The 137,122-nt window shown below is 39.0% G+C and overlaps 2 protein-coding genes, 1 long non-coding RNA gene and 1 other non-coding gene across 4 annotated transcripts; all 4 read left to right on the top strand.

Annotated features, from left to right (window-relative positions):
• Window positions 1–55,362: 55,362 nt before the first annotated feature.
• Window positions 55,363–74,663, top strand: LOC131226733 (annexin D5-like). Its single transcript, XM_058222417.1, has 6 exons — window positions 55,363–55,537; window positions 68,724–68,869; window positions 69,602–69,820; window positions 72,306–72,521; window positions 72,648–72,737; window positions 74,245–74,663. Exons 1-6 carry the CDS (start codon window positions 55,462–55,464, stop codon window positions 74,446–74,448), a joined length of 951 nt encoding a protein of 316 aa, XP_058078400.1. The 5' UTR covers window positions 55,363–55,461; the 3' UTR covers window positions 74,449–74,663.
• Window positions 74,664–80,935: 6,272 nt separating this feature from the next.
• Window positions 80,936–111,269, top strand: LOC131227954 (annexin D5-like). Its single transcript, XM_058223771.1, has 6 exons — window positions 80,936–81,011; window positions 83,978–84,123; window positions 90,295–90,513; window positions 97,007–97,222; window positions 97,349–97,438; window positions 111,066–111,269. The coding sequence occupies exons 1-6, from the start codon at window positions 80,936–80,938 to the stop codon at window positions 111,267–111,269; spliced, it is 951 nt and encodes a 316-aa protein (XP_058079754.1).
• Window positions 101,922–101,993, top strand: TRNAN-GUU (transfer RNA asparagine (anticodon GUU)). The gene has a single exon. It is a non-coding gene; the product is annotated as a tRNA-Asn (tRNA).
• A 17,485-nt stretch (window positions 111,270–128,754) lies between the features above and the next one.
• LOC131227816 (uncharacterized) lies at window positions 128,755–129,891 on the top strand. The gene is made up of 2 exons (XR_009162509.1): window positions 128,755–128,816; window positions 129,479–129,891. It is a non-coding gene; the product is annotated as an uncharacterized LOC131227816 (long non-coding RNA).
• The last annotated feature ends 7,231 nt before the right edge of the window (window positions 129,892–137,122 follow it).

Here is a 137,122-nt window from a genome sequence, read left to right as displayed (position 1 = left end):
CGTGTTGGATGGAAAATAAACAACACAGTGGGCCATAAGAAGGTTTCAATGATGGTTGTCCTCGGCACCTCTATTTCCTGGGGTGTGGTCCACTTGAGGCTTTGATCAGCCTTATTTTTGGAATAATAATCTGAAATAATGTGGAAAAATAGATGAACGGTGAGGATAAAATCAATAAATAACGGTGGCCCCTGGGAGCCTCCGCTTGTACCAGCTGGGAACAGTCGGGGGTAGTACCTAATCCGCGCCCGTTGTTACTTGGGGACGCGGATGGGTGGAATGGATTTCTCAAAAAGCATCATGGTGGGCCCACCTAGGTTTCCAGCCGGAAAGGCTTTGGTAGGAAATACGCGTCCGTTACTTGGGCTCTTGGTTGCTGCTTGGGGACGCGAGTTCTGAGGCGTGCAACTAAAAGCTACGTGGGCCCCACAATGATGAGCGTATCACGTCCACTCAATAAATCAATTACGTCAGCTGATGTTTAGCTCTGATCACAAATAAAAAATAAAGGGCCTGTCTATTTGAAAGATTTATATGAAACGCAACTGAAACGTGCTAACCGTGCTTAGTTAGACATCGGATTGCGTACGGAGTTACTCAGCATGCTCTGATCGTACTGAGTAAAGTGAGTTGGGCCCACCTTGAATGTATGTAGTCTATCCACGCTGTCCATCACTTATTCCATCTAATTTGAAGGGTTAAGTACAAAATTAAAACATATCCAAAGATCAAGTGGAGCATACCACAACAAACAGTGGGATAATGATTTCCACCATTGAAACCCTGCTAGGCCTAGCAATGATGTTTATTTTTCATTCAACCTTATCATGAGATCATGCAGACATGGATGTACTGAAAACACAAATATAAGCTTGATCCAAAACATCAATGGTCTTTGAGAATCTTTCAACATTAGAAGTTTAATTCAATTATTTCTTGTGATGTGGTCCATTTCAACGTTGTATATGTTTCATTTTTGGGCTCCAAGCCCTAAAATTATCTAGGAAAATGGATGAACATGTATAAAATGCATAAATCATGGTAGACCTTCAAGGGTTTAATCAAAACGCTAAGCATAGTAAATTACTCACTAGATAATTTGCTTCCACTTAGTTATAATTATTTTACCATTACCAAATCAAATATAAAATTATAAAATAATTATTATAGTTCTTTGTATAACTATCGTAGAGTTATAATTTAACATTAATGTAAAAATATCATTATTAAGATTTTATTTAGTCAAATACAATTTAGTTAGCAGACATAAAGAGTGTTTGTCTTCTTATTTATGCCACCTAAAGGCCTATTTGGCTGGCCGGATTGAACGAGATTAGGATGGATGGGATCAATTTTAAGGTAATGATGGTGATGTCAGTGGATTGGTTTAAGATCCATGGGTTTGCTATAACCCAGAACAAGTTCACCGGGTTTTTTTGGCACGTTTGGCATATCTTGGGATTTTACCTTTCAATCCGTCCATCCTAACACGCCCCAGGCCCAATTGAATGGGATTAGGAGGAATGGGATCAATTTTAAGGTAATGATGGTGACGTTAGTGGATTCGTTTAAGATCCATGGGTTTGCTATATCACAAGACAAGTTCACCGGATCTGTTTGGCACATGTGGCATATCCCGGGATTTTACTTTCCAATCCCTTCCCATCCATCAGTCCAAACACCTCCTAAATGGTTATAAATAAGGGCAAAACAGTAAACATAATTTTTAAAAGGAATTCATGCACATGATGTTGATATATGCTCGGTTTAACCTTAATAGTGAGGAGAAAAAAATTTATGGAGCCCACTGTGATGTATGTGTTGGATCCATGCCGTCAATCTATTGTAACAGCTCATTTTAGGGAAGAAGCCTAAAAATAATAAGGATCCAAAACATAAGTAGACCACACCACTTGAAGCAATGGGAATTGAATGCCTATTGTTAAAATCTTTGTTGGGGCCATGGTAGTTTTAGATGAAATTGATAATTTTGTTTTTTCTATTCATTCATGCCCTTCTCACCTTATGAGCAAGTTGGATGATGGATGTATGCAATCGTAGGCCTAAAAAGGTTAAGTTTCAATAGTGGATGTTATTATCTACGTAATTTGCTATGGTTTGATCCACTTGACTTTATAATTTATCTCACTTTTTTGTTTAATCATTTAAATAAATTATTAAAATAAATGAATAGCATGGACCAAACATATACATCATGGTGGGACCCACATATTCACTCATGTAATCTCTACGTCTGTTTTTTAAGAAGGCAAATCTGAAAATTAAGGGTTCCTATTTTTCCAAACAGCATTTAAAAGGTATTATTACTCATTTACCATCATTTAGAATGGTAAATGAGAAAATAAACACTCCTATTAGGTAATTCTTAATTATCGCATATTTCTTTTATATTATTGTAATAACCGGTGGAACAAAAACAAAATGATACGTTATTGTTATGTGAATATGTTTGAAACCTTGTATTTAGAATGCCTTAATGGAAAAAAGAAAAACTAGAGTACCATGGAATTCATGTTAAATGAAATCATATAATCTTCGTTGTGGTTTTTAAATACTTTTGACTTTTTTTTCGCAACCTATTAGAGCTACTTAGCTACAGCTCAGGCTGGGACCCTGACCGTAATGCCCACCTCAATATATGCATTGTATATCCACACTGTAAATTATTTTTACAACTTATTTTTAAGGAATGATACTAAATATGAAGCAGATATAAATTTCAGGTGGACCACACCACATCAAACAAAGGTCATTGATCAGTCACCATTAAAAACTTCCTAAGGTCCACCTGCTGATAAGGTCACACGGACCTATATCAAAAGAAAAAAACAAAAAAACAAATATCAGCTTGATCCAAAACTTTTATGGTCCATATATGAAAGATTTTTAATAGCCAATAACCATTGCTTCTTATGATGTGGTCCACTTAAGATTTGTATCTACTTCATTTTTTAGACCATGTCATAAAATAAATCGGCAAAAAACGAAGTCAGCCCAGCCACGCTTCAATCACTAATCACCACCAATTCACATCAATTACACTCTCCCATGAGAACCTGATGGTCCAAAATTCAACCAGCCGCAAAACCATACTGGGCCAACATGATATTTATGTATCATCTAATCTAAACTGTTCATAAGGTGGACCCCACCACAATGATAGGAGTCACCATCTCCACTTTTCCACATGGTATGGCCCACTTGAATTTTGAATGGACTGTAAAGTTTTTATCACTTCCTAGCATGATCTGCCGCAAGTGATGGACAGTGTGGATGTCCCACTCACATCACGATCACACCCGTGGAGTTTCTTGTTGTACGGACAAAAGGCAACCATCACGCATGCAAGAGAATAGACCACTGAAAAATGACACCTATGGTCTGTATTCAACATAGACAGGTGTGATCTATATCATAAGAGAAAATAAGGAGAAATGCTCCAGTGCTGACCAAATCGGATTGTATCCAGCCCTCCGTCCAGGCAGGAGCTCTGTGGGGTCCATTGTGATGTACGGGTTTTATCCATGCCGTCCATCCATTTTGCTATGTTATTTTGGGGTTTGAGCCCAAAAATGAAGCAGATGCAAGGCTCAAGTGGACCACGTAGTGGGAATATTGAACACTACCGTTAAAAATTTATTGGGAGCCGCAGAATTTGTGTTTCATGTTCCCAGGTCCTGTGCCCGGGACTGTGTGGGGCCCACAGAGATGCCCGTGACAAATCCACTCTGTCCATCTGTTTTGTAAGACAATGATAGGACAGGAATCTAAAAATGAAGCAGATCAAACTCATGCGGGCCATTCAACACGAAACAGTGGGGATTGAAAAGCCTAAGGGCGACAGAAGTTTTTATTATCAGGATGATATATTCTTCTACAGTTTATCCGAGTGGTAATAACCCTATGAACGGATTGGATGGCATACAAACATCATGGTCAGCTCCAAAAAAGTTTTAACGGTGGACGTTTCTGTTCCCACTGTTTCGTTTGGTGTGGCCTACCTGAGTTTTGGATCCACCTGAATTCTTTGTTTCGTAACTATCGTGGTCTTTCAAAACAGATGGATGGAGTGGATTTGTCAAGACCCAACACATCCCAGAGCACAGGTATATCTATCTGCCTTGTCACAGGCAATCCACTTCCATATCCTTGTGGGACGAGGTGGCCCAAGCTCTGAGGGGCTCATCACCGTGATGTATGTCCATTATCCATTCCGTTCATCCATTTTTCTAACTTAATTTAGGACATAAGCCCAAAAATAATGCAGATCCAATGCTCAAGTGGACCATATCATAGAAAACAACGGGGATTGAATACCCACCATTGAAAATGTTCAAGTGGACCATACCATAGAAACCAACTGGGATTGAAAACTTATCGAGGGCTCGTGCCTTAAAATGAGCTGGCCAAATGGATTACCGGCATCAAATACATCAGGGCAATCAGCTGTCACTCCTCGATTTACCCGTGAAGATAGATTATAGATGTAATCTAATCAATACACGGTTGTAGATTAGAGTACATTAAATCCTAGATTAGATTAATTAAATCCTAAATTACCTCCAAATATTTGGTAAGATTCCTCCTTTGGTGAGTATTCTCGTCATTCTCAATGTTTTGGATGTTTAAACCATGGGCACACTTCGATTATTTGCCTGAAAATATTCAAGTAGATTTTAGTGCATCATGTATCATAATTTGACCATGGGGCCCACCTAGATGTATGGTTGTATATCTATGCTGTCCATCTGTTTTTTTTTACTCATTTTAGGATATGGGCCAAAAAATGAAGAAGATCCAAATCTCAAGTGGACCACAGCATAGGAAACAGTGATCATTGACAAATGAAAATATTTTGTGGGCCACAGAAGGTTTTGATCAAGCTGATATTTGTGTTTTCCATTCATCTAGGTCTATGTGACCTTATCAACAGGTTAGATGGGAAATAAACATTACGGTGAAGCTTAGGAAGCTTTTAGTGGTGAGCGTTCAATGATTATAGTTCCAGTGGTGTGGTCCATTTGAGATTTGTATCGGCTTCATTTTTTAGACCAATGCCTAAAATAAGCTGAAAAAACAGATAGAGGCCGTGGATTACAACGTATACATCGAGGGGGGCCCCACAGTCATGGTCCCACACACTTGGCTGTATCCGGGGTGGGAGATGCTGAAGGATTTTTTTATTTTTCATTTTCCCGATCAGAAGATCTTAACCATTTGGTCAATGTCTCGGAGAAGGGACGGTCCATTACCATCAACTGAAATTAAAATCAGGTTAACCCAATCATTGATAAAGACAACTTCAAAATCAATGGTCAACCATTAACCAATGGTATGACTCAGTGTGTTGGTGTGGCCCACCCAATGAGTGGATAAGCCTTTTCGTTTCAAGTGAAAATCATGTGCGGCCTACTTTTGGCATGGATTGGATGTTTTACATGTGAATGTGTTGACATGATAAAACGGTTGTATCATAATTGTGTTTGATCATTTTTATACCTAAAATGCATGGACTATTTTAATGGGGTGGCCCACCCAATGAGTGGATAATCCTGAATTTTCATTTCAAATGAAAATCATGTGCGGCCTACTTTTGGCATGGATTGGATGTTCTACGCGTGAATGTGTTGACATGATAAAACGGTTATTGTGTTTGATCATTTTTATACCTAAAATGCATGGACTATTTTAAAGTGCCAAGATTGGGAGGATTGCCTATTGCCCTGGGCACATAGGGCTGTGTGGGCTAATAAAGATGTTTGTGATAAATCTACTCCATCCATCTATTTTGAAAGACCATAGTATAACATGATTTAAAAACTTAGGCAGATCCAAAACTGAGCTATACCACACAAAATAGTGGGGATGAATGCTAGGAGGTGAAATAAGTTTTGTATCAGTATGATATTTGTTTCTACCTATTATTTAAATTGTAATAATTCTATGAATAGTTTGGATGGCATAGAAATATCATGGTCAAATCTATGAAGGTTTTAGTTAGAGTTCATACTTTTATATCACACCACTATGATATAATTCCGAGCCACAACAAACCCGGAGTAACCCTAATGTAACGCCCTGGAAATTGGGGGTCGTGTATACACTCGATTCCTAAGTTCTCGGGTATCACTTAAAATCAATTTTCTGTTTTGTATTTAATCCGGTTCACTGAGCATCATGGAATTACTGGATACATGAATCATAATTCACGACTAGTCTACTAGAAGGGAAATGGCTAAATATATACAATGTCTAAAAATATCAATGGAACACATAAGCCGTCGCCCAACAAAAATATAAAGGAATAATATGTCAAAAAGAATAGTGTGATGAGTCCACTACTCAGCGACTCAAGTCCGCCTGCGAAATCTACGACAAACCGCCTATCAACTGGAAATAGGACAACTCGTCCTCCTCATCCAGGCTCGCGCTGAAAGGCTCCTCGTACTCAGCGTCACTTATAACTACTGAAGAGTGTGGTTGGTGTTTTAAAACACTGTCTCAGAGTGGGATGAGTGATCAACTCAGTTGGTGCTATCAATCTTAAGTTACAACAGGCATTAATTATATTATGAATTTAATGAAAGGCGAACATCCGTAAATTCTTAACTAATCTTGTTAATGCATATGCATGATAAATGATATGATGCATGACCTTGCCACAACACTCCCTCGAGCGACTCCATCTAACGATCGCACATGACCAGTACTCCCTCATTGCAACCTCAACTGCCGAGTCGCCAAAACCTAGCTAATGCAATGCATGAATAATATTAACCGAGTATTTAGTTAACTCCGTTCATCCAATAGATTGGAAAAACTGGTACACCCCACGATATCAATGCCCTTAACTAGTTGAGAGGTCAAGATCCCTTAACGCGCGACGCCAAGACCCTGTGATCCTTGATCCCATCGGGTTCCCTATCCCTGATTTCAAGCACATGGGGAGTACTGGGAAAGGGATCCCTCGCGGTCACTATGGGGTGGCTCGTCACCCTAGCGTAGGCTGACAGTTCGGACACAGTGTCCCATTCCACCATGCCCGACTCTCGAGACGGTGGATCAGTTTTAAATGGTTATCAATAGGTTTCAGTGGGCGAAAGGTGTTCCAGGTTCCATTCAGGCATGAGCAGACATGGTTAATAATAATAGTTGGTCAGTAATTGAGCTAGACCGTGCGAGTTCAGGCGAGTACGTGACGGACGACATCGGGTACAAGCGACCCACGTAGTCTAACTACTGTCGCCTATTCGCATCCACCCAAACCTACTGGTTTAGTCGCAGTATGGTCCTACCAGTGGGACCACCTTCTCTCACCTCAGTTTCTTAACCAACCCAGGGGTTTTATGATATTCAATAATGCTTTAACAATTCAGAATTTATCAACTAACACAGGTGACATCATGCACTCATACATCAAACAAAGATTTCAGATTTCTCTACAATTGCGACTACTAACAATAACATGAATTAAACGTGTATGTGTAGTGTGTGGGGTTAACGAAGAGACCAAGCATTATATATATATATATATATATATATATATATCTCATAACATAAAAATACAATAAGGGTTAATGGAATATACATGCTATAAAGAATCATGGTGCAAGAATCAAGCAAGAAATGAACAAGCAAGTCACTAAATTCATGCCCAATCATGTTGAGGAACATCAAACATGCCATAATCATTCCATGTTGATCGGGAGGATCTAAAAGATAAGGTTTTGCCTAAGTTTTCACTAGATTATCCAAATACTTCACCCAAGCAATCATAATCATTAGATTCATAGTAAAATTGGTGCTAGGCCACCTAGGAATAATAGTTCACACATATGAATCGTTGAGATCTTGGGAAGTGACCTAGGAGTGTCGAATTTAGGGTCGATTGGCCGGAATCCCTAAGGCAAAGCATTTGCATGTTAGAATCCCATGTAAATTCCCTCTCAACACAAGGGTTTTTTCTAAAAAGATAAGAGATTTACTTACCCAATTGGCAGAGAGATGTTCTTTCGGTTGTGGGTGAGGGATTTCCTTGAGGGAGAGGTAAGGAGTTGTAAGATTAAGCGCCCTTGGGCCCCACTTTAACTATGACCCACTTTCTCTCCCTTCTTCACTATCCCTTCCTCTCTTCTTCCTTCTTCTTTCCCCCTTTTCTCTCTTCTCTCTTTTCTTTCTCTAGGGCAAATTCGTATGAGGAGAGGGGTGCCCAAAAGAAGCCCTTGTTATAATGCCCGATTTGGTGCAAGTGGCCCCAAGTGTTGGGTTTTTACTATATTAGCCCTATGAGAGGGTTTTTCTAGCATTTAGGGCCCACTATGGGATGTACATATTGATATATATCATAAGATAGTTAGCCTTAATGATAATCTACGTATGGACATGTTCGGCCCGTCATTTGAATGTGTCGATCGACAGATATGATGAGAAGTCTGTTCAACGGTCGTCGATGGTCGATCGGGGCCGTGGCTATACGGATATGAGTAGAAAAATATCCTTACTCCACATGTGAAGTTTGGTCGTAAACCGATGGTCTGAAATTCTCAACTTTGTATAAGAGTGGACAATCCAATTCACTTAAGTTTCAGCTTCTTCCTTTAGGGTATTTTCATTTCTCATGCACTCGTCCTTTAGCTCAAGTTGAACAGTTCTGGACAGTACCCAGGTCTGACTCCTGCGATGGACGTCAAGCCCAGTAAGATGAACATTATTATATAGTTTTGGAACTAGTGGTCCACCAACGAGCGGTCTAGAGCTTATTCGGGAAATCGGGGCATTTTTGGAATGAATTAAGTATTGAGATTTCTCGTGGGTGATGATTTGGGTTTGGATTAAGTTTATTCATAGTGTGACCTATTTATAACTAGTGAAAGTAGAGATTTGGTCATGATTACTTTAAACCGTCGGTTTTAAGCTAAGAAAGTAACGGGGTTGATTTGGTCTATTAGTTAAGATTAGGGTCTTATTGGACTCGGCTTCGGTTAGATCTTTAATTTAGTTATAATTGTCTTGATTAGTTAGCGATGAGTTGGTTAGATTTTTAGGTCTAATGTGAGTAAATCATGGGGCTAAACTTGATATTCAAGTGATCGGATGGATTCGTTGGCTTCCTACGGTTGATTAGTTGAACTTGTGCAGTTCTTTACTAGTTTCACCCGTGTATAAACTAGCATTGAGTGCCAATGGTCAGTAAGTGATAATATAAGTTAATTACAACAAAAAATTAAGGATTTTTGAAAATCCAAAACAGTGAAAATTCAGGATGCTACACCTAAGTATTAGAAGTTTAGATTTAACATCAATGTCAAACTGTGCACTTTGTAGAAGTATGTTTAACGAAGAAAAAACAATTACAATAAATATAATAACCAAACAATCAAGCAAGCAATCACAGAACACAAGATATTTTATGTAGAAAACTCTTGCGAAAAAAAACTACGAAACAAAGTGACGAGATCTCAATTATAATAAAAATCATAGAGTTTACACCACTCAACTTCTTCAATTACAGGATCACCCAATCTTTCATTGCGACGTATATCTAAAAAAAACTCTAGTCGCTTGAGAAAATTCATTTCTAAATCCTTACAAGTATTTAAAACATTCTCACATCATACACTCTTGCCTTTAAAGAGAAAACAATCATATTAACTAAGCCCTAACTGAAATCAGATTTGTACCCTGATTTGCGTTAATTTGCATAAACCGTTGGTCGAACCATACCGAACGAAACCAACCCACACTTTTTTGTAGAACTAAAAACATGTAAATCTTCACAGTGTGCATATCGAGAATCTATCCCTAATTCAGTTAGACCTATGATACACCGATCAAATCAAAACATAGCTTTTCTGCACTGATAGATTGGCAGAATCCAAGGCATCCTGTACAATAGTTTCAATGGTGGACGTTTCCGATCTTACTATTTTGTTGGTGTGGCCCACTTGAGTTTTGGATCTCCTTGATTTTTAGAATCCTATCCTATTGCGGTCTTTCAAAATGGATGGACAGAGTGGATTTGCCATGGATATCTCTGTGGACCTCACACATCTCCATGCACATAGATATCTTTGTGCCGAGGTTCACCAGCAATCCTCTCTCACCAAGATCTACTATTTAGATTGAATGACTAACATCTTTTTCCAATAACTTCCTGCGTCTGAAAGCTATGTGGGACCCACCGTGATATTTGTGAGAAATCCACCCCATTCATCTGTTTAGCTGGATTATGTTAGGAAATGGGATAAAAAAATTAGGCATATCCAAAACTCCAGTAGCCACATGACAGGAAAAAGTGGGTAGGGAAATGCCTACCATTAAAACTTCTTCAGGTCCACCATGATATTTATATGTCATTCATACCGTTCATAAGATAATTCCTACCTTGATGAACTGAAAATAAAGGCCAATGTGTGCGGCCTAGTTTAGTTTTGTATCTACCTTATTTTCCTTGTTATAATATGATCTGATAAAATAGAAGGAATGGTGGATTTCTCACAAACACCACGGTGGCTCAACCTAACTTCCTGTCATAGGAAGTTCGTGCCAAAGGCATTTAAAGGGGCATCTCATGACTTAACTTATTTGGATGTCCAACCAGGTACGGTCAACTCAAAAACTTAGATGGGTCTTTACTTAATTCGTCCTATAATTAATAATTCAAATAATATTTAAAGGGTTAAAAATGTTGTATTTTAAATTATTTTAAAATAATTTAGTGTTTCAAATATCCATTGGGACGGGCTATGGCTATGGCCATAGGTGCCCTATGGATGTGTCTTTTCACTTAAGTCTGAAAGGTTGCATCCTTTCATATTTTGGTTTGAAAAGTTATATCTTTTGAAGCCTAGGGGTCACACCAATTAGGTTTAAACTCAATAGTCACAACCCTTTTTGAAAGAGTGTCTCTACACCCTTAAGGGTGTCTTCACAGAGTTTATAAATAGACTTCTACTTTTTGGTCTTAAGTAGAATTAGAAAATCTGGTTTTCTCTTAAAAATGTATTTAGGTATTTTCTAGTTCGGTTTAAGATTACAACTGGTTCGAGCCCGTGTACAGTGTGTGCACCGCTGGGACCAGGTCATAGTCGTTATATCCTGGAGGTCGATTGCTCTGGAAGCCTATTGCACTTGGGATGTTGTCCAATGGAAGCAAATTCGATTTCAATCTGAGTGACTCATGTCACGCCTCGACTTTTATAAACCGATATGTTTTTTTTCTTTTTCTCAATTTAAATTTATTTTATTTAAATAGTTTTTCAAACTTCATATCCCAACAATCTTGAAATCGAATATGTTTGAAAATTTATTTAAAGAATTACAGTTGCATTTATGTGGTTGGAATAGCCCAAAATGAAACCACACCAACCGATTTGTGAGTCATGGCTCATATAATCTAGAGTTATCATATCCCACCTAATGGTCAAGATCTTGTAAATACTTGTTATGTAAGTTCTTTGGACCACATGTACAAAAGTGAACGTATGCACTGACTGAGAGCAGTTAGAGTACTTTAGATCTTGATATTTATAAACGAAAATGGTTAGATTATGATCAAACATATAAGAGACCTGGATTCCTGAACAATTGGTCGGGTTCGTTGTAATCCTCGTTAGCACAGAGTATGATCCTCAAGTTGTCAGATGGGTCGGACTAAGGCTATCTTGGGTACTAGATCAATGACCTACATGCGGTTTTTATGTCCCAAACACATGTCATTCTATCACACACATGTAAAATCCAAAAAATCTATAGTGCTTACCTCTTAGATAATGTTAGGCCTTGTTCACTCGTAAGAAAGCCTGCATTTAGTAGATTTTCTCAAAATCATGATATGACATTGAAGAGCCTTTCTTTTTAGATCTCAAAATTTGTAATTTATTTTCTCATATCGTGAGCCAAACGTAACCTTTACATGAAAATAAATCAAACTGTTGAACCATACTGAGTGGGATATACACTAATATCAACATCTATGTACAATAAAGATTAACTCAAAATGCACTTCAAAATAGGATTTTGTGTTGGGATTCCCACTATATTAGGAATTCTTTTTTATAGACCATCATGCATGATTAAAAAGAAAACTTTGAAAAGAAAAATGTGAAAAAAAAAACTCGAGAATGCAATAGTCTAAAGTATCTTCCAAAATTAGCCTGATAGGTTAATGTCGTGGTTACTATCCCATAAGTCTGCTAGTTGCTCACATGCGGATGGGTAATATTTATTGTACAGTCAACCGGATGAAGGATCTAAATCTGTCATGTACATGCCAGAAATAGAATTCTTAGTATTGAGAATTGTAGTTGTTAATTAGGTGTCTTCCCATCATTTTCAAGTTGGTGCAATCCTTAATAAGAGTTCTAACAAGGAGTATCTGGTGATTATAACCATTCTATCTGAACTTGACATGTTGCATGAGAGCAAACGGTATTCCGATGATCCTTGATCTAGTCCACTAATCTGATGGGCCTCACATGGGAACAAAATCGCCAAATATGGAAGGAGTTAATGTCCCAATAACGAGATTTCTTGGACAATCTCATTAAATAAATAAATAAATAAATAAATAAATAAAGTGGAGATGACTCAAATTCAAGGGGTGTAAATGAAAAAAAAGTAATAATGAACCGATATTTTAACCACTTGTTCAGTGGGAATGAAGTGGACAGTTAGAATCATCTATCCTAATTGCTTGTGGGTTTATTTTCTTGTAAGTTTGCTCTCCTAGGCAACCTTTTAATATTTTAATAGAGCATCACGATTCATACACATGCAATCTATAATTCTATATGCTATATGTCTTTGGATAATTTAATTCGGGCCCAATTTTGATGATCAAGACTATTCAACTAATATGTTGGACCATGTATAATGTGTATCACCAAATTATTCTCCCATTGGATAATCTTATATGTTCAACTTATAGACTGTAAGTGGATGGTTTATTGTTTACTTTATGATGAAAAATTTGTTGCAAAAATATTGATTTTAATAATAAAAAATAATATATGATATATTATTTTTTATTTTGAAAAATACCATTTTGTGGGTTTTTAGGAATAGTCCCACATGGGAAAGGGAAGAGAAGAAAAAAATGGTTTAAATAAAAACAGTGGAGTATTATAATATTTACTCACCTAGTCCAAGGACTATGGACCTTGCGTGTTACGCACTGGAACACCCGCACTCGTGCTCGGGCACGGGCACGGGCACGGGCTCAGGCTCGGTCTCGGTCTCGGTCACGGGCTCGGTGCGAGGGCGTGGGCATGTGAGGCAGTGTGGCTGTAGAGGCACTAGTGGCGCACTTTGTACACGTCCACATCGTGTCTACCGGAGCGACACGTATGCGAGTAAGTGACTAAGGCGGATGACTGGATGTAAATAGAGTTGTTGCATCAGATCTGTAACAGCTGTGCAGTCAGTGCAGGGTCCAGCTATAACTGCTGCATGGCTAGCCCAACAGCTAGAAAACGGCTGCTGTCTCACAACAGTTAGCATGCAGCAGCTTAATGGCCCATGCACAATAGTCAGAAAATAGCCATAAAACGACTAGTTTTCTCCAACAGCTAGAACACGGTCATGGGATTTAATTCTCTGGACCATAACCCCCAGCCATCATAGCCTATAAAAGGAGGGTCTGGATGGGTTTCCAAACCATCTCTCAATCCACTCTAGCAGACCCATACGAATTGAGACACAGCTCACTACTTCTCTCTAATACTCCAGTGGTTCCAGCAAGACAACAAGGGTTAAACCTTTACTAGAAGAACAGACCAACGGTGTGGTCTAGAATGGTTCATCTGAACCAGTGGCTGAAGAACTGACCAGTGCAGTGGTCTAAATCAAAAGAAATTTCTTCTCTTTCTTTCTCTTTTGAGACTTTTTCTATATTGTAATTTTGCCAGATAGAGTGTATAAGAGTTCCATTTGGTGGGCCTTCGTGTTTGTTGAAAGTAAACCCACACCAAGCTTGTCGTATCCTAGAAGCGGTTTACCTGTAACCTATCAGCATACTCAACTCACTTGAGAATGGGCAAATAACGCTTTAAGGACAGCGTTTCAGACATGCTTCAGCCTGTCCTGATTTCAGATTATTTTACAATTTTTTGGTTTCCACATTATACAGAAATATATTAATCTGTATAATATCCAACAAAATTTTGGGAAGATATTTGATGGCGACTAATGGTGGACGGCACAAGAGTGCATGGTCTGAATCGTGAAAAAATAAGGCTTACTATATTATTAGTGCTAGAACAAATATAACATATCATTTTAATCAAGTGCATGTTAAGGAGTTGATTTTTATATGATTAATGTGCATAGAATGAACATCTATAATGATGTTGATCTTTACAAATGCAATAGAATGCACGGTTTCACACGAAGGCATTACTGCACATATATTTGTAACATGAATAATTCATTAGTGGGTTATTTTTTATATTTATAGTGACCTAAAAATTAAGTTATAAGGTGAACAACCATTGGTATAAATGACCTTTATGATAATGAGTGCACATAAGGAATAAATCAGTATGCTATATTGAACTTGATCAAATCAATGGCCAAGTCCATCAAACCATAGGCCCACTTATCACTGTGTATCTATAAACAAAGCATATTATTCATTTTGTATCATTGCATGTATCTTGTGACCTTCGATCTATCCTATGTGGGTTGATGATTGATATGTTCGAGTCTTGTATTTATGTATTACATGTACAAAATATATTCTTCCCATTATAATATGAAACATTAAACAATATATAACTCTTGATACATAGACGCTCAGATATTGTACATATGTGAAAAAGACCTCATTTATAAAGATTTTAAATTGTGGGGGTTATGTACTTGGAGGCATTACAAGGGTCTAAAATTATAAATCTATACAAATATTATATTGACCCATGTGGGATGATTGAGCTTGTGTATTTTAAAATATTATCATTCACGAGCCCAATAGATGAAAGGTCTATATCTTGCATGTGTATTACCTTTATGAATATTAAGTACTTGATAACTCACATTATATAAATGCTTAGAGTTTCACTTACCATGGAGCAAATGGTGACTTGAGTTTCTCAAGTAGACTAGTAGTAAATGTGCCTTAATTCAATGTTAATTTTGACTTATATTTTATTGTGTAGAAAGTGATATTATAGAATATTGGGTCCAATAACAGACGGACCATCAGCACATATCACTTAACTGTTTAACATACTTATCGTTGTTTTTCTATAAATGGTTCATATTATTGCTCTTCTACATAAAGTTGTCGATAGGGTGACGAGTACGCATGCCTAATTTATGAGACAAATTACATTCACTTTTGGCATCGTTCACAATACTTTCTAAACAATATTACCTACTTAGAAAGGCGGGAGAAATGTTATTTCCATCCGATCATGTACCAACGTAAAACACCTTTTAGATCCAGTCAATTAATATGATAGTTTATACGAAAGATTTTTCTTAACTCTTGGTTAATTAATAGATTTATCAAGTGAGCTATGGATATATCTATCAAGGTTAAATCTGAAATTGTGGGGGTGCTCTCGGATACATAAACCACTTAACATATGAAATCCAAATTTAGTCAATATGTATTTGATAAATGAGTTGACACATATAAAATTAAAAATTTGTACTAAGGAAACTATATGTTGAATGTTATAGATCAATATGCACATGTTTTATGTTGACATGTAGATATTTAAGACAAGATGTCTGAATTAAACATATTGCATGTTTTAATGATCAAATTGGTAGCCATCAAATGAATGGTTGGAAAGAATATTGTTAGCAATCTTAATTCATAAGATGATTATTGGATTAGTGAAATTTTTAGGCTATATTTTATTCTCATTGGAAGCTAGATTTGGACATTTGTGATTGGTATTCATATGAGACTATAAGTTTATATGATGAACTATGATATTTTACCATAAACAAATGTATCTAATGACCAAAATTATACACCTATGGAGCTCATTATTCAATCCGTCGATCAAGATACTTGATAGTGAACTTGGACATTTCTCCTCCATATTCAGTTGTCAAATATCCATTGATTATATTGAATTCTAATCACTAATTAATAAATTGGCCAACATTTCATATGTTAGGGAACATGTGATAACATGATAATGTTGTAATATGATCACATGAAGGTTATATTCTATTTTAATTGTCATATGTCTATGCATGACAGATTACTCCAGCCTCTTTGTACTGCAAATATAATAAGTTCGATTGACTTTATCATTAGTTGGTTGAATGGTGGGCTAGTGAAGTTGGTTGAATAGTAAGAGCACATTTAAGGCTAAGAAAGTTGGTTGTATTCAGAGCCGATGATATGACAACTATCATAACAAAAGTGATGATCAGTATATGTTGCTTGTTGGAGTCGTAATTATTGACTTTATGAGGTTAGAAATGAGTTTGATATGCTTTGGCTTGAGATATGAATAGTTAAAGAGGCTGCAACTGACTGCCAAAGACTTAATTGAGGAGCAAAATGAGGAATCTGCCTAAGCAGAGACTCGTTTCTAAGTAGCTAGTTGGTGAGGCAATAGCTTGTCAATACGATGATCCCAAGGTGATCTAAAAGGATGATTAGCCACAATGAAACTAAGACATGGCCAAACTCCTATGGGAGGTAACAATGGTGAATTTTTTGTAATAGGCGAAAGCCTGACGGATAAATGATAGGTCGAGATAAAAGATCTACAAGTCATAAATCCTCTAACCAAATGACTATCTAAAAGATTAGTCAATGATACATCGAAGGGAATGGGGCTGAGCCTAATATATGAGCTACCAGTGTTAGTAACCTAACCTCGAATAGATATCCTATTAGATAGGTTCAATGGTTAAACAATAAGACACGAGGTAGACGATTGCACTGATATAAATGAGCCCCTTCTATGGTGTATAGTGCGAGCAACAATGAAGAAGGATGAGTTTTTGAACTCTTAATGAATCTATAGTCATATATTTGGTGTACCCAATTGCTGTGTACACTTGATGAAATTCACTTATATGGGTGTGGAGGTAGAGGTCGTTTCCTATGAGAATCTAGGCGAATTCTCTAAAGCACTCATGAAATTCAGGTAATGGTGTATGACCAAAACGCACCAAACCGCAGAATCACTTGTAGTGAAAAAGTTGTGTGAGTGGCATGTACTTGCGATATATATGAAAAAGAATTAGGTTCAAGGCTATAGTATCACTTGATTCCTGTAGACCTGTCATGCTTACTCTAATCTCAGTTTAAGTCTATGGTGACACTGGCACTATTACACAACTCTTCCATCTCAACCCGAAATGTCAAAAATTTGAAATACGTGGGGGATTGTTGTATTTTAAATTATTTTAAAATAATTTAGTGTTTCAAAAGATCTATTGGGATGGCTGTGGCCATAGGTGCCCTACGGATGTGTCTTTTCATTTAAGTCTGAAAGGTTGCATCATTTCATATTTTGTTTTGAAAAGTTGTGTCTTTTGAAGTCTAAGGGTCGCACCAATTGGGTTTAAACCCAATAGTCACAACCCTTTTTGAAATGGTATCTCTACACCCTTAAAGGTGTCTTCACAAAGTCTATAAATAGATTTCTACTTTTTGGTATTAAGTAGAATTAGAAAATCTGATTTTCTCTTAAAAATGTGTTTAAGTATTTTCTAGTTCGGGTTAAGACTACAAGTAGTTCGAGCCCGTGTACAATGAGTGCACTGCTAGGACCGGGTCATAGTCATTGTATCCTAGAGGTCGATTACTCTAGAAGCCTGTTGCACTTGGGACGCTGTCCAAGGGGAGCAAATTCGATTTCAAGCCGCGTGACTCACGTCACGCCTCGACTTCTATAAACCGATAAGTTTTTTTTTTCTTTTTCTCAATTTAAATTTATTTTATTTAAATAGTTTTTCAAACTCTATATCCCAACAAAAAATACTAAAATAGTTAGAGAATTTTATAAGAAACTACTTGATTAATATGAATTTTACATTCTAATACCTTTTCTTAAAAAATTTCAAAAAGTCGTCTACTTAACCCCTATAATTATCATTCTATTACCTTCCCTTACATTCCTTCAATGGCTAGATGGATGGGTGCTGCCGGTTGGGCGGGCATGCCAACAAATGGATCAATTGCCTGGGTGGGCCCTACCATAATCTTTATGCAAAATCCACCCAGACCCGGGTGGTCTCACCTCAAAATTAATTGACCTCCATTCCTAAACAATGTACCAGGCAATGAGAACTCTCCAAAATGTTTCCCTTGGTGTGAGCCACTTGAATCACGATAGGCTTAATTTTTAGGCCTCAAGCCTAATTTTTGGTATTGCATCTAATGGTTGGAATGAATTTCATATAATCATCATAGTAAATACTATAAAAATCAAAGGTGAATGTATCTCTCCGACTATTTTCCTTGGTGTGGCCCACATGAATCACAAGTTAGCTTGAGTTTTATAATTTAGGCCTAAATTGGGATCACACATCTAGTGGTCAAAGTGAATTTCACGCATAAATCATGGTGCTCACACCAAAAATAAAGTCCCTTGCTCCCTTACCAAGCTGGGGGGGTTCTACTATGGCCCATCATGATATTTATATGATATGACAAAATAAAAGAATTGGTAAATTCCTCACAAACATTGTGGTGGGCCCTGCTTAACTCCCCGGCACAAGATCGTGAAAGGCTTTTGCATAAATTTCTCATAAACATTATGGTGGGCCCTACTTAACTCCCCGGCACAAGTTCGTGAGAGGCTTTTGCAGGCAATCTAAAAACTCAACTCATCTCGAAGTCCAAAAAGGTGGGGGTCAGATCAAAGACTTGGGTGAGTCTTTACTTGATTTGTCAAAGTATTAAATTTTTTTAAATAGTTTGCTATTTGTAAAATATTATAAATAATGAAAATAAACGCACGCCAACTAAAAATACATTGATTACATAAGCAAGTTGTAAGTAGAAGCATGCCCTATAGCTTTTTAATCAAAGGAATACTAGTTGTGTGACTTGATTCGAAGTTACATCAGTCAACTGAGTCAACATGTCGAGCCGATGAGTAGTGTTGAGTTAAGGTCGAGTCACACTTATAATCAAGTTCTTAAGGACTCAAGTTCAAGATCTCATCAATTTGAGTTGACTCGGCCAAGTTTTTGAGTGGTCAGGTTTTAGGAGTACGGAGCATTGTTGGCCCATGTGATGTGATCTTAGCTCATCCCAAGTGAAAGCCACCTTGATGACTAGACAAATAAAAAATCAGGCCGATCCAATCGTCAGGTGGCTTTGGGCAGGGTGTGGTTTTGGTGGATCCCCGTGGGGCCCATTTTAATATATGTGCCTTACATCAACACTGTCCATCCATTTTGACAGCTCATTTTAGCGCATGAGCTCAAAATTGAAGCAGATCTAAATCTTATGTGGACCACACCACGAGAAACAATCATTATTGAATCCCCACTATTAAAAACTTCATGTAGGCCACCGGAATGTTTATTTGACATCCAACTTGTTAATAAGGTCACAAAGTCTTCATCCAGAACAAATATAACCTTGATCCAAAACTTTTGTGGCCCACGAGAAATTTTTTAACAGTCAATTACCACTGTTTATAGTACTATGGTCCACCTGAGGTTTGGATCTGCTTTATTTTTTGGATCATGCCTCAAAATAAGTTTTCAAAAAGGATGGCCGGTGTGGATGTAAGGCACATATATCAAGGTGGGCCCCACAGTCAGGGATCCCAGCTACCTGGATCCTTTGCCGCGCCACACCATAAAAAGCAATCTTTGCCCTCCAAAACCTCCAAATTCACACGTTAGTTTCAATACTAAGGTCATGGGTTCAAGTGCCAATGTGTGGGTGCGTGCATGTGTAAAAAAAAAAATAGTATATGCATTGCATATGGCTAGAAATTAGCAGGTAATTACATTGGATAAGATACAGTTCCCAACATTAATCACATGCATTAATGTGGCCCCCATTTCTTCTCACACTAGAGGATGATATAGAGTAATTTCCCCTACTTATGTCATTTATGAAATTAGGCATGAAGAGAATCAAATACATTGTGAGAAAAATCGCAGGGTGTCGATGCATCGGGGACATGAATAATGTCTTAATGCATGAGCCTGTTCAAGTGGGGCCCATTGGTCAATCATCCAGACCATTTATCCAACAATTCCTACTTTAGATGGAAATATGTTTGGTGATCAATAATTTTTATTTAGTGGTCCACCATGTGAATGATTTGTGAGTCAAAAATTGGACAATTCTAGCCATTTATTTTGATCTGGATGTGCTACCACAGTACATTTCCACTGTTGTTTGGGCTAAGGTTTGGACCCACCAAATTAACAGTCCTGATCACTAGACACAAGTGGCACATGTAAAACTAGTGATATTTTCTTGCAAAAGTCATATTAGTGTTATCACATGGCCAAGGTCGGACAGTCTTAAGTCTTGTCTAAACCTAGCCATGAGCTAGATAATCCAAGCCATGGCCAGCCGAATCCACTAGATAAGGTTATGTCTACAGGTGAAACACAAGACTATGCCTCTTTGGTTTTCTAATTTTCCATAAAATACAAACTAAATGAGCCATCACTATTATTTTTAGGTGTTTGTTTAAACCAGAATTGTGACTTGTAAATCAAGAGGTTGAAGCTTTTTGGACCCCACCATATTGTATGTGTTTTATCCACACCATCCATCCATTTTGAAATATCATTTTAGTGCATCATCCAAAAAATGAGGCAGATCCTAAGCTCAAAAGGACCACACTACATGAAATAGTGGAGATTGAATGCTACCCTCTAAAACTTCTCATGGGCCATGGAAGTTTTGGATCAAGCTTTTCCATCCAGGTTTATGTGACTTTATGAACAAGTTAGATGACAAATAAACTATATTGAGTGTTGATATCCTTATTGCTTCCTGTGGTGTGGCAAAGTTGGGCTTAAGATCTACTTCATTTTTAGGTTCATATGCTAAAATGAGCTAGAAACATGACTAGATGGTGTGGATAAAACACATACAATATGGTGGAACGCATAGAGCTTTTCTAATACCGATTAATACCAAGCTACTAGAAAGGTCACTACCAAATTGAGTCCTAAGTAAATTGTAATCATTACATTCTGTGTTATAAAACTACCCAATTGAGTCCTAAGTAAATTGTAATCATTACATTTGGCATTATAAAATTACTAGTTTTAGACACATTTGTAGGTGAAACAAACAATGTAACAAAATCATTATTACGAACAAAGTTAGATGCTATCATCATATAGTTACAAGAATAAATAATCATTACCCATTTATAATAATTTACCATTGTAATTGAAAAATCAAACGAGCCCAAAGAAATTGGAAATAATGCAAGTAGAGTTTATGCTGGATAATGTTCATTGTTTAAAAACTCATTGCTCTCAAGACAATGAGATTTTCAGGTCACCATCGATGGAGAATACTTTTTTTTTTTTAACGCACACACAACCCCCACACTCACTCCGTAGTGGAATTTCACCACCTATGGGTACTCGAACCCTTGACCCGCTGTTGAAAATCCTGAGAGTCTACCACCGGAGCAAGAGTAAGGACCCAAACCATAACAATTTTCAGTTATCAAATACATTGTAATTATCATATACATGACTAAATCTTCATTCAAACCATAACAACCTTAAGTTATCCCAAAAAGTTCTATTCAAATAGTACCATTGCCTATGGTTTGTCTAGCACCTTTGGACACAAAATTTAATAATTCTAGAAATACACCTATTTAAATTACATACTCTTATTTGAATAATATTATCTCTACAAAAGAGTAGAGACATTCTTATCCAGTCATTCCAAATAAAGTACAACATAAGACTACTATCAACTATCAACTCTACTATTTTGCCCATTTTGAAGGGCTCTTAAATTGCCACCATATGTAGACTAAGGGTACATAGTTACGTCTACCCCTTTTGGTATGGGTAATTAGAAGTACCTCCCTTTGTTTTTTAATGTTGTAAATCCTCCCTTTGAGGAATTTGTACCAAATGACCATAACCATCTATCAAGTACAAAGGAATTATATATGAAAATATACAAGGACTAATCGTGTGTGGACCCCATAATTATGTACGTGTGGCATTCAATCTATCTAGTAGGGTCACTTTACAAAAAAAAAAAAACAATCAGGCTAATCCAATATTCATCAAGTGATCCACATCATAAAAAAAACATTGAACAACCACCCAAAAAATAAAATTCTATCTGGTAAGAATTTGCTTATTCAGCTTTGATTTGGCATGCTTGGAGGGAAAGAAATCAATGAATTTCAAGAAGGAAAATTCTATCTGGTAGGACATTCTCTTTCATGTTAGGCTATGAATTCTTTTCATAATATCTACCACAAAAAAAAAAAAGCCTTTATGCTTGGGTACTTCTAATTTTGGAAAGCCGTCCAAACCAATGAGAGAGTGATTGTCGATCCTTCACTCTCTAGATTGATCATGGTTGTTGAAACTGCTTCTTCCTCGAGCCTCTGCATCCAATGGGCAATTTCTACTAATGGAATTTTACCAATTGTTTTTGTTCGGGACACTCGCAGATCTTCCTCAAGTCGTCGCACCATGGCTAAATGTTGTTATTCCCTCTATGTGAATTTTCAAGTGTTATCTATTCAATTCTGCAAGTTGCTTACTTCTTAGATGAGAAAACCAATAATATTTAGATTGTTAGTTGTATGTAGGGTTGTTAATTGGTCAGGCCTGCCCTTGGGATTTTGTGCTAGACAGGTATTTGGGTTGGGTTTAGACACAACTCTCAGGCTCATGAGATATGCTTAGGCTTAAGATATAAAAGCCTTCTTATAGTTTTGAGTCTAACTTGGGCTAACCTCAACTCGGCCTAACCTTACCTAGGCCTGACCTGACTCATGCCCATATATAAATAACTATCAAAGCAATTGCTACATTATTTCACAACTACCCTAATTTAAATTAATTAATTTCAAAAAAAAAAAGATTTTGGGTTAGACTTGGCAACATGGAGCCCGGTTGCGGCCCTCGTTGTATGTTTTTTTCTTTTCGTTACTTCAGTAATATTTTAATGTTGTTTGGCTCGAGCTATGGGTTTATTTTCTATCACATCGGGCTACTGTCTTATTTTCAATCGCCCTAAAAAAAAAAAAAAAACCTCCTAAATTCCTAAATTTATGTGGCTTGAATAATGTTTCTAGTGGAAGCATGGTTTGCGCATGCTTGTAAACAGAGCTTGTGCACTAAGTAGGAGTTACGTACATGGGCTGCATTTTCACGCGATATGCGAAGGTTTTCAGTTCTGATAATTGTGGACCATTGTTCGGTAATCCAAACAATTTGATCGTTGTGCGGTGGATTATGGCTTGAAAATACACTTGATAGAATGATATTAGCATTTATATTTATTTCCTAGAAATAGACAGTTGGGAAGACTAATTTGAAAATGGTGGTCCATGTTCAACTAGAAAATTTGACCACTATGATCTTCCTATCTAAGATATTTTAAGGGGAAATCTGCATTTATATATGGTTGATTCAATAGACTAATGTTTTGATTATTGGACCATAGGCCCCACTTATGAGAATTGAAACCTACATATACTTTGCAAAAGATGTTGAGTCTCCTGTAGCTTCCTTTTGAACCTACCCCTTCTACAGAGAAAAGATTTAAGTGGGCTAAAGTGTATCTAAGCCTTCCCATGCATCTCGTTGTATCTGGATTCATTGAAATTCATATCAGCTATTCGGATAATCCAACGGATCCAATACATTCTTGTGAAACATCCATGACTGGTAAGGTTGGCAATGGTCTGGGTTACCTGCATGGCCCCAAAACTACTAGCTTGGCCCATGGCCAGGGCTTGGGCCTCACATGCATGGCTCAATGAATTTTCTTGTCAGGCTTGGGCTCAAGTCATTTTATCCCAAACGGGCGCGACCCAACTCGGCCCGACTGGAGTTTGTGTACATATGTTATTAATATGCCATTCAAATCATAACGTAGGCAACCCATCCATCTTGGACATAGACCGTTGATTTCATTCCTCTAAAATGTATATTTCTTCATGCATGCGTAACCCGCTTGATGAAAAGATAGATTAGGAATCAAGTTCGAAATAAGGCTTTTATCAATTTTCGGGCGGCCCAGGTTGAATTGATGAGGTCCAATTTGCCAGCTTGGCTTGAGAGGGCCCCACTTGGTTAATTTCATTGGGGCTTCTTAAGCCAAGGTACCACATTGGTTTCACTTGTTTATTGCTATTTAGGTGATATCAAAACATTTCCTGGGCCCACATGTTCGAATACTCTTGGATGGTGGTCGGTCTTAGAGATGACCTTTGTGCTACAAGAATTTAGAGTTCCTAAAAATACATTTATTTGTGGACCTTCCAAAAATGCCACTACACATACAAGAGGGCTGAATTTCCATAACAAGACCATTCGATTGGTCTATATCCATTCAAAGGAAAACTTTCATTGCTGATGTGGAGTAGACATATTGGAGTTATGTGTGGCTTTTTAAGCCAATTTGATTCTTTTGATTGTTTTGATGATTGGAAATTGATCAGTTACTTCTTTTGGTGAATGGAATAGCTCCTTAGTAACCCATTTTATTACATGCCTTCGAACATGATGACCATGAGCTTCATCGTCGATTATATGTTGCTCATCATTACGAATACGGGTCTATCCTAAGGCTTTCATCAAATGGTAGATCACTGCTTGCAGTCCTTACATGGCTTGTAGATTCTCCTGTTAGAAAGCTTCAAATGCCGCTATTGTCATAGGATTATCCCTTAGAGCACCATCCATCGGGTTATCACTCAAACCATTGTTTGAAGCCATCGAACTGAGGAAAATCCTCATTCTGATACCTATTAATGCAAGGAATAGTGTGAAACAATAAAAGAAAGATTATTATCTTCCTCAAATGATTAACACCTTAAATCCACAAGGAGAGTTCTTGAGTCCATAAGAAAATAAGAGAGAAAATTTAGGTATTTATTGAAAAATGTGTGTATGATTTCTTAATTACACCACTAATAAAGAAAACCTAAACCCTGATTTGAAATTACCCAAAATATCAAAACTCTTCTAAAGCCTAATTTTCTAATTCTAGGAAAACTCTCCTAAAGCCTAATAGAAATTCTAAATAAACCCTACTAGAAGATTCCTAGCATGATTATAAGTAATTTCTAAAACGACAAACATCCGAAAACTCTAAAAATAAAGAGAAATGATAAAAATTAAAATTACTAAAAATAGTAAATTTTCATAAAATTACAATTTTGAACCGAAAGCGTGTATTTTCTTGTGAAATGGAGGTACACGACCTGAACCATCATTACATAAAGATTGATAATTTTCGTTGCCCTCAATCTAACCAATCAATGCCACTCGTACAATCGAGGGCCTGGATCATATGTGTGCGTGTATGATTGCACGGGCATGCTAGAGTCTCATTGACTTAAAGGTATTGACTGAATTGGTCGGTACCCCTGCATCGAAACGGAAAGATTAGAGAATGAATCCGAACTCAGATTCCTCTCGATCACCAATTGATTTAGAAATGCACGTCCTACTTAGGTGATTTGAGTGGGAAGGGGTTAACCCTTGCAAATGAGTTCTTTTTTCCTAATACTAGCAATTACAGAATCAGGCAGTTTAAGGACCTTTTATATCACTAATGCTTTCACTTGGTATTTCTCAATCAAAGTAAAAGATTCACGCATCACAAAATAAATATTAGCATAACCACAATTGATCTTTTATTAATATACTGGCCTTGTTACAATTGTCGTGCCTCACACTAAATATTAAAAACAAAAAAGAAAATAAGATAAATACTTGACGTGCCTATCGGAACAGGCGATCGAGGTAGGTGGTCAGTGGGATATGACCAAGGTATGAACAATTGAATTGCAACTTAGATGGACATCGGGATATGCAACTTAAGGTTGCAGATATTTAATCTACTCATAAGTTAAACGTACTGGCAGTGGGAGCCATTGGGTAGTAGCGAACTAAACTAGGAAAAGTAAAATAGACATGAAAGTAAAGTAGATATGTAAATAGATGTGTCTAGCATGAGACATCGAGCTCTTCTTCGAATGCTCCTTTTATAGCTTTCTCGAGGTGATGGAAGCTCCCCTTTGGGCTTCAGAATCTTTCGAAATTCTTCGTGCGGTCTTTCCAAATGCACAAGCTCCCTTAGTAGATCTGGATATGCTTAGGACAAGAAGAGCTCTAAACTCATTGGCCTCTTAAATCTTCTATTTATAGTTGATCCTTTGCGGAGATGTATGTGGCCCACTAAAGATCTGGCCTGGCGCTTCTGGGTCCTTATGATGGAAACAATCGGGCTAAAGCTCGAGAACCTCAAGGGCTGATCTTTATCAAAAGTAGTCATCCAACACCTCTTAATGGCCCACCTTGTCCACTTCCAGATGTTGGATGACTCAGATCAAACACTCTCCTTCTGTCTGATCACCTAAATGGTAATGGTTTAGAGTGTTAGAGAGATTTGACCCTCGATACTGATCTCTCAGTTGAATAGATCAAACTCTCATGCTCTTAGTTCCATTAATCATGTAGAATGAGACTCAATATAAGTTCAACCATCCCTCTATGACCCTGGTCTAAGACTGGGTCAAGGTTGACTTACATACCGACTCGACTTTTTGGCATTTACAATCTTCTGGATTGTTGCTAGCTTTTCGAATGTCTCTGAAAAAATCTCTCATTTGGAAGGATTGTAAGAGATGGCCTTGCGGATGTGATCATATACAGTTACGAGATAGGATACGCTCATCCAACAAGTTTTTTTAATAGTAGTGCCAAGCTTGTCACTTATTTAATGGGCACGTTAATCGCTACCACATGGTGTACAACTCTTCGTCCTCCTAAAAGGGCTCGATAAGAGTCCGTGCCATCACAATAATGATAGAATGCATAACGCCGAAGGAAAATCAAATGTAGATTTCCTTCGAGTTCGAGTACGATTCTAAATATGTCAAACACGTAGTGTCTCCACATGGCATGTTCCTATTAGTCCACGTCAAGGCATCGAAAATAAGTGTAAATAGGTTGTGTGTTTCTTGACGATGCCTGGATAAAAAGTTATGGTCGATTTACAGTCCACACTTTGAATGGAAATTTCTCCCTATCTAGAATGAATTTCTTCAAACCGAATACGCATGGGACCCACTTACATCATGCTCTACAAAAGACTAGGCCTAGATTTGACAAACTACTTCTGCTTTCATTTGGGCTTCTTTTGGTCCAACCATGTAAATAATGCATCTATGGAATGTCCTACATCGCATGGGCACTTGAACCCAAAACTTTAGTGTTGAAACACAAAGCGTCTACCACTGAGTCATGCATTGACGCCCCCAATGGTTTTTAATCATTTGATCATATCTTTTCACCATATATTTATTTTTATCAAGCTTAATGGAAACCTAACAGTCAAATATTTGACATATATTTTAAAGTCTTGCATTAGGTTTTTAAAGGCATAGATTTGATGCCACAGAAAGGTGGAAGGGCATAGGTATATTTGGGTGTGTGAGTAGGAAAATTGACAAAATTTTGATGTTATAAGGCATACCATCCGTTAGGTGGATGAGTACCATAACATGTACTTCGTAATCCCTAGAGCTCCTCTTTATAAATAATTCCTATTGCCTTAGTCGTCACCCCCTCTCTCCTCCCTAGTGACATCCAAACACAGGTGTGTGAGAGAGAGAGAGAGAGAGAGGAGAAGAAGAAGAAGAAGAAAGAGAGATAGAGAGTTCCCATGTCTCATCTTCTTTCTTCTTTATCAATGGCACACTAGATTGATGGATCATCTTCTCTAACCATTCTCTATAGCTATATATTATAGAAAATTGATAATTTTGTGTCTTTGCTTAATTAAGGATAGATTTGAGAGAGACTTTCTTGATTTGTGAATGAATGATGTTGATTTCTTAATTTCAGATTTTGTGGCATTAACGTATGATATGAACCATTAGGGTTTAGAAAATTTGTTTAAATTTATATAGGAATTTATCATTAAAGTTTAAAAACATGATTTGTAAAACTTAATATTTTTGTCTTTCAAAAAATCCCAACATGATGTAATTATCATCCACATCCTTAAGGATGTCTGTCCGAATGCGCTTTACTTCCTAGCACCCAATGAGCAGATAATCTAGGTCGTCTCCATGTCACATTACCCACATGGCCAACTCCTCAGGTTTAGACTCCTTCCATTTTCATAGGGTTGGTAATTTCCCATACAAAACCTTCCATGTGCTCAAGAAAAAAAAAAGTTTCACCTGGATAGTTGTACAGGTCAACTTATAAGAAGTGGATGCTAGAGATCACATCAACCCAATTACTCTTCCAAATGCTATGATGAAGAGCGTGTTCTATGCAGGACTCGAGGGAATAAGGTTTGATATTGAGTCTAGAGTGGAATGTTTCAAACCTGGGTCCTCGATCCCTTTCGTAGCCATTAGGTTAGAAGGCAACCATACATCTTTCTAGAGGTCGATTCTAATGGCCAACCAAATCGTTGATCCGATCCCTTTTCCTATTATACATATCTGTATTCCCTAAATCACTCTCACTCATCAATATTCCTTTAATCACTCTCAAATTCCTTTCTTATTGGTTGTACATTTGACATTTTCTTTCTTATTATTTTACATTTTGAATATTTAAATAAATAATATTCTTCTCTTTTCTCAAGCATAAATATGAATATCAATATTGTATTGGCTGATACGACCATACCACATCTATATCAGCATGAAATAATATGCAATAAAGTCAAAACAAGCTGTTTTTTTAAAGGCAAATACACAAACACTCTTACACCCACACACACATCACATAAGCTCTCGAACTCATAACTTTAGAGATAAAACACATAATGTCTACTACTGAGCCATGAGTAGAGACCCAAGTCGATGCGAGCCGATACACCCATAAAAGTCTAATTATTATTTTTTTCAAAATTTCACTTTTGTCTCCTCTTCTTTTTTTCTATTAAACTCTAGAAGAAGCTTAAAAACTCATTTTAAGCTAGATGTGGATATACTTTAGGATCAAAATAAATGTATTAGTACTAATGTTTTAAGCACACAAGTAGATTGTCAAATTTCATAGATAAAATATATATTGTATGGAACTTCAGGTCAATTCAACATTTCAATACTTGAGCTCGGCTCAACATCTCAAGATCAGAAGGCTCGGAAGAATTTTAAGAGAAGAATAAATTGTATGCCAACTTATAGGTAAAGAAGACCTTAGGAGTGACCCTAGGTTAAAGTACATTTTAGTGGCTTTTCTAAGTTGTAACTTTTTATGTTATTGCTTTAGCTTTCAGCATAGTTCGGCTACCATAACCCTATATTCGGTTAGCCAAACCATCTCGGGTCAATCAAATAGCAGCCATAGGGTCTTCAGCCTAGTTTCTAGCAATAGCTTACCTTGATTTCCATGGGTGTTTGGCCAGTCGAACCCTGTGTCCAGGCAGATGAATGAATCTCAAGCCAGCTGAGTCTTATCTCCCGCCAACCTATGGTTGATTCAAACCTTTATTCCATAAAATTTAATGGTCGTTAAAACAGAATCATGAAACTTCGGCCAGCCCAAGGGATTCTTAAGTTGACTGAAGCCCTAATCCTTTTACTATAATAAGGGCTCATTTTTCATTGCTTTTGTATAGGAAAAAATGAAAAACTTCTTCTTTTCAAGCTATTTTGTATTGTCTTTCATATATTATATTTTGGCTTATTCAAATCTTTTCTCAAGCCTTGTTAAAATTAAATAGAGAGTGGCATGTACTCAACTTGAGAATAGAGAATGGAGGATTGAATATGCAGCTTATGAGGATTTTCTTTTTAAAAATTTATCCATCCCTATATTCTTTTTAGTTGTGCATACATTGAATTATCTTCATCTGAGAAAAGAAGGGATTGTTGCATCTACTAAAGCTTCAACTTCAAAGGCTTCACCGAAATCTTCGCTTCGAGTCACATCTTCAATAAGATACATTCTCATCCAGTAAATTATTTTTACTTGGGTTGAATGAGATTGCTTGGAAAAATCTCATCGGGTTGAAAAATGATAGGCCCGTTAAAATCACTTGGGGTTAGTTGTGATAGCCTGTGAAAATCACAAACTATAAGAGGTTGTTAAGGTTAACCTGTGAAAACCTTTGTTATAGTGGAAATTTAAAATTATGTGGAGAAGTAGTTTTGGGACTGGAGTAGGTGTGTGTTAACACCGAACCACTATAATTCTATTTGTCTTGTGGTGTTTGATAATCTTTTTCTTGTGTCCATTAACTTAAAATGCTAAGATCTAAAAAGTCGTGAAATAAGGTTGTACTACCTAAAAGATTAGGCAAAAGTTATCCTACAACTCAATTGAAATCAATATTTCAATATTAGTTGTTGTTGTGAATGTGTTGTCTGAGATTGTTTTAACAAAAAAAAAAAATTGATTAAATCCTATAACCCCCACCCTCATTGATAGCTCCACCTTCAAAATGATTTAGATGGGATTCGACAAATTGAAGCGAAGTAAACCATTATGGGGAAAAATAAGAAAGAATGGTAAATTTTATTTTCTTTTTTATATTTTCATCTTCTTTTTGTTATATTTCAATGTAATGGGTATCAGTTCACCAAATCATGCTTGATTTGTGTTCAATTAGTACCTATTTAGTTAACCTTTAATAGGTTAAACCGATAGACAACATTCTTGTCACAAAATAGTCTCCATCATATGCATGTTCAAAACATAAAATAAAAAATAATAATTGATCATTGAATATGTTATTATTCTCTTATATATATATATATATATATATATATATGTGTGTGTGTGTGTGTGTGTGTGTGTGTGTGTGTGTGTGTGTGTGTGTGTGTGTATGTATGTATCTTAATTTTTTTCCTTAAAAAAATCGGCTGATACTAGTTGATATTGTCCGATACAAATCAATATCGTTACGCGACACCCATATCATTTCTTCTTCTTTTTACCAGGCCGATACACCCTCTATCCTAATATTCAGAATCATGTTCTCATGTTAAGAAAGATAACCATTGATCTTCTTAGAGATTGATTCTAATGACCAACCAAAATGTTGTTGAAAGTGCCTTTAATCTGGTCATCCAATGGAGTTCGAATGACTGAGGCCCAATTTGGTCGAATGAAAGTCCTTATGATGTTCTCGATCGACCGAGGTTCGATTCTGGTTGACGAGAGTCCCTATGATGATTTCGGTCAGTCAAAGGTCAGGTGGGGTCGACCAAACAGAATGCATAAGTTTTAGAAAGTGTCGGTTTTGTTTCTTAATCTTGTATAGAAATATATAATGGGGCTTCTAAACACGATTAGGGTATGGTAGAGAGAACCTATATGATTTCTAAGGTTTTTACAATGGGAGAAAACTTTGGCTTTCAAATTTGTAAGTTATTTAGTCTCTTGTAACTTTCTGATTATAGTGAATTGTTTATCACTTGGTGTCATGGCTTTTTCCCGTAATAATTTTTTCATGAAAAATATTTGTGTTTTCTCTATGATTGTTTGATTTTTGTTTCTCTATTCATGTGTTTGGTTCGTTATAAGGTTGCTTTCATGCCTAATGTGTGGTGGCTCTGCACAACAAGTGGTATTGGGGGGCAAGCTTTATGTCGGGTTGTTTAGATCAAATCTGAGAGATAAGTTCGAAGGGATCGAATGTGAAGTTCAAGATGGAGAAGTTTATAAGAAAAAATAACTTTAAATTATAGAGGTTGAATATGAAAGCTATCATATTTCAACAAAGGGTGTGACAAGCACTCCTTGGCGAAGCAAGACGTCCTGAAACTATGAAGGAAGAGGTTGGGATGACCTAGATCAGAGGGCATGCAATTAGCGCAATCCAATTGTGCTTAGACGATGATGTCCTCTACAATGTAATTAATGAGATGACTATAGCAGGCCTATGGGCGAAGTTGCAGAGCACCTACATGATGAAATTGCTCTCCAATCACCTATATCGAAGAGACAGTTGTACACTCTGAAGATGGTGGAAGGGTCAAATCTATCTGAATATATCAACACATTCAATAAACTAGTTTGTAAACTGACAATTGTGGAGGCGAAAATCGATGAAGAAGACAGAACCCTAATCTTATTAACATCCCTTGTAAGTTCCTTTGAAAATTCGATGAATACTTTGTGCCATGGTAGAGATACCTTGGACCTAGACACTGTTATCTCGGCTTTTTAGTCGAAGCAGCAAAGAAGGAATAATGGTGGGAAAGGTTCTTTTACGGTTGTACTAGTTGCTAGGGGGAGACAATCTGAGCGGGAGAAGGAGAAGTCATGATCGAGGTCTAAGTCAAAGGAAGGAGAGAAGTTAAAGTGCTAGAATTGTTGGAAGACATGACATATGATGAAGGACCATAAGCCTCAAAACCTGGAAAGATGATATTTCAAATAATTCATCGAAGAAGAAAAAGTCAACGAAATGTAGTGAAGGCACAAGTGGTTGTGACATATTGTCTATGTCTAAGGTAGGACACTTATATAACTAGTAGATTATGAAAACAGGAGCATAATATTACATGTCTTCATTGGAGTTTCTTTTCCATGTACAATGAGTATGATGGTGGCCTGGTTGTCATGGGCAACACTTATGTCTGTAAGATTATTGGAATTAGTTTAGTGTGTATTAGAATGTTTGATGGGGGTAGAGCATACTCTGACATATGTTAGATATGTTCCACACCTGAAGAAAAATCTTGATATCTTTAGGAGCTCTTGAGACACTCGAGTGCAAATTCACCGGGTATGAAGGTCTCATAAAAATTTCTAAATGTGCGCTCACTATTATGAAAGTTGATCGGGAGCACTATATCGGGTGGAGCTGCAACATCTATACTAGTATCCATGTTTGCACATGTGTGGCATACGTGCCTACACCACATGAGTGAGCGTGGTATGAAGGTACTACACGATCGTGGTTTAATTCTTGCTTTAAAAAAATTTTGATTTGGATGTATACGAGTATTGCATATACGGTAAACAATCAAGATTGTCATTCAAAACTAGAAAATATATAAGTAAATGATAGCTTGACTATGTACATTTTTTATATTTGGGGGTTGCCGCCTGTTGTTTCTAGAGGAGGGTCATCATTCTTCGTAACATTCATTAACGACTTCCTTAGAAATGTGAGATTTATTTCATGAAAAATAAATCCAACGTGTTTGCCACTTTCAAGTCATGGAAGATTATGGTTGAAAATCAATTAGGGTGATAATTGAAAGTTCTAAGAACTGATAACAACGAAGAGTTTACTTTGAAAAAATTTAATATGTTTTGTAAGAACAAGGGAATTTCGAGGCATAACATAGTAAGGCATACACCAGAGCAGTATGGTGTGGCAGAGCATATGAAGTGAACTCTTTGAAAAGAGCCCGAAGTATGCTAAGTAATACTATGTTAAGCAATGAGCTCTAGGTTAAGGCCGTTAACATGGCATGCTATTTAGTGAATCGTTCACCATCTACGCTGATTGATTACCAAATTCCAAGAGAAGTATGAAGTGGTTCGGAAGTTAACTACTTGAAGTTGTGGATATTTGGTTGCGATGCTTCCTTCATGTACCATCAGTTGAGAGACATAAGCTAGACCAAATGGCAAAAAAGTATACTTTGTCGGCTATGGTGATTGAGTAAAAGGGTACAGACTGTATGACCGGGTTTCATGAAAAATCATATTTAGTCGTGATGTCAAATTCGATAAAAGTTCCTTATATCGGAAGGATGAAAATAAGGAAACTGAAAAATCAGTTGTTGATATGAAAACAGATAGAGGTGAAATACCTGAAGAAGTTGAGCTGCATGAAGAGGTACAGGAATAATTGGTGGTACCACTTGTTAAGAGAAATCTATCGAGAATTTACAAGTTACTATTGAGATACCGAGATGACTCGAATGTTGAGTTTACCCTCATTATGGATAAGGGGGATGTGTCTACATTTCAGTAAGCATTAGATGACCGAGATGATGAGAAATGAATGATGGCGATGCATGATGAGAAGAAACGTTGGAGCAGGTGAAGCTACCCGTTGAACAAAAGCGATTGGGTGTAAGTGAATTTTTCGTAAGAAACTAGATAGGTACAAGGTGAGATTAGTTATGAATGACTATGTTCAGAAAGAAAGCGTCGACTTTAATGAGATGTTCACGCCTGTCGTCAAACAATTATTTATCATATTCGTATTGACATTGGTTGCCTAATATAATTTGAAATTAGAACAGTGAGATATAAAGACTACTTTTCTATAAGGAGAACTAAAAGAGGAGATTTACATGAAACAACCTAAATTGTTTGAGGTACATGGAGCATAAAATAAGGTTTGTACGTTGAAGATGCCGTTGTACAGTCTGAAACAGTCGCCTAGGCAGTGATATAAAATTACTTTTTCATGTTGAGTTAATAGTTTATCAGAAGTGAATTCAATCACTGTTCTACTTCAAATCACTGAGTGATGGAAAATTCATAATTATGGTATTGTATATTGATGATATACTTAACGCCAACCATAACATATTTGAGATCAACATATTAAAGGCTTAGTTATCCAGGATATTTGAGATAAAAGATCTAGGGGCTATAAAAAGAATTTTCAATGTTAATGTACACGAGGACAAGGAAAGGAGCAGGCTATGATTGTCTCAGGATGAGTGTTTTGAGAAGGTCTTGGTCAAGTTTGAACTTGATAAAGCTAAACCAGTTAGCAAACCTCACGCTGCTCACTTTCGGCTTTCTTCGAAATAATGTCCTATATCTAATGAAGATAAGTAGTATATGTCTCGTGTACCCTACTCGAACGCAATTGGCAGTCTTATGTATGTCATTGTCTGTACTAGACCAGATATTTCCTATGCATTGGGTGTTATGAGCATATATATGTCAAACCTCGGAAAGCAACACTGGGAGGCAGTGAAATAGTTAATTCGTTATATATGAGGTACGACAGACTACGTCTTGATATTTGGAAAATCTACAGAGAGACCAGTATTCTATGTGAATTCGGATTATGCTGGTAATGTGGACAATATAAAGTTGACTTATGCTTACTCGTCTATGTTAGTGGGTGGAGCGATCAATTGGATGATGAGGCTTCAGTTTGTGGTTACTCTTTTCAAACCAAAGTGATAGATATGGCAATGACAAAAGCATTCAAAAAAGTGGTTTAGTTGAAAGGAGTGATGAGCGAGTTAGGGCTTTAGTAGGAAGCTGTGTTTGTGCATTATAACAAAGAGAGTACTATCAATTGGGTGAAGAACTCAGTGTATCACTCTCTGACTAAACACATTGATGTGCGTCATCATTTTATCTAGCATATGTTAGAGGAATGTGGTGTTACTCTTAAGAAGATTCACACCAGTAAAAATCTAACTAATATGCTTACAAAAGTAGTTTCTAAAGAGAAGTTCAGGTTCTAAGGACTTGGCAAAGAAGGAATGAAGACGGAGTGTGCATGAGAAACGACGATGATTGTACTACCATGTAGGATAGTAGAGATGATGATAGCAACTTGGAGTAGTAGAGATGGGGAAGATTAAAGTCATAGTGGAGATTGTTGAAAAGTGCCTTTAATCTGGTCGTCCAGTGGAGTTCTGCCGAATGAGGCCAAGTTGGGTCGACCAAAACTCCTTGTGATCTTCCCAGTTGATTGTGGTTCAAATCTGGTCAACCAAGAGTTCCTGTGATGATGTTGGTCGACCAAAGGTCAGGTGGGGTCGACCAAATGGAATGTGTAAGTTTTAGAAAGCACGGGTTTTATAAGGGGGCTTCTAAACACGATTAGGGTATGGTAGAGAGAGGCTACACGATTTCTAAGGTTTTTGCAAGGGGAGAAAGCTTTGGCTTTCAAATCTGTACGTTGTTCCATATCTTGTAACTTTCTGATTATAGTGGATCGTTTGTCATCTCGTGCCGTGGTTTTTTCCCATGAGGGTTTTCCACGTAAAATCCTTATATTTTGTCTGTGATTACTCGATTTTTGTTTCTCTATTTGCATATTTGATTCGTTCTAGGTTGCTTCCACGCCTAACGTGTAGTGGTTGCGCACAACAAACATTTCCGATCCCTTTTCCTATTATACATATATGTATTCCCTAAATCACTTTTACTCACATTAATATTCCTTCCAACTCACTTTCAATCACAGTTGTACTTTCCTTTCTTATTGATTGCACGTTCGACCTTTTCTTTCTCATTGTTGTAGATTTTGAATATTCAAATAAACAATATCCTTCTCTCTTCTTAAATCTCACAATATTGACAAAGACAACAACCTACCTTCCGAGCATTTTTCGAATTCTTCCATCCGCCGCCACCCAGTGAATATCATCTTTAATGATACCATAAGCCTTGATTAATTATAGCTTTCCACACATGTGATTGATGAGACTTGGCCACATAGTCTCATAAAGTATCATTTATGAGGTATTTTATCGGAACAACACATTTCCTTGCAGTGATAAAGCTCCAAGCTAATTTCATCGTGACCCTGCTATTGACACATGAAATAGGCTTTATTCCAACACCCCCCTCATCTTTAGGTTTGGTGATTTCTCCCAACCAACATGGAATTTCCCAACGCTGTCTTAGGTGGTACCACAGAAAGTCACCTTGGGCCTTCTCTAACTCAGTCACACTATCCCTCTAGGAGGATGATATATGAATAAGCATTTCAATAATGATTATATTGATTGAAAAACATTATTATAAACACAACTTGAAGAAATTTGATCACACAGCAGGCTGCTGTCAGATATAATTCTGTCACCACCGATGGTAAACCAATCAAATCCCACCACCCCATTACTAGAGTTAGGATCAATACCCAATCCACATCAACATTGATTAGCGTGACCCTACCCATGTGGGAGTTCACTGAAATGCTCATGCATAAGTGGTCCCTGGTACTTTGATCACCTAACTATTTAATTGGAGCCTGTTCGGCCTTGATACCAAGGATAAAAGAGAAGGGTCAAGCCCATTTGATCACCTGAGTATTTAATTGGCTATATATTGGCATTATTTTTCTTTTGCTTCTGGTCAAAGTAGGGTATTGGCATTATTATTTTTTGGCTTCTGGTCAAAGTAGGGTAAGTAGCACCATTTTTTTCTACTTATATCATTTGTTTCCTACTGTGTGGTCCACCGTGTTGTTTGAGAGAAATCCAAGCCGTTCATCATTTTCTTCCTATCATTTTAGGACTTGAGCCCAAAAAATGACATACATCCGAAGCTCAGGTGAGCCACACCAGGAAACAATGGATATAGTTCCAATAGTACTAAATTCCCAACCCACTTTTTCCAGCTGGACCCAACAAGCATTGGATTAGCTTAGATTTTAGGCCCACCTTTAAATGAAATCGCAAAATTTGTAGGCAGGTTGAATTTGTCACAAGCATTACGAAAGTGGGCCCCACCTAGCATTAATGGGTTTCGTTTGAAAGGTTTTGCATTAAAAGAGAGATGTCAAAACAATAGGCAGTTCTTAGAAATACTAAAATATTTGGGTCGGAAAGTATTCAAGACTCACAACAAGTGGTCTTGGGATTAATGGTAAAAATAGTATGCAGCTTTCGATAAATCATTTTAAAATAACAATTTTTCTATCCATAGACCAAAGTAGAGGAGACTTATCGACTAGACAAATTCCAAAACAAAAATACTCTGGTGGGAGTGATGGATGATACGTAGGACTTAGAAATTTCAATCATGGCTCATAAGTAATTTAATTAAACTGTCCACATTAAAGGCATCCGCTTAGATGAGCTTTGAAGCAAACATAAGCTTAATTGATTACCTCACAGTTGGATTGGTGGACATTTATTGGCTGGCTAAAAATATAAAATATAGGAGGGTCTTGTTTCAACAAACCAGTATTTCTTAATCAACGGATAGAATTGTTCAACCAATCTCCACCATTTTAACTATTGTTTTCACTAATTTAATAACCATTTGCACTATTTTAACTATCATTAAGAATTTTTCTTCATCTAAATTGAAATAATGCTGCCATGTGACATTTTCTAAGTTGTTTGATCTAATGATGTCTTATAAGCATCCTTTCTTCTTCTTTTTCTTCTTTTTATTATTATCTTAATGTATGAGCCTAAAAACATGGCTCAAGTGAGCTAAGCCAACCTTTTAAAATTTCACGGGAGTAAGAAGTTCTATATTTGTGTTTTATCTTCCTTGTCCATGTGATTAGGGTTGAAAGTCGGGCAGGTTGGGTTGGTGCTCGACCCTAGCCCAACTCAAAGTTTCTATACCTCAACCCTAAATTAACCCAACCCAATCTCAGATTGAGAATTCACAACCCAAACTCAACCCAAGCAGGCTTGGTAAGGTGAATACATGCTAATATTTTCGTTATTACATTAGTCTTTTATATGTCAATACACTTTTTTTTTTTTTTACCTATGATTTTATTAATTATATATGCGAGCATTTTTCTAATTCTTCCATCCGCCACCACCCAGTGAATATCATCCTTAATGATACCATAAGCCTTGATTAATTATAGCTTTCCACACATGTGATTGATGAGACTTGGCCACATAGTCTCATAAAGTATCATTTATGAGGTATTTTATTGGAACAACACATTTCCTTGCAGTGATAAAGCTCCAAGCTAATTTCATCATGACCCTGCTATTGATACATGAAATAGGCTTTATTCCAACACCCCCCTCATCTTTAGGTTTGGTGATTTCTCCCAACCAACATGGAATTTCCCAACGCTGTCTTAGGTGGTACCACAGAAAGTCACCTTGGGCCTTCTCTAACTCAGTCACACTATTCCTCTAGGAGGATGATATATGAATAAGCATTTCAATAATGATTATATTGATTGAAAAACATTAGTATAAATACAACTTGGAGAAATTTGATTGCACCGCATACTGCTGTCAGATATAATTCTGTCACCACCGATGGTAAACCAATCAAATCCCACCACCCCATTACTAGAGTTAGGATCAATACCCAATCCACATCAACATTGATTAGCGTGACCCTACCCATGTGGGAGTTCACTGAAATGCTCATGCATAAGTGGTCCCTGGTACTTTGATCACCTAACTATTTAATTGGAGCCTGTTCGGCCTTGATACCAAGGATAAAAGAGAAGGGTCAAGCCCATTTGATCACCTAAGTATTTAATTGGCTATATATTGGCATTATTTTTCTTTTGCTTCTGGTCAAAGTAGGGTATTGGCATTATTATTTTTTTGCTTCTGGTCAAAGTAGGGTAAGTAGCACCATTTTTTTCTACTTATATCATTTGTTTCCTACTGTGTGGTACACCGTGTTGTTTGGGAGAAATCCAAGCCGTTCATCATTTTCTTCCTATCATTTTAGGGCTTAAGCCCAAAAAATGACATACATCCGAAGCTCAGGTGAGCCACACCAGGAAACAATGGATATAGTTCCAATAGTACTAATTTCCCAACCCACTTTTTCCAGCTGGACCCAACATAGCATTGGATTAGCTTAGATTTTAGGCCCACACCTTTAAATGAAATCGCAAAATTTGTAGGGAGGTTGAATTTGTCACAAGCATTACGAAAGTGGGCCCCACCTAGCATTAATGGGTTTCTTTTGAAAGGTTTTGCATTAAAAGAGAGATGGTCAAAACAATAGGCAGTTCTTAGAAATACTAAAATATTTGGGTCAGAAAGTATTCAAGACTCACAACAAGTGGTCTTGGGATTAATGGTAAAATTAATAAGCAGTTTTCGATAAATCATTTAAAAATAACAATTTTTCTATCCATAGACCAAAGTAGAGGAGACTAATCGACTAGACAAATTCCAAAACAAAATACTCTGGTGGGAGTGATGGATGATACGTAGGACTTAGAAATTTCAATCATGGCTCATAAGTAATTTAATTAAACTGTCCACATTAAAGGCATCCGCTAAGATGAGCTTTGAAGCAAACATAAGCTTAATTGATTACCTCACAGTTGGATTGGTGGACATTTATTGGCTGGCTAAAAATATAAAATATAGGAAGGTCTTGTTTCAACAAACCAGTATTTCTTAATCAACGGATAGAATTGTTCAACCAATCTCCACCATTTTAACTATTGTTTTCACTAATTTAATAACCATTTGCACTATTTTAACTATCATTAAGAATTTTTCTCCATCTAAATTGAAATAATGCTGCCATGTGACATTTTCTAAGTTGTTTGATCTAATGATGTCTTATAAGCATCCTTTCTTTTTCTTCTTCTTCTTTTTATTATTATCTTAATGTATGAGCCTAAAAACATGGCTTAAGTGAGCTAAGCCAACCTTTTAAAATTTCACGGGAGTAAGAAGTACTATATTTGTGTTTTATCTTCCTTGTTCATGTGATTAGGAAATTTTACGTGTTTTTCATTGTTTTCCATAGTTTAGCCTTCTCAATCAAGTAGCATCTCATTTCATGGTGAAGTGAAGTTTAACCTTCTCAATCAAGTAGCATCTCATTTCATGGTGAAGAGACCTTTCTAAAGGAGTTGGATGATTTATTCTTTTACTTATGATTTTATTAATTATATATATAATTATTTATCATAAAGAATTTTAATTTTTCTATACAAACAAGCTAGAATATATATTTGAGAGAAAGAAATCTGACATATCTTGTTAGCTTGAGTCCATTAGAATTTCCGTTGCCTCCACTACATAAGATCCACACACAAATATAAAAGACTAATGTAATAATGTCAAGGCGGGGTGAGTGGGCGCGGATTGCGTACTACCCCGCCCATCCCTGGCTCCGAACGGGCACTTCTGTGGGCGGGCCCATCACGGTGAGGAAGAAATCCGTCCTCAAAATTACGTGCTGGCCACGTGATGGTCAGATCCTCCTGGATGGGAGTTGATTGCCTGTGAGCTTGTGGGCCCACAGAGATGTCCGTGACAAATCCACTCCGTCCATATGTTTTGAAAGACCGTAATAGGACAAGATTGTGAAAGTCACGCAGATCCAAAACTCATGTGGGCCATACCACATGAAACAGTGGGATTGAACATCTGGCGGTGACGGAAGTCTTGTATCAGGATGATGTGTTCCTACGGTTTATCTGAGTGGTAATATTCCTATGAACGGTTTGGATGGCATATAAAAATTATGGTTAGCTCCAGGAAGTTTTCAACGGGTGAACGTTGCTGGTTCCACTGTTTTGTTGTGGTGGCCCACTTTATTTTGGATATACTTGTATTTTAGAATTCTATCCTATTTTGATCTTTTTAAAAAAGATGGACGGAGTGGATTTTCATGGACATCTCTGTGGACCCCACACAGCCCTGGGCACAGATATATCCATGTGCCGGGGTCACAGGCAATCCGCTCCCTGATTTTTAGACCGTCCAACATTTCAGGTTGGCAGATGCCGTACACACGCTCTGGTGGGCCACACCACGAACTTCGAGGTTTGAATCATTGATTGCCGCGCACGGTACGCACTGGCATCCTCTTCCACGTATACACGAGGCAACGTGTAAGCCCAGAAACATCTGATCGGTGGATAAGATGGTCCACGCGAAGATGATCCTAAAAAGCAATTACTAAGTTGGCACGCCACACCTGTATATGGTTTTAACGGTCCAGATCCAGACTCCATGCCATTGGAGCACACGTGGCATACGTGGATCAATTCGACACCGTTCATACGATAGTCAAATGATAAAAAGCATTGTTTGCCCTGTTTCGACAAGTGGACGTCTGGTAATCAGACCATTGGCCTGTCTGTTTCCCACCGTGGATCGACTATTCCTCCAAATTCTCCTTGACGGGACAACCACAACCGTTCAAATGTTAGCCTACTGATAAACGGTTGTCCGCGTTCAACTGAAAACGTTCCCAATATTGGTTGTTTGGATCTTCCAATCTGGGACATTGTTTGGGGAGTCTCCCATCCCTAGTGGGGTCAAAAGATCGATGGTGTAGATTACAGAACAATGGGCCCCAATTATAGAATTGAAAATTTCGTGTAACCAACGGTCCAAAACTGTCACTCTTCGAAGATCGTAACCCAATAACCAGCCGCATACAAGCGGACACAAGAAAAAACTCAGCAATGGCTCACAATCATTTAAAGAAGAATTATTTGTTAGATGAATGGCCAGGATGGTACAATCACAGCAATCCTAAACTAGTGGCCAATCAATGACGAAGGCAGCAAATGTGTGGTTTTCATCTTCAAGGACGGGCATACCTTTAGCGTTTTGAAGACCTCTTGTACATTTGTGAGGGGGGCGCGGGAGGTGGCTGGGTCCCTGACTGTGGGGCCCACCGTGATGTGTTGAGTACATCCATGCCGTCCATTCGTATTGAAAGCTCATTTTACGGAATGATACAGAAACTGAAGCAGATCAAATTCTTAAATGCATCATGGTACAGGAAACAAAACAGTGGTAAATGACCGTTAAAAACAAATTTTGTGGGCCACAAAAGCTTTGGATCAAGATGAAATTTGTGTGGTCTCTTCATCTAGGTCTTTGTAATCTTATCAGCAGGTTGGATGGCAAATAAACATTCCGGTGGGTGGAAATCCGTGAATTTTTAATGGTGGAGATTCAATAAATCGTCTTTTCTTTTGTGTGAGCTACCTAAGATTTTTTTTCATTTTCATTTTTTGGATAATCACTGAAATAATCTATCAAAATGGTTGGATGGTGTGGATTTAAGGAAAATAGATAACTGTAAACCCCACCGTCGGGGGTACACCCACCTCGGTGGATCCGAGGATCCACCGAAGCCTCCCCCTTTGTGAGGTTGACACGTGGTTGGCGTGAAATGCGTGTTGTACTATCAGCGTCCGGAAAGTAGTTTTCTAGATAACACGCGCCATCCCCACACGCACCCGTAGAACAGGCGCCAGGCGTCAGCCTGGAACGTATGGGAAGAATCTCAGCCGTTCATAAGGTGGGTCTCACCATTGAGATGTGCTCACAAGAAAAAAAAACCGTAGACTGGCCTCAAGGAGAGGACCACCTTGTGCACGGTTCAGATATCATAGATGCTATCTAAAGAGTGAAAAGGATTCGCGGTACACAGAAGGGAAATAAAAAACTTATTATGACCCATCGTAATGTTTATTTTCCATCCAACTGCTGAGGATAAAGGGATGAAAAACAAATATCAGCTTGATCAAAACTTTTGTGGCCCACGGGAAGTTTTTAATGGTTAATAACCACTGTTTCATTTAGTGTGGTCCACCTGAGATCTGATTCTATTTGATTTTTGGTCTCATTATCTAAAATGATCTTTTAAAACGGATTGACAGAGTGGATATACTGTACATACATATATGTGTCCCCACCATCAGGGCCGGGCCACACCTAATCCGCTCCTGTGAATCACCTGAGGACATCCCAATATTCAATTTTGGATATACTTGAAACGGCTTTTGAACATCCACTGCGTCAGCAAACGCGTGGAAGGTACGCATAGCGTCCTGCGCGTATGAAAATGTACACTTTTTAATGACTAGGATTCATCACACTTCAAGTACGAATTCATAATCCATACCGTTAGTAATATTCAATACAGTTTATATATTATATAAAGTATAATATTTTCCATATTAATATAACTCATCGTTTAAAATTTTTATATAAAATGGACGGATAGTAAAAAAAGTAGCAACGGTCATTATTCGATAGGAAATATGGAAAATTTTAAAGATTTTAAATCGTTTTAATATTATATATTTGAAACTACAATCCATTGAAGCTATGTCCAAACTAGATAAACGGTTTCGATCACTAATCCATGTAAAGAATTCTGCTAGTTTGTAAATTTAACGTTTGCTAATTCGTCGGACAAAAGCAATTTCTCCGCGTGCGAACTTTCAACAGGCGTCTGCTACAATACATCGTGATGTATTATAATAGAATAAGTCTGGATTGTATCCTTGTATCTAGGTGATTTTTGTTGATCTAAACTGTTGAAATGAGAAATAAAAATATGATGTTAGTTTATTCGAAAATATTGAAGATTTTAATATCGGAAAATCTTAGATTGTTGTCCCACAAAATAACGGTTAAGATGACAGACATATTAAAAATAAAAAGTATTTAAATTATTAAAGATTAAAATTTTGAAATATCTTATGAATTGTGGTTTCCATCATATAAACGGTTCAGATCAATTATAAACTCGTATTGAAGACTACACAATCTCGACGTATCTATAACAATACGTGGGAGCATATTGTAGCAAACCTTTCCCATTATATCCTGATAGACAGGTTGCTACTCCCACACGTACCGCATAAATCCCCGCACACGCACATTTACACGCAGCAGACGTGCCAACCTGGAAGTTTGTGGAATATCAGAGCGATACATCAGTGGGTCCCACTGAAAATATGACAATGTGAAAGCCATTACACTTAAATACGTGTCTAAGGCCACACACGTACGTTGAATTTGGACCTTTGGTATATTGCTTTTAAACGGTTATTTATTTTCAGGTATGGTGTCCATTCTGATGAATGGATCAACCTGAATTTTTTTCTCACAGTCACGCATCCAATTGGAGCCAGATCAATCCCGATCAGATGTCTCGTACGCAACCTTTGGTATATTGCTTTTAGAAAAAAAAAAAAAAAAAAAAACCTTATTACGGTACTTTTTTTTAATTGTTTTTTAAAAGGCTACCATGTGGACCCATACAATTATCATTTTCCACTGCATTCATGACGAGCGGTTGGGTGGATGTATAATTAAATCGGTCCATAACTTAGGTGGGCCACACTTCACCACTTATGCGAAAGGACCAATTCACTCTCATCCATGATACGGGTGGACTACATAATTGAAATTAGTATACTGAGTAACGAGTTTTCCCTGATGTGTCCCACCCGAATCATAGATGGCCCTCAGTTTTAGGATGCCGGGCTAAATTTTGGCATGTAATTTGGAGTGAATTTCATATGATTATCATGGCGTGGCGTGTAAAATCACAAGTTGTTTATGACCATTTTCGGTGCGACATGGACCAATAAAAGGACACCACAGGTTAACATTACGAGGCTAATATTGGTCGGAATCGTACTCTCATCTGAGAGTGAGTATCTTCTGTTTAATTTTCCTTACGAGGTGACGCGTTGTATTATAAATGTGAAGATGCAAACCTTTGTGCTTGTCATGGGAGAATAAATTAGCAATGCTATGTGGTCATGATTATCATGTCAATTAATAAGGTAGCAAGCCCAATTTGATTATAAGAAATTTGCTGAGAGAACATATCTTATCATGTATTCGGCAATGACACTCTCAATAAAGTTATCTCCTACGACGCTTCCAAAATAGAAAATCTTTTCAAAGGCGTTCAAATATTATGTAACATTCGAAAAGGTTTTGAATATTGGGAAATCGAACCAATATCCTAGTGAATTCGATTTCAATAGGCCCAACTCAAGAGAGATGGACACATTAGCTAGTTTAGGTCCCAAGTTGTGGTTCAGTAAAAACCAAGAAAATGGAAAATTAGATCTGACTTGGTCCAATAACAAGTTGGTATCAAGTGCCAAATCCCACTGGTATCCCAACCCATCGGGACTGTCCATATCTTGAAGAAGAAGAGCATGAAGTGGACCATCAAATGAGTGGTTATGATTAGTTTCAAGTCTAAGATCAGCCCTTGAGATTCTATGATCTTGAATCTTGACATTTCCAAGCTTGATTTTTAATAGGCCACGAAGATCTTTGAAATGGGACCAACTATGAAAAGAAGATTTAGGAAGCTAGTACTTTCAAAACCGTCTAAAGCTTGTTTTTTTAAATGCAAGTCACTAGTTCTAGATCCATTTGGGAGATTCCCATATCTAGAAAGTGTAGAAGATCCAGCATTAGTAAGATAATCTATAAAAGTGCTATAAAAAGAGCACACAAATAAAGGCTCAGAGCCATACACCAAACATATCTATCTAGTTTACATTTATCTTAGCATAACTTATCCTAGTTCTAGCATACATCGATATTGCGTGGAGACTTCTACTATAATATCTTAGGAGTATATTTAAATATCCCCATCCTTAAGTTGTAGGACTATAATTAACCAAGTTACGATTTAGTTGATTATATCCATTTGGTTACATCATGTTGACCACCCACCTCAATTATCTATTTCAATAGATGACACAAGTATTTATTTTATATTTTCATTTATTTCATTTAGTTGAATAACACTTTGTCAATTGTAAATGGTCATACATTTCAATATTAATAAAATTGGTATTGTTAGCTTTCTTTTATTTATTTGTACATTTTTGTTTATTTAAGAAATATTGAGTTGAAAGTACTGTTAAAAGAAAATGTTCTTAAGTTTATAAACTCACATCTATTATCATAAGGCAAATTGAATCAGTTCTAAAGGGCTAACCCTCATCCTTTCACAAATCACCTGAATGTTGAGCGTAATTGATTATTAAGAGGATAATTAGATCCCATGTCTAGTCTCAAATCTATCCATCTCAATATAGGGGAACACCATTGATTCAGTCAAATCTTGAGTTAAGTAGACTTCTGACAAGCCTCCACTCCTCTACCCACACATGAAAATTGAATATATGCACTCCATCACACAAGTGACCCAATTTCATTGAATTGGAGCCAGCAAAAGTCAACACTGCTATTTTTTTTATTTTTTTTTTCTTACCCTAAATTAAGATTACTCATCTAGGTCAAAGTGAATTTTGCATACACATCATGATGAGTCTTATAAAAAAAAATCAAGTCTCCTCACTCTCCAATTACAAAGATTTTATATATATATATATATATATATATATATATATATATATATATATATATATATGTGTGTGTGTGTGTGTGTGTGTGTGTGTGTGTGTGTGGAAATGGTTTTATGCCATCGAGCCTATGAGAACTTTCTGTTAGGTCAAGTTATGTGGGCTCCAACGTGATACGTGTCAAACATCTACCCCATCAGTCAGACGAACCATTCCATGATAGGCCTTGGGCTTAAAAGTCAAGTTAATCGATGACTTTTGTGGGCCACACCATGTACAAAAGTTGAGAGGGGTTACTCTCCCGTTAAAATATTCATAATCATTTGTTGGGCCCATCGAGGTGTGGTTCACAAATCCAGCCCATTCATTATGTGTGTACCACTTGGATGAGGTGCCAAACCAAATTTAAGATGTATCCAAATTTTAGGTGGGCCCTACCAAGTGCTTTTATATGTTTTAGGTATGTTTTTACATGATTTTAGATAGTATGACTCACCTGAGTTCCGTATATGGCTGATTTTTGGATATTCCATTATTTAAAGGGGACTCATCAAATGCACAGTGATGATGTTCAACACGCATCACGATGGAGCCCACGCAGCTCGATCTCATGGGAAGTTCCCATGAGCTCGACCACATTGAACCATATATATATATATATATAAAAGAATTGCATAAGAGGCCACTCCTCTTAATTTTGGCAGGGTCTCACCGTGATGTTTACATAAGATTTTACGTAAGGTCCACTCCAATCATTGGATATTTAGTCTTGTATTAAGCTCGTGTACAAAAATTCAGGTTGTGTGGTGATTAAGAGGGCTACACTAAAGTATTTAGGAAAGAGTCATCCACCCTTAATTTTTATAGGCCAATCATGATATTTATATAGAATCCACTCCAACTATTAGATTCCATACAAATCTTTAGGAACTCCGATAAAAAATCATATCCATTTGTGATTTGCATGAGCCACACTAATGAAAACAATTTAGAGAATGAGCATTGCCCTATGTGCTTTTCTAATCGTGTGGTTCACTAGGGTAATTAACAAAGCTGATTTTTAACACTTATCTTAACATGTGATGTCACACCTTATGGTCAGGCAGATTTTAAAATGGCACTGTGGTCGAGTCTAGGTGAGCCACCCACCAACTTGCTGACATGGTTACGGTAAGGGAAGGAAGTGCAGTGATAATTATAACCATTATTGAGGTACCTTTGGAAAGTCTTTTTTAAAAAAGCACCTGAATGTAAACTCCATATTAATTACATAGTTTTTCGTAAAATTTCATTTTTATAATTGTGACATCTCTCAGATATCTCACCATTGTAAAATGTTCAGAATCGTGTCCAAAATGACTTTCGTGTGCTGTGGCCTTTGCAGTGCTCTAAATGACTATTTTGCCCCCAACTTCGAAAAAGGTGCCCTTGCCTGGAAGCGGATTGGCTGGTGTACCACACACCAGCTCCATAGCTGATGCAGGCACCTGTCGTGCGAAGACGAGCGCTGATGCTCCTGGAGCTGGAGCTCCATGTTGCACTAACGTTTCAAATGATATCAAAGTTACGTGGGCCCCACAGTGATGTATTTATTATATCCACACCGTTCATCCATTTTTCGAGATCATTTTAGAGCATTATGCAAAAAATGAATCATATCCAAAAATCAACTGGATCACACCACAACTAGCAGCTGGGATAATGATTTTCACCATTAAAAATTTGCAGGGTCCACCATAACATTTATTTTCCATTCCAATCTATTCATAAGGTCACAAAGACCTGGATGAAGAGGAAAAAATTTCATATTGATCCAAAACTTCTGTTACCCCTAAAAGGGTTTCAATGGTAAACGTTAAATCCCCCACTGCTTTTTTCAATGTGGTCTACTCGATAGTTAGATCTGTCCTATTTTCCGTTTCAAGCCTTAAGACGAGCTCACCAAATGGATGGACGGTTTGGATCTAAAACATACCTTATGATTAAACCCACATAACTTGTTGACGTCAGTACATCAGCTATATAGTTGGTGAGTGGTACACCAGCCAATCCGCTTCTCCTTGCCTGTACGTTTGTCCTAGGAAGCGGATTGCATACTGAGTAGGGGTGCACATGGGTTGGTTTGGTTTGGTTCCGGGGTGAAATTGGAACCGAACCGTTCCTAATGGTTCTACAAATTATGGAATCGGAACCTGACCATTAGTAGCATAGAACCGAACCGTGAAAAATGGTTCGGTTCCAGGTTCTGGGCTTCAGTTAGACAATGTTCTGATTTTTTTTCTCATTTTAGAGTTATCTAATCAATGGTGAGGCCCATCATTTAAATGTTTTGGATCAGTTGTGAGCCATGAAATCTAAAATACTGGAGTAAATGTGTCTTCCTTCTTCAAAATCAGCAACAAAAACTAAAATCAGCAAGTAGTATATACAATTTGCCCTGCCTTCCTCACAATCAGCAACAAAAACCAAACTAAAGAGAGAGTTTCATTGATTGCAACTCTCCTAAAGACAGAATATAAGTTTAATGTACCATACAATTGCTATTGATATCGGCGGGATATGAGAAATCAAGAAAAGTTCAAAAGGAGAGACGGAAATAAGAAGGTTTATTACTTCTCATTTGTGATGAATCATCACCAAGCAACAACCTTGCAACTTCATCAAGTGAGACTGTATCTGCCTGATGAAATCAAAGTGCGTGGAGAGAGGGCAGGCGGGGGCGGCAACAGTCGGGCTTTTTAAAGTAAAGGTTTGGATCGACGGTTCGGATCTACGGTTCGGATCAACAGTTCGGTTCACGGTTCGGTTTGATTCTATAGGGCCTTAAATCGGAACCGATCCGTATCCAACGGTTCTCGAATTTTTAAAACTGGAACCGGAACCGGTGCTGTTTAGAACCGGACCAAGCCGAACCGATCTAACGGTTTCGGTCCGGTTCCACGGTTCTGACAGTTCAATGTGCACCCCTAATACTGAGTAACTCAGTAGTATTGAGAAAACTCTGTTGGGCCCACCGTGGATGTATGTGGCTTTTCTATGCTGTTCATCCAAATTTTCAGCTCATTTTGAGGGTTGATCCCAAAATTGAATCATAAACAAAGCTTAAGTGGACCACACCGCAGGAAGTAGTGGGAATAATGATGTCTACCATTGAAACCTTCTTAACGTTTAGGGTGATGTTTATTTGTCATCCAACCTTTTCGTAAGGTTACAAAGATATAGATGAAGGGAAAATATATGTATTAGCTTCGTATAAAACTTCATGGACCTAAGAAGTTTTCAACGGTACACATTCACTTCACACCGTAACCTCTGATGTAGTACACTTGAGGTTTGGATATTCTTAAAATTTGGGACCATAGCCTAAAATGATATGTAAAAACGGATGGACGGTTCGAATATGACACATACATTACAGTGGACCCCACAGAGTTTACTCAGTAAGCTTAGCTTGCTGAGTTAGTACGCAATCCGATTTATTGTCGAAGGTGGTGGCCACGCATGGGCCCGCATGTGCCTGTGCGTCTATCCAGGTAGGGTTGTGGTGATGCATCTATCCAACCAATTAAAAGTCCACATCTATAGCTAGGATCTTACAACATTGCATATTTTTATGCATGGACAATCCATGCTGTCCATTATATCTATTAGCCTCAATCCCATCCCATCTGCATCATGTGGTGTGACCTACATCCGTTTTGGGTGTGGCTGATTTTTGTTACAATAGCCAAAACATAAGGTTCTCAGCTTATGGACGGGACAGATTGAATGCAGGACCTACATCATAGTGGCCCCATACATTGTGTTATGGAGTACGCTCGTTCTACAAACTTTGTATTGAAACCACCCTCATTTTTAAACTTGAAGGAGCAGTTTAGATATCTGGATGCTTTAAGTTGCAGGGGACTTTCATCTGAAAGTATTTTCGGCCCTACAGGAAAGTGACTTCTCACTAGAGCTGTTAACAGGCTGAGCTTGGGGTTGGCCTCCACCTGAATTTTGAACTGTCTTGGGTAGGGCTGTCAGGCAGGGCCTATTCAAATTTTTTATTTTGACAGGCTCGAGCCTAGCTCATTGATAGCCCTACTTCTCACCCTAACCCATATGAAGTTGTCGGGAAGTTTTGCTTGTAAGTGTCTTATAGGTTGTAATTGACTAACAAGTGAATTTGTTTACCAAACATAACCTATAAATCACTTCCCGTACGGGGCTTATAGACATCCAAATGACCCCTAATAATTACTTAGAAATTGTGAATATCACATACAAGTCCAAAAAATCTGTTTAAATTTATCAGCTTAGATGTATCATGAACAACGAATAAAGTTCATTTTACAATTTGAATATTAGATAGATGGACATTTGTTGGACAATCAAATAAAATTATCCAATGATCCTTTAAAAGAAAAGTCCACAAATGAGGTTAGGACAGTTTTATGGATTGATTTTAAGAATGTGACTTAGGGAAAGCGAGTCCTGTAATTTTGTTGGTTTTGATTGATTTATACAAGTGAGGGCCACACTTCCAAGTACACATGTATCATGCATTATATGTTAACAAATCATCCTCATCTCAGCCACAACTGCCTTCGAATGGTAAGCACATTACCTACGGCGATTTTAAATTTAAGTTTAATTTAAACATGTGGCTTATCTAAATGTTATTGTAATCTATTATATATCGATACATCATCCTCTAATGGCTCAAGCTTTTAGAGTAACCAGTTGTTTGACATGGTATCAAAACAAAAGGTCTTGTCTTTGAATCTCGAAAGTAGTGAATATGCCTCCCTAATATGTTCTCCCACAGGGGGTTGTCAATAGTATGAGTTGTGAATGTCCCTCCACCCTTGCCCAGTACTTTCCCGTGTGGAGTTCTGCCCTATACATGCGGGAGAGTGTTAAAGTTACTTGATATACATTGATACATCATCCTCTAGCGGTTCGAGCTCTAAGAGTAACTAATCGTTTGACAATAAATACAAAAAGGATCTATGAGATCCAAATAATTTGATTGGCTTCATATATATCATTTCCCTTTATGGTATCAGAGCGATAGAGGAAAACTTGTCCCTTTTTTTCTTTTTTTTTTCAATCTTGACAATTTGTAACGGTTCGCTCTTTCTTCTAAGTGGACTACTTGACACCAACAGTCCAGATTTCTGAGCATGATCGAATCGCACATTGCCCACGATTGACTTGACCATCCCCCCAACACGATCGACTCAGGATGTCTCCGCCGATCCCCGATCAAATCATATATATCATATTCCCTTTATTAGACACTATCCATCAAATACATCACATTCCCTTTATCATACACTGCCTGATGATCACATAGCTCCCATTCCTGTTGGAGCTCACAGTTTTGCCAAAGTGAAAAAAGCTTTGCTACTCTATTGGAGTGCAATGGATGATGAACAGACCCTTACACATCACTTAGAAATTGAGCGTGGAATATAAGGGGGCGTTTGGTGCATAGTTTCAGACCGGGTTGGGCGGGATGGAATTGCATTTGGTCCTGTGCCAATTCCACTCAATGTTTGGGAAGAATGGAAAAGCTTGGAATTAGATTAGATGGAATTGCATTGGGTCCCGTGCTAATTCCACTCAATGTTAGCAAGTTGTGTAGGTCCCACCATGATGTGTGGGCTATATCCACACCGTCCACCCATTTTTCGAGATCATTTTAGAGCATGGGCCAAAAAATCAGGTAGATCTAAAGCTCAAGTGGACCCCACCATAGAAAGCAGCGGGGATTGAATACCTACCATTGAAAACTTCTTTGGGGCCACATAAGTTTTGGATCTGCCTCATTTTTAGGCCCATGCCATAAAATGAGGTTACAAAACAGATGAACGGTTTGGATATAACACGTGTTATTCTCAATACTTTTCAAAAGGATGGTGGGTATATCCATACAATGTACTACCATATTACAAACATAGCATGGAATTAAGCTTATCCCTATTATGGACAATTCTTGCCTTACGTATTAATTACGTTTTTTGAATCCCATCCCACCTAATCCTTCCCAATACCATGCGCCAAACGCCCCCTAAAAAAATTGAACCAAACCGTTAAAATTGTTGGTCCCAGTTTACAGTTACAATCAACCAAAACATTGTGCTCCTTGATCAGACAACCATTCGATTGGTGGACCTTTATCGAAGGGTCAAAAATGAAAATGTCGAACTGTCCTATTTTAACATACTAGCGTCCATGATTTCTAGTTTGAATTGTTCTAGGAATCTGATTTTGGAACTGTGACTTAAGACAGTGAGTTCCGTAACTTTTTTACAAGTGATATGTACTGGTTTTTGATAATATTTTAAACCTTGGTGCCCATGAAGTGTTGTACATGGCCAACATATTAAATAAATCACAAATGGCATTTTGTCTTAAAAATTTCAACAGTTCATGTGATGACACTGTCAGGAAGATGATACAGTAGAGCCCCAATAACAGGAGGAGATGCGGCAAGGTAATGTGCAAATGGGGTCCATCCATATGTAAGGTTCTCGCATGGACGAGATAATCCTTAGAAAATGTAATGGATAGGATTGCTTCATGGTATAAACTATGAATCCCATCCATCTTATTCATGGTTATAAAAGTTAGGTAGAAAACAATAACAGTTGAATGAACCATAAAAAAGCTGATAGATGAAATTGCTTGGTGGTTTTTGTGTACTTGTTCTAGGGTCTATTTGATAATTGGGAGTTCATAAAAAGAAAAAAAGAAAAACTATAATTATTAGTATTTTCTCTTGTTGATTTATAGAGGAATTCATGACTTCCATATGTAAGAAGTATACTTTTTTACTTAGTTCTCAAATACAATATTCAAGGTAACTCTGGTGAGATGAAGTAGAGATTTTCTACTTTTATATCAAACTTATTACTTAGAATTTATTTTCCTATAATCCATGTCTCAGTAGTACTTTGAGAAATAATGATTATAAATTCTTTCAATTTTCATAGTTTTATGCTTATCAACTTTACCCTTAAAATATAACCTATTCATCTCACTTTCATTTGGCAGAATGGATTTGCACGTATTTGCGTGTATTAAGTGAAAACTCATGCTTTAATATTAAGAATTCAGAGAAATCATTTGGCAGTATGGATTTGGAAGGAATTAGAATTGAAGGTATCTGAAATACACAAGATTGCTATGATTTAAAGGAATCAAATGCCTTTGTATTTGAAACACACAAGTTTGCTATGATTTAAAGGAATCAAATGCCTTTCTTGGTTACTTTTCAAAGCCGAGACGAGAGTCATATGTGTAACAAATGTGCCATTAGGTTACTAATATTTAATATACGTGACACCTTGTGATTCCCCAAAAGAATCAAGTTATTCCTTACATCACTAAAAATTACATTAATAGAAGAGTTGAATGGTGTAAACACTGGTCATATAAAATTGAATGTTAAAATACATCGATTAGTTTATGCTGTGAGGTTTGGAATTTTGTTAATTTTTTTTATCCTATACTTATGGCCCACCTGAGGTTTGAAATTTAACGGCCTTATTACAGTTACTTTCTTAGATACTTATATGCTTACACTACTTTGATATGTTAAAGTCAATTTGGTAATTAAATTTAAATTCATTTAAATATAATACAAAATTTCAATATATTTTTATTTTTAAATTCTTATTTAAATTTATTTAAATATATTACAAAATTTCAATGTATTTTTTATTTTTGAGTTCTACTTTTTTAAAGACAAGTTTTCAAAACAAAGGTAAATTCAGAATTACTATAATTTGTGACTTGTAATTTAATGCATTTCAACTACAAGCTAGGCCATGTATGAGTGGATTCGATCAATACATCACTCTATCCTGTGTTCTAAGGATCTACGGCTCATGGTTCTTCCATCTCTCGCATTTTAAAAATGGATGGGTGGTTTTGTCATTTCAAATGAGAGGAGGAAAGCGACCCATACCTGGCAGCCAAATCGAGGGGATTTTCACAAAAAATGTAAATAAGAGGGGGTATTTGCAATTATCCCTCTTTCTTGTTAAAATGGCCAGAAAGTGCAATTCTCTGATCTTATGTCCCCGCAATTTAAAAAGTGGAAACGCGTTTTTGAAGATCGAAAATTGGTCCCATGGATGGGTAATCCAGATCGTTGGTTTGTCGTAGGCCAATGTAGATTCCGCTAAAAAAAAATATTTCCATGAGAAAAATACTAACCACTCGATACATGGTCCACATATCCACGGTATATAAAATTAATAAACCAACTTTCAAATAAAAATAAAAATAGGTATTAATAATGGACATCAATTCGAGATAGGTGAGAAAAATAACCAACGGTCTGGATTTCCAAAAGATCGGCCTCACTTGTCAAGAATGAAAAACACGTGCATGGAGTATTACCAAAAGGGCCGCGTATAAAAGGCTGCTTATGTCCTTTCTCTTCCTTATAACGGGAGGGAGGGAGAGGAGGGATATTTTGGTGGTGCGCTAACTGCTAAACTGCGCAGCGGAGAGAGAGAAGGCGGGTTAGTGCTAAAATACACAGGGGGTGAAAGATGTCGACTCTGAGCGTTCCACCGGTGCTTACATCGCCTCAACATGACGCCGTCCAACTCTACAAAGCTTTCAAAGGTTCTCTCTCTTCTTCAGAAATGCTCATGTCCAACCGGCTGGATGGTAAGTTACCGTCCAACGAGCAGATACTTTCCCAACGGTCATGTATGTGCAACATCCAACCCGTCCAAATGCTGGGACCACCATGAGGTTCACCTAGTGCAAAAATCAGACACATGCACTCATCAGGTGGGCCAAACCATAGAAAACAATGGATAGCCATCGGTAAAAAAGAAGTACATGTGTGGCTCATCAAAACGGTTGATTTACCTGATTTTTGTGCAAGGTGATCCTCATGGTGCAGCCAACCTTTTGGACGGTTTGGATGTCCAACAAACATGATAGCATTGAAAGTGTAAGCTGATTGGACGGTAAGCTGGCAGTCAGGTTGTACATGATCATTTCTCTTTATATTTATGTATTTATTTTTGAGTTTATTGTTGTTGGGCGTTGAGAAGTTAGCAGAGAGATGTATTTTTAACGGCCGTTATGACGGCCGTTATGTCTTTTGGTTCCTCTCCCGCAAAGGGAGCGCGACCGGAACCAGGGATGTGGGTGGGAAACTGACTGTATGGCCCACCTCAATGTATGCATTGTAATCCACACCATCCATCTGTTTTGCCAGCTTATTTTAGGGCATGGTCCTAGAAATAAAGGAGATATGAATTTCAGGTGGACCACACAACAGAAAACAGTGCTCATTGAATTCTCACCATAAAAAACTTCCTAATGTCCACAATGGTTATTGAATATCCAACCTGTTGATAAGGTCACACAGACCTGGATGAAACAAAAAATAAATATCAGCTTGATTCAAAACTTTTGCGGCCCACAAAAGGTTTTGATGGTCAATAATCACTGTTTCCTGTTGTTTGGTCCACGTGGAAGCTGTATCTGCTTCATTTTTGGGACCATAACCTAAAATAAGCTGGCAAAATTGATGGACGGCCTGGATATACAATGGATACATCGAGGTGGGCCCTACAGTCAGGGTCCCACACACATCTCTGGTTGGGGGTAGAGATGGGCATTGAGTTAAGTCAGACCAAGTTAGGGCTGACCTGACTTGATCCAGTTTTGAAATAGTCTTGTCCCAAACTCGACCCAACATGGTTTCGAGTCCAGCATGCCTGACCTGATCCGAGTCCGGGTTTGGCTTGGACTAATCCGGACTGAGTTCGACCCGGTCACTAGTACCGAGTCGGGTTGGGTGCAGCGAGTATCCACAGGCTGAAATCACAACTCAAAACCTAGATTCACTTGCCAGAATTGCAACCTCTCCATCAGCTACACGACATCTGAAAATTGAAACATCAGATATGAGTGTTTTTTTAAAATTATTTTATTATTTTATTATTTATAAATATATATGTATGAGTCGAGTCAATACCGAGTTGGATTTCGGGTTGAGTCGAGTCGAGTTACTGGGTGACTCAAACTCGACTCAGTTTGAGTTCAGATCGGACGAAGTCAACTCGATACGGATCGACTCACCCACTCAGTTTGGATCGAGTCGGATGAGTTGAGTTTGCCGAGTTGAGGCGTCCTGTGCCCAGCTCTAGTTGGGGGTACAACCGAGCCGCGCTCGGGCAAAGGACGCTGATTGCATGGTGACTGGGTCCAGTGAACTCGACATGGCGGGATTTGATTGGGCCACGTGACGTTGTTAGAGATGGGACCCGGCAGATGTGGATTGCCTGTGACCCTGAACAATGAAAGCTCCTGTTGTGAGAAGCTAGGTGTGGCTTACCATGATGTTTGTGAGAAATGAGAAATCCACCTCGCCCATCCATTTTGCTAGCTCATGCTAAGACGTGAGTTAAAAATGAGGCAAGTTAAAACTCATGTGGGCCACATGACATGAAATCGCGGGTATTGAACCTATTGTTGAAACATTCATGGGGCCACAACACTTTTGGATCATGCTAATATTTGTGTTTTCAGTTCATCCTAGTGGGAATGATCTTATGAACAGTTTGGATGGCAAATAAATATCATGGTGGACCCAAGAAGGTTTCAACAGTAGGCATTTCAATCTCCACTTTTTCTTGTTGTGTGGCCCACTTGAGTTTTAAATCTGCCTCATTTTTGGGCTGATGTCTTAACATATGAATGGGGGCGGATTTCTCACAAATGGGGGTGGATTTCTCACAAAAATCATGGTGGGCTCCACCTAGCTTCTAACGGCAAGAACTTCCTGCAGTCAGGCGTTGTAGGCTTTTGGACTAATCGAGTACCGAACAACTTTCAAACGGAAGTGGATTGCCTAGTGACATCTTGGTGACCCAATGTGGTAGGATTTGATTGGGCCATGTGCTTTTGTTAGAGATGGGGCCCGGGTAATAACTTTCAAACATGCTTTGCATAGACCCTATCTCTGACAGTGGTAGGTGACCCAATCAAATCTTGTCATGATGGTTCACCAGGGATATCCTTGTCACTAGGCAATCCTCGTCCCTTTCAAATATGGAAGTGGATTGCCTAGTGACCTGACGTGATGGGATTTGATTGGGCCATGTGTTGCCATTAGAGATGGGCCCACACAAAGCATGTTTGGAAGTTGTTCGATCGAGTAGGCCACAGTGGCGCATGGCCCAATCAAATCTCATCACGTTGGTTCACTAGGGATATCCCTGTCACCAGGCAATCCACATCCTTTTCAAACGCGGAAGCTAATTGCAAGGTAACCTGATGTGGCGGGATTGCGGATCTATGTGAGATCTCATCATGATTATCTCACAAATCGGGGGCAAAGTATATCTTATGCGTACATTATTATCTTAGTGTGCATTTGCATTGCACATGCAAATTGGTATACCAACATATGTTCACACATTTGAATTATTTGATATTTAGAAAGACCATTAAGATTCCACTTGTACACTTGATTTCCTTCATAATGGATTCTTGGAAGATCTCTATTTTCTTCAAATTGGAGACTTACTAACAAGACTATACAACGCATCCATGTTTTCTTAGTTTGATATGAAATCAGGATTTTGGTAAATACAAATAGCATAACAAGATAGATATAAGATGACATTCAATGTTCATTTCGGACAATATGAATTGAATGTTATGACCTTTGCATTAAAAAAGGCCCATTTAGAATTTCAAAATGTGACGAATGATATTTTCAATCCCTACTCAAGCTTTTTTATAGTTTATATAGATGACGTTTTAATCTAATATATAAGTATAGATTAATACTGGAAACATCTTAAAATATTTTTGGAGATAATAACAAAAAATAGATTAGTAGTTTCAGTCCCAAAAATCAAACTATTCCAAACAAAAGTGTGATTTTTAGGACACTATATATACAAGGGAAAAATTATCCAAATAGAGAGAAATTTAGAATTTGCAAACAAGTTTCCTGATGAGATAAAAGACAATACTCAACTACAAAGATTTTTAGGAAGTTTAAATTACACAGAAGACTTTTATAAAGATTTACATAGAATATGTAAACCACTATATGATAGATTAAGAAAGGATACAAAAATCATGGACACAAGAACACACAAAGATAGTAAAATAAGTAAAAGTAAGAATTAAAGAGGTATTATTATTACATATATAATATCCTTTATATTACAAAATTGTAGACACAGATGCCTCTAATTTATGTTATGGCGGCATTTTAAAACAAAGAATATGTGGCAAAACATGAACAACTATTTAGATTTATTTCAAGAATATGGAATAATGCTCAGAAAAATTATAGTACAATTAAAAAAGAAATTTTTATCTATTGTTTTATGTATTTCAAAATTTCAAAGCGATCTTTTAAACCAAGAATTTTTACTTAGAATAAATTGTAAGAGTGCAAAATATGTTTTAGAAAATGATGTGAAAAATCTAGCAATTAAATAAATTTTCGCAAGATGGCAAGCTATTTTATCAATTTTTGACTTCAAAATTGAGTTTATCAAAAGAGAATCTAACAATTTATCCGATTTCCTTTCCAGATAATTTATATAAAGCAAACATGGTTGAAAAGTCGAAACCCAAGCAAAGATAATTATAGATTACCCAAAACTCCTCATCCTAGACTAAGAATATTCCAAACTCAGTTTACATCACCAGTAGGAACTGCAACAGGAACAAGATTAAGACCTCTAATTCCCATTTCTTCTAACCCCTTTAGTCTATTACAATATCTAGAGCTTAGCCCTTCTTCAAGACCAGTTCAAAGCTTTGCAAAAGCTATTACAAGGGGAGCAAGTAGTTCAACAGGATCAAGTACAATCGTCATTTTCACAAGAAAATCTTTTTAATCTAGACCCTCAGTATATTTACAAGAAAGAAAATTTTATAGTTTTTTCAATAGAAAAAGAAGTGTAAAACAAAAGTATTTTTCAACTATTTCAAATAATATTTCTATCAGAATGGCACTGGCCCGCAACCATTGGTTCCAAAATACAAGAATTTTATGAATTTATCATATTTGACATAGAATCTTGCATTTTTACCCATTTCAGATACAAGAAAAACCCTGACAAGATTACTCATTCGAAATGTCAAATAATTAAAGTACTTCATCTTTCTGATTGAAAACAAGAACCCCATACTGCAAAATAATTTTCTACAAATTTTAATCCTCCTCATATCACCTATTTTGATTACCAAGATGCATGGATTTATACTTTTTTCAAACAAAATAACAACTTAAGTCATTCATGGTTATTCCATTTCACCACTATGAATACTTTAGAATATCCCTTATGTTTTGCAAAATTTTGTAACTATTTTGGACCAGATATTAAAAATCTTCCTGCTCTAGTACAAGATGGTTATTCGTATTTCTTAGATAAATTTATATTTATAGACAAGCAAGTCCAAAATCTCCATTTGATCACCGTTTTTTACTCATATCTCACTACCATGGATTTTGATGTGGAAGTACCACATTACTACTATTAAGCCACTTCCAAAACCAGAATATTTAATTCGCAAGTTTAAAACAAAATAGTGGAAATGAGTTAATTATGATAGAGTAAACAGAACAACAATATAAGATCTCTTTCAAAAGAATGTACAAATTTGTAAAAGATCAACAGTCTTAGAATGCAAATTCCTAATTTCCAAAAGCACAATTCAAGCAAGATGAGTAGCGGCAAGAACCAAACAAGAGTACAAAATTTTTTTATGTGAAGGAAGTTGAGAGTTAGGATCAGATGATGAACAAGAAGTTTTTAGCACTCACTATTTACAACAAAATGAAGAAGCTATATATAATCCGTTTGAATCTCTACAGTAGCAAGACCATGATATGAGCTGACTTTGTATCCGAAGCTACCAAAAAAGTTGAGAATCATTGTAGCAAAACAATTGTAGCAGCAATAATTGGAAATCACTATAGCAAATGATTGTAGTAGTAATTATTGAGAGTTCCTGTAACAAGGACACTGTATAAGATCATTGTAGCCGACAAAAACCATTATAACAATCACTGTAGCAGTTACTGTTGTTAGAGTTGGGCATCGAGTCGAGTTAGACTGAGTTAAGGTTGATTCGACTCGATCCGGTTTTGAAATAGGCCTAACCCGAACTCGACTTGACTCGGTACCGAGTTTAGCATGCTTGAACCAATCCGAGTCCAGGTCTGGCCTGTACTCATCCGAACCGAGTCCGACTCAGTCAAAAGTACCGAGTCGGTTCGAGTTGGCACCGATTCAGAGAGAGAGAGAGAGAGAGAGAGAGAGAGAGAGAGAGAGAGAGAGAGGAGGGTGGTGATGGTTGTTGCTGGGCTTGGAAGAGGAGGATGAAGGAGGGAGAGAGAATTTGGGATCGGATCAGGATCGAGGTCGGTGCGGTGTATAGAGTTAGAGATACTTAAAAATTAGGGTTTTTTATTATATATATACTCGAATCCGAGTCGAGTCAGTTTCAGATTAAGTCGAGTTTGACCGGATTGAGTTGGGTCGAGTTACCGGGTAACTCGAGCTTGACTTGGTTTGAGTTCGGATTGGGTGGAGCCTACTCAGTTTGGACCGACTCACCCATTCGGTTCAGGTCGAGTCAGGTATGAACGAGTCAGGCGAGTCGAGTCGTCCCGTTCCTAGCTCTAACTGTAGTAGTGAAAAAGACAAGACATCTACTGTAGCGAAGAAAACGATAAATCCAGCGCAACGTTCCGGAGTCTTCCGGATTTGAAGATGGTTGGAGTCCACGGATTTCAAAGCTTGTAGAATCCACTCCATCTCTATATCAGAGATTGAATGCATCTCGACAGACTATTCCTTCTTCCTCTTCCCTCTCTCAAGATTGCTTCCAAAATTAGCCTATACTAACCTTAAAATACTATATTAGGAAAACCAGACTCCAAGATAATTAGAAACTTGTAATTTGATTTCGAAGCATATTTTGTAAGTATTTTGTTTATTGTTAAGCTTGTAATTTCTTCCAAAAATTTTAATCCAATTTAGACTATCTGTTTTCTTATTTATTTTCTTATTCGTTTTCTTAATCTATCTTCTCCTTTTGATGCTCCTTCTATCTCTGAAATTAATATACCTTATAATATAGACACAATTTCAATAAAAATAAAGAAACAAATAGTGCTCATAATTTACTAATAAACTATTTATAGTGTTAGTGTTTGCTGCTGTTGATGTCGAACTTACTTGTTCTTCTGATTTTAAAGAGCTATTACTATTAGTACGAAATAGTTTATCCATCGTACCACTATTTGGAATACTATTCAGAGACTATATTGTTCAATTTTGGGTACCTTGTGGCACACCGGCATCTATTAGCCTAAAGCTATTATGGGTCCACACCTTAGAACAACAATTCAATCTGACCATTGATTTTGAATAGTGTTGATTATGGATCAACTATTTATAGTAAAATAGTAAATTGCCTCAAAAGAAGTACAGTAGTTCTATAATGAAAATTACTATTGTTATACATGAAGTATAGAAGTATAAAATATCGTAATTATGTTATAAAAGATATATAGATATTGTGGATAGTTTTACAAAAATTCGCTTAATGGAAGTAAATTGTTATCACATTCCGGGATAAAATTTCCTAAAGCAAACAAAAATTCAACATACATTATATTTGCTCTGATACCATTTTGGGAGGTTTCGGGTCCAGATGAGTCCAAATGACAAGATTTATTTTAAAATTATATTTATTCTTGTAAATAAATCTATTAGTAATATTACTAATAAAATTATAATTATGAAATCTATTGTATTTTTGAAAACATTATATGCAAATATAAACTAATCCTAATATTACTATGAAAATGTAGAGAAGAACTCCTAAAACAGTTATAATTATCATCAAATTTTTAAAATTTTTTTTTCTCAAAAACTAATAAGAAAATAGATAGTTTAAGCTGGATTTAAATTAAAAATTTTGTAAGAAATTACAAGCTTGACAATAAAAGAAATACTTACAAAAATATGCTTCGAAATCTAATTACAAGATTCTGATGATCTTGGAGTCTGATTTTCCTAATAATACATGATTCTAAGGTTAGTAGAGTCTTGATTTTGTAAGCAATCTTGAGATAGGGGAAGAGGAAGAAGGAAAAGTCTGCTAAGATTGTGGCATTCGATCTCCTTATATAGAGGCGATGGACCAGATTCTACGAGCTTTGGAGTTCGCGGACTTCAACTGTCTTCAAATCTGGAAGATTCCAGAACGTTGCGCTAGATTTATTGTTTTCTTCACTATAGTGGATGCCTTGTCTTCTTCATTGCTACAATGATTGCTGTAGTGTTTTTTGTCGGCTACAGTGATCTTATACAACATCCTTGTTACAGTAACTCTCGATAATTGCTGCTACAGTTATTTGCTATAGTGATTTCCGATGATTGTTGCTATAATTATTTTGTTATAGTAATTCTTGACTTTTTGGTTTGGTTTAGATACGGAGTCAATTCATGTTTTGGTCTTGCTACTGTAGATATTCAAACGGATCATATGTAGTTTTTTCATTTTGTTGTAAATTGTGAGTGCTGGAAACCTCTTATTCATCATCTGATCCTAACTCTAAACTTACTTCACTTAAAATTTGTTTGTACTCTTTTTTTGTTCTTGCCACTGCTAATCTTGCTTGAATTGTACTTTTTGGAAATTAAAAACTCTTGTTTTAGAATTACAGGTGTTTTACAAATTTATGGATTCTTCTGAAAAAGTTCTTGTATTATTGTTCTAGTTGCTTTATCAAAATTAACTTCTTTCCACTATTTAGTCTTGAACTTGGGAACTAAATATTCTGGTTTTGGAAGTGGCTTAATAGGAGTAATATGGTACTAACACTTCAAAATCCATGGTAGTGAGAAATAAGTAAAAAAGTTGATCAACGGGGGATTTTGGATATGCTTGTTTGTAAATATAAATTTATCTAGAAAATATGAATAACCATCTCGTACTGTATTTTTCACATCATTTTCTAAAACATATTTTTCACTTATACAATATATTTTAAATAAAATTTCTTGGTTTAGAAGATCACTTTGAAATTTTGAAATATATAAAACAATAGATAAAAATTTCTTTTTTATTTGTACTATAATTTTTTTGAGCATCATTCCATATTCTCGAAATAAATCTAAATAATCGTTCTTGTGTTTTGTCACATATTCTTTGTTTTAAAATGCCACCATAACATAAATTAGAAGCATCTGTTTCTACAATTTTGTAATATAAAGATGTATGTAATAATAGTAGCTCTTTAGTTTTTTTACTTATACTTATTTTACTATCTTTGTGTGTTCTTGTGTCCATGGTTTTGGATTCTTTCTTAATCTATCATATCATATATTAGTTTACATATTCTATATTTCTATGTAAATCTTTGTAAAAATCTCCTATGTAATTTAAACTTCCTAAAAATCTTTGTAGTTGAGTCTTATCTTTTATCTCATCGGAAAACTTGTTTGCAAATTCCAAACTTCTCTCTATTGGGAACCTGAGGATCACTACAAAACTGCATTAAGTAGTCCCTCAAGGATAATGACTTTTGGATTAAAAAATGCCCCATCTGAATTCTAAAAAATTATGAATGAAATCTTTAATCCTTTCAAACATTTTCTAATCAATTATATAGATGACATCCTCATCTTTTCCAATAATTTAGATCAGCATTGGAGGCATTTATCTGTTTTTTAACAGGTGAACAAAACTAATGGGTTAGTTTTATCTCAAAGAAAAATTAAACTATTTCAAACATCTATCAAATTCTTAGGATTCCAAATCACAAAAATATAATCACCCCCTATTGGTCGAGTAATCCAATTTGCAGAAAAATTTTCTAATGAAATAAAAGAGAAGAAACAATTACAAAGGTTCCTAGGTTGCCTCAACTATGTCTCTGATTTTTATCTAGACATAGCTAAGGACAGAAAAATCTTGTAAAATCTTAAAAAATCCAATAATGAAAAATGACAACCTTCTCATACTAATGCAGTAAAACGGATCAAAGAGAAGGTTAGGGCACTTCCCTATCTTAACATTGCAGACCCCGAATTTAAGAAAATTATTCAAACAGATGCTTCAGAAATAGAATTTGGAGGAATCATATTGCAAATCAATGATAAAAATAAAGAACAAATTGTCTTATTCCATTCAGGAACTTGGAATCAGACTCAACAAAATTATTCAACAATTAAAGGAATTTTTGTCTATTGTTAAATGTATACTTAAATTTCAAAGTGCTATTTTAAATATTTTATTTTTGCTAAAAATAAATTACAAATAAGCTAAAAGCGTTTTGGAAAATGATGTTCAAAACTTGTCTTCCAAACAAATCTTTGCCAGATGGAAAGCTCTTTTAATGATCTTTGACTTTGAAATTAAATTTATCAAAGGATCTTCAAATTCTTTACCTGATTTCCTATCTTTTGAATGTCTGCAAGGCCATAATGCCAAAAAACAAAAGAAAAACCAAAGTCCAAATTCCTTACGATCCATAAAAAATTATCAATCCGCAAAATTCCAATAGGTTTGCAACCCTTACCGCAGATGTCCGACAAAAATCATTGCAATACTAAGTAATTAGCGAAAAACCTCTGTTTGCCTTGATCAGGACCTCGCTTCAAAAACTCCTTATCAAATAATTGCAAAATTATACCCCCAAATATGCATTTTGTCCCAAAAGACTCTCAATTAACTCGCCAATTCTATGAATCAATCCTCATCCAAACCCAATCAACATATATAGCCCATACTAATAAATCAGATAGCCCCTCAGAAATAGTTTTCTCAAAAATGATTATTCTCAGAATAATTTCAACTGCAGATTGGGGCCCCGCTCTCTGTTAAAATAAATCTGTCTTCAGCCCCAAAGGAATTCAATTTCCTTTCAATTATTATGATTATCAAAATGCTTGGGAGTTTGTCATTCTCTCTCAAAATTCAACAAATTCTCACTCATGGTCTTTGAGTTTTGTTCCAAAATTCGAAAACATCCCAAATTGGTCCTCGCAAAGGTGGTGGGCTCTATTTGGCCATAATCTTAGCATTATAAGTTGGATCGAGTTAGGGATGACTTGCTCGATCCAGTTTTGAAATAGGCCCGACTTGAACTCGACCCGACACGGTACCGAGTCCAGCATGCTTAACCCAATTCTAGTCCTGGTCAGGCCTGGACAATCTAGACCGAGTCTGATCCGATCACTAGTACTGAGTCAGGTCGAGTCGGCACCGAGTCGGGTATCCATGGGTTGAAATCACAACTCAAAGCCTAGATTCACTTGCTAGAATTGCAGCCTCTCCATCAGCTACACGGCATCTTAGATCTGAAACATCAGATTTGAGTTTTTTTAAATATATATGTATGAGTTGAGTTTCGGATTGAGTCGAGTCAGTATTGAGTTGGATTTTGGGTCGAGTTGAGTTACTAGGTGACTTGAACTCGACTCGGTTTGAGTTTGGATTGGATGAAGTCAACTCGATTCAGATCGACTCACCCACTTGGATCGGATCGAGTTGGATCTAAACGAGTTGGACGAGTTGAGTCGTCCCGTGCCTATAGCTCTAGTTGGGGGTCGCAGCCAAGTCGCGCTTGGGCAAAGGAGGCAGATTGCATGGTGACTAGGTCCAGGGAACCCGGCATGGCGGGATTTGATTGGGCCACATGATGCTGTCAGAGATGGGACCCGGTGGATGCGGATTGCCTGTAACCTTGAACAATGAAAGCTCATGTTGTGAGAAGCTAGGTGCGGCTCATTGTGATATTTACGAGAAATCCACCCTGTCCATCCATTTTGCTAGCTCATGCTAAGATGCGAGTTAAAAAATGAGGTAAGTTAAACTCATGTAGGCCACACGACGTGAAACCGCGGGTATTGAACCTATCGTTGAAACATTCATGGGGCCACAACACTTTTGGATCATGCTAATATTTGTGTTTTCAGTTCATCCCAGTGGGAATGACCTTATGAACAGTTTGGATGGCATATAAATATCATGGTGGACCCTAGGAAGGTTTCAACAGTAGGCATTTCAATCTCCACTTTTTCTTGTTGTGTGGCCTACTTGAGTTTTAAATCTGCCTCATTTTCGGGCTCATGTCTTAGCATATGAATGGGGGCGGATTTCTCACAAATGGGGGCGGATTTCTCACAAAAATCATGGCGGGCTCCACCTAGCTTGTAACGACAAGAACTTCTTGCAGTAAGGGGTTGTAGGCGTTTGGGCTCAATCGAGTACTGAACAACTTTCAAATAGAAGTAGATTGCCTAGTGACATCTTGGTGACCCAATGTGGTAGGATTTGATTGGGACATGTCTTTGTTAGATATGGGGCCCGAGTAATAACTTTCAAACATGTTTTGCGTGAACTCTATCTTTGACTGCGGCAGGTGGCCCAATCAAATCTTGCCACGATGGTTCACCGGGGATATCCTTGTCACTAGGCAATCCTTGTCCCTTTCAAACATGGAAGTGGATTGCCTAGTGACCTGACGTGACGGGATTTGATTGGGCCATGTGTTGCTAGCAGAGATCGGGCCCACACAAAACATGTTTGGAAGTTGTTCAGTCGAGTAGGCCCCATCTGATAGTGGCGCATGGCCCAATCAAATCTCACCATGTTGGTTCACCAGGGATATCCCTGTCACCAGGCAATCCACGTCCTTTTCAAACACAGAAGCTAATTGCGGGGTAACCTGACGTGGCGGGATTGCTGATTTGCATGAGATCTCATCATGATTATCTCATAAATCGGGGGTATACATACATGCATTTCACTATGCATCGCTCCTATTGTGTGCACTAGCATAGTGGTCTACGTTGTGCGAGAAATAAATAAGCCTTTTAATCGATAAATGTTAGCCACTTTTGATGATGATGGCCAATCCAAATGTCTATGTATATACATTATCATGAAACAATCACATCCATATATATGAACACAAACATAAGAAAGTCTCAATATAATCCAATGAATAAATATGTGCATATGTTAACATTAGTCTGATGGGCTGCACAACGTCGAACAATGTCCACAGTCCACCTGGTGGATGGCTTGGATATTTGCCTGTATGCCATGTTGGTGTATGTGGTGGCTTGTGGACTAGTAGACTTGTACATGCTTGGGGCTTTTCAAGCTTGTAAACTATGGCTGCAACTTGGGTTCAGGTTAACCTGAATCCGACTTACCAAACCTGAGTTCAGGTCGCGTTTGGTTGGGTTGGGTTGACAAGGTCCTAGGATCGGGTTAGGGTCAGAAAACTCCAACTTGATTTGAAACTGGCAAACTGGGTTGGGTTCTGGTGGAGCAAATTCAGGTTGGGTTGGGTCGGGTTGGGCATAATCACATGTATTTGGGTTGGGTTTGGTCAGTTTTGGATTGAGCACAGAAGAATTTGGGTTGGGCACCTCAGGTTGTAATTTGGGTCGGGTCAGGTTGAGGGTTGGATCCTCTTGAGGTCAGGTTGGGCTCCGGTTGACCCTCAAACTGACCCAACCCATCCAAGTTGCACCCTTAAAAACAAGAGCAAACTGGAATTGTTATTTTGAGTTATCAACTGTTTTTAACCACTGGAGCATTTAGCTCATCCTACCATCTGCATCTCGGAGGATGAGCCCAAACTCCTAGTTTACCAAAATGAGGACGCAGGTGTGCAACATTGCCTCCAACTGCATTCCGGCACATGTCCAAACGGTCCTATTATCTGTCAACAGTTTTTGTGAAACCATTGCTTACTGTCAATTGCTATTCATTGATTTCTATGCAGGATTTGGCTGCGACACTGGAACAGTTGTTGATATCCTTGCCCATCGTGATGCAACACAGCGCGCTCTCATTCAGCAGGAATACAGAACCATGTATTCCGACGAGCTCACCAAGCGTCTCTCTTCAGAGCTTAGTGGTGACCTTAAGGTATTAATAATATTCCTTAAAGACTCAGGTGGCAATGTCCCAGATTTGGGCTGAGTTGCGGTTGGACCGTGTCCCCATTTGTTAATTGGTCCTGAAATTTAGACCCTGGCCCGGTCCTGTCGCCTGCGCCAAAAGCAGCATGAACAAGCCAAAGACCTAAGCTCTGCCGGGCTTCATTAGAAAAAAAAGCAGGGTCTGTTGTAGCCTGTGACGGGTTCTGTTATTATTCTCAAGAGGTCAGCCTGGTCCATTTCGAGCCCTAATTATTGCCGATGATTCCAGAAAAGAGAAATTCTAAGTATGTTGTGATTGCATTGTTCAATCATTTCTGAAAACTATGAATCAGCAACATTGCTGATTGGTGCCAATGCAGATGTAAAATGCTTCTAATGAAAAAGTGCCGTGCATGCGTGTTAGATGTGTGGTCCTCAACAAAAAGCAGAGATTCCCCGTGGGAAATGACAAGTTTGCCCTATTCAGTGTGGGTCCACATCTGATGTATGTATATGATGCTTTTTTATTGGGTCATGTCACAGGCAATTCATGTCCTACCAATGCATTTTCTTGCCAGCCATTGCTATGACCTGAAGTCATAATTTTCGATTATGCAGTTTTTTTTTTTTTTTTTTTTTTAATTTTTAATTATTTATTATTATTTTTTTTTTCTAAAGTTCAACTGCTCTAAATGTGTGTGTGTGTGTGTGTGTGTGTGTGTGTGTGTGTGTGTGTTAGAGAGCAGTTCTTCTTTGGATGCATGATCCAGCTGGACGCGATGCAACCATAGTCAGGCAGGCATTAACTGGGGATATCATTGATCTGAAAGCTGCTACTGAAGTAATATGTTCTCGGTCCTCATCTCAGATACAAGTATTTAAACAAGCATATCATGCAAAATTCGGTGTGCATCTTGAGCATGACCTCAACTTTCACACCAGCAGTGATCACCTGAAGGTCTCTCTCTCTCTCTCTCTCTCTCTCTCTCTCTCTCTCTCTCTCACTTTGCTCGCAGTCGTGTGTGTTGTTTAGCAATGTCGACACTATTGTAAATCACCATAGTTTCGACTTCTATGGACCCCACCACGACCCGTGGATGAAATCCATTGTCAATCAGACATGCCCTTCAATGTTTGGCCACGGGTCTAAAAATACCCCAATTCATAACTCACGTAGCCACACCATTGGGAAATAATTGGGAGGGGACCGCCCAATTTGATTCTCCGGAACTGGTATGTATCGCCCAATGCGTAACGATATTGTTTATGAATGATACGGCTTTATCAGCCCGAAATAGCCCAATACAGGGCGATGGGAGGCCATGTTGGTGATTTGATATCCGATACACCGATTTTAAACCTTGGTGAGGTCATACGCCATATACTTCTCCGTTTCCACACGCATCCCAAGCAAGCCATAAACTATTATAGTGTTTTAGAAGAGGGTTTCCTTCCATTAGTGAATACAAGTTTCCAACAAGTTCCCACAGCTGTCTTTGGCTTTTTGGGGGATTGGAGTTGAGACTTTGGTGGTTCAATCTAGAATTTTTTTGGCCTTGGGTGATGGAACCCTTGTATTTCTTACAAGCTGTATTTTTGGTTTGCCAGGGATGTGATACGAGTTTCACTTTCTGCTAAGGCTGATGTTCTGTTTCTCTGTTTTCTACTGTGATTTTTAATGGGAAAACACTTGTGCACCTCGCGTAGGTATCTACGGGGATAACTTTCTCTAATGCAGGGAATTGATTTTGACGGGCATGAAATCCACCCATCAACTGGTACACAACCACCCCTAGTTTGATCTGCAACACTCAGGTGGACCCTGGTTTAAAATTACAACAAAAATTCTTGTGGTATGACCTGCGTGAGTTTTGGAATATTGAGATTTTCGGGTTATACTTTCATCCTGATGAGGCACATCAAATGAATGGATTGAGTGGCATATAAACACCATGGTGGGTCCTACATAAAACTAAAGGTAGACGTCCCATGCCAACTATTTCCTATGGCATGGCCTATCAGAGTTTTGGATCATTATGATTTTTGGATTCTAGGGTGAAGATGAGGCAGCCTACCTTATGAATGGGGGTGAATCTCATCAAAGTTCGACCCATGTGGTACTTAGTTAGCTGTAGATACCCGTTGATGCAGAAATCTGGACATCCCCCTTTTGACCACTTGATACTTGTAAGAGAAGACAGATGGAGACCCTGGCTGTAGCAGGGGACCCTCCGATGCCAAAGTTAGACAGGCAAACTAGGTCTAGTAGAATATAAGGTTTAGGGTGCGTTTTCTGCGTTGGGTTGTGTACCTTTCCCCATTGGAGGTGCTCCTATTTACAATTGAAAGGGGGCGGTGGTGTAGATGGCGATCTCCCTGTTTAGTAGGTGCGTATTGTAAAGGGATTTGTATTCCGAGCGTATCGCGAATATCTTCTGAGATCTTCAGCTGAGATCTCGGACAGAGCCGTGTCGCGGTTATCTTTCGAGATCTTTGGTTGAGATCTCAGACAGATCTCTTCGATAAGATCCGAGTAGTCGGGATCAGAGGAAATATGTAGTAAGAGGTCTAGGTCGAGCATCCAAGGTGTGGCCTATATAGCCATTCCGAAGGGTAGTTTTCTAACTTAGATTCTCTAGTGAGTCGTGGTCGAGTTTCTCTTAACATTAGGCAGATTACCGACCTGCCGACCTGCCCTTCGAAGTCGTGTCCGAGCACTGAGACCAAGCTCCTTAGTAGAATATAGACGAAATCGGGGATGACCATCCTCTTCATCTTACTGTACGGGGCAGGGTTTCCCTGAGCGTAGCAGCTCAGGAGTCTTGCCTCGTGCGGGGTCGTACCTTAGGAGCCTTTACCAAGAGATGTTTCGAGCAACAACTCAAAAATGGATGAGACCGTGGAAGGGCTCGACATTTGATGGAAGCGGAGATACTTCATCTTTTGATGATGGCCGAGCTCGAGGAGCAGGTTGTTTCCCCAGCAGTTGATTACTTCTTTCTGACCGTTGAGGAGCTTCTTGGTCATGACTGGCGCTGGTTGATCACTCGAAATAAATAAATAAATAAAGAGTCTCCTTTCTAGTTTGTAGCTGTACAACAATCTGAAAATTCGACCCATGAGGCGCACAACGGTAGATACCTAAGCAAGATTACTGTTAGGTACATCTTTCAAAAAAAAAGTCCATTTTCTAGTGTGTAGCTGTACAACAATCTGAACATGCTATTGTGCGGGTGTCGCTTTTTGGATAGGTAAGCTCACTTGAACCTGAGTGCTGACGCAAAGACAGGCTATGATTGAAGAATGGGCTTGAATTTATTATTATTATTATTATTATTATTATTATTATTATTATTTTTGGGTGTCTGGTTTTTAAATATTACATTCTGTTTTTCCCCAATAATGCTGTAGTTTTTTCCTTTTTCTTTTCCTTCTTCGTGCAGTTGCTGCTTGCTTATGTAAGCATAACACGCTATGAAGGCCCAGAGGTTGATCGAGCAATGGTAGATAAAGATGCTAAGGTTCTCTATAAAGCTGGGGAAAAGAAATTGGGAACAGATGAGAAGACCTTCATTCACATTTTCAGTGAACGGAGCAGGCCGCATCTGGCTGCTGTTTCTATTGCTTACCATCACATGTATGGCAACTCACTCAAAAAGGTACTGTCCATATGCTGTTTTTCCTTTTCTCTGTATTGGGAATCTTTCTTTTCCTGTACTTGGGCAAGGGCCTTCTTATGTTTGATTTTCATGTTAGCAATCTTAAACAAATCTGATCTTTTATAGGCAGTCAAGAGCGAAACATCTGGACTTTTTGAGGATGCACTCCTGACTATCCTACGATGCGCCGAGAATCCTGCCAAGTACTTTGCTAAGGTACTATGATCCAGTTTTTGTCGGGATTTTTTCCTGTATCGGGAAACTCTATTTTCACCTTCAACATGGTGGATGCTTAATATCAACTTTGAAAGTTCATTTAAGGTATTCCATAACAGGAATGGCCAGCCATGTGACTGTTATGATTCTAGCCGTATGGCCATTATGGCCCTATAACACTTGATTTTTTTGTAAAGGAAAAGATGTGTCAGCCATGTATTGGCCCATTACAGGCCCATATCGGTTTGGCCCCCCCCCCCCCCCTTTTTTTGTTTTGTTTTGGGCATTTCAGCCCTGTATTGTGCGGGTCCTAGTGTTACCATTACGAACAGCTGTTTCATAACCATTTTTTAATACCTCGAATTTTTGTCAGGACAGCTAATTGAGAAGTGTAGACTTTTTCCCTGTGTCTTTAGATGGCGTGGTTTGAAAAATCGTCCAATTCAACTTGGATCTCATTAACCTTTTAAGAAAGAAAGAAAAAAAAACAGCCTTGGATTTCAATATCATCTGAGTTGTATTGGTTTTGGTGCAAAACGAAATGAGTCGCCACGTTGATATGGGACCAACATGCTACTGAGTTATACAAGTTGGATTGAGTTGGAGTGACCAATGCGAGTCGGCCTATGAAAGTGCTACTTAAAATCTGCGAGCAGACTATGAAAGTGCTTCTTAAAATCTATGTTGCATGCTGAGTGAATTGCTCCAGTCCTTGCTAAATATCATGGCAAATTATATTTGGATGTTGAGCTCCCATTACCTTCATGATAGAAGTTGCAAGAATCTTACATTAGGAAGGCCCCACTTTGTAGGTGACCTGGACCAAGAATCAGGCTGGCCCACACACTAGGTGGGCCACACTTATGTTGAATGTGGATCATTGGTAAATTCTTTTAAACCATCCATTATCACCGTATGTGTGGCCTAATTGATGAGGTAGCAATGTTGATTTTGGGTCAGATCGGCTGCACACCTAATTTCATTATTCAGAAGTCCCACACATGCTAGGCTAGTGTTTGTCCACGTGTAGAGGTGCTCGTGGGATTAGCAAAGCTCATTGTTTGAACATTTTGGTAGAATAAGAAATCCGTTTGATTGTGATTATTGCATCATGGCTTGCCAATGGTGGCATGTTATGAATGGACGGTCCAGATTAATGACCGGCTGCACCACATGTCATGTAAAAGCTACATTGCTAAGCGAAGGTGCATTCATATACGCACTACCCATTGTTTCAACAGGGCATGTGTGCGAGATCTAAGCCATCCGTCCATCAGGTGGGTCCCACTATGTAGATGCCCCTGCTGAAAATTCAGGCAATCCACCCCGTCAACAGGCCTGTAGTTGTTCAGCCAGTTGTTAGCTACCCATGAAATTAAAAAACTCCATGATCCATTGCATGATTTTTTTATCAGCTTTTCCACATAATCATCAGAAATCCATCATATTCGGGTAAAATCCATCGGATTCTGTTTGTAACTTAACCTTCTCTCTTTGAATTTCACAGGTGTTGCACAAGGCGATGAAGGGTATGGGAACCAATGATACAACCCTTATAAGGGTAGTGGTGTCAAGGACTGAAATCGATATGCAGTATATAAAGGCAGAATACCAGAAGAAATACAGAAAGCCGTTGGGAGATGCGATTCACTCAGAGACGTCAGGCCATTACCGAGCATTTCTCCTTGCCCTTGTGGGTCCAAACCATTAGGCAGATGCTAAGGTATGGATCTTCACCAATCATGTAATCTTGGATGTAGAGTTTGTTGTGATCTTTCCTTCTCTGAATGTTTTCCTTGGGTGGATGAAATTAAAAAAAAAACAAGGTTGTTTGTGTATTGTGTATTTTGCGTTACTCTATTTTTACTGGCACTTTCTATACATGCTACTGTATTGAACTACATGAATTGAATCATGGACCCGACACATGAGTATGAGCACACCACACACATACAGGTTTCGGCCCAACAAGTTGTCTTGGCTCATCTGCATTGTGTCGATTCAGATGGGTTGGGGTGATTCGGATTGAGCCGGCCCGTGCCGATGGTTTAGGATCTGTTTGAGGCCCATTGCAACCCATGTCCATCAGGTGCGACCCCATGTTTGGCCCTGAGGCAAAAAATCAGGCTAAGTCACAACAGGGAATGATGGGAAAGGACATCTGGCATAGGAGAAACCGGATTTTGTGAGCCCACCATGGTGTGTATATGCCATCCAACCTGTTCATATGGTGCACCTAAACCAGGATGTAGGTAACTCCCCAACAAACTAAGCCTATCCAAAACACAGGTGGGCCAAACCACTTGAAATTATCGGTTGGGCATGTTGTTACATTGTTTCCTATGGTGAGAGTTTTCTGTTAGCCTCAACTTGGGGGGATCCATCTTGGTGGGACGCACCTGATGAACGGTTTGTATGCCATGCAAACATCATGCTGGTTCACAAACAGCTCGACGGTAGCCTAAGTCACTATACTGGATGGTCTTGATTGAGGTGCATGCATTCGGTTTTCTCTTGTTGTGTGCATTCCTTGAATAGGTTTGGGCAGGAGGCCTCATTAGCTAATGGTGTAGATCATTGAACCAGGTGGGCCACTTGTAAAAAGGGTCGCAACTGGGTGGACCTAATTAGACTTAAGTCATGGTGCAGTCTAAAGCCATGTTTGGTTGCCACTTAAAAATGATTTCATCTCATTTTAGTAACAGTAATTATGTTTTAGGTGAGGATTTTGTTGAAGATTAAAAATAATCTTACTAAGATATAGTTATATAAACTAAGATCTCTAATACATTTATTGTTGACTAAAGTGCAGTGAACTCATTTTTTATGTCGCAGCCAAACAGGGCCTAATTCGTTCATTTTGCTCATAAACGAGTTTTTTCATGTCCACATTTGTATTCTCCCCATCTAAACGGGCCCTAAAGAGCTCTGGAACCAAACAATGGAGAAATAGCTGTTCCATTCTTCTAAGGAATCTACAGGGATTTTTCATGTCCACATTCAGATTCTCCCTATCTGAACATGCCCTAAAAAGCTCTGGAACCAAACAACAGAGAAATGACTGTTCTGAGGATTCTATAGGGGTTTTTCATTTCCACTAGGGGTGTACACTGAGACAAGCTGGTCTCAGCTCGACTCGGCTCAGCCACTAGCTGACCCCAGCTTGAACTTGGCTCGGCTCGGTCCTTGAGCCTGACTGGCCAGCTCGGCTCAGTTCGGTCAGCAGCTCGGGCCAGTTGGAGCCAAAATTGAGCCTCTGCAGCATTTTCACAAACACATGCAGTGTACTTTCAATTTCTCACTGTATGTAAAACAGAAGCAAGTATTTCATCAAACTGCTTATAGGCAACATCAAAATCAAGGAAAAATAATATTTGTTTCGTATACATACCCCTTCCTTGCCACTAGATGACACTTCGTTGAGTCATTTCATCAAACACTTGGTGAGCAACATTGATATCAAAGTAACTGAGTCACTGAACTAGTTCGATCCGAGTTTGATTCGAGTTGGGGTTTGATCTGAGTCGAGTTGAGCTTGGGCAAGCTCGAGCTTGGTTCGAAATTTTTTTTGAGCTCAAAAAATTAGCTTGACTCGGCTGGAACTCAGCTTCGAACTGAGTTGAGTCAGAGCTTTTTCGAGTCGAGCGAGCTTACCGAACATGCCCTAAAAAGCTCTAAAAAGCTCTGAACATGCCCTAAAAAGCTACAAGGATTTTTCATGTCCATATTCAGATTCTCCCCATCTGAACATGCCCTAAAAAGCTCTGGAACCAATCTGAGGATTCTATAGGGGTTTTTCATTTCCACACTGGATATCTAAACAGGTCTTTAAAAGCTCTAGAACCAAATAATAGAGAAATAACTGTTCCATTTTCTGAGGATTTTGTGGAGGTTTTTCATGTCCACGCTTCGAGTTCTCCCTATCTGAACAGGCCCTAAAAAGCTCTGATCCAAACAACAGAGAAATGAGTGTTCTGTTTTCCGAACCAAACAACTGTGAAACAGTGTGGATACAGCCCACACATCATGGCGGGACCTACACAACTTGCTAACATCGAGTGGAATTAGCACGGGACTAAATGCAATTTCATCTAATCTAATTCCAAGCTTTTCCGTTCTTCCCAAACATTGAGTGAAATTGGCAGGCGACCAATGCAATTCCATCCTACCTAATCCCATCTAATACCATGCGCCAAACGCCCCCTATAGGATTTTTCAAGTTCATTTTCAGATATGGAACCAAACAATAGAGAAATGGTTGTTCCATTGGAGTTTTTCATGTCCACATTTAGATTCTCCCTATCATAACGGACCCTATAAAGCTCCCGAACTAAGCAATTGAGAAATGGCTGTTCCATCTTCTGAGGATTTTATAGGGGTTTGGATTCTCCGTATAAAAACAGGCCCTAAATAGCTCTGGCTCAGGCCAACCATGACACAATCTTGTATATAAACATGGTAGGGAATTGTAGGGCCCATGGTATAGTGGTCCAAACCGTTCATCTGATGGCCCCACTATGATTATGTCCCAGTAATCTCTGATATTAGATGATACCGACCTTAGATAATGGGCCACAAATAGAAGGGTTATAATCATCCAGCTTGAAAGATTTCTGCAGATTCTGCAGTGAGTGCCATCAGCAATGGTTTGAAAAAGTGTGGATCATGGCACACGTGTAAGACTAAGATCCAGACCAATCATCCCAGTATTAGCTCATCAAGTCAAAAGTCCAGAACACTTGTATGAGGGAATAGCACATAAAGAAAATCACCAATGGCTGATATTTAACATAAGCATCTGGCCACCTGATGAGTGGACCAGCAGTAGACGATCCTTACCTCTGATTCGTTCATACCTGTTTGAACCATGGTAACAACTCATCCTTCTCACATGTGCCATCTGAACCATCCAAGTGTGGAAGAGACTTGATGGAGCATATCTTTAGGAATACAATGATCAAGAAATCCTGACCGTTTGATTTGGAAGAAACAGAACTCAGATCACCACATGGGCACTTAAACACAAGACCTTAGTGTTGAATCCACAGTCTGCTAGTACCAGAGTTGTACACGAACCGAGTTAACTGATTCACTCGACTCGGCGCTTGACTTGACTTGGCTCGAAACTGGGTTTGAGCAGCATTGAGCTGATTTTTTGAGCTCGAAAAAATTTTGAGCCGAGTTCGAGCTATACGGATCTCGACTTGAATCAACTTGGAACTTGACTCGGTTTGAATTGATTTGACTCCGATTCAGTTCACTTGTAAATATTCTATGTTTATATATATATATATATATATATATATATATATATATATGGGAAAAGGTACTATGGGCTCGACCTCACGAGTCCGTCCCATGAGGTCGAGCTGTGTGGGCCCCACCGTGATGCGTTTCGAACATCTACCCCATTAGTCAGATGCACCATTCCATCATGGGCCTAGGTCTCAAAAATAAAGTCAATCCGTGACTTTTGTGGGCCACACCAGATATAGAAGTGGGGAGGGGCCGTGCACCATTAAAACAGCCGATCCGAGTTCGAGCTCGGGTAGCTTCTGGCTGAGCCAATCTGAGCTTGGCCAAGCTTGACTCGGCCTGTACAACTCTATTACCGCTAAGCCATGAGTAGGTTCCCACCAATTTTTAATCCTTGAAGCCAACGTAGGGTGCAACTTGGTTCAGGCTCAACCTCATCCTAACTAGCCTAACCAGCAAACCCAACTTAACCTGACCAACCCAACCCAACCTAACCTGAGATGGGTTAGGTTAAGGTCTTGGGTCAGGCCATGGGTCCGGGAGATCAGATAAGGTCTTGGGTTGATCCAACTTAATGGTTGGTTGGGGTTGGGCTTTGGGATGACTCAACCTGACCTGACCCATCCAAGTTGCACCCTATGCAAAGGGCAGCTGCATGTACCATCTTGAGCCTCATGGACAACAAATTGAGGTGGTCCTGTAGATTATAATTCTAACTTTTAACTATTTGAAGTGTGTTTGGATTATTAGAAACCACAGTAATGTAGACTAAAACTCACATTGTTACTGCTTTCCTTTGATTGGATACAACCAATTGTCAATTTACTGAAATCCTTTGGAATCTAGCCATGGCATGAATGGGCCCAGTTGGGTTGATGTAGCACAGTTTCGTCGGCCCCTATGCAAAGGGCAGCTGCATGTACCATCATGAGCCTCATGGACAACAAATTGAGGTGGTCCTGTAGATTATAATTCTAACTTTTTACTATTTGAAGTGTGTTTGGATTATTAGAAACCACAGTAATGTAGACTAAAACTCACATTGTTACTGCTTTCCTTTGATTGGATACAACTAATTGTCAATTTACTGAAATCCTTTGGAATCTAGGCATGGCATGAATGGGCCGAGTTGGGTTGATGTAGCACAGTTTCGTGGGCCCCACCATAATGTTTATATATATATATATATATTTGTTAGCTTGTTGCACACTTCACTGTTAGTGACCTGACTAGGGAATTGATACCAAGGCCTCATTGTTGAAACGAGGTATCTTCACTCAGTCTACCTCTTGAGGTATGGACCAGGGTCTATAATATTTATGTTATATCCACACGGTCCACCCCTCTTATGTGATCATTTTATACAATGAGACATACAAATTCGAAATGGACTACACAACAGGTAGTAGAAGGGATTGGATGTCTACAATTGAAAACTTCTCAAGGTTCTTAGAAGTGTTGGATCTTCCATATTTTTTAGGACATGCTCTAAAACGATATTGCAAAATAGATCGACAATGTATATATATAACATATATGGATAAAATTATATCTAAATGCATTTAATTAATGAAAGTATCTTACATGTTCCACAGTGGCCCACGGAGTTTAGCCGGTACGCTATAGCATCGGCAATCCACTTCGCACTGACGGCAATTACGAGAAAATGGTCTGGAGCTCTCACAGCCTTACAATGTTCCTAATTGCATTCGTTTTTCAGGCAGTTTAATCGATTGATCTGAACCATCCATTAAATCTAAAACATATTTCTTAGACTACCATACAAAAAATGCAGTGATAGATTACCAATCCATTATTGATTTAGCTTGATTTTCTCTAGCAATCATGGTGTTCAACTATAGGCGTTTAATCCCAACCTTTTATTGCGGTGTGGTCCACTTGAGCTTACTTTTTGACTAATTTTTGGGCTAATGTCCTAAAACGAGCCGGTGAAATGGTTGGATGGCGTGGATCTTACATTTACAAAGAAGTAGGCCCACCAATCTTTGCACAAAAAAAAAATGGTAGGAAGGGTGTTTTACAAGGGAAATCGGATTGCCTTTAGTAAACTCTGTTGGGCCCACTTTGAATGTATTCTATTTATAATCCATACCATCCATTCGTTTTTTCAGGTCATTTCATAGGTTGAGCCAAAAATTGAATGACATCCAAAGCTCAGGTGGACCATACCAAATGAAACGGTAGGAATACTAATTTTCACGTTGAAACCTTCCTAGGGCCCACAGTAATGTTTATTTGTCATCCAACATATTTATAATATCACACAGATATGGACGAAGGAATAACACAAATATCAGCATCCCCAAATAAGTTTTCAACGGTAGATGTTCAAGTCACACTGTTTCCTGTGGTGTGGTCCACTTGAACTTTGGATATTCTTCATTTTTGGGCTCAAGTCCTAAAATTATCTATTAAAGTGGATGGACGGAGTGGATAAAATACAAAAATTACGGTGGGACCCACAGAGTTTAAACGTAATGAGTTGCTCGTAGGCAAGTAGAAATGTCCAAACAACCGATAACGGCTTTTTACCTTTTTTAACTGTCAGTCAAAGTCAAAATCACCTTGTTTTGAAACATGTTTCTAATGGTCAAGCGCGGTAGAAAATTCCGTCGGACAATAAGCGATTATTTGGCTATAAGAGGCTTTTAGGAAAAAAATTAAAATTAAAATAGAAATTAATAACCCCCACAGAGATCTCCATCCGTGATATATGAGAAAAATGACCAACGGTCTGGATTTCCAAGAGATGGGCCCCATTTGTCAAGAATGAAAACACGTGCATGAAGTGCTATTATAAGGGCCAAGTATAAAACGAAGCAATTGCTCGAGGTAGGAAGAGAGAGAGCTTGCGGTGGTGCTGCTAAACTGCGCAGCGGAGAGAGGGAGGGTTGGTGCTAAAATACGCAGGGGGTTGAGAGATGTCGAGTCTGAGCATTCCACCGGTGCCTACATCGCCTCAACAGGACGCCATCCAACTCCATAAAGCTTTCAAAGGTTCTCTCTCTTGAGAGATGCTCATGTCCAACCGGCTGGATGGTAAGTTACCGTCCAACGAGAAGATACTTTCCAAACGGTCATGCATGTGAAAAATCCAAACCCGTCTAAATGCTGGGACCACAACGAGGATCATCTAGTGAAAAATCAGATACATCCACATATCAGTTAGGCCAAACCATGGAAAATAATGGTTAACCACTGATAAAAGAAGTACAGGTGTGGCCCACTATACCAGTTGAGCTACCTGATTTTCGCGCAAGGTGATCTTCATGGTGCGGCCTTTAGGACGGTTTGGATGCTCAACGGACATATAGTATGGAAAGTGTAAGCTGGTTGGACGGGAACCTAGCAGTCAAACGGGTTGTACGTGATCATTTCTCTTTATATTTATATTTACGGTCTTTCGAGGTTGCCGTGGTTGGGTGCGATCCCAGAACCAGCGATATGGGTGAGACCTGACCGTAGAACCCACCTCGATATATGCATTGTATATCCAAGCCGTCCATCTGTTTTTCCATTTTATTTTCGGGGATGTTCCAAAAAATTAAGAAGATACAAATTTCGGGTGGGCCACACCATACGAAACAATGTTCATTGAATGACCACCATTAAAAACATCCTAGCGTCCACTGTAATGTTTATTGAACATTCAACCTGTTGATAAGGTCATACAGACCTGCATGAAAGAGAAAACAAATATTGATCCAAAACTTTTGGGCCCACAAAAGGTTTTTAACGGACAATAGCTACTGTTTCCTGTGATGTGGTCCACCTGAAATTTTGATATGCTTAAGTAGTGGGAACACCGACTAAAATAAGCCAGAAAAACAGATGAACCGACCTAGTAGGACTTGCTTGGGCCACATGACAAGGTCAAAGATGGGGCCGGTGGTCGTGGGTTGTCTGTAATTCTGATAACATATTGCGGACCTGATGTGGCGAGATTTGATTGGACTATATATGGTTGTTAGAGATGAGGCCTGAGTATGTACTTAACAAAACAACTTTCAAACATGTTTTGCGTGGGCCCCATCTCCTGTGTGGGCCCTATCTCCAGTAACAGGATGTCGCCCAATCAAAACTCTCCATGTTGGTTCACTAGGGATGTTTCTGTGTCAGGATCGAGGCAATACTTGCCCCTTTGAAGTGGATTGCTTCTGACTTGGTGCGAATTTGATTGGGCCATGTGTCGTTGTCAAAGATCGGCCCACGCCCATGCAAAACATGTTTGGAAGTTGTTAGGCCCATCTTTGATAACAACACGTGGCCCAATCAAATCTTGCCATGTTGGTACAAGAAGAATATCCTTGTCACCATGCAACCCATGTCCCTTTCAAACATGGAAGCAGCTTGTTGGTGACCTGACATGGCGAGATTGTCGACCTTTGTGAGATCTCATCCTGATCATCTCATAAATCAAGGTGAAGTACATCCTATATGTACATGCATACTAGCATTGTGGTTTACAAATTTTTTTTCCCACACACACTCACGCACTCACACCCCCACACACTCTTGCGCACCCCCACCCAAGGGGTGCTTGAACCTATGGCGTATGTTGCATAAGAAATGAATAAGCTTTTTTAATCGATGAAAGTTGGCCATTTCTAATGATGATGGCCAATCTGAATATATATATATATATATATATATATATATATATATATATGAAATAATCACATCCACACATATGAATAAGAACATAAAAAAAAATCTCAATTATTCAATGAATATGTGCACATGTTAATGGGTTGTACAACGTCGAACAAGGTCAAAGCTTGATGCAGAGAATGACGTGTTGAGTTCGAACCGTCTTCCTTAGGGGGATAACTATTCTGAATTCACAGAACTTCTCTAGATTCCTCACAGAGATGCCTCGAATCCACAAGGAAAAATAAGAAAATAAAATAATTCTAAAAAATTCATAGATTGATTGATGATTGAAATAAAGGAACTTACAACCCTTTAAATGGGGATACAAAACCTTGAAAGAAGTTTCGGAATTAAACTAAAACTAAAACTCCTAGAAATCATGACTTACCATAAATAGTAAACTTACTATTTATAGATGGTTATGATTTTGACTAGACCTCATGGTTTTCTAAGCACTGTTGACTCAACTCCTGAAGCCCAACGGATGAAGAGTTATAATAAAAGTAAAACTTACTATAAAAAACGAAAATAAAATAGAAATTCGACTGTCGATCTAATGGAATCTCACAAATTCGGTATGCAAAACTCGGCGTAGAGGGTTGGGTGGCTAAAGTAGCTTGTCCTACCTCAAAATCATATATGGCATGTCATCATATATGGCATGTCGGATAACTCATTCCAGTTTGTGAGATACGCCCGTTTTAAGTTCTGATGGTCCGGATCACTCATGCCTCCGATCGGGCCTTTACCGGTCCATCTTGGCCATGAAATTATACGCGACCCGCTCTACATCAAAGGTCCACTTGGTGGATGGCTTGGATACTTTGCCTATAAACCACATTAGCATATGTGGCAGCTTGTGTACTAGCTTACTTGTACATGCTTGTGGGCTTATGAAGCCTTTAAAACTATGGCTGCAACTTGGGTTTGAGTCAACTTGAACCCGACTTACTCAACTTGGGTTCAGGTTCAGATCAGGTTTGGTTGGGTTGGGTTGTCAAGGCCCTATGAAATTGGTTTAGGGTTGGAAAACTCCAACTTGATTTGAAATCGGCAAACTGGGTTAGGTTCCAGTGGAGCAAATTCGGGCTGTGTTAGGTCAGTCTGGACACAACCTCATGTATCTGGGTCATCGTTCGGTTCGGTTTGGTTAGTTTAGGGTTGAGTATAGAAGAATTTAGGTCGAGTCAGGTTGAGGGTTGGATCCTCTGGAGGTCAAGTTGGGCTCAGGTTAGCCCTCAAATTGACCCAACCCGCTCAAGTTGCATCCCTACTTATAACTAATTGCTAGTTCAATGTTTTCTGTGCAGGATTTGGCTGCGACACTGCAAAGGTTGTCGATATCATTGCCCATCGTGATGGAACTCAGCGCGCTCTCATTCAGCACGAATACAGAACCATGTATTCCACTGAGCTCACCAAACGTCTCTCTTCGGAGCTTAGTGGTGACCTTAAGGTATTAATAATCTTCCTTAAAGACTCAGGTTGCATTCTCACTGATTTGGACTGAGTCACGGTTGGACCATGTCCCAGGTTGTCCTGAAATTTAAACCCTGGGTCAGTCCTTCACACACAATGTTGTGTTCTGCTCATTTCCATTTCAGGAGTAAACAAAAGTTATGTGTTCACAGAATTTCTACTCTGAGTAAGATTTCTGTGAAATGGACCTCTTCTGTGTTTTCATTGGAAGGAAAGAGTAGTTTGTATCAGAGCCAGTTCTGTTTCATGAGTTTGGAAATTTTACTAAGAGTTGCAATCCAAAGAATTGCGAATTATTTTCCTTGTTGCCTGAGCCCAATGCAGCATGAATAAGGCAAGACCTAAGCTTTGCTAGGATTCATTAGAAAAAAATCGGGGTCTTTCCAGGCTAGTGACGGGATCGGTTAGTATTCTCAAGAGGTTAGCCTGGTCCATTTCAACCCTTCATTATTCTTGATGATTCTAGGAAAGAGAATTCTCTATGTGTTGGGTGATCGCGTTGTTCAATCATTTATGAAAACTATGAATCAGTAATATTATTGATTGGTGCTAATGCAAATGTAAAATACGTATAATTGTAATCCTTGATATAGCCCAATGAAAAAGCATCATGTATGTATGTCATATGTGTAGTGCTCAGTGTTCACACCCCAAGTATAGGGTTATGATGTAGTAATAATCTCAGTCTTACCGAGGTCAAATCCACAGGGACCGAATCTTATATATAACCTGAAAGTAAGCATAACTAGAACTAGAATAAGATGTAATCTAAATCAGAAAATTTTAAGGGAATAATGGTGAAATCTTAAACTAAAACTTGCAAAATTTAAAAGTAGGAAACTAGGGTTTTAGAGGATCCACTTGTAGAGATCAGGGACATCTATGCTCGATTTATAAACATAACTGGAATCAGAGTCTTATCTTCATCTAGTTGGAAGATATTTCATTAAAAATCAATCTGAACTTCCTTTGATCCAGTTTTCAATAGAAGATATGTATGATAATTAGAATTGATTCCATCACAAAACCATGCCCATGAGACAAATCAAACAACATAATTAAGCCAATCCACAACCAATCTCAGGGATATGTGAATGCTAGGAATGATTTCATTATCCAACCATGTCCAAGGGGCAATGGTGAACAACAGGGTTCCCAAATTCACCAACCCTATAATGCTAAGAAAATGCTCAAAGCTATCGCAGATCCATTATAATTTAAGTCACAACAAACCATTAAAAACTGAAAGCATTCCTTATAATCAAACTAGAATCAAAATTAGTTCTTTCAACCATGGCAGTGGATTGTTTCTGACGTTGTTGGAATTTGATTGGGCCATGTGTCGTTGTCAAAGACCATGCAAAACATGTTTGGAAGTTGTTAGGCCCCATCTTTGATAACAGCATGTGGCCCAATCAAATCTCACCATGTTGGTACACCAAGAATATCCTTGTCACCATGCAATCCATGTCCCTTTCAAACATGGAAGCAGATTGTTGGTGACCTGACATGGCGAGATTGTCGACCTTTGTTGTGAGATCTCATCCTGATTATCTCATAAATCAAGGTGAAGTACATCCTATATGTACATACATGCTAGTGTTGTGGTTTACATTTTTTTTTTTTCCCTACACACACTCACGCACTCACACCCCCACACATGCATACCCACCCCCACACACTCTTGCGCACTCGCACCACAAGGGGTGCTCGAACCCATGGTGTTTGTTGTATAAGAAATAAATAAACCTTTTTGACCGATGAAAGTTGGCCACTTCTAATGATGATGGCCAATCCGGATATCTATGTATATATATTATTATGAAATAATCACATCCACACGTATGAATAAGAACATAAAAAAAAATAAAAAAATCTCAATTATTCAATGAATATGTGCACATGTTAATGGGTTGTACAACGTGTCAAAGGCCAACACAGGGAAGGACGTGTTGAGTTCGAACACCGTCTTCCTCAGGGGGATAGCTGCTCCGAATTCACTGAACTTCTCTACATTCTTCATAAAAATGCCTCAAATCCACGAGGAAAAATAAGAAAATAGAATAATTCTAGAAAATTCATCAATTGATTGATGATTGAAATAAAGGAGCTTACAACCCTTTAAATGGGGATACTAAACCTTGGAAGAAATTTCGGAATTAAACTAAAACTAAAACTCCTACAAATCGTGACTTACCATTAATAGTAAACTTACTATTTATAGACGGTTGTGATTTTGACTAGACCTCATGGTTTTCAGCCAAAAATAATAAGTGTCCAATAGACCTCATGGTTTTCTAAGCACTTTTGATGCAACTCCCGGAGCCCAATGGATGAAGAGTTATAATAAAAGTAAAACTTACTATAAAAAATGAAAATAAAATGGAAATTCAACTGTTGATCTGATGGAATCTCACAAATTCGGTGTGCACAACTCAGCGTAGAGGGTTGGGTGGCTAAAGTAGCTGGTCCTACACCAAAATCATATATGGCATGTTCGATAACTCATTCTAGTTTGCGAGATATGCCCACTTTAAGTTCTGTTGGTCCAGGTTACTTTGCCTCCGATCGGATCTTTTCTGGTCCATCTTAGCCATGAAATTGTACGCGACCCTCTCTACATCAAAGGTCCACTTGGTGGATGGCTTGGATACTTTGCCTATATACCACATTAGCATATGTGGCAGCTTGTATACTAGCTGACTTGTACATGCTATGGCTGCAACTTGGGTTTGAGTCAACTTGAACCTGACTAACCCAACTTGGGTTCAAGTTCGGATCAGGTTTGGTTGGGTTGGGTTGTCAAGGCCCTGGGATTGGTTTAGGGTTGGAAAACTCCAACTTGATTTGAAATCGGCAAACTGGGTTAGGTTCCAGTGGAGCAAATTCGGGCTGTGTTAGGTCAGGTTGGACACAATCACATGTATTTGGGTTACGTTTGGTTCGGTTCGGTTAATTTAGGATTGAGTATAGAGGAATTTGGGTCGGGTCAAGTTGAGGGTTGGATCCTCTTGAGGTCAAGTTGGGCTCAAGTTAGCCCTCAAACCGACCCAACCCACCCAAGTTGCATCCCTACTTGTAACTAATTACTAGTTCAATTTTTCTGTGCAGGATTCAGCTGCGACACTGCAAAGGTTGTTGATATCATTGCCCATCGTGATGGAACTCAGCGCGCTCTCATTCAGCATGAATACAGAACCATGTATTCCTCTGAGCTCACCAAACGTCTCTCTTCGGAGCTTAGTGGCGACCTTAAGGTATTAGTAATCTTCCTTAAGGACTCAGGTTGCAATGTCACTGATTTGGACTGAGTCACGGTTGGACCGTGTCCCAGTTCGTCCTGAAATTTAAACCCTGGCTCAGCCCTTCACACACAATGTTGTGTTCTGCTCATTTCCATTTCAGGAGTAAACAAAAGTTATGTGTTCACAGAATTTCTTCTCTTAGTAAGATTTCTGTGAAATGGAGCTCTTCTGTGTTTTCATTGGAAGGAAAGAGTAGTTTGTATCAGAGCCAGTTCTGTTTCATGAGTTTTGGAAAATTTACTAAGATTTGAAATCCAAAGAATTGCGAATTATTTTCCTTGTTGCCTGAGCCAAATGCAGCATGAATAAGGCAAGACCTAAGCTTTGCCAGGCTTCATTAGAAGATATGTATGATAATTAGAATTGATTCCATCACAAAACCATGCCCATGAGACAAATCAAACAACATAATTAAGCCAATCCACAACCAATCTCAGGGATATGTGAATGCTAGGAATGATTTCATTATCCAACCATGTCCAAGGGGCAATGGTGAACAACAGGGTTCCCAAATTCACCAACCCTATAATGCTAAGAAAATGCTCAAAGCTATCGCAGATCCATTATAATTTAAGTCACAACAAACCATTAAAAACTGAAAGCATTCCCATAATTAAAGACAGTTTAATTTACATATAAATCAAAGCATAGTAGTAAGCCCATCACACTACAGGCTTTATCTTAGCCCTATCTAAGAGGTTTAGCTAAAATATCTTAAAAACATAAAAGAAAAGGAAGAAAAAGACTAGAAGAAAGAGGGAGAAAACTCCCTAGCCGACCAGCTCTCTCTCTCCTTCTCTTGCTTTCACTCCACGTCCCAGCTCTACACCAGATGCCTCCACGCCTGCCCAAAGATCCACACGTCCTTGCCCCTTCACGTCCCATTCTCTCTCTCTTTTATAGCCCTCAGAGTCGGTCGAGTGGATTGAGTTGGTGCTGAAAGCATGCGCAGCAGCAACAGAAAAGGCGAGATGAGTTGCATTTGACGTGGATTTTCGGGACATGGATCATCTAATCCACCCATTTTGACACCATAAGAATATATGTGACCCCCTTCTTGAGACTTTTAACGGTCTGGATCATTGATCCGACCATGAGTACAATTGCACTACGGCCACAACGGCCGGTTTTCTCGAACGCATGTCCCTGCGAATTTTCTCGCGTTGTGAAGGTCGGTGGGCCCCGTAGAACTGTTTTCTGAGAAATCTGACCCGTTCATTGGATTCTTGGAGAAAATACAGTCGAAAAAAGTGGTTTTTATCGGGTTTGGTGTGGTCCACTGTATCAAACCAACTCGTCGTTCATCCTGCGTTTTCTGACGATCCACATGTATAAACCTGTATGGGGCCAAAATTACACCTAGACGAGGGTCATGACTACCCCAAAGACACAATGGACGGTCCAGATCATCGAGAATATGACAAGTGTGTCCCTCTGGTAAAAAACGAAAATCGGCGTGCGGACGCTGTCCGTTTTCGGGATTTTTTTGAGAAATCCTCGGTCAGCGCTTGCTGACCGAGTTCTTAAAAACCGGTGTGCGGCTGGAGCATGTGTACTGTGTACACGCGCTTCAAGCGTGGGGTCCACTGAGATGTATTCAGGAAATCTGATCTGTCCAACCTGTTTTACATATAATTTAAAGGGTTTAGACCAAAATTGAAGCATTTATAGATATCATACGGGCCCTAAATTAGGATTTTAGGTTCTAATCTATCCGTTGGGACACTTTCACAAGGATCCAATGGATGAAATTATACGTGTATATTTAATTTATGGTCCTGAGGCTATATATAAAGTTTTGAGTCGAACGAATGGTGAGAACTCTGTGATCTTGTATTCTTGATGATTTTCGGGCCCGTTTAATGTGAGTGGACTGATTTTCTCGGATCTCTGGCATGTAAATTCTTTGATATCAGTCCCCTGGGGTCCTTCCCTTGCCTTGATGACATCTAAGATTTAAATCCATGTTTTTAGTAGCCTTTTTCAGTCTAGGCCATTAAATGCACCTTGCACACAAATACGATTAAAATGGGCTGTTAAACAATATCATGTTCGTAAAATTAGGTAATAACTAGGGTCTAATATGCAATATTTAACCCTCAACACTTAGTGAAAAGATGAGATTTCCATGTGTGGAATGAACATTTTGGACATGGTTTGGCTAGTGACCCCAACACTAGCCATCTTGCTAGTGTCAAAGCTCAATGGTCCCCACCATGATCTATGTGTTTTATCCATGCCATCCATCCATTTTTCCAGTTCATTTTACGGCATGATTCAAAAAGAAAAAAGAAAAAAAGAAGACTGATCCAAATCTCAGGTGGACCACAACATAAGAAACAATGGGGACTAAACGCTTATCGTTGAAAACTTCTTGGGGCCACAGAAGTTTTGGATCAAGCTGATATTTGGGGCATTACAGTCGGCTCAGGAAGTTTTTAATGGTGGACATTCAATCAATATTCAATACTGTTTTCCTATTGTGTGGTCCACCTGTGATTTAGATCTGTCCCATTTTTTGACTCATTCCCTAAAATAAGATGGAAAAATGGGCGGACGATTGGATAAAACACATACATCATGGTGGGGACTATAAAGCTTTGACACCAACTAATATACTGATGTTGGGGTCATAAACTAAACCATGTCTGAACATTTTGTCCTTTTTATTACGTGCTGCCCATCTAACAGGCGCATGTGATACTTTTTCATTAACTCACAAGTAATTCACATCTTGCTAATGCATTGTCTTGCCGGCTATTACATAACTTAATGCAATGCTTTTGTTTTTTTCCAAGTTCAATTGCTTTAATGTAGCTTGTGTGTTTGTGTGTGTGTCTTAGAGAGCAGTTCTTCTTTGGATGTATGATCCGGCTGGACGCGATGCAACCATAGTCAGGCAAGCATTAAGTGAGGATACCCTTGATCTAAAAGCTGCAACTGAAGTAATATGTTCGCGCACCTCAACTCAGATACAAGTATTTAAACAAGCTTACCTTGCAATATTCGGTGCATATCTTGAGAATGATCTCAACTTTCACGCTACTGGTGATCACTTAAAGGTTTGTGTGTGTGTGCACGCACGTGCATGTTTATATGTGTTTGTAGGCATGCGCGCCTATGTTGTTTAGTAATGATGACACTATTGTAAGTCACCTTAGTGCCGACTTCTATGGACCCCACTATGATGTGTGGATGAAATTGTAAGAAAATGAACTGAACCAACAAACATATCCAAACCAAAAAAATATAAAAGATTTATGTGGTTCGGGATTGTGCCTACTCCGTGGATGAACCCTAGTTGAAAATACTAAATCTTAAAAGAATCACAACCCTAACAATATTCTAGTCATAAAAAAAAATCAAAAAAGAGTTTTTTAACGTAACCCTAATTCGACCCCATAAACAATATTTATACCCCATACATGGAAATGCCCAAAATACTCTATTTTGGCTGAGTCAGGTCTTCAGATCAGATCTTATACCATTCGGGTTGGGGGTGCTGCCATGGAACCGCCACGGGTGCAAAGGCACTCCAGACCCAACACAGGGAGATAAACCCATAGGGCTATATTTATAACTTTCTCTGCACCATTCTACATAATATAAGACATCTATTACAACAAAAACCACTTTCTATCAAACATGCCCTTCAATGTTTGGTCATGGGGCTAAAAATAACCCAATCCATGATTGAGGTGGCCACACTACTGGGAAACAATTGGGAGGGGATGCCCGCCTTAATTGCAGTGGGCCACCGTGACGTTTACATGTAATCATGTCCATTCATATAAACAACTAGCTTACAAGGTCAACTTCATATGCTTATAAAGAAATGGCACCATGAGGTCCAAGGTTTAGAGTATTGTCACAAACTAGTACACATCGCAAATGTGTACCAAAATCCTTCATGAACTATACGGCTTTATCAGTCTGTATTGGCCCGAAATAGCCTAATACAGGGCAATTTAGGGTCATGTTGGTGGTTGTAACTTTCTCTAATGTGCAGAAATGATTTTATGCGCATGAAATACACCATGTCTATTAGGTAACCTAGAGTTGTACACGAGTCGAGTTAGCTCAGTCAGCTTGCTCGACTTGACTCGACTCGGAAAAGCTCGACTCGCCTTGGCTCAAAATTGGATTCGGACTGAGTTGAGCTGGATTTTGAAGCTTGAAAAAGTTTTGAGCCGAGTTTGAGCTTGCCCGAGCTCAACTAGATTCGGATCGAACCTCAACTCGAATTGACTCGGATCGAATCAGCTTGGTGACTTGGTTATTTTGATATTGATGCTGCTCGCTGAGTGTTTGCTAAATTGACTCAATGAAGTGTTGTTTAGGGTGCGTACATTCTCCGTGGGATCAACTGGTGGTGAGGAAGGAATGGATACGAAACAAATCATTACAAAAAAAAAAAAAAAAAAAACTTTACGTTAATAGACTGCCCTCATATCTTTATTTTGATGTTGCTTGCCGAGTGTTTGATGAAATACCTATAAAGTGTTATTACTATTTTGCATTATATGAGAAATTGAAGATGAATTCTGTGTTTGAAAAAATATTGCACATGCTTGAACTAGCATGAGCTACTGACCGAATTGAGCCGAACTGGTCAGACAGGCTCGAGGATCGAGCCGAGCCGAACCGAGTTCGAGCTGGGGTTAGCTACTAGCCGAGCTGAGCCAAGCCGAGTTATGCCAAGCTCGACTCGGGTTAACTCGTGTACAACTGGTAAAAAACGAAAATCGGCGTGCGGACGCTGTCCGTTTTCGGGATTTTTTTGAGAAATCCTCGGTCAGCGCTTGCTGACCGAGTTCTTAAAAACCGGTGTGCGGCTGGAGCATGTGTACTGTGTACACGCGCTTCAAGCGTGGGGTCCACTGAGATGTATTCAGGAAATCTGATCTGTCCAACCTGTTTTACATATAATTTAAAGGGTTTAGACCAAAATTGAAGCATTTATAGATATCATACGGGCCCTAAATTAGGATTTTAGGTTCTAATCTATCCGTTGGGACACTTTCACAAGGATCCAATGGATGAAATTATACGTGTATATTTAATTTATGGTCCTGAGGCTATATATAAAGTTTTGAGTCGAACGAATGGTGAGAACTCTGTGATCTTGTATTCTTGATGATTTTCGGGCCCGTTTAATGTGAGTGGACTGATTTTCTCGGATCTCTGGCATGTAAATTCTTTGATATCAGTCCCCTGGGGTCCTTCCCTTGCCTTGATGACATCTAAGATTTAAATCCATGTTTTTAGTAGCCTTTTTCAGTCTAGGCCATTAAATGCACCTTGCACACAAATACGATTAAAATGGGCTGTTAAACAATATCATGTTCGTAAAATTAGGTAATAACTAGGGTCTAATATGCAATATTTAACCCTCAACACTTAGTGAAAAGATGAGATTTCCATGTGTGGAATGAATCTGTCGGACATGGTTTGGCTAGTGACCCCAACACTAGCCACTTGTTGGTGTCAAAGCTTTGTGATCCCCACCATGTGTATGTGTTTTATCCATGCCATCCATCCATTTTTTCAGTTCATTTTAGGGCATGATTAAAAAAAAAGACTGATCCAAATCTCAGGTGGACCACAACATAAGAAACAATGGGGACTGAATGCTTATTGTTGAAAACTTTTTGGAGCCACAGAAGTTTTAGATCAAGCTGATATTTGGGGCATTACAGTCGACTCAGGAAGTTTTTAATGGTGAACATTCAATCAATATTCAATATTGTTTTCCTATTGTGTGGTCCACTTGTGATTTAGATTTGCCCCAATTTTCAGCTCATGCCCTAAAATAAGATGGAAAAATGGACAAACGATTGGATAAAACACATACATCATGGTGGGGACTATAAAGCTTTGACACCAACTAATTGACTGATGTTGGGGTCATAAGCTAAACTATGTCTGAACATTTTGTCCTTTTTATTAGGGGCTCCGGATCTAACATGCACATATGATCCTTTTTCATTAGCTCACAAGCAATTCACATCTTGCTAATGCATTTTCTTGCCGGCTATTGCATAACTTAATGCAATGCTTTTGTTTTTTTGCAAGTTCAATTGCTCTAATGTAGCTTGCGTGTTTGTGTGTGTGTCTTAGAGAGCAGTTCTTCTTTGGATGTATGATCCGGCTGGACGCGATGCAACCATAGTCAGGCAAGCATTAAGTGAGGATACCCTTGATCTAAAAGCTGCAACTGAAGTAATATGTTCTCGCACCTCAACTCAGATACAAGTATTTAAACAAGCTTACCTTGCGATTTTTGGTGCATATCTTGAGAATGATCTCAACTTTCACGCTACCAGTGATCACTTAAAGGTTTGTGTGTGCGCGTGCACGTGCATGTCTATATGTGTGTGTAGGTGTGTGCACTTGTGTTGTTTAGTAATGATGACACTATTGTAAGTCACCGTATTGTCGACTTCTATGGACCCTACTATGATGTGTGGATGAAATTGTAAGAAAATGAACTAAACCAACAAACATATCCAAACACAAAAAATATAAAAGATTTATGTGGTTCGGGATTGTGCCAATTCCATGGATGAACCCCAGTTGAAAATACTAAATCTTAAAAGAATTACAACCCTAAAAATATTCTAGTCATAAAAAATCAGAAAAGAGTTTTTTGTGTAACCCTAATTTGACCCCATAAATAATATTTATACCCCATACATGGAAATGCCCAAAATACTCTATTTTGGCCGAGTCAAGTCTTCAGATCAGATCTTATACCATTCGGGTTGGGGGTGCTGCCACCGAACCCCCACGGGTGCAAAGGCACTCTAGACCCCACGCGGGGAGACAAACCCATAGGGCTATATCTATAACTTTCTTTGCATCATTCTACAGAATATAAGACATCTATTACAACAAAAACCACTTTCTATCAAACATGCCCTTCAATGTTTGGTCATGGGGCTAAAAATAGCCCAATCCATGATTGAGGTGGCCACACTACTGGGAAACAATTGGGAGGGGATGCCCGCCTTGATTGCAGTAGGACACCGTGACATTTACATGTAATCATGTCCATTCATATAAAGAACTAGCTCACAAGGTCAACTTCATATGCTTATAAAGAAATGACACCATGAGGTCCAAGGTTTAGAATATTGTCACAAACTGGTACACATCCCCAATGTGTACCAACATCGTTCATGAACGATACAGCTTTATCAGTCTGTATCAGCCTAAAATAGCCCAATACAAGGCAAGTCATGTTAGTGGTTGTAACTTTCTCTAATTTGCGGAAATGATTTTATGTGCATGAAATCCACCGTCTGTTAGGTACACCTAGAGTTGTACACAAGTCGAGTTAGCTCAGTCAGCTTGCTCGACTCGACTCAGAAAAGCTTGACTCACCTCGGCTCAAAATTGGATTCGGACCGAGTCGATCTGGTTTTTGAAGCTCCAAAAAGTTTCGAGCCGAGTTTGAGCTTGCCCGAGTTTGACTCGACTCGGATCAAACCTCAACTTGAATTGACTTGGATCAAATCATCTTGGTGACTTGGTTATTTTGATATTGATGTTGCTTGCTGAGTGTTTGCTAAATTGACTCAACGAAGTATTGTTTAGGGTGCGTACATTCTCCGTGGGATCAACTGCCCTCATATCTTGATTTTGATGTTGCTTGCCGAGTGTTTGATGAAATACTTACAAAGTGTTATTACTATTTTGCATTATATGAGAAATTGAAGATGTATTCTATGTGTTTGAGAAAATATCGCACATGCTTGAACTAGCCTGAGCTACTGACTGAACTGAGCCGAACTAGCTAGATAGGCTCGAGGACTGAGCCGAGCCGAGTTCGAGCTGGGGTTAGCTACTAGCTGAGCTGAGCTAAGCCAAGTTGTGCCAAGATTGACTCGGGTTAACTCGTGTACAACTCTAGGTACACCACCCCTTGTTTGATCCTGGCCCCAAAAATTATGCTGGTTAAACACTTACGTGCGCCCCACTTTAAATTACACACAAATTCTTATGGTATGGCCTACCTGAGTTTTGGAATACTGAGATTTTTGGGTTATACTTTCATCATCATGAAGCACATCAGACGAATGGTTTGGAGGGCATATAAACACCACGGTGGGTCCTACACAAACTGAAGGTGGAAGTCCTATCCCAACCTTTTGCTATGGCATGGCCTACGTGAGTAGTTTTGTATCTGTATGGTTTTTGGGTTCAAGGGTGAAGAGAGGCAGTTTACCTGATGGATGGGGTGAATGTCATAAAAGTTCAACCCATGTGGTGCTCAGTTAGTGATACATACCTAAGCAAGATTACAGTTAGGTACATTTTTCAAAAAAAAAAAAAATTTAAAAATTAAAAGAAGAAGAAGAGGAAAAAGAAAAAGAAAAAAACGAGTCCACTTTCTGGTGCGTAGCTGTACAACAATACGAAAATTCAGCCCTTGTGGTGCTCAATTAGCAGTACATACCTAAGGGGTTGTTTGGATGCTTATAAATGGTTTAAGTGGTAATTGATTTACAGGTGCAAATCATTTATTGCCTATTATGTTTGGTTGTAAGCTGTAAATGATTTACAAGTAAATGATTGTTTGTGTTTGGATAGCTTGTAAATTGCTTTAGCCCTTAACGTAGGAAAGAGCGTGAATCTATGAGAGTAATTCTTAAGTCCACAAGAAAAAGGGAGAGAATTCGGGTAAATTCAATTGAATAATGTGTGTATGCTTTCTCGATTATACTACCAATAATTAAAGAAAACCCAAACGCTAATTAAAAATTACTCAAAATAGTAAAAATCTCTCTCCAATCCTAATTTTCTAAAAATAGAAATGTCCAAATAAACTTTATTGGGGCATTCTCAACATTATTACAAGCAATTTCTAAAAAAGTTAAATCCTAAAACTACAGGAATAAAAGATATGGTGAAAATAGAAATTATTAAAAATAGTAAAAATTTCTTAAAATCTTGATTTTAATCCTCAAGATGAGGGTTTCTCATGAAACGGACATCTATGACTTGCCAGGTAGGTCAATTGACCCCAAGACCACATTACATAAAGATAAATAGGTCATAAGTTTTGTGACGATGCCCGTATAAAAAGTTATAGTTGTTTTATGGTTATCACTTCAAACATCAATTTCTCAATATCCCGAATGAATTTCTTTGAATTGAACATGCTTGAGACCCAGTTATATCATGCCCTACCTAGGATTGGGTTAAGTTCTGATTGACTACTTTCATTTTTGCTTGGACTTTTTTTGGTCTAGTCTTGCATTTGTGACACGTCTTACATCAGTCCTGCAAATGAAGAGCCAATCTTTTCATTTACTAACTGCCTGTAAATGAAATCCCAACTTTTTTCCTGTAAATCAAATGGGGCTTTACAACCTGTAAATCATTCAACATCCAAATACAGACTATAAACCATTTACCTGCAAAGACTGGCTACCATTGAACAATGGGCTTAAACTTTTTTGGGTGTCTTGTTTTTAAATATCATGTTCTGTTTTTCCCCAATAATGACAGCTTTTTCCTATTTCTTTTTTCTTTTCCTTCTTCATGTAGTTGTTGCTTACTTATGTGAGCATAACACGCTACGAAGGCCCGGAGGTTGATCCAGCAATGGTAGAAAAAGATGCCAAGGATCTCTATAAAGCTGGGGAAAAGAAATGGGGAACAGATGAGAAGACCTTCATTCGCATTTTCAGCGAACGGAGCAGGCCGCATATGGCTGCTGTTTCTGTTGCTTACAATCAGATGTATGGCCACTCACTCAAAAAGGTAATGTCTATATCCTATTTTTCGTTTTCTCTGTATTGGAAGTCTTTCATTTCCTCTACTTTGGCAAGAGGCTTCTTATGTTTAATTTTCATGTGGGCAATCTTAAACAAATCTGATCTTTCACAGGCAGTAAAGAGCGAGACATCTGGGCTTTTTGAGGAGGCACTCCTGACTATCCTAAGATGCGCTGAGAATCCCGCCAAGTACTTTGCTAAGGTACTATCGTCTTGTTTTCAGTGGGAATTTTTTTCCTCTGTAAGGGAAATCTATTTTCACCCTTCAATGCGGTCGATGCTTAATATCAACTTTGAAAGTTCAGTAATTAACTCTAAGGGCTTGTTTGGATTATGGGCTATCACAAAAATGTGGTGTAAAACTCACATCATTACTTTTTTATTTTTGATTGGATATTGTGAATTGTTAAATCGTGGTAATCGTTAGGAATACCGCACAACATGAATTTGTGGAAGTGTGTTGATGTGGCATAGCTTTGTGGGCCTCACCATCATGCATGTGTTGAGAAGTGGAGCCACATCTGGGGCCGTGCACGACCGGTAGTGGCCCCTGCTCGACCAGTCATGGAGCCCGCTCGACTGGTCACGACTGGCATGACTCGAACTCCAGTGAGCATCAGTTTTTAGGTCCGAGGTGCTCGACCGGTCGTGGACCATGCACGACCGGTCGTGGGGTCCGCTCGACCGGTCGTGCAATCTGCTCGACCAATCGTGGTTACGCAGATTCATTTTCGAATTTGATGCGGACTGCGGATTTCTGTATCGCCTTTCGCAAGGGTGCGAAAGGGAAGTTGTCAAAACTATAAATTCCCTAAGGCTATTCTAGGGCTAAGGTAAATATTGGGAAATATTTCTAAGGTGTGGGTAAAGGAATTTTCTATGTCCTTCCAAGGGAGAGGTTAATATATTGCCTTGTAATCTTCGTTCTTCATAGTGGAAGTTTGCATCCGTAGTTTTTTTACCCTAGTTTGAGGGTTTTTCTACGTATATCTTATCTTGTGGTTTGTTTGGATTGCTTTGATCTGTTTCTAGTTTATATTTCTTCTTGTTTATCGTTTGTGGGTGAGGCCTGAGATTGGATCTAGGCTCACTGCGTTGTTGGCGTGCTGCGCAACAACTGGTATCAGAGCTATTGGTTTAGTTCTATTAGGAGCGATGACAGAAGAAGGGAAAACTAGAATTGAGAAGTTTGATGGTTCAAACTTTGCCTTCTGGAAGATGCAGATGGAGGATTATCTGTATCAGAAGGACCTCTATATTCCTCTAGGAGGAAAAGAGAAGAAACCAGAAAAGATGACAGATAATGAATGGTTTTTACTGGATAGGAAGGCTTTAGGAATGATCCGACTCTCTTTGTCTAAGAGCGTCGCTTTCAACATATCAAAGGTAAAAACTACAAAAGAATTAATGGAAGCCCTATCTATCATGTATGAAAAACCCTCTGCATCCAACAAGGATCATCTTATGAAACAGCTATTCAACATGAAGATGTCAGATGGTGGGAGCGTGGCTGAACATCTAAACGAGTTCAATACAGTCACAAGCCAGTTGGAATCCGTTGGCATTGTTTTTGAGGATGAGGTTAGGGCGTTATTGATCTTGTTCAGTTTGCCAGACAGTTGGGATGGTTTGGTGATTGCTGTGAGAAATTCTTCAGGGTCGACAAAGTTGAAATTTGATGATGTGACTGGTTTAATTCTCAGCGAAGAATCTAGAAGAAAGACATCATGAGTTTCAAAGGATTCAGGGAATGCTCTAAACGTTGAAGGAAGAGGAAGATCGCTGAACAAAGGAGGCAATAAACACAGACGTTTTAAGTTGAGGAAGAAGTCCAAGGGACCGAAAGACAAAGACGGTTGTTGGCATTGCGGCAAGAAGGGGCATATAAAACGTGATTACAGGGCGCTCAAGAAACAAGAAGGAAGCTCTTTGCGCATGTACGCACGTGCGTAATAATACATTTGTTAAGTTACAACTTTTTTTGGAACAAATTTAATGTTGAAAAGCAAGCGTAGGGCTTCCCCGAGAGAGAAGCCCGAGCGCAACGCCTAACAAGAGCATGTGCAAGCGAGCGCTAACTATCCGGCCTCCGGTTAATAAATAACCTCCGGCCCGCTGAAAAACTGTAACTAAGTTCGTCGAAGGTGCTTCCCAATTATACGCGCTCGTGCATGTTCACTCCCCAAGTATAGGGTTGTGATGTAGTAATAAACTCGGTACGACCGAGGTCGAATCCACAGGGACTGATACCTGTACGTTATCTGAAACCAAGTAGAACTAGAACTAGACTAAGATGTGATCTAAACCAAATAGAATTTAAGAAATAATTGTGGAATAATTATCTAAAACTTTAAGGAATTCAGAGGAGTGGAAACTAGGGATTCAGAGGATCCACTTGTAGAGATCAGGGAGAAATTATGCCTGCTTCAGAAATCATGGATTTTAACTAGACTTCCTTTGATATAGTTTTCAAGAGGTGAAAGGTATATGAATTAGAATGGATTCCATCACCAAACCATGCCCAAGAGACAAAGTAAACAACAGAATTAAACTAATTATCAACCAACCAACAATGTATGAGGATCATGAAGGGTACTGTCATCCTACCATGCCCATTGGACAATGATGAACAACAGGGGTTCCTGACTTCATAAACATAAAAAAGGGAAGGAAATACTCAAAGCCATTGCAAACCCATTGTAATTTCAGTCACAACAGACCATAAAAGACTAAGAAAAATATTGCTTCAATAATCAACTATATTAAATCTAGTTTATGAATTAAAGGCACACAGTAAAATCTCCCATCTCGCTACAGGCTTCACCTCTTAGCCCTAGCTAAGAGGTTTAGCTAGACATGAATGGGCTAAGTCTTAAAAAAATGAAAGAAATATAAAGGAAAAGAAGAGAAAAACCAGGCTGCTTCACTTCTCTCTCTCCATTCCTCAGCTCTTTCTTCTTTTCTTCTTCTTTTCTTCCGTTCCTTCAAAGCCAACCTAGACGTCCAGCCCAAGACCGAGCCCTCCTGCTCCAGCGCTCAGCAGTAGCCAAGGTGCCTCCACGGCTGCCCTTTCTCTCCCCGTTTCTCTTCCTTCCTTCCCTTTTTTCCAAAACTCCTCCCCAACTAAAGACGAGCCCCCAGCCCTGCCTTTTTTCTCTTTCTTTATAGGTGCCAGGGGCTGTGCAGGAGAGGCCTGGCCGGATTGCGAAATCCTTCGCGGCAGATTCCTCGCGGAACTCTGTTTCTGCGCCAGGAAACGCTCAGCCTGATTGCGTTTGGACTGAGTTTGAGAGAAGGAGTCTTCCCCTCTTTGAAATCTGCCAGCATGGTGAGTGTAAGCACCCATTGTATGATCAAATGGACGGTTTGGATCGCTGATCCGTTCACGGACGGAGGCCTGCAACTTCCCGCAACTTCCGGCTTTCCCGGACGTGCGTAAGCTTACGCGGACGCGCTGACGTGTTCAGTGGGACCCGTGGCGATGTTTCTGATGAAATCTACCCCATCCATCAGATTCTTCTCGATTTTTCGGTCAAGAATGGGTGGTTTTGAACGTCCATTGAGGCGACCCAGAGAAGAAATCACCTCAAAAATCATTTTGAACATCGTAGGACCGCTTGTTTGTGGCCTCTGTATCTCGCACGTGTGCTTGCATGGGTCCAAAAGTTCAGCAAGGATTTATAGTAGTCGAGGCCCTCTACACGATGGATGGAATGGATCATCCGTACAGGCCATGGGTGGGGCCCATTAGCGTCCGTAAAAACGGACAGCGTCCGTCCGTGTTGCCGCGTGAAACGACAGTTGCTGTGTTTGGGAAGGAGACGCGGGTCAGCCCTGCTGACCCGCGTTTGTTGGCTCGGTGCGGCTCGGGTCTACGTGTGCTGTGCACACACACATCACATACGGGCCCCACTGTGATGTGTTTCAACAATCTGATCCATCCATTCATTTTCCCATCTTATTTAAACCGTCGAGACCAAAGTTGGATAGTTCCAGATATCAGGTGGGCCCAGAATCAACGGTTTATGGGCTGATCTGTCAGTTGGGGCACTTCCATAGTGATCCGAGGGCTGAAATTTGATATGTACGGTTAATTTATGGCCCTCAGGCCATGTATGAAGTTTTGAGCCAATCAGATGGCGGAAACTATGTGATCTTGCATTCTTCACCAATTTCGGGCCTCTTTAATGTGAATGGCCTGATTTCCTTGGATCCCCGGTGTGTAATTCCATCGATCTTGGTCCCCTGAAGTCCGTCCCTTGCCTTGGGTGTCATTAGAGCGTTAAATCCATGGTTAAGCACCCTTTTTCAGTTCATGCTTGTAAATACACTCTGCATCACAAATACAATTAAATCAGGCCATTAAACGGTATCATGCTTGTAAATTCATGCAATAACTGGGTCTGATATGTAATATTTGACCCTCAACAGTGCACACGTGTACATGCGCGCGTAGATAGTACGTGCACACTTACGCCCGCGCGTAAGCGCGTATGCCCACGCGCTTATATAGTACGTGCGCCAGTCAATAAAAAAATTTAAAAAAATTTATTTGTTGTGTCGTGACAACTAGTCATAACCTACACCAAAATAATAGTTATACAGGTAATTTGTATCCCGTATGGAGCCATGTCGCAGGGGTTGAGAACGGGAATTGAACTCTATGAGATCTAATCTCCCGTTGTTCCTCAGTAGCTCAATGGTAGAGCGGTTGGCTGTTAACTGACTGGTCGTAGGTTTGAATCCTACTTGGGGAGATTTGATGAATTCTTAATTAAAGAATTCAGAATTAAAGGGCTCGCTTTGACCGTTAGGAGTAGGTAACCTGTTCCCTGTCTTTGTTTCTATTGCATTCTATCTCGTCGTATCACATTCTGTTCTGCGATATTTGAGAATCACCGTCAATACCTCGATGTTGATCCGGGATAATTCTTTATTCCACAGCTGTAACACCCTGAAAATTGGAGGTTGTGCATATCTCGACTCCCGAGTTTCAGGACATCACTTATATCTGATTTTTATTAGTTTGCATTTGAATCAAGTTTAATTGCGCAGCATGGAATTACTTGGAACATAAACCACAACCACAACACATTTACTGAAAAGGAAGAGGTCAATTATACATATACAAGTCTCAAAAATATAATTAGGTCGCACAATGCGTTGCCCACAAAACCACAAAAAGAATGGCATGCCCAAAATGAATAGAGCTGAGCCCACCGCTCAGCATCCTAAAGTCTTGCATCGCCAAGCTCGTCCTCCTCCTACAGGCTCGCGTCGCCAAGCTCCTCGTACACCATATTACCTACATCTACGGGAGAGTCTGGTTGATGTTTTAAACATCGTCCCAGAATGAGAGTGAGTGATCAACTCAGTGGGTGCTAGTAGTCTTAAGTCATAACAAACATCAATTATGTTATGAATTTAATGAAAGACAATCATTCAGAAACACCTAACTAATCTTGTTAATGCATATGCATGATAGATGATATGATGCATGCCCTCGCCACAACACTCCCTCGAGCGACTCCGTCTAACAATCGCCGATGACCAACACTCCCTCAGAGCGACATCGACTGCCAAGTCGCCAACTTAGATAGTGCGATGTGATGGTAATGTTAGTTAAGTTCTTAGTTAATTCCATTTATCCAGCAGGTTAGGAAAACTGATACACCCCACGTATTAATGCCCTAAACTGGTTGCGAGGCCAAAACCCCCTAATGTGTGAGGCCGAGGCCCCGCGGTTATTGATCCCGTCGGGTTTCCCATCCCCGACTTTAAGCACATGAGGAATGCCGAGAGAAAAGGATCACTCGCGGTCACTACGGGGAGGTGTGACACCCCAGCGTAGGCCGATAGCTCGGACACAGCGTCCCATTCCACCATGCCCGGCTCACGAGGCAGTGGACCAGTTTTCAATTTGATTATCGATGGGCTACAATGGTTGTAGGGTGTTCCAGGTTCCATACATATGTGAGCATACAGGGTTAACGAACAAGGTTGGTCAGTAAGTAGGCTGGACCGCACGAGTCAGGCGAGCATGTGACGAACGACATCGAGCGCAAGAGGCCCATGTAGTTAAACTACTGCAGCCCACGCGTACCCGCCCAGATCCATGAGTTTAGCCTCAAGGTAGCCCTGCCAACGGAACTACCGTCTCTCCTCATGTTTCCTGACTAACCCAAAAGTTTGAGAACGATTCATAACATGCCAACCATCAAGGTGATCAACTAGCGTAACAGTATCATGTTCACATACATCTCAACATATGATTCAAATACTCCTAACAAGCAAGCTACAACATCATGAACAAGGTGCATGTGAGTGGTGTGGATTGAGGAGGAAGTTAAGCATTTCCTACACCTCAAGGGATTAATTATATAAGAGTAATGAATTCTACACACTATGAAGCAACACATATGAGAAAAATAAAATAACATGAGCATGTAATCATCCACACTAAATCATATGAGAGGCAAGAATCAACATCATATGAAGGAAATCAAACAAGGCATACAACTTCATGCAATTCCCAAACAAACCAAGCAATTCTTAGGTTTTCTCTAGATTCTTCAATATAACATCTCAAATAAATAAAATCATTAAACTCATGATATAATTGGTGCTAGGCCACCTAAGGATAATAGTCTGCACCTATGGATCGTTAGAGAGTTGAAAACGACCTAGGAGGGTGGATTTGGGGTCGATCGGCCAAAACCCATAAAGCACACATTTGCATGTTAGAAATTCATGCCAATCCCTTCTCAACATAAGAGTTTTAAGAAAAAATGATGAGGGATATTACCTAGACAATTCATGTTAGAAATTCTTGTGGTTGTGGTGTAGGGTTTTCCTTTAGAGAAGGGATAGGGAGTTGCAAGATTGAGTTCCCTTGGGCCCACCTCAATTTATGGTCCGCGCTTGCTCTCCTTCACTCTCACTTTCTCTTTACTCTCCCCCTCTTTCTCTCTTTCTCCCCTTTGAAGATGAAAAATTGTATGGGAAGAGGAGTGCCCCAAATGCGGCCATTTTATAATGCCATATTTGGTGCCAATGGCCCCAAGTGTTGTGTTTTTACCATATTAACCCTATGGGAGAATTTTTTCTAGCCTTTAGGGCCCATTATAGGGTGTACAAGTCAATATACATTGTAGGATAGCTAGCCCTAATGATGATCTACGTATGAATATGATCGGCCCGCCATTTGAATGCTCCGATTGACAGATATGATGAGAAGTCTGTTCAACGGTCGCCAATGGTCGATCGGGGCCACGACTATACGGATATGAGTAGGAAAATATTCTTACTACATGTGTGAAGTTTGGTCACAAACCGACGGTTCAAAATCCTCAACTTTGCATAAGAGTGGACAACCCAATTCACTTAAGTTTTAGCTTCTTCCTTTAAGGTACTTGCACTTCTCATACACTTGTCCTTCGGCTCAAGTTGAGTGGTTCTAAATACTAGCTAGGTCCGACTCCCACGATGGACGTCAAGCCCAGCAAGATGGACATTATTTTATAGTTTTGGAACTAGTAGCCCACCAACGAGCGGTCTAGAGCTTGTTCGGAAAATCAGGGCATTTTTGGAATGAATTTGGTAGTGAGATTTCTTGTGGGCAATGATTAGGTTTTGGATTAGCTATGTGCATAACATGGCCTATTTATAACTAGTAAAAGTGGATATTTGGTCATGATTACTTTAAACCGTCGGTTTTAGGTTAAAAGAGCAACAGGGTTGATTTGGTCTATTAGTTAAGATTTGGGCCTTATCTGACTCAGCTTCGGTTAGATCTTTAATTTAGTTATGCTTGTCTTAATTAGTTAGTGATGAGTCGGTTAGATTTGGGTCCTATGTGAGTAAATCATGGGGCTACACCTGATGTTTAAGTGATCGGGCTAATTCATTGGCTTCCTACGGCTAATTAATCGGACTTATGCAGTTCTTCACTGGTACTACCCCTGTATAAACTAACATTAAGTGCTAATGGTCATTAAATGATATTATAAGTTAATTAAAAAAAATTCAAGGATTTTTTTAGAAATCCAAAATAGTGAAAATCCAGGATGTTACAACAGCCATGGGGCTATTTATAACTAGCCAATTAATAATTCTCAGATGATGTACTAGTAGTGCATCAAAGATGCAGTGCAGTCATCGATTCTCCCGAGAGGCCATAATTACCATGAGCAAACATATTAATGACGAGGAACGCATACAGCAGGGGCGACTAACGAGAGCATCACAGAAAGACCTAAGCTTACCGCTACAAGTAGATTCAACAGCTGGTCGTGAGAATGCGGAGATAACAGCTTCGGGGTCAAGAGCTACTTTAAGGTGGAAAGTGTTCGTTTACAAGAGTGTTCGTGTTGTTTATTCCTAGGAGTGTAGTGGTTCTTCCCTCCCTCTTATTGGAATAAGATGGATTGAAATACAGCACTAGCAATCTTTACAGTAGCCAACAACCCAGAGGTATTATGACGATTGGGATACGAAACGTTTCCTCACAGGGAAGGATTCAATGAATCTATCTGAAGAGAGTGACACAGAGGTGTTGATCTTGTCTCTTGATGCGAGGAATGAGTCTTGGGTTATAAACTCGGGTGCTTCGTTTCATGCCACCTCATGTAAGGAAGTTCTGCATGATTATGTGTCAGGTGACTTTGGGAGAGTCTACCTGGGTGGTGATGAGCCGTGCAGTATTGTTGGAAAGGGAGACATTCATGTTAATCAGAAAGATGTAACAGTTTTGAAATTTAAGGATGTCAGACATATACCGAGTTTGAAACGTAACTTGATCTTAGTGGGGCAGTTGATCGATACTGGTTATATGACGACATTCACCAGTGATTCCTGGAAGATCACAAAAGGCGCCTTGGTGAGATCTTGAGGCAAGAAGGAAGGTACTTTGTACATGACTTTAGGATCGTATAGTTCACTCGCAGTCGTATCAACTAGAGTGAATGGACAGTTATGGCATCAGAGGTTGGGACATATGAGTGAGAAAGGGATCAAAGTTCTATTGTTAAAAGGAAAGCTACCAGGGCTGAAGTCTATTGACTTAGAATTCTACGAGGACTGCGTGTATGATAAGCAAAAGAGGGTAAGTTTCAAGAAGACGGGATGTGCTCCAAAGATGCATTTGTTGGAGCTTGTACACACTGATGTGTGGGAACCGGCACAGGTATCATCTCTTGGTAGCTCACATTATTTTATTTTTTTTATTGATGATGCTAGTAGAAAACTGTGGGTCTATTTCTTAAAGCACAAATCTGATGTATTTGATGTATTTAAGAAGTGAAAAGTTATGGTAGAAAACGAGACAGGTAAAACAGTAAAATATCTCAGATATGATAATGAGGGAGAGTACTGTTATAAGAGATTTAAGGAGTATTGTGCAGTAAATGGAATCAAATATTAGAAAATGATTACAAGGACACCGCAACAGAATGGTGTGGCTGAGCGCATTAACATGACCATCCTTGAGCGCGCCAGGAGCATGAGGTTACATGCAGGGTTGCCCAAGACCTTTTGAGCAGATGCTGTGAATACTGCCGCATATCTCATCAATAGAAGTCCCTCAACACCATTGGATGGTGGGCTACCAGAAAAAGCGTGGACTGAGAAAGAAGTGAACCTTGCATATCTCAGAGTGTTCGGTTGTACTTCATATGTTCACATTGATGCAGAGTATAGAAATAAGCTGGATGCGAAGTCCAGGAGGTGCATATTTATAGGCTATGGGCAGCATGATTTTGGCTACAGGTTTTGGGATGCAAAAAATAGAAAAATCATCAGAAGCAAGGACGTAGTCTTCAATGAAAAAGTGATGCATAAGGACAATGTGCGGAAAAATAAGGCCGAGGAGAAAGAATTCGTAGAGTTGGAAGAGTTAAAGGACACAGATGTTACAGCGCCATAGGATGATCATGCACAAGAGCATTATGAGGCAGATCTGCATACACCGGTTGTAAGGAGGTCTACTCGGGAGAGGAGACCTACGGTCCGGTACTCACCCTCCTTACATTATCTACTGCTGACAGATAATGGTGAACCAGAGTGTTTTGAAGAGGCATTACAGTCGAATACAAGGGTTAAGTGGGAACAGGCCATGGAAGAGGAGATGGACTCTCTTGAGTCCAATCGTACGTGAGGGCTAGTCACTCTACCCAAGGGTAAGAAAGCTCTTCATAACAAGTGGGTTTACAGACTGAAGGAGGAGTACGATGGTTCGGAATGGTACAAGGGTAGATTGGTTGTGAAAGGGTTTCAACAGAAGGCAGGTATTGATTTCACTGAAATATTTTCGCATGTGGTGAAAATGTCTACGATTCGCATGGTCTTGAGTATAGTGCTACAGAGGACTTACATCTAGAGCAGCTAGATGTTAAGACAGCCTTTCTTTATGGGGACCTTGAAGAAGAGATATATATGCATCAGCCGACAGGATACGTGGCACCAGGAAAGGAGAATAGGTGTGCAGACCGAAGAAGAGTCTATATGGCTTGAAGCAGGTATCGAGGCAGTGGTACAAGAAGTTCGACTGTTTCATGTCGGGAAACAGTTACAGGAGATGTCATGCAGACCACTGTTGCTACTTGAAGAAGTTTAAAATGTCGTACATCATCCTTCTTTTGTACGTTGATGATATGCTTGTGGCCGGTTCAAGTATGAAGGAAATCTCAGATCTTAAAAGACAACTGTCTAGAGAATTTTTCATGAAAGATTTATGAGCTGCAAAACAAATCTTAGGCATGAGGATAAAGCGTGATAGGGAAAACAAGAAACTGATTTTTTCACAGGTAGAGTACATAGCCAATGTACTTGATCGATTCAATATGGGAGGTGCTAAGCCGGTTAGTATTCCATTAGCCAACCACTTCAAGCTATTTAAGGAGCAAGGGGCAAAGACGCAGGAGGAACAAGACTACATGGCTAAAGTCCCATACGCGTCAACTATTGGGAGTCTCATGTATGCTATGGTGAGCACGAGGCCAGACATTGCTCAAGCAGTAAGAGTTGTTAGCAGGTTCATGAACAACCCCGGGAAGGAACATTGGGAAGCTATGAAGTGGATTCTTAGATACCTGTTAGGTACTAAGGATGTAGGGCTATACTATGGTGGATCGAAAATTAAGCTACAAGGCTACGTGGATTCAGATTTGGCAGGAGATATCGACAGAAGAAGAAGCACTACAGGTTATGTCTTTACTTTGGGTAGTACTGCAGTCAGTTGGGTCTCTCAGTTACAGAAGATAGTATCTATCAGTACGACAGAAGCAGAACATGTTGTGGCTATAGAAGCATGAAAGGAGATGGTGTGGATGCAAGGTTTTATGAAGGAGTTGGGTAAGAAGCAAACAGATTACAAGCTGTACAGTGACAGTTAGAGTGCAATACACTTGGCTAAGAATTCAACCTTTCATTAAAGGACCAAATATATTGCCATCAGATATCATTTCATACGTTCGTTACTGGACGATGGATCGATTGCTCTGGAGAAAATTCATACAAGTGAGAATCCTGCAGATATACTGACCAAGGCGGTCACACGGGAGAAGCTGAAGCTCTGTCAGCTTTGATTGGTCTTCAGGTTTGAAGACGGGGAGGTAGTGCACTCCGGATGAAGAAGACAAGTTTATGGTGATGTGTCTCCAAGTGGGAGATTGTTGAGAAGTAGAGCCACATCTGGGGCCGCGCACGACTGGTCGTGGCCCCTGCTCAACCGGTCGTGGAGCCCGCCCAACCGGTCGTGACCAGTCGTGGACTGGCACGACTCGAACTCCAGCGAGCATTAGTTTTTGGGTTCGAGGTGCTTGACCGGTCGTGAACCATGCACGACCGGTCATGGGGTTCGCTCAACCGGTCGTGCAGTTTGCTCGACCGGTCGTGGTTACGCAAATTCGTTTCCAAATCTGATGCGGACTGTAGATTTCTGTGTCACCTTTCGCAAGGGTGTGAAATGGAAGTTGCCAAAACTATAAATTGGAGTCCCTAGGGCTATTCTAGGGTTAAGGTAAATATTGAAAAATATTTCTAAAGTGTGGGTAAGAGATTTTCTATGTTATTCAAAGGGAGAGGTTAGTATATTACCTTGTAATCTTCGTTCTTCATAGTGGAAGTTTGCATCTGTGATTTTCTACCCTAGTTTAGGGTTTTTTCACGTATATTTTGTTTTGTGGTTTGTTTGGATTGCTTTGATATATTTCTAGTTTATATTTCTTCTTGTTTATCGTTTGTGGGTGAGGCCTGAGGTTGGATCTAGGCTCACTGCGTTGTTGGTGTGCTGCGCAACAGCATGTGTTATATTGACACTATCCATCCATGTTGCGTGATTATTTTATGGAATGAGATAAAAATTAGGTAGATCTAGAGCGGTAATAGATCACACCATAGCTACTAGTGGGATTGAACGCCTACCATTAAAAACTTCTCGGGATTTATAGAAGTGTTGGATCAAGCTGATATTTATGTTTTCCCTTCATCCATGTTTGTTTGACCTTATGAACAAGTTGAATGACAAATAAACATCTTACTAGGCCTTAGGAAGGTTTTAATAGTGGGTATCATTGTACCTAATGTTTTTTTGTGGTGTGGTTCACTTGAGCTTTAAATCCTCCTCATTTTTTGGAACATGCCCTAAAATGATATTAAAAATGGATGGACAGTGTGGATATAACACAGATTGATGAAATTACATTAAAATATATCTAATCAGGGAAATTACTTTACATGTCAGAGCTGGAATTATAAGAGGTATATTGCATTCGACTATATCTATTTTACTTGCAACTATTGTAATAATAATAATCATTACTCATTTACCACACATTACAATACATTCGACCATATATATTTTACTTGCAACTATTTTAATAATAATCATTACTCATTTGCCACACATTACAGTACATTATTATTATAATCGGTAATCCAAACAGGCCCAAAGTATTTAATGACAAGAACAGTTGGCGTAAAGGCTAGCCGTGTGACTGTTATGATTCTAGTCATATGGCCATTATGGTGTTATAAAGTAAAAAAAGTGTTAGCTATATATTGGTCTGTTATAGGCCCATATCGATTTGTCACAAATTTGTATTACTCATCAGAGGCCCATAACAGCAATTACAGGTCCATTACGGCCCTGTATTGTGTAACAGGTCCTGGTGTTTTCATTTTCAGCAACTGTTACATCATCGTTTTTGAATACCTTGAATTTTTGTCTGGATAACTAGTTGAGAAATATAGACCTTTTTTCTTGAATCTTTATATGCCATGGTTTGAAAATTTGTCCGATTCAACTCGGATTTCCGTATCACCTGAGTCGTCTTGGTTTTGGTCGACACAAGATGAGTTGCTACATTGATAAGGGTTAGTATAAACCAGGTCCAAATAGTAGACCTGAACCCAACCCAATTTTGAAATGGTTCGAAAAATTCAGACCCAAACCTATAAAAATCACCACATGTCTAGGTACCCATTGACAGCCCTAATGGGACATCTGACTTGTGTATTAGTTGGGCCCCACTTTGTAGGTGACCTGGACCAAGAATTAGTCTGGCCCACACATTAGGTGGGCCACACTTGTATGTTGAATGTGGATCATTGGTAATTCTTTTAAACCATCCATTATTACCGTACATGTGTGGCCCATCAACAGGCCTGTAGTTGTTCGAATCATTTGTTAGCTACCCATGAAATTCAAACACTAAGATCCATGCTATGATTGTCCATCAGTTTTTCCACATAATCATAGAAATCCGTCGTATTTGGGTAAAATCTGTCGTATTCCGTTTGTAACTTAACCTTCTCTCTTTGAAATTTTGTAGGGGTTGCGCAAGGCGATGAAAGGTATGGGAACCAATGATACGATGCTTATAAGGATAGTGGTATCAAGGACCGAAATCGATATGCAGTATATAAAGACCGAATATCATAAGAAATTCGGAAAGTCGTTGGGAGATGCGATACATTCGGAGACATCGGGCCAGTACCGGGCCTTTCTCCTTGCCCTTGTGGGTCACAATCAGTAAGCAGATAGTCTAGTATTTTAAACAGCGTTAGTGTGTTGCGTAGCGTTCAACTTATTTTCTATCGTGCGTACCATAAGTAGTGTAAGTTACACGATATTTTCATTTTTAAATTTAAAAATATAAAAAAATATGATTAATGATAAGAAAATTAATAAAAAATAAAAAAGTACCTAAAAGATTATTTATTTTTTCATGTTACAAGGCCTTTCTCCTTGCCCTTGTGGGTTATAACCAATAGGCAGATAGTTCGAAATTTTAAATAATGGTAGTATGTTGCATAGCATTCGATCCTCAATAGTGTATCATAAGTAACTTGAGCTATATTATATATTTTTTATTTTTTAATTTAAAAATACAAAAACTATGATAAATAGTAAGAAAACATTAAAATGCCTAAAAGATAATTTATTTTTTCAGGTATAAGCATGTTGACATAGGTTATTAATTATCATTTATCAAGAATCAATCTACATACATAATTAAACTAAATCAAATCATTATCGCATCAATAACTTTTTAAGAAAACAACTTTAATTAATAATTGAAACTATTAGCCATAAATATGAAAAGAAATTAAAATTCCAAAGGTTGAAACTTTTAAGTATAAAATATAAAATACAATTATCATTTATAAAAAAATCATAGCATACAATCCATACCCTATGCGTACGTTACATATGCTACGACTCCAGGAGTGTAAAAGTTAAAGGGATATATGCTATTTGCTAATGCTACATGGTGTTGTAACTATCCTACTGCTACGCTACGGACGCTATTTAAAATATTAATAGATATTGCTACGGATGCTATTCAAAACATTGACAGATATGAAGGTATGAATTTCACCAATCTTGTAATCTTGGATGTATAGTTTGTTGTGGTCTCTTCTTATCTGAATGTTTTCCATAGGTGGACAAGAATTAAAAAGAGAAAAAAAAGTTCATGATATTGCTAGCTAGTACATGTATTTTGTATTTTCTCAATCTTTCTGTTGTGACTTGCCGTGCATACTCTCTTTTTAGGGGCGCTTGCTTTACACGCTACTACATGTATGAAACTATGTAAATTGAATTGTAGACACAACATTTAGGATGAACATGCCACAAGCATACAGATTTCGTCCCAAAACTGGTCTGTTACACCCCACCTGTAGAGAACAATGGGGGAGGATATTGAGCTTAGGAAAAATCAGAAGTTGTGGGGCCCACCGTTGTATGTGTATGTCATCCAACCTATTCTTTTGGTGTGATTAAACCAAGATGAAGGGACTCCCCAAAATATATCAAACCTATCCAAAACATAGGTGGGACACACCACTTGAAATTGGAGGTTTGGGCATGTTTTTTTACATTGTTTCCTTTGGTGATAGTTTTTTATGAGCCTGATTTTGAGTGGTTCCATCTTGGTGGGACACACCTGATGCACGGTTTGTACGCTATGCGAATATCAAGCTGACCCACTAACAGCTCAACGGTGCCCATACGGATACTATTCTTGTACTAATACTAAATGGTATAACTCATTGGAAGGGATAGATAAGTAATCCAAGCCGTTCATCTATCCTATCCTTTCGTGGATGGGCCACTCATGTACTTATACGGTTGATGAGTCGGTTCCGATACAATGATCGATACTGTACTGCTGAAATAAACGTGGCAGATCCAAACCGTCCAAATAGTGGGGCCAACTGATCATGTGGCACTTCCAGAAAAATCTGCTCACTGGGTTTTACTTCTCTGATTGACTCATCTGGTCCTGCAGACTCGAGTTGGTGAGTTGTGTTGTTGAACCGTATCAGGTCTGACTGAGTCTGGGTCAACTCGGACGAGTCACATGACTCGTCCTAACCAGGTCATCCTTTCATTGCAATGGTGTGGACCTTGATTTGGATGGTCTTGATTGAGTTGTGTATGTATTCAGTTTTTTTTTTTTTTTCCTGTTGTATGGATGGACTCCTTGAATAGGTTTGGGCAGGAGGCCCCATTAGCTAATGGTGTAGATCATGAACCACATGGGCCGCTTATACAAAGGGTTGCAACGAGGTGGACCTAATTAGACTCAAGCCCATGGTGTAGTCTTAACTATGTTTTGTTGCGATTTTGGGCCTGTTTGGTAAACATGATTGCAAATGTAACTTATTTGCTTAAAGCTACTTATTCTGGTAATTTTTTTAAAAAGTTTTTTAATTTTTCACTTTTTTCCCTCAAGGTCCATTTCAAAGGAGTTCCCACATGATGGATGGTCCACATCAAAGATGGGCCCCACATGATGGATCACCCATATTAATGTGGGTCCATATAATGAATGGTCCACATCAAAGGTGGCCCCCACATGATCGATCATCCATATTAATGTGGGCCCATATGATGGATGGTCTACATCAAAGGTGCCCCCACATGATGGATCACCCATATTAATGTGGGCTCATATAATGGATGGTCCACATCAAAGGTTGGCTCCTAATGATAAATAGCTAACATTCAAAATAGGCAGGTATGATGGATGACTTGCTTCGAAGGTGGGGCCCACATGATGGCCGGTTCACATCAACGGTGAGCTCCACATGATGGGCAATGGACATTGAAGCTGAGCCCCACGTTATGATGGCCCACATTGAGGTGGCTCCGCATGATGGATGGTCTACATCAAAGGTCAGCCCCCTAATGATGAATGACCCACATCCAAGGGTGACACACATTGAAGCTGGGGCCCACATGATGGACAGTCCACATCAAAGGTGGCTCCACATGATGGGCAATTAATAATTGTGGGCCCCCAAATGATATACAGTAGTCCACATCAAAACCAGACAACAGAGGAATGACTGTTGGATTCAAGTGTCTCATTTTCTGAGAATTCTATAAGAGCTTTTCATGTCCACATTTTGGATTCTCTCTCTCTGATTTAGCAAACTTCGACGCAATCTTGTATGTAAATATGGGAGGAATTGTAGGGCCTATGGTATAGTGGCCCAAACCGTTCATCTGAGGGCCCCCACATTGAGGATGTCCCAGAAATCTCTGACATCCGATGATACCGACCTTAGATAATTGGCCACAAATAGAAGTGTTGGAATCATCCAGTTTGAAATATATCCGAGTTGTCCTATCTGCAGATGCTGCAGTGAGATCAATCAGCAGTGGTTTGAATGAGATCAATCAGCAGTGGCTTTCAAAAGATGTGGGCCATCATGGCCTACTGGTGAGATCCAGGCCAATCATGTGCTGGGGCTTATCATGGGCATGTCCATTATCAACTCATCAAGTCCGGAACACTTGTACGAGGGAATTGGACAGAAGGAAAATCACCAATGGCTAATATTTAACATAAGCATCTGGCCAACCACCCTAGATTTCTCAGATCAGAGGATACTCCTCACATGTGGTGATCAGCCTCTGATTCGTTCATACCTGCTTCAACTACGGTGATGAGTGATACTTCTCACATGTGGCGTTCTGATGTAGAGCTGGCCGCAAATTTATTTTTGACATAGATAGACCGAAAGAAGCACTACCAGAAGCCGACCTAGTCTGTCAGATCCGGGCCCAATCTTACATAGGGCATGGTGTTATTGGGCCTAGGCGTATCTGAATCGGAAAAAAAAAAAAAAAAAAATCTAAATAGGGAGAAATTGTCTTTACTCTTGCCTCGGTGGTAGACTCACAAGAGTTATTTCAACACCAGGTCAAGAGCTCGAGTACTCATAGGTGGTGAAATCCCACTACAGCGTGTGTAGGGTGTGTACGTGTGTGCACTTGCGCCTGTGTGTGGGGTGTGTGTGCATGTGAAAAAAAAAACTTTTGATACAAGAATTGTAATGGGAATCGCGAACTATGAATTTTGACTCAAACAAGCTATGAAGCCATACTTATTTTTAATTTAAAATCACAATTTAAAAAAAAGCTTACTAATTTAGTAAGTTCTATGATGAATGTATCTCATTCATCTTAAAGTTTTAATATATGCAGTCTTTGTAGGATTTGCTTCTAATCATGCTATAAATCATTTGATATCATTAAACTAAGACTTTCTAATTTTAGTAAATTCTATTATTTCGGAAAAATTTTAGTTTACTTGAATTAGGACTCCTAATTAGGGTCTTTTTTTTTTTTTTTTTAAAAGTAATGTAATCATAAGCTTGGGCATTATTATTTATTAATAAAAATTTGAAATTTTGTATTTTTTTTTTCTCGTCGATTCAAAGTTTTGCACAGTGTGCCATCTGAACCATCCAAGTGTGGGACAGACTGTGGATGAAACACGCCTCTAAGATCACAATGATCAAGCAATCTCGACCATTTGATTTGGATGAAACAGAAGTTAGATTGTGTATCATCAATTTCGATAGAGACTCACAGGGTGTATAGGTGGTGACGGATATAGTACGTTGGAATCAATTATTAACCCGTGATGTTAAGGTAGGGTGCAACTTGGGTCAGGCTCAAACTGATCAACCCAATTGGCCTTTTGATGAACCTGACTCGGCCTGACTAACCCAGCCCAGCAAGTTGGGGTTGGGCTTTGGGTTACTCAACGTGACCTGACCAGCCCAAATTGCACCCCTTACGAAGGGCAGCTACATGTACGGTCATGAGTCTCATGGACAGCAAATTAAGGTGGTCATGCCGATTATAATTCTAACCTCTAATTATTGATGTATATATATCTTAATAATTGAGATGGAAAATATGGCAGAGATTTCCACGAGTAATATATTTGGGGCGAATCACATGCTTATTGCTGGCTTAGGAGTAGAGGTGGGCATCGAGTAGAGTTGGACCGAGTTGAGGCTGATCCGACTCGATCCGGTTATGAAATAGGCCGGACTTGAACTCGACCCGACTCGGTACCGAGTCCAGTAAGCTTGACCCGATCCAAGTCCGGGTCTGGCTTGGACTAATCCGGACTAAGTCCGACCACGTCACAAGTACCGAGTCAGGTTGAGTGCAACGTGTATCCACGGGCTGAAATCACAACTCAAAACCTAGGTACACTTGTGACTGGGTCTGATACATAAAATTTAAGTTTACACACACACACATGAGTTGAGTTTCGGATCGAGTCAAGTCAGTTCTGAGTTGGATTTCCGGTCGAGTTGAGCTACTAGGTAACTCGAACTCGACTCAATTTGAGTTCGGATTGGATGAAGTCAACTCGATTCGGATTGAGTCACCCACTCAGTTAAGATCGAGTCAGATCTAAACGAGTCGGACGAGTTGAGTTTGCCGAGTCGAGTCATCGTGTGCCCAGCTCTACTTAGGAGTGACGGAAAAGCAACCGAGAGAATAACATGGTGCATTTAGAAGAAAAATGGCTTTTTTTCTTAAGAAACTTGAGATTTGTTGTGAGACACAAAATAACATCTTATTTTAAAAACTTACTTTTTTGAAACTTAAAAGTGTTATTTATTTTTTCTGGGATGAAAATGCCCATTGACCTTCCTTTCCATATTTTCTTTGCTTATCACTATTCTCCAGCTGCCTCTTCTTTTACCACTACACTCTATCGATCTTTTGTACCTTTTGAGTACTTTCCAAAAATCTTTAATGCTTTTTGACTATTTTCTCCACCAGAAAAACTTACTTTAGAAAATGGATTATAAGCTTGTTGAGAAAAAGATATGAAAAATATTATAAAAATTTTATTTTTAAAAGATTGATTTTTCTTTTTTCTTTAAAAGATGATACTTAGATAGATTTTTTGCCAATAAATAAATAGAAAGAAAGAAAAAGATTAAAATCTTCACTTTTATGAATGAAAGCGAATGCAAGATGAACTTTGGGCTTACTTTTAAAAGGTCCCACAGCATCCAAATGAGATGATTCTAGTCATATTTGAAAAGTCTTCGAAATATATTTCCAACAAGTCCAAGATTGCCCCGATCCAACCTATAATGAGGGAGTAATGAGCGTTTTCATTAGATTACGCACGTCTAGAACAATAACAATTTCTCATTCGTTATGACAACAATTGCTCATGTAACAACAACGGTTGCTCCTTTGTTACAATAGCGATAACTCATATGTAACAACAATGATCACTCCTATATAATAACAGTGATTGCTCCGGGGTGCTCTTGTGGAGCAACAATGATCGCTCCTTTGTTACAATTAATATTGATTGCTCCTTTGTAATGAAAATGATCACTCCTCTGTTATACAGTGACCAATGTTGTAATAAAACATGGATCATTGTTGTTACAAAAAATAGTCATAACTCCCTTGTTATTGGTCGAATCAGGGCGATTTTGGACTTGATGGAAAGATAATTCTAAAATGTTTTAAATAGGTCTATAATAATCTCATTTAGACATCGTTTGTTTGTTTTGTTTTGTTTTGTTTTGTTTTTATTTTTATTTTTTTACTATTTTTAAGTTGATACAAAATTTAGCTTTTGCTAAAAAACTCATCTAAGCCCAATTTTTTGAAGAAAGAAGAAGAATCCATATTTTAAAAGTATACCTTTTTTTTTTCCTTTAAATATATCGTCTTCTTTTATTAGTTTTTTTACCCAATTAAATCTATCTAAGCGATTTTTTACATAAAGAAGAAGAACCCATGTTTTAAAAGTGAAGTTTTTGCTATCTCTTTTCTTTCCTTCTATTCATTTATTGACAAAATATCCATTTACGTAAAACCTTTTAAAGAAAGAAGAAGAACCTACATTCTAAAAGTGAAAATTTTGTATTATTTTTCATCTCATTTCCTCTCATTTTCATCCGAAACTGTTGTGCAGCACGCTAACAATGCTAGTGAACCGAGATCCAATCTTCGGTCTCACCCACAAACGATAAACAAGAAGAAAATAATATAGAAATAGAATTAAAGCATTCTAAACAAACCACAAGACAAAATATACGTAGAAAAACCCCAACAAGGGGAAGTGCAAACTTTCACTATGAAGAAAAATGAGATTACAAGCAATATACTCACCTTAGACGTATAGAAAACCCTTAGCCTTGCTTTAGAAAACCATTTTCCATGCCCTAGACTAACCCTATGACCCCTATTTATAGTTTAGGCAACTTCCTTTTTGCACCCTTGCGAAACCGCCTCAAAATTCCGCAGTCTGTGTAAAATCCGCCAAACGAATTTGCGTAACCTCGACTAGTTGAGCAGGCTACTCGACCAATTGAGCACCTCAGACCAAAAAAACTGTAACTTGCTGGACTTTGAGTCGAGCGAACCCTCGACTGGTCAAGTAGGCCACTCGACCGGTCGAGTAACCCACTCGATTGGTCGAGCGGCCCTATCCAGATGTGGCTCCACATCTCAGCAATCTCTCACTTGGAGACACATCACCATAACCTTCATCTTTTACATCTGGAGTACACTACTTTCCCGTCTTTAAGCCTAAAGACCAATCAAAGTTGAACAGAGCTTCAACTTCTCCCGTGTGACCGCTTTGGTCAGCATATCCGTAGGATTCTCACTTGTAAGAATCATCTCTAGAGCAATCGATCCATCTTCCAGTAACAAACGTATGAACCGATATTTGATGTCAATATGCTTGGTCCTTGAATGGAAGACCGAATTCTTAGCCAAGTGTATTGCACTCTGACTATCATTGTACAGCTTGTACAGCTTGTAATCTGCTTGCTTCTTACCCAACTCTTCCATAAAACTTTGCATCCATACCATCTTCTTGCATGCTTTTTTATCTGCAACATATTTTGCTTCCGTTGTATTGATAGATACTATCTTTTGTAACTAAGAGACCCAACTGACTGCAGTACTACCTAGAGTGAAGACATATCCTGTAGTGCTTTTTCTGCTGTCGATATATCCTGCAAAATCTGAATCTATGTAACTTTGTAGCTTGATTTTCGATCCTCTATAACACAACCCTACATCCTTAGTGCCTACCAGGTATCTAAGGATCCACTTCACAGTTTCCCAATATTCCTTCCCAGGGTTGTTCATGAACCTACTAATAACTCTCACTGTTTGAGCAATATCTGGTATCGTGCTCACCATAATATATATGAAACTCCTAATAGCTGACGCGTATGAGACTTTAGTCATGTAGTCTCATTCCTCCTACGTCTTCGCACATTACTCCTTAGAAAGGTTGAAGTGATTGGCTAATGGAGTGCTAACCGGCTTAGCACCTCTCATATTGAATCTATCAAGTACCTTGGCTATGTACTCTGCATGTGACAAAACTAGTTTCTTGTTTTCCCTGTCACGCTTTATCCTCATGCCTAGGATTTGTTTTGCAGCTTCTAAATCCTTCATGGCAAATTCTCTAGACAGTTATCTTTTGAGATCTGAGATGTCCTTCATACTTGATTCGGCCACAAGCATATCATCAACGTATAGAAGAAAGATGATGTATGACGTATCAAACTTCTTCAAATAGCAACAGTGGTCTGTATGACATCTCTTATAACCGTTTCCCGACATGAAATTGTCTAAGTTCTTGTACCACTGCCTCGGGGCTAACTTCAGGCCATATAAGCTCTTCTTCAGTCTGCACACTTTGTTGTCCTTTCCTGGTGCCACGTATCCTGTCGGCCGATGCATATATATCTCTTCTTCAAGATCCCCATGAAGAAAGGCTCTCTTAACATTTAGCTGCTCTAGATGTAAGTCCTCTGTACCCACTATACTCAAGACCATACGAATCGTGGATATTTTCACCACATGTGAAAATATTTTAGTGAAGTCGATACCTGCCTTTTGTTGGAACCTTTTCACAACCAATCCGGCCTTGTATCGTTTCGAACTATCGTGCTCCTCCTTTAGTCTGTAAACCCACTTGTTATGAAGAACTTTCTTACCCTTAGGTAAAGTGACTAGCTCCCATGTATGATTAAACTCAAGAGAGTCCATCTCATCATCCATGGCCTGATCTCACTTAACTCGTATATCTGACTGTCATGCCTCTTCAAAACACTCTGGTTTACCATTATCTGTTAGCAGTAGATAATGTAAGGAGGGTGAGTATGGGACTGGGTCTCCTCTCCCGAGTAGACTTCCTCACAACCGGTGTCTGCGGCTCTGCCTTATAATGTTCCTGTGCATGATCGTCCTGTGGCATTATAACACCCGTGTCCGGTAACTCTTCCAACTCTACGAATTCTTTCTCTTTGGCCTTATTTTGGTGCACACTGTCCTTATACATTACTTTTTCATTGAAGACTACGACCTTGCTTCTGATGATCTTTCTGTTTTCTGTATCCCAAAAATGGTAGCCAAAATCATGCTGCCCATAGCCTATAAACGTACACCTCTTGGACTTCGCATCTAGCTTGTTTCTATGCTCTGCATCAATGTGAGCGTATGAAGTGCAACAAAAAACTTTGAGATGTGCAAGAGTCACTTCTTTCCTAATCCACATTTCTTCTGGTAGCCCACCATTTAATGGTGCTAAGAGACTTCTATTGATGAGATATGCGGTAGTATTCACAGCATCTGCCTAAAACGTCTTAGACAACCCTGCATGTAACGTCATGCTCCTGGCGAGCTCAAGGATGGTCCTATTAATACACTCGGCCACACCATTCTAATGTGGTGTCCTTGGAATCATTTTGTGATGTTTGATTCCATTTACTGCACAACACTCCTCAAACCTCTTATCACAATACTCTCCCCCATTATTTGATCTGAGACATTTTACTGTTTTTCCTATCTCGTTTTCTACCATTACTTTTTACTTCTTAAATACATTAAATACACCAGATTTGTGCTTTAAGAAATAAACCTACAGTTTTCTACTAGCATCATCAATAAAGGAAACAAAATAATGTGAACCACCAAGAGATGATACCTGTGCCAGTCCCCACACATCAGTATGTACAAGCTCCAACAGATGCGTCTTTGGAGCGCGTCCTGTTTTCTTGAAACTTACCCTCTTCTGCTTGCCATACGCACAACCCTCGCAGAATTTCAAGTCAATAGACTTTAGCCCTGGTAGCTTCCCTTTTGACAATAGCACTTTCATCCCCTTCTCACTCATATGTCCTAACCTCTGATGCCATAACTGCCCATTTACTCTAGTTGATGCGACTGCGAGTGAACTATACGATCCTGAAGTTACGTACAAAGTACCTTCCTTCTTGCCTCGAATATCACCAAGGCACCTTTTGTGATTTTTCAGGAATCATTGGTGAATTTCGTCACATATCCGGTATCGGCCAACTGTCTCACTGAAATCAAGTTCCGTTTCAAACTTGATACATGTCTGACATCCTTCAATTTTAAAGTCGTTCCGTCTTTCTGACTTATATGAACATTTTCCTTTCCAACAATACTGCACAGCTCATTATCACCCAGGTAGACTCTCCAGAAGTCACCTGACACATAATCACGCAGAACTTTCTTACACGAAGTGACATGAAATGAAGCACCCGAGTCTATGACCCAAGACTCATTCATCGCATCAAGAGACAAGCTCAGCGCTTCTGTGTTACTCTCCTCAGATAGATTCACTAAATCCTTCCTGCCTTGAGAGCTTCATTCTTGTTTCTTAAGCGCCCTGCAATCATGTTTCATGTATCCCTTCTTCCCGCAATGCCAACGCCTGTCTTCGTCCTTTGGTCCCCTAAACTTCTTCCTTGACTTAGAATGTCCGTGTTTATTGCCTCCTTTGTTCAGCGATCTTTTTATTCCTTCAACATTTAAAGCATTCCTTGAATATCCTGAAACTCCCGATGTTTTTCTTCTAGATTCTTCGCTAAGAATTAGACTGACCACTTCATCAAATTTTAATTTTGTCGACCATGAAGAATTGCTCACGGCAATCACCAAACCATCCCAACTGTCTAACAAACTGGACAAGATCAATAACGCCTTAACCTCATCTTAAAAAACAATGCCAACGGATTCCAACTGGCTCGTAACTGTATTGAATTCATTTAAATGTTCAGCCACGCTCCCACCATCTGACATCTTCATGTTGAATTGCCATTTCATAAGATGAACCTTGTTGGACGCTGAGGGTTTTTCATACATCATAGCTAGGGCTTCCATTAATTCTTTTGTGGTTTTCACCTTGGATATATTGAAGGCGACACTCTTAGATAAAGAGAGTCGGATCGTTCCTAAAACCTTCCGATTCAATAAAAACTATTCATCATCTATCATCTTCTTTAGTTTCTTATCTTTTCTTCCTAGAAGAATATAGAGTTCCTTTTGATTCAGATAATCCTCCATCTGCATCTTCTAGAAGGCAAAGTTTGAACCATCAAACTTCTCAATTCTAGTATTCCCTTCTTCCATCATCGTTTCCACTTGAACTAAACCAATAGCTCTGATACCAGTTGTTGTGCAGCACACCAACAAAGCTAGTGAACCAAGATCTAATCTCCGGTCTCACCCACAAATGATAAATAAGAAGAAAATAATCTGAAAATAGAATTAAAGCATTCCAAACAAACCACAAGACAGAATATACGTGGAAAAGCCCCAACAAGGGTAAAAACCACGAGCGCAAACTTCCATTATGAAGAAAAAACGAGATTACAAGCAATGTACTAACCGTAGAAGCCTTGCTTTAGAAAACCTTTTCCATACCCTAGATTAACCCTACAACCCCTATTTATAGTTTATACAACTTCCCTTTTGCACCCTTGCGAAACCGCCTCAAAATTTTGTAGTCCGTGTGAAATCCGCAAAACAAATTTGCGTAACCTTGACTGGTCAAGAAGGCTACTCGACCGGTCGAGCGGACCCTCGACTGGTCGAGCATGGGCCTCTACCGGTCGAGCACCTCGGACCCAAAAAACTGCAGCTCGTTGGACTTTGAGTCGAGCGAACCCTCGACGGGTCGAGTAGGCCACTCGACCGGTCGAGCAGCCCACTCGACTGGTTGAGCGGCCCTGTCCAGATGTGGCTTCACATCTCAACACAAACAAGCCTATTTCAATATAACAGGTAAAAAGAAAAAATAAGTTTATGCCATAGACTATAGTCGAAAAATGAGAAAGATCATTGAAGAGTAGTCGGAAAGCACAAAAGATCACCGAAAAGTAAGAAAGATTACCAAAGTGTACTGATAAAAGAAGAGTTAGCCGCAGAGTAGTAATTTTTATTTTTATTTTATAAGAAGATACAAGGAAGAAAGGCAATGGGCATTTTTATCCAATAACATTTCAAAAAGGTGTTAGAAGTCTAAAAAGCAAGTATTCAGGGAGGGATTTTATTTTGGGGCCCAATATACGTTGGGCCTGCTTTAACAAAAAATCTAAGAAAAATGCCAGTAGGAGCTTTTACAATATAGAGAAAGGGAAAAAGGAGTGGACATTTTTTTTTTTTTGGAGGTACACGAATTGCCTTGTTTTAGAAATATCTTCCAATCCCTCCCACCGCTCGTTAAAAAAATATATTTTGGATCTTTCGTTTGTGACAAACAGTGAAATCCTGTTTACTTGCATTGTAATTGGGCCACATCATTACTGGCTACTGCATTAAATGTGGGCAGTGATGATTTAACTCAAACACAATCGAGGCAAACATGATTTTCCTGTTTGTCACAAACGGAGGATTTGGACTCAAAAAAGTATTGTGTGCATCTCGAAAGTTGAAAGCGAGCCCACCTCCTTGGTTGGGCCATGTCATTCTTGCATCCTTTGTTATCAGGACGTGGATCGGGTACTACCCCAGCCAGTTCTTAGCTAGGAACAGACATGAGATTTGAGGAGCTACTGTGATGTATGGATTTTATCCACTCTCCATCCATTTTTACATATCATTTTAGGGTACAAGCCCAAAAATGAGGCTAATCCATGGCTTACACTACAAGAAAGTAGGCCTTTAGCCTCAATTTTTTAGCCTCGGTTGAAAAAATGGAGGCTAAATGTGTTTTTTAGCCTCAATTGGTAAGGAACTAAGGCTAAAAGTTCATTTTTTGCCTCAGTTGCTTTGGAACTGAGGCTAAAAGTCTACTTTTTAGCCTCAGTTGCATAGTAATCGAGGCAAAAAGTCTACTTTTTAGCCTCAAATGCATAGGAACCGAGGCGAAAGGTCTACTTTTTAGCCTCAGTTGCATAGGAACCGAGGCGAAAGGTCTACTTTTTAGCCTCAGTTGCATAGGAACCGAGGCGAAAGGTCTACTTTTTAGCCTCAGTTGCATAGGAACCGAGGCGAAAGGTCTACTTTTTAGCCTCAGTTGCATAGGAACCGAGGCGAAAAGTATAATTTGTAGCCTCAGTTGCATAGGAACCGAGGTGAAAAATCTGCTTTTTAGCCTCAGTTGTATAAGAACCGAGGCGAAAAGTCTACTTTTTAGCCACAGTTGCATGGGAACCGAGGTGAAAGGTCTACTTTTTCGCCTCAATTGCATAGGAACCGAGGCGAAAGGTCTACTTTTTAACCTCAGTTGCATAGGAACCGAGGCGAAAGGTCTAATTTTTAGCCTCAGTTGCATAGGAACCAAGGCCAAAAGTCTACATTTTAACCTCAGTTGCATAGGAACCGAGGCGAAAAATCTACTTTTTAGCCTCAGTTGCATAGGAACCGAGGTGAAAAGTCTACCTTTTAGCCTCAGTTGCATAGGAACCGAGGCGAAAAGTCTACATTTTAGCCTCATTTGCATAGGAACCGAGGCGAAAAGTCTACTTTTTAGCCTCAGTTACATGGGAACCGAGGCCAAAAGTCTACTTTATATCCTAGAACCAATGCCAAAAGTCTACATTTAAGAATATTAAAAAAAATTGAGAATATTGAAAGAATTAATAATTTTTAAAATTTTTGACAATTGTGAAAAAATTGAGAATTTTGGAAAAAAATGGAGACAATTGGGAAAAAATTGAGAATTTTGAAAAAAAAAATATTGAGAGTTTTGAAAAAGATTTGAATTTTGAATTTTTTAAGAATTAAGAATTTTTTAAAATTTTGAGAACTTTTAAAAAATTAAGAAATTTTTTTTAAAAAAATTAAGAATAAAAAAATGATAATTATGAAAAAGTATGATTTTTTTAAATTGAGAATTTAAAAAAAATTAAGAATTTAAAAAAAAAATAAGAATTTTGAATTTGAGAATCTTGAAAAAAAAAATTGAAAATCTCTTTAAAATTGAGAAATTTCAAATAATTGAAAATTCTGAAAAAAAAAAAAATGATAAAATTGGACTTTTTAGCCCCGGTTGCATAGGAACCGAGGCCAAATTTCTGCCTTTTAGCCTCGGTTGCCTAAGGAACTGAGGCTAAAATTCTATTTCTGAAATATAAATTCGACAGGCACGCATGGATGGACGGTGTAGATTTCCCACAATCATGGTGATGGGCCCCACCCAGCATCCTTACGTAGGAACCCAATCCGCGCCCCTTAAACAGTCCTCTCACACCATTCCTTTCCAACCGAAACCCAACCCTACCCTAGCTCCTCTCTCTCTCTCTCTCTCTCTCTCTCTCTCTCTCTTCTCCGAGATTTCCGTCTCCAAAGAAGGAGAAAAGCTCCTCCTCCATCTTCGGTTCTTGTCTTCATCGGATCTCTCTCCATCTCTCTCTCCGATCATTAGATCCTTGAAATACAGTGAGCTTTTTTCCAAATATTCTCCACTTAGGGTTTATTTTTTCAAATTTTTTTCTCAATTTTTGGTGCTTAATCTATTTTAATCTGAATCCAGCTTATATCTCTTGATTCTGAGAGATTTCGTTGGATTTTGATCCGGTTCTTGCGGATAGATCTGTTTTCCTTTCGGATCCCATTGTTTGGAGCTTTACTTTTTTATTTTTGTTTTTGAAATGACTGTGTTTTTTTTATATTTGATTCTAGGTCATGATTTGGATTCTTTGTTTTAGAGTCTGAAATGTGTGGAATTTTTTATCTGGTGGTGGCCTTTGTGTGTTTTTTTTTTAGTGTTTCTAGTGTTAGATCTGGAATTCGGTCTGTTTGAGATTGTGGTTGTCTGATTCTTTTGGTTGTATTTGCTAAAATTGCGTGGTTTCGATCGGATCTGGTAATGATTTCTCTGTTCCTGGCCCTTTTGTTTTGGAAATGGTGTGATTTGGTGAAGAAAGCAGTATTTGTGGCGTAGTATGTCCGGTTCTTGTAAAATTTTCTTAAAATTATCTAATAAAGGTTTAATTTTTGGCAATGAATGAGATCTCTAAACATTTCTTTCACTCCTGTGAAGAACTATGGATGGACAAACTAATACAGAACTTTACAGGGGATACAGAGTGTCCGGATACATGTTTTATTCTGTGAGGTAACAAAAGCCATTGAATTTTTCAGATGTGTTCATGTCTTGTATCCATGGTATTAAAAATGGCTGAGTTACAGCCATAATGGCCATTAGTAGCAGTAAGGGTTGTGACCGTTACGCAATGTGGTGCTGTAATCCCCAACTTGAAAAAAAAGAAAAAAAAGAAAAAGAAAGAACAGCCCATAATGGTCCTGTAATGGGCGTAACAGCTGTTATGGTCCTGTAACAGGCCAACACGAAGCCATAACGTGCCCCTTACATACCAATTCGAGCCCATAATGGGCCGATACATTTTTCCTTTAAGAGAATTTCAACTGTTACAGGGCTGTAACGAATATTACAACTTGTATCGTGATGGCTATAAGGTTGGCCATTACGGTCACTGTTACTGTTATTGAATTCCTTGATTGTATCAGACCCTAAGGACACTTGATAGTTAGGAAGCCCCTCCACTTTGTTAAATCAAACAAAACTTCAATAAAAGAAATAAGATGAGCCTAATGAGGAATGGTAACTCATTAGTACGGATTTCAGTTAGTACGGAAACTCGATTGTACCATACCTTTTCATCTCTCTTCGTTCTCCACCATTTCATATCTTAGTTCTTTATTCTCGTCATTCTCTACCATTTCATACCATAGTTGTTTATTCTCTTCATTCTCTGTTATTGATTATGTATCTAAAAACATTGTAATTAATTGTAGTCGATCCGGAATTTAGCTTCATCTGTTAGCTTTACTAGAATATGTTGTTAAGATATGCCTTTTTATATACTGTTGCCAAGAGACTGTTTGACTGGAAAATTTCAGCTGCAAACTGTCACTCTTTAAGAATCTGGAGCAAACTTACGGGAATTAGGCATTTTTTACTGATGGATTTTATAAGGGTGATTGGATATTATTAGTGCTTTACATACTCACCTGATTTTGCACAATGCTGCATATGGAGGTGCTTTTTGGCCAGGGTGCATGTGGTGCTAGCTAATCTCTAGCCATCCAAAAACTACATTGCGGTCCACTAGATGGACTGGGAAATTGCTAGGTTTGGCCGAGTATGGACTGAGGGGTCTCTCTTGCAGGTATGTTGTGGTTTCTTTAAAGCTTCTCTATGTTTTCACAATGCAAAATTCTGCTTATGATTGTATGAGATGGGAGCTTGTTCTATAGATTTATAATAGATGCTGTATTATCTTTCAAAAGAATGTGGTCCCGACCCAATTGAGGAAGTTATGCCCAAAGTGTAGTTAGCATAGTGTCCCAGTGGGAATCAGAAGTTTAACTGGCAATGGTATCATCTCTCCTTGATAGGGGCAATAGTAATGGATAGATGATTGAAAGGAGAAATAAAGTCAACCATATAGGGTACATTCAATTTATTTGGGTGCATTTTCAGTTAAACTGATACCTTTTTTTTAAAATTATTTTTCCTTTTCTTCAGATACTGAATCTGCTAAGGCATCTAGAAGACAGCTGAAAGAGACAATCTACTCAGTGCTGTTTGATATGAATGTTCTTGCTATTTGTGCCATCAATCCGGTAGGAGCAGTATCTGAAGAATTGTGCAGAGTGTATAAGCACTTTATTTGTCTGTGTGTCTGTAAGATCAGGTTGCTTGTTTTGAAAACCAGATACTTCCATTTTCTGTTTTTTTAAGACTGAGAATTTATTCCTCATTGTGGCAGGCATACACAAACAAGCTGTAGAACAAGTTTTCACGTTTGGAAGAAGAGAATGAAAGGCTCAAGATGTAGAAGGTCGGCATTTCATCTCTCCTTGGGAATTTTTTTTTTTTTTCTAAATGGGATTGCAGGACCATGCAGGGTTGGTTGTATCTAAGTTTTGGTCGGATATTGCCTGAGAATTAGATCGTGTTTGTTTTCCTTTCGGTTACATATTAAGGCATCTTATGTTAAAAAAGCTAGGATTCAGTGGCCTTATTGTTGTTTTTTGTTTGTTTTTCATTAGTTTCTCATAGCAAGTTGTGATTTTGGTTCGTTTCCTTTTGCTCTTGAAATGCTAGGAATTTACTTAGCATTTAGAAACTGCGGGCTGCTGCTTGTTTATTTTTCTTTGTTAGATAGACTTGGATAGACTTGGTAGAAGAGAAGTATCTTGTCCCAGCTTCTTAGGGTCTGCTTTAAGGATCTTTTTTTTCTTGGTTGCAAAAATTCCTATCTAGGACCCTATCTTGTGCCATCTTGTCCATTATCACCACCTCTATCATGGTCCTGTTAGAGTATCTTAGGTAAATTAATGGAATCTTGTGAATATGAATGAATTGAATGAATCATATTTATCATCTACATTATGACTGTTGAGTTTTTTTTTATTTCTTCAAGTTTTGGATGCTTCCTGGTACATGCCTGACGAGCAGCAAAATCCACTTCAAGAATATCAGGTGATGACTTTTGGTTGCTTTTTCTTTCTAAACTTTTTCATACTTGGGTGTGTTTTTCTTACTGGTTTTCTTTTATAAGGCCAATTTTTGTTTCCTCTGTTGCTTATGATTTGCAATACCTGCCAGCAAGCAATTGAGTAGGGGTTGTATTGTGGTGCTTGTAAGCCTTGTAGCACCATATAGTTTGATACAATGACAATTTATTAATGTGATTGAAGTTCCAATTGAAGGCAATTCATTAAGAAAAAAGGAAATGAAAAAAGAAGGAAAAGAGAAGAAAAGTTCCAACTGCAAGCTTGCCAAGTTTTTTTTTTTTTTTTTGATAATGTCGGTATAATGATATTTGATTAGCAAGTATATTTTACAATATTTACTGGACATGTCTATAGTAACCACCATATATTATCCTGCTGCATATTGAAGCATGTGTTACAGATAGCTAGCTATGTTTACACATAGCTATGTTTACACATAAAAAACTGAGCCGTCTACTTTTGTATTTGAGCATGCGGTGTACGTGTTAGCAATCAATCAAATTCCATCTGCAAGCAGTTTTTTTATTTTTTTATTTACTGTGACACTTTCCCAACTATAGAGGTGACTTGTGAAGCTGATTGTCCTTTTATTTTCTTGTTTATCATGGGCCTTGATTGTTTATAAAGGTTCAAGTCTTCAACAAATAGAGGGCCTGGTTCTGCAACACTCTACGGCTCCAAGCAGTATAATCTCAATGCTGTGCGACTTACCGAATCAGCTATGCTTCTCAGCCCATTGCAGGGAAACTTCCTAGGGAGGAATTTGGGCTCATTGCAAGAAAAGAAAAGGGCCTACATCACACATAGTGGACACGTGATCGTGGCCAGTGAGGTTGGTGTTGTAGACATCTGCCAGAAGATGTGGCTAGGAAAGGAAGACATGATCGGTCCATAAGGGGACCTTACTGAAACAGTTCACGTGGAAGGCTAGGAAAGGAAGACATTTATAGTTTAAATAGACCATTAATTGTTTTGTTGATATTGTGCTAATTGTTGTCTTGATGAATGTTAAATGGGTGAAATATGCACAGGCTCAATCATTTGTTGTCATTTGTTGATTATGATATTGTTAGCTTTGGTTGATAGAGAAATGAGGTCAAAAACCGAATTTAACCTCAGTTGATGCCAAAAGAGGCTAAATCCATCTTTAGTCTCGGTTTTGCCTCAATTACCTAAACCGAGATTACAGCTCTCATGGCTAAAGGCTTTAGCCTCGGTTGTTGAGAACCGAGGTTAAAAATAGTTTTAGCTTCGGTTAGAGGCAATTGAGGCTAAATTTGGATTTAGTCTCAGTTGGAAACAATGGAGGCTAAAATTTTGCTTTAGCCTCATTTCGAGAAAATTGAGGCTATAAAAGTCATTTTAGCCTCGGTTGCTAAAACTGAGGCTAAAGCCTTTAGCCACGGGGGTTTCAACCTCGGTTTGGATAACTGAGGCAAAACTGAGGCGAAAGGTTTTAGCCTCAATTTTTTACCTTTTTAGCCTCGGTTTTGAACTGAGGCTAAAGCCCCCTTTTCTTGTAGTGTTAAGACATTAACACTAACCAGCTATGAAAATGACACCCACCATTGAAAACCTCCTACGGTCCATTGTGATGGTTGGTCACATAGACATGGATGAAGGGGAAACATAAATATCATCTGGATCCAAAGCTTTTGTGGTCCCTAAGGGCCCATTTGACCGGGCGGATTGGAAGGGATTGGAAGTTAAATCCCGGGATTGGTGGGGCGTGCCAAACAGACTGGGTGACCTGATCCTGAGATATAGCAATCGGATAGATTTTAAGACAAACAACACCATCATTACCTTTAAATCCCATCCAATCCACCCTACTCCGTTCAAATTTGCCAACGTGTTTAGTTCGAGGGATTGGAAGGGATGGGAAGGTTTAATCCCAGGATTGGCCAGGCATGCCAAACAGACTTGATATAGCAATCCCGGGATATAGCAATCCCATGGATCTCAAGAAAATCCACTGACTACACCATCATTAACTTGAAATCCATGCCATCCACCCTAATACCATTCAATCCTTTCCAATCCACCCGGCCAAATGGGCCCTAAAAGAATTTTAAAGGTGCTCATGGCCTGTTTGGGAGTATAAATTTGGAACCCTCTAGATTCAGAACCCCAAACCTCCTATATTTGAAATCCTTCAATTGTGTTTGCCACTCTGGATTCAAAATCCCCCTAGATGCTTAGTATATTTATTGGGGTTTGAATTTAATTATTAAATTAAATTAAATATTTTTAACTATTGTACGCATGTAATGTTTGACACAATGGTTGTAATAAGCCCGTTGAAATACATACTTTGCCCGAAGATGATGAAATTCTAAGTCTCGGATGGGCCACAAGCATAAAATCACATTTGAGTGTCTAACCAATGATTTTTAACTATTGATTTACATAGACAATGTTTGGACGGCACAGATAATCGTATTAAAGTAATTATAGTGATGCAATTGATAATCTAATTGTTTTGGGATATCATCACTAGGCCATGTGCCCAATAGATTAATAGTCCAGTGACAGACAAGTTACACATACAACTCTTTAGATGTAACCCAAGCTTTCACCTTGGATTTCAAGCTCTCTCTTGGAGGGGATTTGAAACACCCAGTCACTTTATGGTGCCAAACATACAAGGGGATTTGAAATCCCCTCATATCCCCTCAAAACCCCCTAAATTCATGGTGCCAAACGGCTCCTTAATTCCCATGGTGTGGTCCATTTGAGCCTTGGAACTACCTCAATTTTGGGCTTGTATCTTAAAATGATATAAAAAAATAGATTGACGGTGTGGATAAAATCCATACATCACGGTGGCCTCTTAAAGCCCCTATCCATTCCTAGCTAAGGACGAGCACAGAAGTATCCAATCCTCGCAATTTGCGTCCTAATTGTAAGATAGATTGCCAAAGAGCCCCCTTAACCTTTGTGGGCCCAATGAAAAAGCACGAAAATGCACTTGCTATATGTCATTTCATATAGATTTTTTTTTTTTCGTCTCACATTTAGAACACGTGAGCTTTTCATTAGGCAACGTCAGAATTAGAGTCTACCCGTTTTCAAGGGTTGCAGCCAATTTGCATCTTTGTTAAACTACTAAAAAATAGTACTCTAATACGTGGGATCCAAGGCCTACTATGCTGCATGTGTGACATCCACTCCATCCATGGGGTGAGACGTGTTTTAGGCCATTGGAACAAAAATCCAATCCAACAATGACCAAAGTGAATTACACCAAAGGGAACAACAGAAAATGACACTAATCATTTAAATTTTGTGTAATTTAGTGTCTTTTTCATTTAAATTTTGTGCCCGTATTATGAAATTGCCTCTTGGAGGTCTGACAAATATAACAACGTTAGACTACCTTTCCCACATCACGTACCAATTGTGGTCAGTAATACTGTTCTTCCACAAGAGCTCGCGTCTTGTCTCACCTAAGGTGTCCACTGAGGCCACCTCAATGTAGCTTTTGGATTATCTGTTCCCTTAGCGAATTGTTCAGGATGCATAGTCGATTTTCCTTGAAAAGGAACCCGTCTTGCATATGTAAATTGCCGGGGTGACCTTCTTGGCATCTAACCCATGCGTCCTTGAAGTCGTCGTCATCGGCATATATATCTTTGAGGTGCTCGAACTCGACAACCTTATTGCTCATAGTGACTAACAAAGTTGCACGGCGACTCAGTGCATCAGCTACTTTGTTCTGTTGCCCTGACTTGTGTTTTAGTACGAACGTGAATTCCTGCAAAAACGAGATCCATCTAGCATGCACACGGTTAATGTTAGCTTGACTATTAATGAATTTAAGAGCTTGTTGGTCCGTGTAAAGTATAAATTCCATTTGAATCAAATAATGTCACCAGTGTCGCAGTGATTGGACCACCGCGTATAACTCGATCTCATATGTAGACCAATTCTTGCGTGCATCGCTAAGTTTCTCACTGTATAAGTCTACCGACCTACCTTCTTGAGACAAAACTCCCCCAATTCTGACATATGAGGCATCACATTCGACTTCAAATAGTTTGTCGAAGTTGGGAAGTATAAGAACTAGGGTTGTGGATAATCTGCGCTTGATTTCGGCAAAGCTCCTATCGGCTTCATCAGTCCACTGAAACTCCTCTTTCTTCATGCAATCTGTGATCGGTGACACAATGGTACTGAAATTTTTCACGAACTGACGATAGAATGTCGCCAGTCCATGAAAACTTCGCGCTTCGTGAATATTTGTGGAAACCGGCCATTCTCTGATTGCCTTCACCTTTTCCTCATCCACCCGAATGCCCGTGGATGTTACGACAAAACCTAAAAACAATAAGCTATCAGTCATAAAGCTGCACTTTTTAAAATTGAAATGCAATTTATTTTTAGTGAGCACTTGAAGGACCTTCTTGAGGTGTTCTATATGGGTGGTTTCGTCTTAACTGTATATCAAAATATCATTGAAATAAACCACAACGAATCGCTCAATGAAAGGTTTCAAAACTTGGTTCATCAATCTCATAAATGTGCTAGGTGCATTCGAAAGACCGAAGGGCATGACCATCCATTCGTATGATCCTTCCTTGGTCTTAAAGGCCGTTTTCCACTCATCACCTGACTGTATTCGAATCTGATGGTAGCCGCTCCTTAGGTCCAATTTAGAGAATAGTTTTGCACCCTCTAACATGTCCAGCATTTCGTCCAACCGTGGTATAGGAAACCTGTATTTTATGGTGATTTTGTTGATGGCTCGGCTGTCAACACACATGCGTTAACTCTCATCTTTCTTTGGAGTTAATAGAGCTGGTACAGTACATGAACTCATGCTTTCTCGAATAATACCCTTATGGATCAACTCCTCTACTTGTCCCTGCAGAATCTCACACTCATTCGGACTCATTCGATAATTGAGGATGATTAGGTAAACTGGACCCAGGGACAAAGTCGATATGGTGTTGGATATTCCGCATGGGGGGTAACCCATCGAGAAGGTCATCGGGCCAAATTTCTTTGAATTCATTTAGCAGGGGCCTTAGTCTTTCAGGGATGATGGTAGGCTCGAGTTCTTCCCCTTTTATAATTAATGCATAAGTCTGTCCCATTTCTTTGGATTCTTTTATGAAATCCAGTATGGTTAAGAGAAAACGACCCTCCACTTTAGAAGTTTCAGGTGGTCCCTCTGAATCTATAGGGGCCAATATGGTCTTCCGGCCGTCCTTGATGAAGATATATATATTATCTCGCCCTTTATGAGTAGCGTCATGGTCAGATTGTCAGGGCTGACCGAGTAGTATGAGACATGCTTCCATGTCAACCACATCGCATACTACTTCATCCTTATAATGTTTGCCAATTGAAAAGGATATGGTGCACCATTCAGTTACTTTTGTTTCGTTGACCTTTTTGATCCAAACGATTGTATATGGAGAGGGATGACGCTCCGTTTTCAATTATAATTTTTCCACAATGACCTTGGAGACGATATTCTCGCTGCTCCCACTGTCAATGATCACGTCACAAGCCATTCGATTCACCGTACAACTAGTGCGAAAGATGTTATGCCGCTGTGGATGCACTTCTTTTCTTGGCGCATATAATAGTTGCCTCACGACGAGCGACTTGCTGTGATCTTGTTGAACGCAACCTAAATCATCTGCCTCGTCCTCGGTGGTATGCTCCTGTTCTTCAATATCTGGATCTTCATAAGCGTTATCAGTAGTACCATCATTGATGGTGAGGTTTGCCACTTTTTGCTGAGGACAAGTATTTGATAGGTGGCCTGGTTGGCCACAACGATAGCAGTTGTCAGGCCTTGATCGAGCAGAGGGGTTCGGGATTCTACTTTGACCAGCAGCAGTCGATATGCCCCTTTGGGGTCTAGCTTGCCCACTTCCCTGATCTCGGTTCTCAGACGTAAGAGGTTGAGTGCGTGCTCCTACGGGCTCCTTCCCCTTGGGCTATTTAGTTCCCTGGGGCGGACCTGCCACAGGGATCCTTGCAGTAGGATAGGTCCGTGTGTTAAGACGTTCAAGTTGCACTTCTACCCAAGTAGCTAACTTGATCGCATCATTCATCATCCAGATAGACTACATCTGGACTCAATCCTGGATAGCCATACACAATCCATCATTAAATCAGGCGACTTGCTGCATTCAGTCTCAACCAAATCGTTACGCGCCGCCAGGCGGTAAAATTCTTCTGCATATTCTCTCACTGACCGACTATCCTGTCGACAATTTTAGTATTGTTGGAATAATACCTGATCGTAATTGCTAGGGAGGAATCAGGCACGTAATAGCTGCCAGGTGCGGATTGGTGCTTTCATCTGCCTGGTTCGCTCGAGTTGCAGTCGTTCCCACCAAGCTGAAGCTCCTCCTTTCAACTTGTAGGCCACAAGCCTGACCTTCTTTGCTTCAGGGATATCCATATAATCGAAAAATTGCTCAACTTCAGAAAGCTAATCGAGGAAATCTTCAATGTGCAGTTGGCCATTGAAGCTAGCTTGGCATATATGGAGTCATTTACAACATTAATTACCAATATCTAAACTGAGTGGATGTCCAATCAGTTGGATTGGTGAATCCAACCGATTGGACATCCACTCAGTTTAGATATTGGTAATTAATTTTGTACCAATCCAACCAATTAGACATCCACTTAGTTTAGATATTGGTAATTAATTTTGTAAATGACCATAAATACACAGGTAGAGGAGTTATTTCAAGTAAAAGGATTAATGGCTTTGGTGTACGCCACTGTGTTGTTTTTGTGAAATATTACCAGAAGATTAGGTATATCACCCCCATGATAGAAATAGAGCCTAAAAAACACACCACATGATAGAAATCGAGCCTAAGAAAACATTCCAATTCATGATTTAGGTGGATCAGATGATAAGTAGAAATGAAATAAGGCCATGGAGCGGGAGGTTAACATGAGCCGTCAATGGGAGGAAGAGTGGGTGAGGGTTTCTGTCCGTAAATCTCATTCGTCTAAAACCTTTTTCTCACTGTTCGCGGCAAACCTCACTTTTGACACCACGGAAGAAGATCTTTTGCAGATTTTCGGTCGATTTGGGAAAATCCGGGATGTATTCATTCCCTGGAATCGCCAGCTCAATCGGTCGTGTGGTTTCGCATTCATCCACTTCTGCTACGAACAGGATGCATACAATGCCATCCAGTGTCTTCACGAGAGAAGGATTGACAGGAGGATTGCCCATATCACTTGGGCAAAGGACCATTCTGCCTCTCGGTTTGAAATGCCTTCGTTCTCCCATTCTGGAACCCAGGAGGATCTGCATCCGATATCCCATCCTGAGAGAAAACAGGACTTGGGCCAAACGTTCAGGGAGATGGTGGCTAGGGTAAAATCGGGTTCAACCAATCGGTTAGAAGTGAGTCCGGGGGTCACTACCACCACGGATCCGAGAGTAGTTGAGAACCGGCTTCGTAGGTTGCAGCACGCCTTGGTGCGGATAGTGGTGGACCTAGATGTCCGCATTGATCGAGTATTGGCTCCTCTGAAGAACCTAGATCTGAAGTTAGCTGATGTGGAGACGGTGAGGATTTCCCCTTTAAAATTCTATATTCAAATCCGGTGCAGAGATGAAAGTCTTCAGCAAGAATGTTGCGTTACATAAGGAAATGGATCTCCAATCCTTAGAATCGTGGTCTCCTGAGGAGGTTATAATTGGGAGCGATGTGGTCTAGGTCAGACTGTTCGGGATTCCAGCCCATCCGTGGTTTGAGACCGTCATTATTGATCTAGCAAGCTTCTTCGGGAAGATCATTCAAATCGACGCCAACTCGCGATTCGGCTACTTCCAGGCGTTTACGCGGATTAAAATCATCCCCAATCTGGGTGTGAGCTTCAACTAGGTATTGCGGTTAAAAGTTTTGGGAAAGGAATACCCCAAATTTGCAGAGATGGAACCTCTGTTCAAGTTCGGATCCCCTCCTTCCAGCAAACTGGCAACAAATGAGAGCACCAAGGACTGGGTCATCCGAAGATTTCATGGTTGTTTAGGGCCCCTAGCTGATGTTTGTGGAAATGCTTCTGTCAATATGGTTGAAACTACCAATGGTTTGTTGGGCCATTCGTCTGGCGTTGGAACAACTGGAAGTATGGGGATGGAAGCATTACCTATCCTTGATGCTGGGAGATGCGTGAATATAGCTGGAGCCATAGGAAGTACAGAAGCATGTACTAAGGGATATTCGGGTATAAGAGTGAATGTTGGTGCTGGGAGTGCAACTTCAGCAGGTGTTTGTG

The sequence above is a fragment of the Magnolia sinica genome, chromosome 15, assembly GCF_029962835.1.
Source record: "Magnolia sinica isolate HGM2019 chromosome 15, MsV1, whole genome shotgun sequence".
NCBI classification, from domain to species: domain Eukaryota; kingdom Viridiplantae; phylum Streptophyta; class Magnoliopsida; order Magnoliales; family Magnoliaceae; genus Magnolia; species Magnolia sinica.
The sequence above is the reverse complement of the archived record's forward strand: the minus strand, read 5'-3'. Positions and strand labels throughout refer to the sequence as shown.

Bases quoted from the DNA above. Each gene is read 5' to 3' on its own strand.
- LOC131226733 (XM_058222417.1), top strand. From the start codon at position 55,462: ATGTCGACTCTGAGCGTTCCACCGGTGCTTACATCGCCTCAACATGAC. The intron at 68,870-69,601 runs GTATTAATAATA...TGTGTGTGTTAG, and splicing joins AGCTTAGTGGTGACCTTAAG to AGAGCAGTTCTTCTTTGGAT. The intron at 72,738-74,244 runs GTACTATGATCC...TGAATTTCACAG, and splicing joins CTGCCAAGTACTTTGCTAAG to GTGTTGCACAAGGCGATGAA.
- LOC131227954 (XM_058223771.1), top strand. From the start codon at position 80,936: ATGTCGAGTCTGAGCATTCCACCGGTGCCTACATCGCCTCAACAGGAC. The intron at 81,012-83,977 runs GTTCTCTCTCTT...TTTTCTGTGCAG, and splicing joins ACTCCATAAAGCTTTCAAAG to GATTTGGCTGCGACACTGCA. The intron at 97,223-97,348 runs GTAATGTCTATA...GATCTTTCACAG, and splicing joins ATGGCCACTCACTCAAAAAG to GCAGTAAAGAGCGAGACATC.